Below are 144,179 nucleotides of genomic sequence, written 5' to 3'. Positions count from 1 at the left end.
CATGCTCATTTGATATCTTGATTGCATCAACTTTGAGAACTTATCACACAGTTTTTGATTAGTTGATCCAAAAATGATATCATCCACATAAATTTAACTAAAAGCAGATCTTTACCTTGATTCAGATAAAATAAAGTTTTATCTATTGTACCTATTTTGAATCCACTTTCCAGCATAAACTGAGCAAGAGTCTCATACCATGCTCTAGGTGCTTGCTTTAGTCCATAGAGTGATTTGTCAAGTATATAAACATACTCAGGATGTTTAGGATCAACAAAACCTTGTGGCTGTTCAACATAGACTTCCTCTTCAAGTTCTCCATTGAGAAATGCACTCTTGACATCCATCTGAAAGACTTTAAATTTCTTGTGTGCAACATATGCCAAGAAAATTCTGATAGCTTCCAGCCTAGCAACAGGAGAAAATGTTTCATCATAATCAATTCCTTCCTATTGAGAATATCCTTTAGCCACCAATCTTGCCTTGTTTCTGATAATTGTTCCATCAGAATCAGTCTTATTTCTGAAGACCCACTTTATGCCTATAATTGACCTATTTTTAGGTCTAGGCACCAGCTTCCACACTTCATTTCTATCAAACTCATTCAACTCTTCTTGCATAGCCATGACCCAATCTGCATCCTTGAGTGCATCTTTTACTTTCTTTGGCTCTTCTTTTGAAAGTAGATTATAATATAAACATTCATTTTGAGTTGCACTCCTTGTCTTTATACCTTCATCAGGATTTCCAATGATCTAATTAGGAGTATGATCTTTAGTCCATTTTCTGGCACAGGGAAGTGTCCTTCTGGAGCTAGTTGCTCCCCCGAATTGTATGCCTCATCAAATGCATTTGAGGCTCCCCCTGAATCTGTGTTGTTATCTCCTGATGAAGTTTTGGGACTTGAATCATGTCCATCTGATATTGAATCAGAATTTGATTCTGAATGACCAGATTGAGAAGAACCTTGAGTTGCTTCTTTAGTGTTGGTACCATCAGCTGAACCTTGTTGTTGCTCCCCCCAACATGTGCAGGTTCATTAGTACAATGATTATCTTCAGAATCTGAAGGAGTATAAGGATTTGGATCATCAGGATTTGACAGTTCATTAGAGTTTGATGCAGATTCCAACAATGCATTTTCATTTGCAAAGATTAGACTTTCATGAGTGTCTTCTTCAAAACCAGGAATCTTCTTATCATCAAAAGATACATTTATCGAGATAAATACAATATTTGTTCTCATATTGAAAACTCTGTATGCTCTTGATGGTGTGTATCCAACAAAGATTCCTTCACCAGCTTTTGATTCAAACTTTCCGAGTTGATCAGTATGAGTTCTCAGAACAAAGCACTTACATCCAAATATATGAAGATGTTTGAGGTTGGGCTTCTTTTCTTTCAGCATCTGATAAGGAGTAACACCATGTCTGTTTATTAGCATCTGAGTATAACATGTTGTGTTTATTGCTTCAGCCCAGAAGTAAGTGGGTAGTTTTGCTTCTTCTAGCAGAGTCCTGCCAGCTTCAATCAAGGTTCTGTTCTTCCTCCCAACAACACCATTTTGTTGAGGTGTACCAGTAGCTGAGAATTGTTTTTGTATGCCTTTGTACTTGTAGACTTCCTCCATTTTTGAGTTCTTGAACTCAGTGCCATTATCACTTCTCAGAATTTTACTTTGTGCACGGTGGATCCATTTTCAATTTGCCTTTTTGTGATCCAGAAGAATTTCTGGAGTTTCATCCTTTCTGTGTAGAAAATAAACCCAAGTATATCTAGTGAAATCATCAACAATTACAAGTGTGTACCTTTTCTTGTTGATGGGCATTATGTTCACTGGTCCAAAGAGATCCAAGTGTAACATGTGATATGGCTCAGAAATAGAGAATTATGTTTTACTTTTGAAAGATACTCTTTGTTTGGACTTTTGGCAATCATCATAAAGACCATCAGATGAGTATAGCATATTTGGTAATCCTCTTACAAGCTCCTTCTTGGCAAGTTCATTGATTGAATTGAAGTTGAGATGTGAGAGCTTCTTGTGCCAGTTCCATCTCTCATCTACTGATGCCTTTGAGATAAGGCAAGTAGCTTCTTTCTCAAGACTTTCATGCAACCTTGCTCATATATATTGCCATGTGTGTATCCTATCAAGACAATTTTCTTTGACTTGTTATGAACAATTTCACAGTGTGAGTCATAGAATACCACATGATAATCTTTGTCAGTGATTTGACTGATGCTGAGAAGATTGTGCTTCAGTCCTTCCACTAGAGCTACATTCTCTATTGCTACCTTTCCAATTATCAAGTTGCCATATCCCAGAGTGTGTCCTACATTTTTATCTCCATAAGATACATCTGGGATAACCTTCTTCTCAAATACTGACAGCAGGGATTTATTTCCAGTCATGTGTCCTGAACATCCACTATCCAAGACAAGAGTATTTTTCTTGTTACCCTACAGTTAGAGGAATAATTAATTAGAAGGATTTTTAAGGACCCACACTTGTTGGGCCCTCTTTTTGGACAACTTCAGCCTTCGTGATTCAGGAATACTTCTGACAGTTTTTCTTTTGTCAGGATTTGTCTTGTCAGAAGAAGATTTAGTAGAACTAGAAGAATTGAGCACACAAGCAACTTTATTAAATTTAGGAAAAGGTTCATAATAGTTGTGATACAGCTTATGATAAGAACTACAAGTATAAATCGAATGTCAACTACTACCACAATGAAAACAAGGATTTTATGGTTTAGAAAATACTGATCTACCCCTAACATCAGACTCAGGAATAGCAGTTTTCATTTTCTTACTCCTCCTGCAATCAATAGCGAGATGATTAGTATTACCACAGTTAAAACAAGTTTTTCTAGGAGCATTGGGTACAAACTTATAGTTAGACTCCTTAGAAATACCTTGCTTCCCATTCATGTTCCTTTTAGGACTTTTTACTTGAGGTTTGTCTGTAACCTCAGATAATTTCTTTTTCAATTGTCTTTTAGACAAAAGTCCTATGTTCTTTTCTTTCTTAACAATCTTAATGGTTTCCTTGTTTTCCTTTCTTTGAGATTTATCACTTACTGATTTTTCTTGTGATGCTAATGTTGAACCCTTTTCATAGATGGATTTGGGTTCATCAGCTTCTGAAGAGATAAACTTAATAGGAGTTTTAAGAGTAGTCTTATTCTCAATGTCAACATCCTTAATTCCATCTACATAACCAAGACATTCTTTCCAGTTTTTCTTAGTGATCATCTCATGAACCTTTTTTCCTGAAACAGTCCAAGAATTAAGAGTTTTCGTCTCATTTTCTAATTCATTTTCTAACATACTGTACTTAGCTTCTAGTACCTTTGTTGTATGTTTAGCTTTCCTATATTCTTTCTGAATTTTAATCTGATTTATTAAGTCAGACTCCAACTGATCATTCCTAGACTTTAACATTACATTTTTAGTTAACAGTCTATTGTTCTCTAGAATCTTATTTTCAAAATTTCCATGAAGAGACTTATGAATAGATTTTAGTTCAGATATATCTTCAGTATCAAATGAGAAGAAGGGAGTTGATACCTTAGACTCAGAGGAAGCAGGATCATCAAAGCTAGCTATCAGTGCATAACATGTATCTTCATTTTCAGAATCAGAGGAGTCCATCCAATTCTTACTTGATGTAATCAGGGCTTTGTTCTTCCCTTTGTCATGATTTGTCTTCTTGCACTCTATAGCAAAGTGACCAGGTTCATCACAGTTGTAGCACTTGATTTTTGACTTGTCTACTTATCCAGCTTTAGAGTCCTTTCCATCTCTTCTTCCAATTGACTTCCTTTCCCCTCCAGTGAACTTCTTCTTGAAGCTTCTATTCTTCTAAGACTTCCTGAATTGCATCCTCTTGAAGCCCTTAACCAGCAATGCAACCATTTGCATGACATCAGAATCTGTCATGTTCTCATCAGTTTCAGAATCAGTATCATCATCAGGATTTGATGATGAATCATCAATATCTGATTCTGGAAGATTGTTCTTTTTCCTTGCAACTTCAACAGACCTTTTTCTGAAGCTTTAGCATTCACTTTCAAAGCAACTGATTTTCCTTTGCTTCTTTTCCACTCCTTCCTTTGCTGGACTCCCAAGTCATGAGTTCTCAACATGCCATAGACTTCATCTAGAGTGATTATTTCCAAATCATACTGATGTCGTATGATTGAAGTCCGAGTCTCCCATTCTTCATTCAAGGCTCTCAGAAACTTAGTCTTTGAATCCTCTCGATCATACACCTTTCGCACCAAAGACAGATTGCTGAGCAGGGTGAGAAATCTGTCATAGTTATCAGTGAAACTTTCATCAGGCTTAACCTCAAAGTGTTCATATTCTTGAATCAGAACAGCCCTTCTGTTCTTCTTGATGGCCATGGTTCCTTGACATTGAGTTTCAAGAGCATCCCAGATCTCCTTGGCAGTCTTGTAGGCTATAACCCTGTTTGACATCACATAATCAAGACTGTTATACAAAATGCTTCTTGCCTTTGCATCTTTCAGCACAACTACTTTCTCTTCTGGTGTCCACTTACTTTTCTCCTCAGTTTTGTTGGCATGTAGGGTCCATCATTAATTACGTCAACATAGTCTGGATCTGTAGCCTTCAGGTGCATGAGCATCTTCACCTTCCATGTAGGATATTCAGCCTTTTTCAGAATGGGGATTTTAATACTTTCATACTTATTTATAGACATGTTTAGATCGCTTCTGATTGTAAATTTACCAGTGAGCTCTGATACCAATTGTTGCCCAGTAAAGATACAATTATTTAAGGGGGGTTGAATACAATTGTATAAATGTTTCGAACAAATATAAAAATATAACAGTTCTTTATATTTCTGATAAAAACTGTAACAAACTCTCTCAAGAAATAATGATGTTCTTGACAGTTGCTAGGTCGTACAATGTTCGAGTTAATCACTATGTGATGACCTAAACTGTGTTTATATAATACACAGCTATTACGAATCAGTCTAGGATACGCATTATCAATTACTAACAGAAAATGATACATATCTCTAACTAAATATACAAAGTCCTATCACTTAGAACGAACATATATCCATCCCTCAAAATAAGGAACATACTTAATCTTCACAACAGACTGTCTTCAAATACTAATGTTTCTGTAGATACTGATGGGCATCAAATCCTGATGACATCCAAAACAGGCAGATCCTGAGCTTCTTCTGATCATTGAGAATCAGCACGTAACATGAATTAATCAATTAATTAAATCAATAAATAATTAATTAAAATAAATTATATATAATGATATCAAATTTTTAATTTTTGAAAATAAATAAAAAAATATTTTTCTGTAATTAAAATAATTCAGTTAATTATATAAAAATAATTAACCAAAATAATTTTGAATTAAAAATGAATTTTAGAATTTTAAAAAAGAATTTTGAATTATTTTAAAAAAAAAGAAAATCCCAGAAACTGTTTTGGAAAAGGGGTCATCGTCCCCAGCAGATCAGATGGTGGCAAGCTAAAGAAAATGGCCGTAAAACTAAGAACACGGCCGCCGGAAACTGGAAATTCCATACACTGGTGCCGGATTCCGGTTAGCTCCGGTTAGCCCTTAATCAAGCAAAACAGAACCGTTTGGTACAGTTCTTAACACCAATACACTCCAAATTCTTCCAAGTATACGATTCCACCATTATCAATATTATTTAACCCCTGGGATTTCAATTCCCGGCCAAAATCAAACCAACTCCGATCAAACTTCGGCCGAACTTCATTTTTTTTCATTTCTTAACCAAATCAGACGTTTTATATATCAAATTTAAGCTTAGAATACGTAAAATCTATTCATGTAATCAAACACAATCATAAACTCAAGAACAATCCTAATACTTGATTTAAAATTTCAACAAAATTTAAAACTCATTTTTACTAAAAACAGAACCAAATCCAGCAAGTGGTATATTAAAATGATCCTCAGGACCTCTATAATCATATTCTAACATCAAATCATTCAAATAATTGCTTGAAATCAAAGACCCAATTTAATTGGAAAAATATGAAAATATGAAATTGAAAAATATTTAACCTTATTCGAAGATTTTAGTACGAATATGATCGTCTCGTTGAGAGCTTCGATTTGACTATTCATATGCCTCCATCGGATTCCAATAACGTCTTCAAATTCTCATTTGATTGCGAAGAACACGAAGAACACTGTTCGTTTCTCTGGATAATTATGAAATTCTACTATATAATTATGTTTATCTGTATAAAATAGAGTACGGTGAAGGCTATTTATGTTATTCCCAAACAATCTAAACAAGAATTACAGAAGGAGGGCGGGTGAATGGAATTCTGGCTTCTTCTCGATTTCAAGTAAATTCTTCTCAAAATATATAACTGTGTTTAATTTTACAATAGTGCGGAATGAAAGTAAAATAGAAATCAAATCACAAAGAAATTAAATATAAGTATTTAAAAACTTTTTGGTGGATTGAACTTTTCCACCAGAGATAAATATTAAGTAGAGAACTCTGTGTTTCAAAATAAACACAGCTGCTTACAAGTTGAAGAACAAGAACTGAGAAATTCTTTACGGATTCTACCTTATCTATTTCTCAGGTAATTTCTTACTTTCTTGGATACTATTCAACTTGCCACACTTGGTTTATATATCACCAAGTTACATGATAAAAATGCAAGATAATAAGACAAACTATATCTAGTCTGACTTCATGATTCTACACTTCTCTTTCCAGCATCTTTGAATATCATTTGTTTAGCATGTAAATGGAAACACTTCTTGTTCTCTAAAACCTAAATTAGGGTGCCACATTATATTTGTATACAATCAACGTATGTGACTGTCAAGTCACCATCAACTGCTCTTTTGAATTTGATCATCCGTTGAAACTCAGATTGATCATCCGTTGAAACTTTGTTTGATCATCCGTTGAAACTCAAATTGATCATCCATCAGAACTTTGTTTGATCATCCGTTGAAACTCTGTTTGATCATCCGTCGAGACTTATGTTGATCATCCGTTGAAGCTTTGTAAGTCATCCGTTGGGACTGTCTTCTTGATAGTTAACTCTACTTCATCAAGATTACAAGGCATCTAATATTTACAATTAACCATCCTATCTTGCATATCACTCTAGTAGTTAACATGACCTGAACAATCTACAACATCTAGTTCACCAAGCCATTCAAGTATGCAGAAATGTGCTACTAGTCTTATTGTTATATAAGTTACTCTTTCAACGGATGTTGAAATGATCGTCCGTTGAAAGCTACAAAATCACTTAATAAAAATCTACTTAGTATTTTGTTCAAATTATCATCAAGTACACAACATATTTCTAACAATCTTCCCCAATTTATGTCTATTGGAATTGTAGCCATAAATTAAGAGAAACTTGATGATAACAAAACACATTATGAATACAGAATGGAATAGAGTAGATAAAAATTACAAGTGCAGCAGTTTATTGAAAATTCTTTACAAAGAAAGATTTGTAGGGTGTTTTACAGATCATTTTCAAGGTGCACCTTTATACTGAGCAAATTTAGATCATTTCCTTGATGGCCTTGACTTTTTTCCCATCTTCACATCATTCTCTTCAATCTGATATTGGAGTTATCTGAAAATTTTTGATTCTTAATTATTTGTTAGATCTAGCTTTTCTTGCATTTCCCTAAGTGTCTCATTACTTTCAATCTTTATCTGATCTTCCAGTCTAAAGAATCTTCTAATGTATTTTTCATCCTTGAACTCCATAATCCAGTATGGCCTCAAGTGCACCCTATTTCCAGTAAAAGGGATTGTTAATACTCTTGGAAGTGCATTTTGGTCCTCTCCAACTATTCCTTATCTCTTCAATTTTGTTTAGTACCATTTTCTTGGCAACTATATTAAATCCAAAGTTTTTCTTGATTGTAGAGAATATGGTCACCAAAGTGGAATAACTTTCATTGAGAATTCTGTGAAGTGGCCATGTAATCTCTTTACCACCCTTGTACCTGAAGAGTAGTCTCTCTGGAAGGTGCTTGTAGGTATCAATATATCTAACTTCTTCTAGCTCATCCAGATTGAGGTTTATGTTTGAAAATTCTTTGATGTCATATATGAAGAGTTTATCTCCCTTGTTGACAGAAGGTTTAGGTTTGGCCAAAGATTTAGGTTGAAATTTAACAGGCTTGACTGTTTTGACTGCTCTTTTCTTTGTCTTCCTTCGTTTGGCAAAGATTGGAAGGTTTAAATCAGGAAGAGGCAAACTGTCCCAATCTATAGGCTCATCCTTTGGAATAACAGGATCACTGTTAGGAATATGTTGTGGACTTGATGATCAGTTAAACAAAACACCTTAGTAGATTTTACTTGGTGAATTTGTAGCTCTCAACAGATGTTTTATTATAGTCCTGACGGATGATCTTTATAGTCCCGACCGATGATAACAGAACATCCATCGAGAGCTTATATAACAATAAGTATTGTAGCACTTTTCTGCAAACAACAATGTTTTAGTCTAGTAGATTCTGTAGAATTCTTTAAGTCGTGTTGACTACTAGATTGATATATAGAATAGGTTGGCTAAATTGTAAATATGGGATGTCTTGTAATTCTGTATAAGTGAAATGGATAAAGCTGCTCTGTATTGAAAGAAATCACATGGCCTCTTCATAGGATTCTTCAAGAAAACTGTTCTATATTGATAAAAGTCTTCTCATCGTTCAAGAAAAACTTTGGATTCAATGTAATTGCAAGGAAATTGGTCCTAAAGAAGATAAAAGATCTAAGGAGTAATAAAGCCAAGGATGCACTCCCAAAGACTCTATCAATTCCCTTTACAGGAAATAGAGTGCATTTGAGGCCTTATTTGCTGATGGAATTCATGGATGACAAGGGTGTTAGAAGATTCTTCAGACTGGATGACCCACTGAGTATCTCTAGCAATGAGACTCTATTGGAAATGCAAGAAAAGCTGGATCTATTAGATGCTGAAGAACTTGAATTCCACAGACAACTCCAAAATTAAATAGAAGAAAACAACAGGAATCTTGGGAAGAAATCCAGACAATCAAGGAAATAGGAGTCATCTGCTCAGACTAGAGGAGAACCTTGATAATGATTGTGAGAACTCTTGTTTACTTTACTTGTTCAATTTTCAATAAAATTGTAGCACTTACTAGTTTCATCTACTATCATTTCAATCTGTACATTTAGGGTGTTTTGTTATCAGCAAGTGTCTCTTAATTTATGGCTACAATTCCAGTAGACATAAATTGGGGGAGATTGTTAGGAATATGTTGTGAACTTGATGATAAGTTAAACAAATTACCTTAGTAGATTTAACTTAGTGAATTTGTAGCTCTCGACGGGTGTTTTATTATAGTCCTGACAGATGATCTTTATAGTCCCGACGGATGATAATAGAACATCCATCGAGAGTGTAGCTTATGTAACAATAAGTATTGTAGCACTTTTCTCCAGACAACAATGTTTTAGTCTAGTAGATTTTGTAGGATTCTCTAAGTCATATTGACTACTAGATTGATATACAAAATAGGTTGGCTAAATTGTAAATATGAGATGTCTTGTAATTCTATAAAAGTGAAATGGATAAAGCTGCTCTGTATTGAAAGCAATCACATGGCCTCTTCACAGGATTCTTCAAGAAAGTTGCTCTGTATTGATAAAATTCTTCTCATCCTTCATGAAAAACTTTGGGTTCAATGTAAATGCAAGGAAATTGATCCTAAAGAAGATAAAAGATCTAAGGAGTAATAAAGCCAAGGATGCACACCCAAAGACTCTATCAATTCCCTTTACAGGAAATAGAGTGCATTTGAGGCCTTATTGGATGATGGAATTCATGGATGACAAGGGTGTTAGATGATTCTTCAGACTGGAGGACCCACTGAGTATCTCTAGCAATGAGACTCTATTGGAAATGCAAGAAAAGCTGGATCTATTAGATGCTGAAGAACTTGAATTCCACAGAAAACTCCAAAATGAAATAGAAGAAAACAACAAGAATCTTGGGAAGAAATCTAGACAATCAAGGAAATAGGAGTCATCTGCTCAGACTAGAGGAGAACCTTGATAATGATTGTGAGAACTCTTGTACACTTTACTTTGTTTAATTTTCAATAAAATTGTAGCACTTACTAGTTTCATCTACTATCATTTCAATCTGTACATTCAGGGTGTTTTGTTATCAGCAAGTGTCTCTTAATTTATGGCTATAATTCCAGTAGACATAAATTGGGGGAGATTGTTAGGAATATGTTGTGAACATAAGTTAAACAAAACACCTTAGTAGATTTAACTTAGTGAATTTGTAGACGGTGTTTGCAAAAGGAATGTGGCAGCCGGTTAATCAGGATTTTTAGAACAAAGAAGCATTACCATTTCCATGCAAATATGAAGATAATCAAAGATGCTGGATAGAGTAATGTAGCAGCATGATATTAGACTAGATTCATTTTGTTTTATTGTCTTGTCTTATTACCATGTAACTTGGTGATATATAAACTAAGAGTAGCAAATAGAACAAGTAACTGAGTAAGCTTAGTTTCCAGAGAAATAGATAAGGTTGTATTTTGTTAATAATTTCTCTGTAAGTTTGTTTCTTCAATTGTAAGCAGCCGTGTGCTATTCAAAGCATCACAGAGTTCTCAATCTGATATATATATATATATATATATATATATATATCTGGTGGATACATTCAAATCCACCAGAAAGTTTTAAAGCTTTGTATTTTATTACTTAGTGTTTCGATTTCCATTATTCTTCCATTCCGCATTACTGCAAATCAAACAATGTTATATATTTTAAGTTAGAACATTTTTTTAAATCTCAAAAAGAAGCCAGAATTACATTTAACCCCCCTTTCTGTAATTCTTGTTGTATTGTTTGGGAATAACAATTGGTATCAGAGCAAGCTCTTGAAGTACAAAGAGTGTAAAGATCACAACAATCAACAAGATGAACAAAAAGGATGTTGGAGTTAAAATTCCATTTCTGGACAAAGACAACTATCACCACTGGAAGGTGAAGATGCACCTAAATCTTCTTTCTCAAGATGAAGCTTATGTAGATTGCATTGAAAGAGGTTTTATGTGCCCATGAGAGCTGCTATAGGGAATGAACCATCAGTTCCAAAACCTAGGCATGAATGGTCTGATCCAGACATTGAGCAAGTCAGGAAAGATAAAAAGGCCATGAATATATTGTTTAATGGTGTTGATGGTGATATATTTGACAACATCATTAACTGTAAAATAACCAAAGAGGTTTGGGACACAATAGAAATTATTTGTGATGGTACTGAGCAAGTAAGGGAGAACAAGATGTAACTCTTGATTCAGCAATATGAGCACTTCCACTGTGAAGAAAGTGAGTCACTCACTGATATTTTCAGTAGGTTTCAAAACTGCTGAATGCTCTAAAAGTGCATGGAAGGGTCTATCGAACAAAAGACTCTAATCTCAAGTTCCTTAGATCTCTCCCAAAGGAGTGGTAGCCAATGACATTCTCATTGAGAAATTCACAAGATTACAAGGAGTTCACCTTGGAAAGACTGTATAGCATCCTAAAAACCTATGAGCTTGAAATAGAGCAAGATGAAAAGATGGAGAAGGGAAGTTTGAAGGGAGGATCCATTGCACTAGTTGCTGAGTTAGAGACGGAGAAAGAGATGAAGGTGGAAGTTGTTGAATCTACATCAAAGGTCTATGAAAGCAAGGGTAAAGGGCTGGTAGCTGAAAATGAAGAATAGTTGAGCCAAAATGAAATGAATGATATAGATGAGCATCTAGCATTCTTATCCAGGAGGTTTGCCAAGCTCAAATTCATGAAGAATTTTGGAGCAGCCAAGACAAATAGAAACATGGTTGATAAGTCAAAATTCAAGTGTTTCAAATGTGGCTTAGCAGGGCATTTTGCCAGTGAGTGCAGAAAGCCTGATTCTAGTAAAAAGAAGTCTGAGCCTGTTGACTATAAACATAAATACTTTAAGTTTCTCAAATAATAGGAAAGAGCTTTCATAACTCAGAAGAATGACTGGGCTGCAGATGGATTGGATGAAGATGAAGAAATCAACTATGTCAATCTAGCCCTAATGGCCAAGTCAGATGAAACAGAGACAAGTTCATCAAGAAATCTGGTAATCACAACTAACCTAGCTCATTTGTCTAAAGCTAAGTGTAATGATGCAATAAATAACATGTCTACTGAATTATATCACCTGTGTGTTACACTCAAGTATCTCACTAAAGAAAACAATAAAGTTAAAGAAAATAATGTGTTTTCAAGTGAAAGAAACAATGTGTTAGAGACTCAATTTATTGAGTTTGAAGAATATAAATTAGAATGCAAGGTTGCTAAGGATGAACTTACAGAATCCTTAAAGAAAGAGCAGATTTTAAGAAAGCAACTTGAACAAGAACAAGAAGTGATTAAGGCATGGAAATCATCCAGAGATATCCATGCTCAAATTACTAAAGTTCAAGGTATAGAATCCTTTTGTGATGCAGCCTGGAAAAAGAATAAAGAGAAGCTTGATTCCAACTTAGTTGAAGGACTTTCAACAGATGTGGACTCGACGGATGATGAAAATTATCCGTCGAATAATCAAAAGGATTATCCGTCGAAAGACAATGAGCCACATCCGTCGAATGTTAGTAAGCCAGTTAGCAAAGCTAAGCAAGCTAAGTTGAATAATAAGTATGGATCAGTTTCTAAAAACTTTGTTCTAGGAGAATCAAGTCAAGTGAGAAAAGAAAAGAGAGTTAATGTTGGGCATCTATCTATCAAGCAATTGAATGACAAATTAGAAAAGATTGAGGTTAAAACAGAATCAAAAAGGAAAAAGAAATAGAATTGGGAAAGTAGGGATTAACAAACATAACAACTACACACCTGATAAATATGCTCCAAGAAAAAACTGTGTTAAGTGTGGTAATGTTAATCATTTGTCTATTAATTGCAAACTTGCTATGCCTACTCCCATTTCTGCACCTTCTTCTTTACCCAACATGACTGTCATGCCTGCCATGCCTATGAATGCTATGCCTGCTCAGAATATGAATGCACAATTTGCTAATATGCCATTTGCACCTAATGCTTATTATGCTGCATTTAGTATGCCTCAAATGCCATTTAGCATGCCTTACTGGAATAACATGTTTGCAAATAGCATGCCTTTACATGTAAACCAAAATTTTCATGATAATTTTGTTTCAATGACTGGTTTCAAAGGTCCAACTCAAATGACTATGGATGAATCTGAAATCACCAAGTTAAATGAGGTCAAACCTAAGAAACCAAAGAAAAAGGCTAACAAGGTAGGACCCAAGAAAACTTGGGTACCAAAATCAACTTGATTTGATTTTGATGTGTGTAGGGACACAGAAAGAATCTTTGGTAGTTGGATAGTGGGTACTCAAGGCATATGACTAGAGATTCTACCCTACTCACTGGGTTCAAGGAAAGAGTTGGCCCAAGTATCACTTTTAGAGATGACAGCAAGGGTTATACTGTGGGATATGGCTTGATTTCAAATGATAATGTCATCATTGAAGATGTTGCCCTAGTGGCTGGATTCAAGCATAATTTGTTGAGTATTCGCCAACTTTGTGATAATGGCAACTCAGTCACTTTCAATTCTGAAGCCTGTGTTGTGACCAACAAGAAGAGCAACAAAGTGGTTCTCACTGAAGTGAGAAAAGGAAATGTGTACCTAGATGATTTTAACTCATCAAATGCAGAATCAGTAACTTGTTTTCTCAGTAAAGCAAGTCAAGATGAAAGTTGGCTATGGTACAAGAAGCTGTCCCATCTAAACTTCAAGACCATGAGTGAGTTAGTCAAGAAAGAATTGGTGATGCCTAAGGATGGATTGTGTGATGCCTACCAGAAAGGAAAGCAGATTAGAGCATCATTCAGATAAAAGCTTGATTCAACAATTGAAGAACCTTTGCAATTATTGCACATGGATTTGTTTGGACCATTCAATGTATTGTCTATCTCAAGGAAAAGATTTTGCGTAGTAATTGTACACGATTTCTCAAAGTTCTCTTGGACATATTTTCTGAAATCCAAAGATGAAGCTAGTGAAATCATCATCAATAACATAAGGCAAGTCAACAATCATCCTGACTTCAAAATAAGCAGAATCAGGAGTGACAATGGAACTGAGTTCAAGAATTCTGTGATAAGATCATTTTGTGAAGAGAATGGGATTATGCATGAGTTTTCTGCAGCTAGAACTCCACAACAAAATGGAGTGGTGGAACGAAAAAATAGATCCCTTATTGAAGCTGCAAGAACAATGCTAGAAGAATTAAAGTTACCAACATATTTTTGGGCTAAAGCTCTGAATACTGCATGCTACACTGAGAATATTTCTTTGATCAATCAAGCAAAGTGCATGACTCCCTACCAATTATTCAATAATAGGAAGCCAACATTGAACTTTCTACATGTCTTTGGCTGCAAATGCTATATCTTAAGGAATCAAACTGATCAACATGGAAAGTTTGATGCCAAAGCAGATAAAGGAATTTTTGTTGGATATGTTGTGGGAAAAGCATATAGAGTCTACAATCTAAGAAACAACATTGTTATGGAATCTGTACATGTTCTGTTTGATGATAAAAAGATTGAAGGACTGCAAGATGGAGATTTCCATGAAAGCCTCAAATTCGATAATGTTGAGATGATTAGTGATGATAGTGATGATGAAAGTGATCAAGAAATAGTGGCTAAGGATAATGCAGAAAAATCTACAACTAATGAAGCACATAATTCAACATCCGTCGATTTACATAATGCTTCATCCGTCGGTAGACAATTTACCTCATCCGTCAGTAGATTATTAGCTTCATCCGTCGAGATACAAAGTGCATCATCCATCGGAACAATGAGAGAAGCTGAGAGTCAAAACAGATCACTTACAGAATGAACCCCATCTTTAAGTCAAAGATCCATAAACTCAGGGGGAGCTTCTTATAATCAAAACTCAGTCACACAACAATACAAAAATGAGGCCTCTTCATCTAGAGCTAATCTACCATAACAGAGAAAATGGACTAGAGATCACCCTTTTGAGCTCATTATTGGTGATGCATCTTCTAGAGTTCAAACAAGGAAAGCAACTCAAGAAGAATGTATGTATAACAGCTTTCTTTCTAAGGAAGAACCAACGAAGGTAGAAGAAGCACCGTTGGATCCTGATTGGGTTTTAGCTATGCAGGAAGAGCTACACCAATTTGAAAGGAACAAGGTATGGAAGCTGGTACCCAAGCCTAAAGGAAAGAATTCAATTGACACAAAGTGGGTATTCAGAAACAAGATGGATGCAAATGGCATAGTTGTCAGAAATAAAGCTAGATTGGTTGCTAAGGGTATTGTTAACAAGAAGGAATAAATTTTGATGAAACTTTTGCTCCTGTTGCAAGACTTGAAGCCATTAGAATTATCTTAGCCTATGCAGCCCATGCCAATTTCAAAGTCTATCAAATGGATGTCAAAAGTGCCTTTTTGAATGGAGATTTTGGAGGAGGAAGTCTATGTCAGTCAGCCTCCTGGTTTTGAAGACCCAAATTTTCCAGAATATGTCTACTATCTTTTGAAAGCACTTTATGGATTGAAGCAAACACCTAGAGTCTGGTATGATACCTTGTCAAAGATTTTCTTAGAAAATCACTTCATAAGAGGTACTGTTGACAAAACTTTATTCTTTAGAAATGTTAATGGCTCTAGTATACTTGTTCAAATTTATGTAGATGATATTATATTTGGCTCTACAGATTAAAATTTTTGCAAAAAGTTTGCCAACTTGATGCAAAGTAAGTATGAAATGAGCATGATGGGAGAACTAACTTACTTTCTTGGTTTACAAGTTAAGCAAGTTAGTGATGGAATATTCCTTAGTCAAACCAAATATATTTATGATCTTTTAAAGAACTTTGATCTAATGGATTTCACATCTGCAAAAACTCCCATGGCCACTACAACTAAACTTGAATTAAACACTACTGAAAAGTCTGTGGATATTTCAAGCTATAGAGGCATGGTTGGCTCACTTCTGTACTTAACAGCTAGTAGGCTAGATATAATGTTTGTTACTTGTCTTTGTGCTAGATTTTAGGCTGATCCTAGAGAATCTCACTTAGTAGCTATTAAGAGAATATTCAGATAACTCAAGAGAACACCAAAACTTGGAATTTGGTACCCTAGCGATTCTGGTTTTGATCTAACTGGTTATTCAGATGCAGATTATGTAGGTCATAAAATAGATGGAAAAAGTACAACAGGAACCTGTTAATTGCTAGGAAAGAAGCTTGTATCCTGGTTTTGTAAAAAGCAAAATTCAGTTTCTACTTCTACAGCTGAAGCTGAATATATTGCTGCTGGTAGTTGTTGTGCACATATTTTATGGATTAAAAACCAACTGTTGGACTATTGTCTACAAGTGGACAGAATTCATATTTTCTGTGATAACACAAGTGCAATTGCCATCACTGAAAATCCAGTACAGCACTCAAGAACAAAGCACATAGACATCAAGTACCACTTCATTAGGGAGCATGTGATGAATGGTACTGTGGAACTTCATTTTGTTCCAAGTGAAAAGCAGCTTGCAGATATCTTTACCAAGCAACTTGACGAATCTACCTTTACTAGGTTGGTAAGTGAGTTAGGTATGCTGAATTATTCTTAAATTATTTCTGATAATTTTGCAAGTTGTGATGCATCCAGAAACTTAATTGATTTTTATGTTTTAGATGAACTTTTGGTTAAATCAAAATTTACATCTTGACGGATGCTCATTATCTATCGAATTTGATCATCCATCGAAATAGAATAGCTTGGTAAAAATCAATTACCATTCTGGATTATTTTATACCCCACGGATAATTGCTTTATTCTCATCCATTGAATTGTCTACATCTTAGCCGTTAAAAGTATTGGAAATTATCCATCAGATATACTTACAGTCTGTAAGTATATCACGACTGATAATTGACAGAATTTTGACAGTTTATTTTATTTTTAAAAGGCTATTTTGGGTAATTTTGATTGGGTCTTTAATTTTTAACTTTAATTTTTATTCCTTTTTAATCTTAGAATACATGAAAGCCTAACTTCAAGTTTATTTTAACTTTTATCATTCTCTATTACAACTAACTGCTATCTTTTTGCTTTGAGCAAAATCCTCTTTCTCATTGCAAATTTCCTCACTTTAATAATGGCACCAGTAGTCAAAATCATGTCTCAGTCAGGATTCATCTGTGAGAAGAATAACTTCGCTACTCTTGTGAACAAAGAAATTCCTGCATCTGAAGACTTTCACAAAATGATGGACTCTGTGAAGGGATGCAAACTCAGTTATGCCATACTGGAATCACCCACAATCTACTGTGATGTTGTTGAGGAGATATGGACAACTACTGTATACCAGTCTACTGACAAAACCATAACTATTACTCTTAAAGGTAAGCAATTCTGCATTAACAGTGATATAATTCAAGCATGCTTTAAGATTCCTGAGAACACTACTACTGAACCACACACAGATGTTAAGTGAGATTAGAAGGCTAGGTCTTAGAAAAGAGTGGAGTTATTTGTGTGATGTAGTTACCAAGGTGTTTTCTGGTAAGATAAGTAACTTTGATTCTGTCAACACTGCAATGCTTAACATGCTTTATATGCTAGTTACTGATAAGTTCTATAATTTCAGTGATATGATCATATTTGAGTTAGGTTACAAGTTAGGGGAAATTAAAAAGAGAGCTAAAAATGTCTACTATGTTAGATTTTTTATAATTCTTGCTAACCATTTTATTGAGGATATTGTTATTGAGAACCCAACCAATAAACTGGATTGTTGGGTTCAAGAAATGAGAGTGATTGCAGATCTTAACAGAGCAAGTCATCACAATGAGGTGCCCCTTTTTTATTTTCCAATCATTGAGGGCCCTCAGGTAAGTGAGGTAAGCACCACTGTCTCTACTATTTCTACCTCCCAAATTTCTTTCCCTTTGAGTGTGGCTGTGGCATCTGTGTCAATGACCCAACAGATGTCTACCCAAGCCACCAAAAAAAAAAATTCCAAATCGAAAACAAAGAAAACCCCCTCTGGTTTCTCTCAAAAGAAATCAGTTACAAAATCTACCAAAACCAAAGAAGGGGGTGTGAAGGGTGGTAAGATAGGTGAGGGACAGGGTGAACATCAAAGAAACCCCAAGAATAAGGATGGAGAGATGAGTGTACCCAAGCCTAGCCACACCACAGTTTCCCAATAAACTGTGGTGATTAATAAGGAAATAAACACAACTCTAGTTTCATCCTCCCAAAAGGATGTTACTATTGAAACAAGCTCCCAACCAGGAGCACAGGCCCAAAGGGTAAGGGACACAAGCTCACCCCAAACTTATGCCAGAAAGAAGAAATCTAAAACCATTGGGGATGCACAGGAAACACACACAGTGCAAACTGCAGCTAAAGACCTAGTCACTGCACCATCTCAAATTCAGTTTGATGTGGCTCCAATAAATGTGGAGTCACAGCCAAAATCTTTAGTCATAGAAGCACCACAAATACCATACTCTCCAACAAATTCTATGGATATGGATATGATCAACACATAATCCCTGATTCTCCTTCTTTAACTCTATTGGAAAAGCCAAAATCTAGCGCAAGTGAGCATCATCTTTTAGATGATTTGTTTGCTCACTTGCCAATTCTTTCAGGAACTGTTGAGACATCTGTGCCCAAATTATCATCAATATGCATAGAGTCTACAATAGTTTCCACTCCAAACTCTATCATTTCTTCTATTCCGGTGGATATTATCCATCTGTCGGTTAGTGATTGTATCCCGACGGATGTGCCTAAAAGCAGTTATCCTTCGGCTATCCTAACTACTACCCCGATGAATGTTCCTCATCCGTCGGTACTCACTACATACACTAAAATTTCAACAATTGTTACAAGTGTAGATGAGTTAGTAGTTGTACAATCACTCTTAGGACTGAGGGAAGGGAGTGAATTCAGTGAGAGACTGAGTTGCTCTCAGGCAAAAGGAGAGGAAAAGAGAGAAATCATGCAGGCTGTTTCTTCCAGCATGGCAAAAGAGAGTGAGAGGAGTTCCACCTTAGTAGGTGAAGGTGAGGGTGTGAGGGTGGTGAGCCAAGGGGAGCCATTGATGCAGAACAGAGCGAAAATGAGAGAAAAGTAGGTACAACTGAATGGGAAGAGCCCATTGTAAGTGAGTTAATGGATATTAATGAGGCTGACAAGAGACAGCTAATTCAGCAAGAATATCAAGTTGTTTTAGATTCTGTTTCTTTTGAAGCTGAGGCATTTACTCACCCCGTGTCAGCATACCAAGTTCTAGCTGAACAAGACAATGTGGCTACAGAAAGGATGCTAAACTTGGTGCATACAACTGATTCAATGCAAAGAGCAAAGGATGCCATCACAGCCATGCCATCTACAGCTGGTGATGATGTTGATTATGGAACTGGTTGTTCTGAAGAGTTCTTTGGAGATAAAGATGATGATGAAGAAGAACCAATGGACATAGGGGGAGAAGAAGGCCCTAGCTCCAAATCTAGCATGCCATCTTGGGAATTTTCCAAAGATTGTGATCAACATCATTTCAAGTCCACTCTTTTTCATATAATTCAATAGACACAGACTGCTCTTCAAGCCACCACTAATGCTAGCACCAAGGAGCTTCTACAGGCACACCTCCACTCTCTATAACTACATTAAATAAAATCTCTTCAACACAATCTGGATGTCACTTCAATCAAAACTGAGATTGACCAAGTCAAGAAGGATGTCTCTGAAAGATTGGATGCTAAATTTCCAAATACAACAATGCTTCACATCAACAGAAAATTAAGGAAGAATTCTAATCTTGTAACCAAAGTGGATTCCATGGATACAAGACTGAAAGCAGTAGAAGCCTCTCTCACTACCTTTCATTTACATCAGGCCCAGCAAACTCAGCTGCTTCAAAAGCTGATGGTTGCACAAACCTCAACCTCCACTCAACTTGATGCTAACAAAAAGTGGAGAAAGACTCACTTGTCCCAGTTAGTCAAGGATAGCCAATCAGTGAGTGGGGGGGTTTGCTTCACATTCAAATCAGTCAAGTAATGGTTCTTCCAGAAATTACTTTACCAAAGCCACCAGTATTGGACAACATTGATCTGATCCAAATAGCATCTGCTAAGCTGGATTCAAAGTCAAATATCAAGAAGCTTGATGTTGTAGCTGTTGAGAAGGAATTGGATGATAAGTGGAAGAAAATAGATGAAGAAATTACAAGGAAATTTGGGCAAATTGAGAACTAGATAAGACTTTTTATCATCACTCTCAAGTCAAACAAATCTCTGTGAATGAAATGAGTCTAGGTAGCTTAGAAAAGGGCCAACCTTCATGCATAAAGTCTCCAAAGGCTAATCTGGTTTTGAAGCGTAAGAAGAACTATCCAAAGTCATCAGACAAAAATCATGTGGATCTTATGTTTGAGACTCCAAGGCTAGATGAAAAGAAGCTGTTGGAAAGGTCCATTTCATTCTTCAAAGATCCAACTGATTCATTGCTCAAAAGAAAAATTGCCAAGATCTACAGAAATGGTAAATAAATATGTGTGGTTGCTGGACACCCTCAGTTTGCAGAAGCCAAGAAGGAAGAAAAAAAAGAATCAAGCAAGAAAAGAAGCAGGCTGCTTTAGATGCTAAAAAGCTCAAACAAAAGAGGAAGCAAGCTGCTGTCTTGGCCAAACTTCAAGTCGTGAAAACAACAACTGAGATTTCTGAGAAACCACCTGTGATTACTGAAGCTCAAGATCAGAAAATGCTCAATGAACCTCAACAGACAAAGAAACCAAGATGCAAGCAAAGAATCAAGAGAAAATTGGACTTCAGTGATGAGGAATTGGAAGATTACATTCCCAACCAGTCTACTTCTACAACTAAAACATCCAGACCCTCAGTGGTGCATGAGGAATTCAAGGTGGATCCAACAAAGAACTTTCATGGTGAGCCTATAATTCCCAAGGATGAGCCAACAGACTGGAAAAGTTTGCCAATTCCTGAACTCAATTTACCTATCTTCAACAAGCCAAAGAAAACAAAGTCTAGAGCAATCAAGAAGGTCAAGCCTGTGAGTTTCAGAACCAAAGCCCTAACCAAAGCTCAACCAACTGTCAACAAGGGAGATCTTCTATACATCTGCGATATCAAAGAATTTTCAGAGATTAATCTCTACATGGATGAACTAGAAGAAGTGAGAGCAATTGATGCTCACATAAATCTTCCTGAAAGACTGGTGTTCAAGTACAAGGGAGGGAAAGAAATCACATGGCCTCTTCACAGGATTCTTCAAGAAAGCTGCTCTATATTGATAAAGGTCTTCTCATCCTTCAAAAAACTTTGGATTAAATGTAACTGCAAGGAAATTGGTCCTAAAGAAGATAGAAGATCTAAGAAGTAATAAAGCCAAGGATGCACTCCCAAAGACTCTATCAATTCCCTTCACAAGAAATAGAGTGCATTTGAGGCCTAATTGGCTGATGGAATTCATGGATGACAAGGGTGTTAGAAGATTCTTCCGACTGGATGACCAACTGAGTATCTCTAGCAATGAGACTCTATTAGAAATGCAAGAAATGCCGGATCTATCAGATGCTGAAGAACTTGAATTCCAAAGACAACTCCAAAATCAAATAGAAGAAAACAACAGGAATCTTGGGAAGAAATCCAGACAATCAAGGAAATAGGACTCATCTGCTCAGATTAGAGGAGCACGTTGATAATGATTATGAGAAATCCTGTACACTTTAATTTGTTCAATTTTCAATAAAATTGTAGCACTTACTAGTTTCATCTACTATCATTTCAATCTGTACATTTAGGGTGTTTTGTTATCATCAAGTCTCTCTTAATTTATGGCAACAATTCCAGTAGACATAAATTGGGGGAGATTGTTAGGAATATGTTGTGAACTTGATGATAAGTTAAACAAAACACCTTAGTAGATTTAACTTAGTGAATTTGTAGCTCTCGACAGATGTTTTATTATAGTCCCGATGGATGATCTTTATAGTCCTAACAGATGATAACTGAACATTCATCGAGAGTGTAGCTTATGTAACAATAAGTATTGTAGCACTTTTCTGCAAACAAAAATGTTTTAGTCTAGTAGATTCTGTAGGATTCTCTAAGTCATGTTGTCTACTAGATTGATATACAGAATAGGTTGGTTAAATTGTAAATATGAGATGCCTCGTAATTCTGTATAAGTGAAATGGAGTCAAGTGACAGATAGACTCCCGATGGATGATCTACAAGGCTCCCGACGGATGATCAACAAATTCCCGACGGATGTTCAACATAATCCCGACGGATGACCATATACAAAATAGTTGTTGATAGTGACAACACAGTCACATGCGTTGGGTGTTTGCAAAAGGATTGTGGCAGCCTGTCAAGCAGGATTTTAAGAACAAAGAAGCTTTACCATTTCCATGCAAATGTGAAGATATTCAAAGATGCTGGATAGAGTAATGTAGCAATATGATATTAGACTAGATTTATTTTGTTTTATTGTCTTGTCTTATTATCATGTAACTTGGTGATATATAAACCAAGAGTAGCAAGTAGAACAAGTAACCGAGTAAGCTTATTTTCCAGAGAAATAGATAAGGCTGTATTTTGTTAAGAATTTCTATGTAAGTTTGTTTGTTTACTTGTAAGCAGCTGTGTTCTATTTAAAGCATCACAGAGTCTCAATCTGATATATATATATATATATATATATATATCTGGTGGATACATTCAAATCCACCAGAAAGTTTTAAAGCTTTGTATTTTATTACTTAGTGTTTTGATTTCCATTATTCTTCCATTCCGCATTACTGCAAATCAAACACTGTTATATATATTAAGTTAGAATATTTTTTTTTAAATGTTAAAAATAATCCAGAATTACAACCAACACCCCTTCTGTAATTCTTGTTATATTGTTTGGGAATAACAATCACCATGAAAGGTGATGTTAGGATCAACCTTGAACTCAGCCTCCTTCACAGTAGGTATAATTGATTGGCTTGTGGTTGTAGATTGGGATGGCATGTAATCTTCTTTGCATGGATCTTGTATTTGAACTTTCTCTTTATTTGCTTTGGTTCTTCTTTCTTTCCTTCATCTAGATTTCCAGTTGTCACAATAGGCAATATAACTTCTGTGGTTGCAGGCTTTTTGGCTAGGTTCTTGGCTTCTAAAACAGCTAATTTTTGTTGTTGTTTGAGCCTCACCTTTTCTTCTTTCTTAGCTTCTGCAAATTGTGGATGCCCGACCACTATACAGATTAGTTTACCAGTCCTATAAATCTTATGAATTTTGTTCTTTGACACCGTGTCTCTGAGATCTTTGGATAAGGAAATAGACCTTGAAAGCAGCTTCCTTTCATCTGGCCTAGGGGTTTCATAAGATAGGTCCAGTGGATTTTTGTCTGAATTCTTTGGATAATTTCTTTTTGGTTGAAAAATCACACTGCCTTTGGAGACTTGATTGTTGAGGGTTTACCCCTTTCCATGTTCCCTAGGCTCATTTCATTTGTTGGAATTTGTCTCAATTGAGAAAAGTGAGAAAAGACCTCGTCTTGCTTCTCAATTGGACCAAACTTCTTCTTGATATTTTCATCAAGTATCTTCCATTTTGCATCCAACTCTTTCTCAATTGCTGCAATATCAAGCTTTTTAGATTTTTCATGAATTCTAACTTTGCAGCTGTTATCTTGATCAGATCAATGTTGTCCAAGGCTAGTAGCTTTATGAAAGTAACTGCTGGAATAATCACTTTGCTCACTTGAATATTTAGCACTTGCTCCGCCTCACTTATTGACCCCTGGCTAAATGGAATAATATCTTTCTCCCCCTTTTTGTTAGCATCAAGTTGAGTGGAGGTTGAGGTCTGTGTAACCTCTAGTGTCTGAAGTAGCAGAGTTTGTTGGGCTTGATGAAGATGGATTTCAGTAATTGAAGTTTCCAGGGTTTTGAGCCTTTTGTCTAAGGAATCCACCTTGCTGGCAAGATAAAAAAAATTTCTTAGTTGTCTGTTTATGTCCAACATGATTGTGTTAGGAAACTTAGCATCCAACCTCTCAATGACATCCTTCTTGATTTGATCAATTTAAGTTTTCAGTTTAGTGACATCCTGATTTTGTTTGTGAGATTAAATTTGATGAAGTTGAAGAGAGTACAGATGTGCTTGTAGAGGGCTCTTGGTGTTGGCATTTGTAGTAGTTTGAAGGGTTGTCTGAGTTTACTGAATGATGTGAGAAAGAGTGAATTTAAAATGGTGCTCGTCACATGTTTTGGAAAACACCCAAGATGGCATGCTTGATCTTGAGCTAGGGCCTGCTTTTCCCCTATATCCATGAATTCTTCTTCATCATCATCTTCATCCCCAAAAAAATCCTCAGTACCACCAGTTCCATAATTAACATCATCACCGACTGTGGGTGGCATGGCTGTGATGGCATCTTTAGCTCTTTGCATAGAGGCAGTAGTGTGCACCAAATTGAGTAGCTTCTCAGCCTCCTCATTGCCCTGTCCAGCCAGAATTTGATATGTTGGAACATGATGAGTAAATGTCTCAGCATCCAAAGAGATAGAATCTATCACATCTTGATATTCTTGCTAAAACAATTTCTCTTTTTCTGCATCACTAACATTCATTGACTCACTAGCAATGGTTTCCACCCTTATCTCTCATGTACCTGCTTTTCTCTCATGTTATCTCTTTTCTTGCATCAAGGGCTCCCATTTGCTTCCCACCCTCACACCCTCACCGTCACCTACTAAGGTGGGACTCCACTCACTAACTTTTGTCAAGCTGGAAGAAATAGCTTGCATAGTTTCACTCATTTCCTCTCTTTTTTCCTGAGAGCAAGTCAGCCTCTCACTCTGTTCACTCCCTTCCCTCAATCCTAAGAGTGACTGTACAACCACTAGATCATCTGCACTTATAACATTTGTTGATATTTGAAGTTGTGCAGTGATGTTCAACGGATGAGAAACATCCGTCGAAGTAGTAATTGAAAGTGTCAACGGATGACTGCTGTTAAGCACATCCGTCGAGATACAATCACTAGTCGACGGATGAACAATATCCGTTAAGATAGTAGAAATAATAGAGTTTGGAGTAGAAACTACTGTAGAATCTGTGGTGATTGATTTGAGATTTTGCACAGATTTTTCAGTAGACTCAGAAAGAAATTGCAAGTGAGCCAACAAATCATCTAAAAGATGATGCTCACTTGCTTGGATTTTTGGCTCCTCCATGAGAGTTAAAGATGGAGAATCAGGAATTGATGTATGAATCATATCAACATCCAGAGAATGTGTGGGTGAGTTTGGTGTGTTAGGTGCTTCTATTGTTAAAGATTTTGGCTGTGATTCCACATTTATTGGAGCCACATCAACCTGACTCTGAGAAGGTGCATGTATAGAGTCTTTGACTGTAGTAGACACAGTGTGTGCACCCTGTGTATCCCCAATTATTTTGGATTTGTTCTTTCTGGCATAAGTTTGGGGTGAGCTTGTGTCCATAACCCTTTTGGCATGTGCTCTTGGTTGAGAGCTTTGTTCAATAGTTACATCCTTTTGGGAGGATGCAACTAGCAATGAGCTAAGTTCCTTATTAACTATTGCAGTTTATTGGGAAACTGCAGTGTGGCTTGGTTGGGATTCACTCACCTCTCCATCCTTATTCTTAGGGCTTCTTTGATGTTCACCCTGTCCCTCACCAGTTTCACTTCCCTTCACACTCCCCTCTTGGCTTTTGGTGGATTTTACTTATAACTAGTTTTTGTTGAGAGAAACTAGAGGGGGCTTTCTTTGATTTGGATTTAGAAATTTTTGGTTTTGTGGCTTGGGTAGGCATCTGTTTGGTCACTATCACAGATGCCATTTCCATAGTTGATTGCAAAGAAGTGATAGGTTGAGAAGTGGTAGAGACAGAAATATTTACCTCACTTACCTGAGGTAGCTCCATGATTGGCATGTACACAAGAGTAACATCCTTGTGATGATTTGCCCTGTTCAAGTCAGCAATAATTCTTCTCTCTTGGACCCAACAAGCTAACTTGTTTGTTGGGTTCTCAATTGAGAGATTTTCAGAAACAAATTTAACTAGAATCATGAAAAATCTAGCATAATAGATATTCTTAGACCACTTCTTGATAACTCCTAACTTACTCCATATCTCATAGATAACAGAATTTCTAAAATTGAATTACTTATCACTAAGAAGCATATAGAGCATGTATACAAGTGAGTAAGATATTGCAACAAAATTGCTAATTTTGCCAGAAAATACCTTAATAAATGAATCACACATAAAACTCCATTCTTTTCTAAGATCTAATCTCCTAACATCACCTAATTTAGTGGCATCAAGAGCATAGCCCATAGAAACAAGCATGTTACTCACATCAGTATCAGTGTGTGGAGCAAGTGTGTTATTTTCCGGAAATTTAAAGCATTTTTCAATGGCATCACAGTTAACACAGTGTTCATTACCTTTGAGAGTGAAGGTAATAGTTTTTTCCTTTGAGTTGAACACATCTGTAGTCCAAATTTCCTCGACAACTTCACAGTAGATGGTTGGGGACTCAAGCATAGTATAACTCAATTTGCAGTTCTTTATGAAGTCCATCATCTTGTGATAATCTTCAGGTGCTGGAATTTTCTTGTTCACCAGAGCCACAAAGTTGTTCTTTTCATAGACGAACCCAGTTTAGGACATAATTTTGACTACGGGTGCCATTTTTGTGATTGAGATTAGTTGTAGAAAGAAAGTATTTGCTTTGGAGAAGAAGAAAGTTAGAGAAATTGTTATAAGAATGATAAAAGAAAAGAGTAAAAATGAAATTAACTTTTATACTATCTCAGAAATAAACTGTCAAAAATTAAAAAGTGAAATAAAGTAACCAATCAAATTATCCCAAAATAGCCGTTTTTAAAAATACAAAAAACTGTCAAAATTCTAAGATTATTCATTGAAATATACATACAGGCTATAAGTAAATTTGACGGATAATTCTCAAAATGAACGGCTAAGATTGAGTATAATTCGACGGATAATGGTAAAAGTACCCAGAGTAAGAGTTGACACTTCGACGGATGTTATACTCCAACAGATATTCATTTTCAAAGGATAATGATTATCTGTCAACATATAAATTCTAACTTAGACAAAGTTTTATCTGAGAGGAAATATCAACTTTTACTCTGGTTACATTACAAATTACTTAGACATCAAAATATATTAAGAGTAATTAAGCATCCCTAGCTCACTTACCAACCTAGTGAAGGTGGATTCATCAAGTGGCTTGGTAAAGATGTCTGCAAGTTGTTTTCCACTTGGAACAAAATAAAGTTCCACAATACCATTCATAACATGCTTTCTAATGAAGTGGTAATTGATGTCAATGTGCTTGGTACTTGAATGTTGTATTGGATTCTCAGTGATGGCAATAACACTTGTGTTATCAAAGAAAATAGGAATCTTATTCACTTGTAGACCATAGTCCAACAGTTGATTTTTCATCCATAAAATCTGTGCACAGCAACTACCAGGAGCAATATATTCAGCTTCAGCTATAGAAGTAGAAACTGAATTTTGCTTTTTACTGAACCAGGATACTAGCTTGTTTCCTAGAAATTGACAGGTTCCTGTTGTACTTTTTCTTTCAATTGTACAACCTGTATAATCTGCATCTGAATAACAAGTTAGATCAAAGCGAGAATCTCTAGGGTACCAAATGCCAAGTTTTGGTGTTCCCTTGAGATATCTGAAAATTCTCTTTATACCTATTAAATGATATTCTCTAGGATCAGCCTGAAATCTAGCACAAAGACAAGTAGCAAACATTATATCTGGCCTACTAGCTGTTAAATACAAAAGTGAACCAACCATGCCCCTATAGCTTGAAATATCCACAGACTTTTCAATAGTGTTTAATTCAAGTTTAGTTGAAGTGGTCATGGGAGTTTTTGCAGATGTGCAATCCATTAGATCAAACTTCTTTAAAAGATCATAAATGTATTTGGTTCGACTAATGAATATTCCATTACTAACTTGCTTAACTTGTAAACCAAGAAAGTAAGTTAGTTCTCCCATCATGCTCATTTCATATTTACTTTGCATCAATTTGGCAAACTTTTTGCAAAGTTTTTCATCTGTAAAGCAAAATATAATATCATCTACATAAATTTAAGCAAGTATTCTAGAGCCATTAACATTTCTAAAGAATAAGGTTTTGTGAACAGTACCTCTAGTGTGGTGATTTTCTAAGAGAAACTTTGACAATGTATCATACCAGGCTCTAGGTGCTTGCTTCAATCCATAAAGTGCTTTCAAAAGATAGTAGACATATTCTGGAAAATTTGGGTCTTCAAAACCAGGAGGCTGACTGACATAGACTTCCTCCTCCAAATCTCCATTCAGAAAGGCACTTTTGACATCCATTTGATAGACTTTGAAATTGGCATGGGCTGCATAGGCTAAGAAAATTCTGATGGCTTTAAGTCTTTCAACAGAAGCAAAAGTTTCATCAAAATCTATTCCTTCTTGTTGACAGTAGCCCTTAGCAACCAATCTAGCTTTGTTCCTGACAACTATGTCATTTTCACCCACTTTGTGTCAATAGGATTCTTTCCTTTAGGTTTGGGTACCAGCTTCCATACTTTATTCCTTTCAAATTGGTTTAGCTCCTCTTTCATAGCTAAAACCCAATCAGGATCCAACATAGCTTCTTCTACCTTTTTAGGTTCTTCCTGAGATAAAAAGCTGCTATATAGACATTCCTCTTGAGTTATTTTCCTTGTTTGTACTCTTGAGGACACATCACCAATGATCAGTTCTAATGGGTGATCACTAGTCCATTTTCTCTGTTGAGGTAGATTAGCTCTAGATGAAGAGGCCTCATTGTTGTCTTGATGATTGACAGAGTTTTGATGATCAGAAACTCCCCCTGAGTTTATGGATCTTTGACTTAAAATTTGAGTTCTTTCTGATTGTAATCTAACTTGGCTTTTAATTCTTATTGATGGATCAACGGGTGTTTCTCTTTGCCTGTCGATGGATGATGCAGATTGTCTTTCGACGGATGATGTACTTGGTCTTTCGACGGATGTTAAATTATGTGCTTCATTAGTTGTAGACCTTTCTGCATTGTCCTTGGATATTGGTTCTTTATCACTTTCATCATCACTGTCTTCACAAATCATCTCAACATTTTCAAATTTGAGGCTTTCTTGGAAATTTCCATATTGCAGTCCTTCAATCTTTTTATCATCAAACACAATATGTACAGATTCCATTACAATGTTGGTTCTAAGATTGTAGACTCTATATGCTTTTCCAACAGCATATCCAACAAAAATTCCTTCATCTTCTTTGGCATCAAACTTTCCACGTTGATCAATATGATTCCTTAAGATATAACATTTACAACCAAATACATGAAGAAAATTTAGTGTTGGCTTCCTATTCTTGAACAATTGGTAGGGTGTCATGCATTTAGCTTAATTGACCAAAGAATTGTTTAGAGTGTAGCATGCAGTGTTTACAGCTTCTGCCCAAAAATATATTGGTAACTTTGATTCTTCCAGCAGTGTTTGTAGCTTCAATAAGAGACATGTTTTTTCTTTCCACCACTCCATTATTTTGTGGAGTTATAGCTGCAAAAAACTCATGCATGATCCCATTCTCTTCACAAAATAATCTTATCACAGAACTCAGTTTAATTGTCACTCCTGATTCTTCTTACTTTAAAATCAGGATGATTGTTAACTTGTCTTATGTGATTGATGATGATTTCACTAGCTTCATCTTTGGAGTTTAAAAAATGTGTCCAAGAGAACTTTGAGAAATCATCCATAATTACTAGGCAGTATCTTTTCTTTGATATGGACAACATATTGACTGGTCCAAACAAATCCATGTGCAATAATTGCAAATGTTCTTCAATTGTTGAATCAAACTTCTTTCTGAATGATGCCTTGATTCACTTTCCTTTCTGATAGGCATCACACAATCCATCCTTTGAGAACTCTACTTGAGGAATTCCTCTTACCAAGTCTTTCCTGACCAGCTCATTCATAGTCTTGAAGTTAAGGTGGGACAGCTTCTTGTGCCATAGCCAACTTTCATCTTGACTGGCATTGCTAAATAGACAAGTGACAGATCTATATTTGATGAGTTGAAATCAGCTAAGTACACATTTCCTTTTCTCACTCATGTGAGAACCACTTTGTTGCTTTTCTTGTTTGTCATAACACGGGATTTAGAATTGAAAGTGACTGAGTTGCCCTTATCACAAAGCTAGCTGATATCCTCAATGATGACATTGTCCTTTGAAATCAAGACATATCCCACAGTATAACCCTTGCTGTCATCTCCAAAAGTGATACTTGGGCCAACTCTCTCCTTGAACTTAGTGAGCAGGGTAGAATATCCAGTCATGTGCCTTGAGCACCCACTATCCAAATACCAAAGATTCTTTTTGTTTCCCTACACACAGAAAAATCAAATCAAGTTGATTTTGGTACTCAAGTTTCCTTGGATCCTGTTTTGTTAGCCTTTTTCTTAGGTTTCTTAGTCTTGTCTTCATTTGACTTGAGCATTTGAGATCCATCCTTAGCCAAATGAATAAAACCCTTAAAACTATTCATCATTGCAGAATTATCATGCACAGGCTGATTAACATGGAAAGGCATATTTTGTGCAAATATGTAACTCCAGTAAGGCATGCTAAATGGCATTTGTGGCATACTAAATGCAGCATAGTAAGGATTTTGTGCATATGGCATATTAGCAAACTGTGCATTCAAATTATGTGCAGGCATAACATTCACAAGCATTGTAGGCATCCTGGGAAATGAAGGAGGTGCAGACATGGAAGCATGCATGGTAAGTTTGCAATTAACAGACAAATGATTAACACTACCACACTTAACACAAATTTTTCTTTATTCATATTTATCAGGTGTGTAGTTATTATGTTTGTTAATTCCTACTTTCCTGTTTCTATTGTTTTCCTTTTAGACTCTGCTTTCGCTTCAATTTTCTCCAATCTGTCATTTAATTTCTTAATAGACAGATGCCCTACATTGACTCTCTTGTTCTGTTTCACTTGACTTGTTTCTCCTGGAAAAAATTCTTAGAAACTGTTCCATATTTTTCATTTAATTTAGCTAGCTTAGCTTTGCTAACTGGCTTTTTTTCAGTCAATGGATGTGATTCCTTGTCTTTCGACGGATAGTCCTTTTGGTCTTTCGACGGATAACATTCATCATCAGTTGACTCTACATCTGTTCAAAGTCCTTCCACCAAATTAGAATCTAGTTTCTCCTTGCTCTCTTTCCAGGCTTCATCACAGAAAGATTTTATACCTTGAACTTTAGTAATCTGAGCATGGACATCTCTAGATGATTTCCATGCCTTAATTACTTGTTGTTCTCGTTCAAGCTGCTTTCTTAAAATCTCCTCTTTCTTTAAGGATTCAGTTATTTCATCTTTAGCAGTCCTGCATTCTATCTTTAATTTATCAAACTCAATAAATTGAGTATGTAGCACATTGTTTCTTTCACTTAAAAACAAATTATTCTCTTTAAGTTTGGTGTTTTCTTTAGTAAGAGACTTGAGTGTAACACGCAGATGGTATAATTTAGTAGATATGTCTTTTATAGCATCATTACACTCAACTTTAGATAAATGTGCTAGATTAGTGGTGTAACACCCCCAAATCCGGGGTCGGGGATCCGGGTTGTCACGAGTTCCATTTCCCTTAATAACACCCAATCTTAATAAACAATCAACTACTCCGTACTGTGACCCCACAATAAACACACACACCACAAGTTATAGTCTCAGAGATGAATACCAAAAATAACACAGTCATTTTATTCTACAATTATAAACCATTACACCTTAAAGAGGGTTTCTGAATAATTTACATATTCCTTGCCATTATTACAATTCATAATATACATAAGTCCTGTACATCAAAAGTTGAAAGCCTAACCTATTGGTAGTTCCTACCTCAGCCACAACGGCATCACACCTACAGGAAACTGCGGAACATTTCCTATCCGCTCACGAATTGGGAGCTTGGTCCTATTCATCTTGTCTATTTGTTGTTGTGTGATGAAAGAAGAAAGTAAGGGTGAGCAACAAGCCCACCGAAATAATATGTATAATAATTTACAATATATGAGCATTCTCATAGTACTCATGAAAGTCTTGGTCAAGAAGAATTGAACCAAGTTTGATATCTTAATGCGACAAAGTCACAAAATATTCAGTATATATATACCTATATACTTTTCACAATCCTTGAAATCCTCTGACATGTATAATATACACAGAGTTCCAGTTTATAATTGTATAAAAATATCGTTGCAAGGTGATCTCATATATCTAACCTCTTCTCAACGTTTTTCTGAAAACCTTTGTTATTCGTAAGATAATCATTAACTAGATATAAGTTGAAAAGATGAAGTTACAAGATACTCCAATATACTTATATCTTTTCCGAATACTGCTTGAACTACCACCATTCAAGTTATAATTAGTTTCAAAAGTTCATCACACTAATGAGACTACAAGATAAGACTTGAATAGATTCAATCTTTGAAATATCATTTGAAAGAAATGAAGTTACGAGATACTTCCTTAAGTCCCGATATATATATATATATATATATATATATATATATATATATTTCATACACTCCTTGAAAACCTTTGTTATGAAAATTATAAACAGAGTTGCAATATCCAATGAATTTGGAAAGGAGAAAACCTTGGCATAAACCTGATATCTTGCTGATCAGGCAAAGATACCAATAAGTAACCTTTTCTACTAGTAGATGGACGAATTCCCCACTGATCATCACCCTGGCCATATTAGGACTTATGTTGGACTACCACTCAGCCACTTACGCATTGATGGACTCCCACTGAGCCACTTACACTTTCATGGACGCCCACTGAGCCCATCTTGCTTATGCCGACTCAATAGATGAACTTACTTCCCGAATGATGGGCAAGTAATCAAGATGTTTTCTCAAAACATCAACCTTGTTGCGAATGTAAAATACACCACTGAGCCGGATCCCTCAGATTTTGAGCGAGTATTTAAATCCCCTTCGAAAGGAAGATCTTAAATATAAAAATGAGTTTTGGGATCCGCTCTAACTTTTAAAAATCATTTTGAAGACTTGAAAACATTTTTAAGAATGTTTGGAGTAATGTTGATTTAATGAAATAAATCAGTCCCGATATATTAGAAAATATCTAAATATTATAATTTAAATAATATTCCCATAAAGGATAATCTTTATAAAATAATTGAAGTAGAAGTTCTAAAACTTATACTGGAAATGAATAATAAATAACCAAAGATATACTTATACGAAAGTACGTTCTTTATTTGAATAATCAAAAATAAGTTTGATTATCAAAAGATTATTCTTTAATAAAATAAAGAATATTATTTAATAAAATAAGCGGAGTCATAAGTCCTCGAATGAATATTCAAAATAATATTAATTAAATAAAATAAGCGGAGTCATAAGTCCTCGAATGAATATTCAAAATAATATTCATTAAATAAAATAAGCGGAGTCATAAGTCCTCGAATGAATATTCAAAATAATATTCATTAAGTAAAATAAAGTTATCGAATAAACCTTATTCGATTAATAGTTTTGAAAACTATTTACATATATATATATAAATATATATATATATATATATATATATATATATAATATACTCGGGAACATCATCTCCCGGTTTAGAAAATGTTCACCTTTGGGTCCCCTATACCAAGGGTATACGCAACTACTGCTTATCTCTAGCATAGGTATTATGCAACTTATAAGCATTTGAATCAACAATTAGATATCAAGATTACGAAACAGGCATGCATATAAACCATATCAGCATGCTCCAATATATCGTAAGATTTGCTAATAACCATCATGCATCTATCACAAGATAATGCATATACATATATACATCACAACAACAGTATAACGGGTAGAAAACTTGCCTGAGTGCTCTGGGGTAGACTTAAGCTTAGAGTGGATCCGGTAACCTATGAACAACAACATAAGCCAGAATTAAACCACGGTTGCTTAAGAAACTAGACTTTAACCAATTGAACCCTAACGTTTGCTTATGGTCATTTTTACGCTTAACAAATCTCATAAGTCGTTCGAGTACCCTCGGCTCCACCATTTTTAATAAATTAACCGTTACGAATTTTAAGGCGACGCTTTCGCGAATACCCTACCAACTGCCTAGTCCACTTTACATAATTGTCTCATACTCCAATTAGTCATTTAAGGGCCTTAACCAAGGTTTCAAAGTAAGGCGAGGGGTAATGGTTCGTTCGCGAAACACTGTTACTTAAAATGGTCGTTTCTCCTAAACCGTACATCGGATTCAAGCGAACCACATATCAAAACGAAGCTTACGACATAATCTAACTAAACATGGAAAAGTCACAGATTCAATAGTTAGCTCTCTGTCCCGAACACTAAGAACAAGCAGTTGTATGAAATTGGACATTACGACGGCTATGTTTACGCGATTACCAAGTTTTAAACTACTCCAAACAACCACCATTCAACTCACAACCAACAATACAACCAACCCTCATCCAAACCTTACTACATCAGTCCCCAAACCTCAAGATTTTCCAATTTATACAACTCCACACATAAACTACTAGCTATACTTAAGTTTCATTAACTATAAACAAGATTTCAACATCCAAATCACTACAAATCCAATCCAAACTCTAAACACACAAGCATCATGCTTCTCATTTACTATAACCATCAAAACCATCGTAATACTCAAAGTAAAGTTAGGGTTTGGAGGTGTTATACCTTCCTTGGAGTGATTAGAGTATCTAGGAAGTCTTAGGGAGCCTCCCACAAGCTTGATCTTTCCAAAGAAATCAAGAACACAAAGTTAGGTTTTGAAGTTTCTAAAAGTCAGATTGAAAGAACTGTCAAAACGAGGGTTTTACCTTGCTTATTTGGACGACACTTGTGAACAAGAGTTGTAGACCATCTCAATACCTTTGCAAAGAGCTATAGAACATACTATTTGAGTGAGTATTGAAAGAGATATGGTAGTTTGAAGTTGCTGCTCTTGTTTTGGCCGAGAGCTTCTTGTGGAAAAACAAAGTCAACTTCTCAATTTTTGTGTTATGATTTCTTTTGGCTTGGTTGCTTCTCTTGTTTGCTAATTAAATTTACCATGGTAAAAATTACATGGCTCACAATCAACCAACTAACCTTTATATTTTCATGCTTATGTCACCATGCCTATGTCATCTTTCTTATGTCATCTTCTTACACTTGTTTTCTTCTTATTGGTATGATGACATCATCACCCACTAAACTCTTTGATTAACCCCTAATTACTTGGCTAATGACCGCTTATCTGTTATACGGTTCGCTTAACTTTCGTTCTCGTTTATCGTTTGAGGGATCATACCCGGGATCTCATTACTTAGGTTCTCTTAAACCTTTCTCAATATTTTATATTCTTTTTATGATCCTCTCTTATAATCCTTGAATGAAAATCTTTTTAATCATGTTACCTTATACTCAATTATTTCTGTATCTGGTGGGTTTTCAGGAAAAATCAAAGTGTTCGAATTTGGATTCTGACGATCTTTACATATACTTATATACCATATAGAGTACTAATAAGATCTCAGAATATCAATAAAAGAACCCCTACATAGTGTGGCATGAAAAGTTTTCTTATTCAGCATAATCAGCAAAATCACTATTCATAAGGGTTACAAAAAGTCCAAAATTTTTGGGGTTATTACAAGTGGTGATTACCTGATTACTGGATGAACTGACTTATGTTTTATCTGATTTAGCCATAGTGTTAGATTGACATAGCTTGTATCTTCATCATCTTCTAATCCATCTACAGCCCAGTCATTTTCTTTTGTAATGAAAGCCCTTTCCTTTTGCTTGAGCAACTCAAAGTATTTCTGCTTATAATCAACAGGCTCAAACTTCTTTTTACCAGAATCAGGCTTTCTGCATTCACTAGAAAAATGACCAGCTAAGCCACACTTGAAACACTTAAATTTAGACTTATCAACCATGTTTCTATTTGTCTTAGCTGCCCTAAAATTCTTCTTGAATTTGATCTTGGCAAATCTCTTGGATAGAAAAGCAAGATGCTCATCCATGTCATCCATGTTATCTTGACTAAGATGGTCTTCATGTTTATTTACTAGCCCTTTTCCCTTGCCTCACAAACTCTAGGGTTTGGTGCAGAATCAACAGCTTAAACCTTTATCTCTTTCTCCTTTTCTTTCTCAGCAACTAATGCAATGGATCCTCCCTTCTTTCTTCCTTTCTCGAACTTCTCATCTTGCTCTATTTCAAGCTCATAAGTCTATAGAATCCCATGCAGTCTATCCAAGGTGAATTTCTTGTAATCTTGAGAATTTCTCAATGAGACAGTCATAGGTTTCCATTCCTTTGGCAGAGATCTATGGAATTTGAGGTTTGAGTCTTTTGTTTGATAGACCCTTCCATGCAGTTTTAGAGTCATCAGTAGGTTTTGGAATCTACTGAAAATGTCAGTGAATGACTCACTTTCTTCACTATAGAAATGCTCATATTGCTGAATCAAGAGTTGCATTTTGTTCTCCCTTACCTGCTCAGTTCCATAACATATAACTTGAATTTTGTCCCAGACATCCTTAGCAGTTTTGCAGTTTATGATGTTATCAAACATGTCACCATCAACACCATTAAACAAAATGTTCATGGCCTTTTTATCCTTATGAACTTGTTCAATATTAGGATCAGACCATTATGCTCTAGGCTTTGGGATAGATAGTTCATTTCCTGTAGCAGCTCTCATAGGGACATGTGGACCTTTCTCAATGCAGTCCACATATGCTTCATCTTGAGATAGGAGATGCAGGTGCATCTTGACCTTCCAATGGTGATAGTTGTCTTTGTTCATAAATGGAATCTTTACTCCAACATCTTTTCTGCTCATCTTGTTAGTTGTTGTGATCTTTAAACTCTTAGTTCTTCAAGAGCTTGCTCTAATACCAATTTTTATTTCCAAATAATCTAAACAAGAATTACAGAATGGGGGTTGAATGGAATTCTAGCTTCTTTTCGATTTCAGGTAAATTCTTCTACAAATAAATAGCTGTGTTTGATTTTGCAATAGTGCGGAATGAAAGTAAAATGGAAATCAAATCACAAAACAATTAAATACAAGTATTTAAAAACTTTCTGGTGGATTGAACTTTTCCACTAGCGATATATATGAAGTAGAGAACTCTATGTTTTAAATTGAACACGGCTACTTACAAGTTGAAGAACAAGAACTGAGAAATTCTTTACAGATTTTGCCTTATCTATTTCTCAGGTATTTCTCAGGTAATTGCTTACTTTCTTGGATACTATTCAACTTGCTACACTTGGTTTATATATCACCAAGTTACATGAAAAGACAAGATAATAAGACAAACTATATCTAGTCTGACTTCATGATGTTACACTTCTCTTTCCAGCATCTTTGAATATCATCTATTTAGCATGGAAATGGAAACGCTTCTTTGTTCTCTAAAAACCTGAATTAGGCTGCCACATTTCGATTTGCATACAATCAACGCATGTGACTGTCAAGTCACCATCAAATGCTCTTTTGAATTTGATCATCCGTTGAAACTCCGATTGATGATCCGTTGGAACTTTGTTTGATCATCCGTTGAAACCCTATTTGACCATCCGTCGAGACTTATGTTGATCATCCGTTGAAGCTTTGTAAGTCATCCGTTGGGCATGTCTTCTTGATAGTTAACTCTACTTCGTTTACGCAAGATTACAAGGCATCTAATATTTACAATTAACCATCCTATCTTGCATGTCAATCTAGTATTTAACATGACTTGAACAATCTATAACATCTAGTTCACTAATCCATTCAAGTATGCAGAAATGTGCTACTGGTCTTATTGTTACATAAGCTACTCTTTCAACGGATGTTGAAATGATCATCTGTTGAAAGCTACAAATCACTTAATAAAAATCTACTTAGTGTTTTGTTCAAGTTATCATCAAGTACACAACATATTCCTAATAATTTATATTTACGAGAAATTAGGACCTCGTTGGATCATGTCGGATATTAAACTCCAATACTTAATAGCTAATAAAAATTGATCCAAACGGTCCCCGTTTTAGGATAAAGATCAAAATCGGGCAATTTATTAAAGGTTTGAGGTTCCAAACCCCCAGATGTATGTACTTTAATAAAAACTAATACTTTAATCAAAATATTCTGGATAACGATACTATCCAGATTGCACGTATATCGAGATGATAAAATAATATTTTAATACTCGTAATACCGACCCAGAATCTTTGCAGATAAAACCGTACTCTGGATCAAAAAAGTCCAAACACAAAAAATGCTTGAAATTACTAAATTAGTCTAGATATCATATTGCAGAAATATTTCAATTTGTAGATTTCCTACACTGCTGAAATGCGGGTTTTCGAATAATCATAAATGATTAATAATTAATTAGAAAAATTATCAAATAATTCCCCAAATCATTTATAAAATCATATCTTAATCAATAAATCGCTTGCAAAATACTTAAGAAATATATGACTCATTTCGAGAATATTAATAATCAAAATTCCCAATTCTGGCACTTATAAACTGCAATTATAGAATTTTATTCACATATTACTTGACAGAAAATCCACATATAATATTCATAATTTCTCTTTACTACTCATACGATCACAACCACACATTCCACTTAATCACATAACAATTATACTCATATAACCAATGAATCTGAATTTTAGAGACAATATATGAAATTTAGTTTAGAAAGAAATTTACACATCGACAACACAATAACCCAGAATTTAAATATAAATTTTTGAAAACTATTTAAATTGGAATAAAATATTAAATTTTTAATCATTTCTTTTTAAGAAAATCACTTTTATAATAATAAACAAATTTTGAACAGTCCAAATCATAATACTACTCGGCCTGCTCTAGTTGGATGAGAGGCTCCATGGTGGAGACCTACTTGGCCAAAAATTCCCTTCCTTTTTTTCATTATTGTACAGGAAATGGTGGCTAAGAGACTCCCATGGAGGCCACTGGGTTGGGGGTTGCCAGCGTGCCCCCCAGCTCAACTGGGGAGTGTGGTTGTGGCCTCCTTTGCTGAATTTTATTCCCTCTTTTTCATCACCGTGTAGGCGACCGTGGCCGAGGGACTCCCCTGAAGGCCACTCGGCTGCCTCCACTCGACTGGGGGTTGCCATCGTGCCCCCTAGCTCGGCTAGAGGGTGTGGCCGTGGCCTCCTTGGCTGGAAAAAAAATTTCCTCTTTTTTTTCGTCGCTGTGTAGGCGAAGGTGGCCGAGGGACTCCCCTGGATGCCACTCGGCTGCGTCCACCTGGATGGGGTTTTCACCATGCCCCTAGCTCAGCTGGGGGTGTGGCCATGGCCTCCTTGTCTAAAAATTATTTCTCTTTTTTATATATTTTTTGTTTGGTGGTTGTCCTCTAAAGCCTACTCGGCCAAGGGTACTTGACCCTAGAGCTTGGGCTTGTTTGCGATGCTCTATTAGGCTGAAAAGCCTTCAATTATCCAAGTCCACTCTTTTCAGATTATGTGAGGTGGCTACCACTGCTGAAAATCCTTCAAATGTAATCATACTCTTCCGAGTTCACTATTCTGAGAGTATATGAGGTGACTATCACGGCTAAAAACCTTTCAAATGTAATCCTTTACTTCAGAGTTCACTCTTCTGAGAGTATACGAGGTGACTACCACGGCTGAAAAGCCTTTAAATTTAATCCTATTATTCTAAGTTAAGTTTTCTTAGAGAATACGAGGTAACTACTGTAATAACCCCAATTTTTGGAAATTTTTGAAACCCTTATGAATAGTGATTTTGCAGATTATGCGGAATAAGAAAACTTTTCATGCCACACTATGTAGGGGTTCTGTTATTGATATTCTGAGATTTTATTAGTACTCTATATGGTATATAAGTGTATGTAAAGATCGTCAGAATCCAATTCCGAACACTTTGATTTTTTTCCCGGAAATCCACTAGATACAGAAAGAATTGAGTATAAGGTAACAGGATAAAAAGGATTTAAATTAAAGGATTATAAGAGAGAATCATAAAAGGAATATAATATATTGAGAAAGGTTAAGGAAACCCAAGTAATAAGATCCCGGGTATGATCCCTCAAACGAGAAACGAGAACGAAAGTTAAGTGAACCGTATAACAGATCAGCGGTCATTAGGCAAACAATTAGGAGTTAATCAAGGAGGTTAGGGATGATGAGGTCATCCAACCAATAAGAAGAGGGTAAGTGAGGGAGGATGACATCACAAGGTGACATAAGCATGACAAGTGGGAAGGATTGGTTGGTTGATTGTGAGCCACACATTTTTCACCATGGTAAAAATTTAATTTATTTCCAAGAAAAAAGGAAGCAACCAACCAACAAATATCATAACACAAATACAAATTGAAAGTTGACTTTCCCATTTCAAGAAGAAAGCTCTCGGCTAAAACAAACCCAGCAACTTCAAACTGTCATATCTCCTTCAATACTCACTCAAATATTGTGTTCTATAGCTCGTTGGAAAGGTATTGAGATGGCCTACAACTCTTGTTCATAAGTCTCGTCCAAATAAGCATGGTAAGACCCTCATTTTTACAGTTCTTTCAATCGAACGTTTAGAAACTTTAAAGCCCAACTTTGTGTTCTTGATTTCTTTGGAAAGATCAAGCTTGTAGGAGGCTCCATAAGGCTTCCTAGTAACTTTCCACCCTTCAAGAAAGGTATAAATCTTCACACCCTTTAGTAATAAGTTTGAATGTTGAAGTTTGGAGATAATTTGGATGGATGAGTAGTAATTTGAATGATAAGCATGATTCGAGCTTAATTGTTAAGTAGTTTAGTTGAATTTGGAGATGTTATAATATATGATTGGATTGAGATCCTTGAGCTTATTATGATTGAAATCAGTAGCATTGATGTGTATCTTGAGTTGTTGTTGATTGGTAGTTGGATTGATATGATTTTGAAAGGTAAAAATTTGGGAAATCGCGTAAACATAGCCGTCGTAATGTTCGATATACTTTAGACTCTTTTTGCTCTTAACATCAGGACCCGAGAACTCCCTGTTAGATTTTGACCATTGACATGATTAGATAGTTCATGTTACGAGCTTCGTTTTGATATGTAGTTTGTTTGATTCCGATGTACGGTTTAGGAGAAACGACCATTTTATGTAATGGCGTTTCGCGAACGAACCATCACCCCTCGCCTTACTTTGAAACCTTGGTTAAGGACTTTAAATGACTAATTGGGATATGAAACAATTATGTTAAGTGGATCAGGCAGTTGGTAAGGTACTCGCGAAAGAATCGCCTTAAAACTCTTAATGGTTAATTTATTTAAAAATGGTGGAGCCGAGGGTACTCGAACGACTTAGGTGATTCGTTAAGCGTAGGAGTGACCATAAGCGATCGTTAGGGTTCAATTGGTTAAAGTCTAGTTTCTTAAGCGACCGGGGTTTAATTCCAACTTATGTTGTTGTTAATAGGTTATCGGACCCACTTTAAGCTTAAGTCTATCCGAGAGCACTCAGGCAAGTTTTCTACCCGTTATACTGTTGTTGTGATGTATATGTGTATATGCATTATCTTGTGATAAATGCATGATTGTTATTAGCAAATTCTTGCGATATATTGGAGCATGTGATATGGTATATATGCATGTCTGTTTCGTAATCTTGATATATATCTGTTGGTACAAATGCTTATTAGTTGCATAATACCTATGCTAGAGATAAGCGGTAATTTGCATATACCCTTAGAAAAGGGGACCCCAAGGTGAACATATTTCTAAACCGGGAGTCGATGTTCCCGAGTATATTATATATATATATTTATATATTTATATATATATGGATATAGTTTTCAAAACTATTAATCGAATAAGGTTTATTCGATAACTTTATATTATTTAATGAATATTACTTGAATATTCATTCGAGGACTTATGACCCTGTTTATTCTATTTAATGATTATCAATTGAATATTCATTTGAGGATGTATGACTCCGTTTATTTTATTTAATGAATATTTTTTATAATATTCATTCGAGATATTATGACTCCGCTTATTATTTAATAATATTCTTTATTTTATTAAAGAATAATGTTTCGATAATCAAACTTATTTTCGATTATTCAAATAAAGATTATACTTTCGTATAAGTATATCTTTGGTTATTTAATATCCATTTCAAGTATGAGTTTTAAAACTTCTACTTCAATTATTTTTATAAAGATTATTCTTTATGGGAATATTATTTAAATAATAATCTTCAGATATTTTCTAAATATATTGGGACTGATTTATTTTAATAAATCAGCAGTACTTCAACCATTCTTAAAAATGTTTTTGAGTCTTCAAAATGATTTTTAAAGTTAGAGTGGACCCCAAAACTCATTTTTATCTTTAAGATCTTCCTTTCAAAGGGGATTTAAATACTCGCTCAAAACCAGGGAGATCCAGCTCTGTGGTGTATTTTACATTCACAACGTGGTTGCTGTTTTGAGAAAACAATTTGATTACTTGCCCAACGTTCGGGAAGTAAGTCCATCTAATTGAGTCGGCATAAGCGACAGGCCAGGGTACGGTATATCAAAGTGTAAGTGGCTGGGTGGCAGTCCATCAACGCGTAAGAGGCCGGGTGGCGGTCCAGCACAAGGTCCTTATGTGGCCAGGGTGATGACCGGTGGGGGATTCATCCATGTACTAGTTGAAAAGGTTACTTAATGGGTATCTTTGCCTGATCAGCAAGATATCGGGTTTATGCCAAAAAAAATTCTTTCCAAATTCATTGGATATTACAACTCTGTTCATACTTTACATAACAGAGATTTTAAGGAAATGTATGAGATATATATATATATATATATGGATATATATCAGGACTTAATGAAGTATCTCGTAACTTCATTATTTATAATGATATTTCAAAGATTGAATCTATTCAAGTCTTATCTTGTAGTCTCATCTGGGTGATGAACTTTGAAACTGATTATAACTTGAACGGTGGTAGTTCAAGTAGTATTCAGATATAAGTATATTGGAGTATCTTGTAACTTCATCTTTTAAACTTATATCTAGTAAATGATTATCTTATGCATGACAAAGATTTTCAGAAAAACGTTGAGACAAGGTTAGATATATGAGATCACCTTGCAACGATATTTTTATACAGTTATAAACTGGAACTCTGTGTATATTATGCATGGAAGAGGACTTCCAAGATTTTGAAAAGTATATATACATATATACTGAATATTTTGCGACTTGGTCGCGTTAAGATATCAACTTGGTTCATTTCTTCTTGACCAAGACTTTCATGAGTACTATGAGAATGCTCATATATTGTAAATCACTATACATATTATTTTGGTGGGCTTGTTGCTCACCCTTGCTTTCTTCTTTCATCACACAACATCAGATAGACAAGATGAACAGGACCAAGCTCCCAATTCGCGAGCGGATAGGAAACGTTCCGCAGTTTCCTATAGGCGTTGATGTTGCTGTAGCTGAGGTAGGAACTACCAATAGGCTAGGCTTTCAACTTTTGATGTACCAGATTATGTATATTTATGAATTGTAATAATGGCAAAGAAATGTAAATTTTTTCAGAAACCTTTTTAACGTGTATTGGCATATAATTGTGGAATAAAACGACTTATGATTATTTTTGGATATTCATCTCTGAGACTATAACTTGTGGTGTGTGTGTTTATTGTGGGGTCACAGTACAGAGTAGTTGATTGTTTATTAAGATTGGGTGTTATTAAGGGAAATGGAACTCGTGACAACCCAGATCCCCGACCCCGGATTTGGGGGTGTTACAGAAGTGGTATCAGAGCTAAGCGTTATAAACCTCAGAGATGATGCGACGTTAAGATAATAAGTTCACTAAGATAATAAGAACTCTTGCCAAGTTCATAGTCGGGTTACCTAACGTAGTACTGATAGTTAAAACCCTTATGGGAACCCTTATAAATACCGTGATAGAAGCGTAGTTCGTTATCATATATGGTAGCGGGACTCCGAACCCTGAGGTTGAGGAGCAACATTGCGATGATGTTTTATTACTTATTGGAGATCAGATTATGGATACGATAGAGCGTCCTAACGCGGGATCGGATGATGTTGATATTGAGGATGTAGTGGTTGAGGATGTTGTCCTAGATGGGATTGTTGCTGAGGAGGATCCCGTGGAAGATCCTGACAAGAATGAATAAAAGACCACTGTGGAATTGATAACCATGGTTAGGGAAACTACCAGAGGTAGGATTGGTCGGTCACTACCGGTGGTTCGTTCAAGTTCGTAAAGATAGTAGCCCCTTTAACGCGGCTTACTCATAAGACTCAGATGTTCGAATGGACAGAGAAATGCGAGAACGGCTTTCAAGAACTGAAGCAGAGGTTGGTGACGGCCCCTATGATGGCGTTGCCGGATGGAAAAGGGGATTTTGTGAGGTGTAGTAACGTTTCGCATAAGGAATTAGGGTGCTTCTTATACAACACAACAAGGTAATCGCGTACGCGTCAAGACAATTAAGGGAATATAAAATTTGATATCCCCACCCATGAGCTTGGGCTCGTGGCAATAGTTTTGCCCTAAATATTGGAGGCACTACTTGTATGGAGAGAAGTGCGAGATTTACACAAGCCATAAGTGCTCTAGTGCATTTTCACGTAGAAAGAGCGCAACATACGCCAGAGGAGGCGGTTAGAGCTAATCAAGGATTACGATTATGAGATTCTTTATCATTCGGGGAAAGCCAATGTGGTGGCTGATGCCCTTAGTAAAAAGGAGAGACTCAAGATGATAATGTCTTTGAGAGAGTTTATAAGAGGTTTTGAGAAAATGGAAATAGAAGTGAAGGTAACCGGAGCCGGTACCGAAAAGCTGTTTGAGATTGCAATACAGCCCGAATTATTGGAAAAGAACAGATTGTGCCAGAAAAAGTGATGAATGAAGGCAGAGAGCCAACAAATAGATAAGAGATTAATACCGAGAAAGATGATAAGGGAATAATGAGGTATTCCTACAGAATTTGGGTTCCAAATGTTCAAGAGCTTAAAGATGAGATCTTAGATGAAAGCTAGTTTGAGGAATAAGATTTAGAGCAAACCCTGAACGTGATAGTCAGGGAGGTCGCCATCAAGATAGAAGGAACCCATAACATGATGAAGTGGAAAATGAGGGTTTAAAATATGTAGGATGACCCCGATTATGGGGAGGAGGAGGGAATGTTCAGACTAAGGAAACAGAAGTCGAGTAAGGAAAGGAGACCCGAGACGGTACTCCTATACGAAAATTTATGGACCTTTCTAGACAGAACTTAGACTATTATCCCCAACCACCAACTTGAGGAAACAATGCGGTAGGAAATTCTTTCATGACCTTTAAGTCGCTAAGCTCTCAGAGTTCCAAGTAACAGGTCCCAGTCGAGGCAAGAGCCTGGCTAAAGGAAATATAGGAATCATTTGAGATTCTAAATGATTGACGAATCACAAAAGACTGTTTTTGTCACTTACCCTCCTAAGAGAGAGGCCACCCGCTAGTGAAAGGCCAAAGACGGTACGGAGCAAGAGATTATAATAAACTGATTTAAGTTCAGTCAATTATTTTCAGGAAAGTACTTCCCAAGGTTATGGAGATAGTGTAAAAGCTTTAGAGCCAGAACAAAGGCACACGAGTATGATGAATTATGAATCTAAGTTGTAAAAGTTGTCAAGATTCTTTCTGAGGACACGAATCCAGAATGACGGGATGTTTGAAATCAATGCTTATGTTGTGTTGGTTCATGAAATAATGATAAGAGAAAGGAAAATAAAAAGAAACTGAAGTGGAAATGAATATAAAGGCAATAGAGTTTGAGGAATGATAAGGGAGTTGGGTATGAGGAAACCCTAAAGACTCGTACCAATAGAAATAGAAAAGTATGTAATCGTCTGGATGAGGGTGATTCACCATGAGTTAAAATTGATGGTTGAAGGCATAAGAGATGCATATATTTTATCCCCTATAAGTTGGGAGGATTCGAGGAAACCCTGAGATAGTTCGAAGGATAAATAATGAGACGCAGATAGACTGACGAGACAAGGAAGTAAGAAATTAGGAAAATGGGATGAAGGAAGTGACCTTCAAGAATGTGAAGTATATGTAAGACCGGTGACATGATACCCAGGAAGGGAGACACCAGGAATGAGAGATATCCCAACATTGAGATGACTGTTGAATTAAACAACAAAAGTAAATAAGGAATTATTAAGAAGAGGTTCACGTTGAACACGACCAATATCTTCCAGAACATCCTTGTTATCATTACCAAATTAGGCAAGAAAAGCAGATAACCGTTGTTATCTTTTGGAGGCCATATTGATTGACCTCATTTTGAATACAAATGTTATTGTGAAATTAGGCATATACTATCGAGGTGGGAATGATTGAATAAGACACCCTTATCAGGGATATATGACTTGATTTATCCATGGAAGGATGCATGTACCTTTTTAAAGGTGGAATTAAGGATAGAACATCGGTAACTTAAAACGAATCCTATGGGAATGCATAAAGGTTGGCATTTCACCCTTAATAGGGATAGTATGAGTTTTGACAGTATGAATTGGAAAGGATTAAGGTAATAACAACCTTTAAGAATCAGTGGAGAAATTTTTTTCAGAAGTATATAGACAATGATTCTGGTATTAATAAATGGTATCTTGATATGCCCTGTATCTAGGGAATACATGAGGAACGATTCAAGAATAACCTTAGAGGTTTTACAAGGAGAAAGGTAATATTCAAAATTCTCAAGAATAAAAATGTGGATAAAGGAAATATGACGTAATTATAATGATGCCAAGTGGGGCACGTGTTAAACCACGAGAAAGTATGGATCGAATCAGTAAAGGTCGAAATTGTTCAGGGCAATTAGGACTTAAGATAAAACATGTTCTAAGTATGATTGAGAGTCAGTCGTGACAGTGATTAACCTCTAAAGACTGAGGCAATAACTTATGGAAAAATGGTGATATTTTTTTTTACTCATCAGATTTTAAGGAAAACATCTTCACATAAGCTGTGATTGAAATGAGGTAGAAAATTTATTTGGAGGTGGTTAAAATGACATTGACTGTAAGGAAATTTTACTATCAGGAAAGGCCAAAGAGGTGGCCGACACTTTAAAGGTAAGAGGATAATTATAGGCGCTTGTGCCAAAGGAATACAGTGATGATGGTTAAAGCTATGAAGGTTGTATTATGGTTTGGAAGATTGACATTCCTTCTGATGACTGTGCAATACCCAACCGTAATAGTAGTTGGTAAAGGTTTAATTCGTGTAATCGCCATGAGCGGGCTATCTATCTCAGAAGATACTATCTTGAGATAAGCCAGGACCATGTTTCAAAAAGGACTAGACGAACCCTTGAGTTAAGTCTTCTATTTAAGGCATACAATTAAGAATGGTATTAACCTACTATCGTTGCTTTGACTGAAACCCTTCTACAATTTTATCTACTTCATGTCATGAAAGTACGTCAGAGTTTAGAGTGTTCTTCATGAATTATGATTGGTGGTTATGTTAACTCCTTAGAAGTATTCTATATGACATGTATGGACTCCGTATGATTAGATATTAAGATTTCATGGGAAGTGAATGACGAGAGTAGGTCAGTGGTGGACCATAGTAATGCAGCAATGATTCTGCGAGTAATGAGCTGATTACAACCGTGAGAGTTGTATTGGAATGGATGTTGAGATTGAGTACCACTAATCGGGTCGTGGTAGTGTATAAGTTATCATTGATAGACTAATTAAGTAGAGTATCTACCTATTGAATATTTATTCCCTCTTATGAAAAGAGAGTCGTATTACTATATGAGGAAGGTTGCGGTGCAAGCATAGAATTCTAGTAACGATGATGTCTAGAATGAGATCCCAGATTCGATTTTCGATATCGAGGGAGTTTCAAAGGTGATTGTGTATAAGCTCGAGGAAGAGCAAGGGTCCATAGAATGATGGACAGAATAGCAAAAATATTTAGGCATGTGAAATACGATGCTATAATACTTGATGTTGATATAAATACATATATGTTTTGTTCTCCTATGGCAAACCTCTATAGTTCAGAGGTAGGTTCCAAGCCAGATATTTGGTGGCAGTATATTTTTTTTTTATATATACAATTCTCTTCAATTCATTTTTTCTCTCATTTTCATTTCATGTAAGTTGATAAGAACAACCTTTCCAAAAGGGGAGGTATTGCTGAATGACTATCTATCTGTGTGATAGAAGCCTAGTAGGAGACCATATGTTGTTTAATTGATTGTCAAGTACTAAAGGCTGGCCACCTTCGGTACTAACTATGCGATATAACAAGTGTTCATGATCATAGTGATCTCTCAATAAATTCTTTTACTTCTATATGAAGGACTAAGCTTTCGAAGATAGAAGTAGCTGAAAAAGGTATAGTAAACTTGTGGTGGTATTCGGAATGGAAACACATTCGTGATACTAAGGTTGACGAGGTTATTAAAAGGTTATAGAACGCTAACGAGCAAAAGTGTAACCAGCATAGTATTATGTACGGAAGATAGTAACGCTTACGAATTAGAAAAGAATGAGTATTGAGAAGCAAAAGCTATAACGCTAGAAGCAATAATGAGAGTCTGTGCAATAGACTTGAAAGAAATTGGAATGATCACTTAACACAGATTGAGTTTTCTTACGACAATAGATCATATGTCAGTATTGAGATATCGCCTTATGAGATCCTTGAGGGAAGACAATGTCGATCTCCCTTATGTTAGGATGAAGTTGTAGAGCGCAAGATGCTCGGACCCGCAGTAGTCCAAAGGACCAAGGATATAATAGATCTAATCAGAGGACGGCTGGTAGTAGCCCAAGATGGACATAAGAAGTATGTTGATTTGACACGAAATAACAAAGAATAGGAAGTAGGGAACCTAGTGTGTTTAAAGGTATCCCCTTGGAAACCCTTGGAAAGGATTGATGGGGTTCGGAAAGAAAGGAAAGCTAAGTCCACAATTTGTCGGACCCTTGGATATACTAAAATATATTGGGAAGTTAGCATACGAGCTAGCCCTACCCCCGAACCTGTAGAAAGTTCATAACGTGTTCCACGTATCAATATTAAGGAAGTGTAATTCGGATGCCAGATAAATAGGGGCATATGAGCGTATAGACATGCAACCCGACGTAACCAATATGGAGCAACCAGGAAGGGTTATAGAGTGAAAAGGAACAAATGCTTAGGAGAAGAGTTATCAAACTAGTCAGAGTTTGATGGTAGAACCACAATGTGGGAAAATTGCGTAAGAGTTAGAAAGTGCAATGCTAAGAGAGTATCCCTATTCATTTTCTATCTGATTCCGGGACGGAATCCTTTTAAGGAGAGGAGACTGTAATAACCCCAATTTTTGGAAATTTTTGAAACCCTTATGAATAGTGATTTTGCAGATTATGCTGAATAAGAAAACTTTTCATGTCACACTATGTAGGAGTTCTGTTATTGATATTCTGAGATTTTATTAGTACTCTATATGGTATATAAGTGTATGTAAAGATCGTCAGAATCCAATTCCGAACACTTTGATTTTTTTCCCGGAAATCCACTAGATACAGAAAGAATTGAGTATAAGGTAACAGGATAAAAAAGATTTAAATTAAAGGATTATAAGAGAGGATCATAAAAGAAATATAATGTATTGAGAAAGGTTAAGGAAACCCAAGTAATAAGATCCCGGGTATGATCCCTCAAACGAGAAACGAGAACGAAAGTTAAGCGAACCGTATAACAGATCAGCGGTCATTAGGCAAACAATTAGGAGTTAATCAAGGAGGTTAGGGATGATGAGGTCATCCAACCAATAAGAAGAGGGCAAGTGAGGGAGGATGACATCACAAGGTGACATAAGCATGACAAGTGGGAAGGATTGGTTGGTTGATTGTGAGCCACACATTTTTCACCATGGTAAAAATTTAATTTATTTCCAAGAAAAAAGGAAGCAACCAACCAACAAATATCATAACACAAATACAAATTGAAAGTTGACTTTCCCATTTCAAGAAGAAAGCTCTCGGCTAAAACAAACCCAGCAACTTCAAACTATCATATCTCCTTCAATACTCACTCAAATGTTGTGTTCTATAGCTCGTTGGAAAGGTATTGAGATGGCCTACAACTCTTGTTCATAAGTCTCGTCCAAATAAGCATGGTAAAACCCTCATTTTTACATTTCTTGCAATCGAACTTTTAGAAACTTTAAAGCCTAACTTTGTGTTCTTGATTTCTTTGGAAAGATCAAGCTTGTAGGAGGCTCCATAAGGCTTCCTAGTAACTTTCCACCCTCCAATAAAGGTATAAATCTTCACACCCTTTAGTAATAAGTTTGAATGTTGAAGTTTGGAGATGATTTGGATGGATGAGTAGTAATTTGAATGATAAGCATGATTCGAGCTTAATTTTTAAGTAGTTTAGTTGAATTTGGGGATGTTTTAATATATGATTGGATTGAGATCCTTGAGCTTATTATGACTGAAATCAGTAGCATTGATTTGTATCTTGAGTTGTTGTTGATTGGTAGTTGGATTGATATGATTTTGAAAGGTAAAAATTTGGGAAATCGCGTAAACATAGCCGTCGTAATGTCCGATATACTTTAGTCTGTTTTTGCTCTTAACATCAGGACCGGAGAACTCCCTTTTAGGTTTTGACCATTGCCATGATTAGATAGTTCATGTTACGAGCTTCGTTTTGATATGTAGTTCGTTTGATTCCGATGTACGGTTTAGGAGAAACGACCGTTTTAAGTAATGGCGTTTTGCGAACAAACCATCACCCCTCGCCTTACTTTGAAACCTTGGTTAAGGACTTTAAATGACTAATTGGGATATGAAACAATTATGTTAAGTGGATCAGGCAGTTGGTAAGGTACGCGCGAAAGAATCGCCTTAAAACTCTTAATGGTTAATTTACTTAAAAATGGTGGAGCCGAGGGTACTCGAACGACTTAGGTGATTCGTTAAGCGTAGGAGTGACCATAAGCGAACGTTAGGGTTCAATTGATTAAAGTCTAGTTTCTTAAGCGACCGGGGTTTAATTCCAACTTATGTTGTTGTTAATAGGTTATCGGACCCACTTTAAGCTTAAGTCTATCCGGGAGCACTCAGGCAAGTTTTCTACCCGTTATACTGTTGTTGTGATGTATATGTGTATATGCATTATCTTGTGATAAATGCATGATTGTTATTAGCAAATTCTTGCGATATATTGGAGCATGTGATATGGTATATATGCATGTCTGTTTCGTAATCTTGATATATATCTGTTGGTTCAAATGCTTATTAGTTGCATAATACCTATGCTAGAGATAAGCGGTAATTTGCATATACCCTTAGAAAAGGGGACCCCAAGGTGAACATATTTCTAAACCGGGAGTCGATGTTCCCGAGTATATTATATATATATATATATATATATTTATATATATATGGATATAGTTTTCAAAACTATTAATCGAATAAGGTTTATTCGATAACTTTATATTATTTAATGAATATTACTTTAATATTCATTCGAGGACTTATGACCCTGTTTATTCTATTTAATGATTATCAATTGAATATTCATTTGAGGATGTGTGACTCCGTTTATTTTATTTAATGAATATTATTTATAATATTCATTCGAGGTATTATGACTCCGCTTTTTATTTAATAATATTCTTTATTTTATTAAAGAATAATGTCTCGATAATCAAACTTATTTTCGATTATTCAAATAAAGATTATACTTTCGTATAAGTATATCTTTGGTTATTTAATATCCATTTCAAGTATGAGTTTTAAAACTTCTACTTCAATTATTTTTATAAAGATTATTCTTTATGGGAATATTATTTAAATAATAATATTCAGATATTTTCTAAATATATTGGGACTGATTTATTTTAATAAATCAGCAGTACTCCAACCATTCTTAAAAATGTTTTTGAGTCTTCAAAATGATTTTTAAAGTTAGAGTGGACTCCAAAACTCATTTTTATCTTTAAGATCTTCCTTTCAAAGGGATTTAAATACTCGCTCAAAACCTGGGGGATCCAGCTCTGTGGTGTATTTTACATTCGCAACGTGGTTGCTGTTTTGAGAAAACAATTTGATTACTTGCCCAACGTTCGGGAAGTAAGTCCATCTAATTGAGTCGGCATAAGCGACAGGCCGGGGTACGGTCTATCAAAGTGTAAGTGGTTGGGTGGCAGTCCATCAATGCGTAAGAGGCCGGGTGGCGGTCCAGCACAAGGTCCTTATGTGGCCAGGGTGATGACCGGTGGGGGATTCATCCATCTACTAGTAGAAAAGGTTACTTAATGGGTATCTTTGCCTGATCAGCAAGATATCGGGTTTATGCCAACAAAAATTTCTTTCCAAATTCATTGGATATTACAACTCTGTTCATACTTTACATAACAGAGATTTTCAGGAAATGTATGAGATATATATATATGGATATATATATCAGGACTTAATGAAGTATCTCGTAACTTCATTATTTATAATGATATTTCAAAGATTGAATCTATTCAAGTCTTATCTTGTAGTCTCATCTGGGTGATGAACTTTGAAACTGATTATAACTTGAACGGTGGTAGTTCAAGTAGTATTCAGATATAAGTATATTGGAGTATCTTGTAACTTCATCTTTTAAACTTATATCTAGTAAATGATTATCTTATGCATGACAAAGATTTTCAGAAAAATGTTGAGACAAGGTTAGATATATGAGATCACCTTGCAACGATATTTTTATACATTTATAAACTGGAACTCTGTGTATATTATGCATGGAAGAGGACTTCCAAGATTTTGAAAAGTATATATACATATATACTGAATATTTTGCGACTTGGTCGCGTTAAGATATCAACTTGGTTCATTTCTTCTTGACCAAGAATTTCATGAGTACTATGAGAATGCTCATATATTGTAAATCACTATACATATTATTTTGGTGGGCTTGTTGCTCACCCTTGCTTTCTTCTTTCATCACACAACATCAGATAGACAAGATGAACAGGACCAAGCTCCCAATTCGCGAGCGGATAGGAAATGTTCCGCAGTTTCCTATAGGCGTTGATCTCGCTGTAGCTGAGGTAGGAACTACCAATAGGCTAGGCTTTCAACTTTTGATGTACCAGATTATGTATATTTATGAATTGTAATAATGGCAAAGAAATGTAAATTTATTCAGAAACCTTTTTAAGGTGTATTGGCATATAATTGTGGAATAAAACGACTTGTGATTATTTTTGGATATTCATCTCTGAGACTATAACTTGTGGTGTGTGTGTTTATTGTGGGGTCACAGTACAGAGTAGTTGATTGTTTATTAAGATTGGGTGTTATTAAGGGAAATGGAACTCGTGACAACCCAGATCCCCGACCCCGGATTTGGGGGTGTTACAACTACCACGGCTGAAAAGCCTTCAAATATAATCCCACTCTTCCGAGTTCACTCTTCTAAGAGTATTTGAGGTGACTACCATGGCTACAAAGCCTTTAAATTTAATCAATCTCTTTCGAGTTCACTATTCTAAGAGTATACGAGGTGACTACCATTTCTGAAAAGCCTTCAAATGTAATCTTACTCTTCCGAGTTCACTAATCTGAGAGTATACGAGGTGACTAGCATGGCTGAAAAGCCCTGAAATATACTCCTACTCTTTCGAGTTCACTCTTTTGAGAGTATATGAGGTGACTACAATGGCTGAAAAGCCTTCAACTATAATGATACTCTTCCGAGTTCACCCTTCTGAGAGTATTTCATGTGACTACTACGGCTGAAAATCTTTCAAATATAATCCTACTCTTCCGAGTTCACTCTTCTGAGAGTATACGAGCTGACTACCATGAATTAAAAGCCTATAAATATAATTATATTCTTCCGAGAGTAAGTGGAGTAGGTGTCCTAGTCAACTAAAAAGCCTTCCAATGAGCCTACTCGGCTGAGTCTACTCTTCCGGAAGTAAGCAGAGTAGGCGTCCTAGTCCGCTGAGGAGCCTTCCAATGAGTGTACTTCGCTGAACCCTCTCTTCGGGGAGTTTTTGGTCATGGTCCCAATGACCCACTTTGATTATGGAGGTGTTCATGGACACTTAGTTGTGATCGTAAACATCCTAGCAGGTCAAGAACTTTCAACCGTGATTGTGGATACTTGGTCGCCTGAAGGCCTACCCGGGCAGCTACTCAACCTCTTCTTCAATGACCTTTGGTTGTGACCGAGGAGGTTCCTGTTGGATTTTAATCGCAGCGGAGGCATGGTAAAATACTTTGACACATATAAAATCCAAATAAAAGCATATAAATCGTGGTAAAAACATAGGGATCGATCACTAACCTTTAATATGCGATCCAAAAGCAACGTTCAGAGATCCTTAGCAGCTGCTCCTCAAACGTGAAGCACTCCACCGGTATCCACCAAGAAAACGACGTTAAGGAGGAGGAGGTGGAGAGAATTTGGTTTTCTAAAACTTTTGGGTTTTTGGGGTTCGAATGAAAATAGGGTTTATAATAGTATATTTATAGGCAAAATTTTCAGCTAAAATTTTCCCATAAATATTATTATTATTATCCCATTTATTATTCTCATTAATAATTAAAACACCTTTTAATTATTAATCCTTTTTCTAAACACTTTAGAAATAATTCTCTCTCTTGATTTAATTTCCAAAAATTAAATCCTTTAATTAATAATATTAAGAACTTTTCTTAATTAATTTATAATCAATTAAATCTCATTTAATTAATTATTAAATTTGCCAATTAATTATTTACTTCATAAATAAATAATTATCAGCCATTATTAATTAATTCCTCCACCATTAAATCATTCTCTTTTTATGGTGTGACCCTGTAGGTTCAATATTAAGCCGATAATAGAAATAAATAATAATAAAACTATTTTATCATTATTTATATAAATTCTCTAATTTATTAAATATGATTAATTAATTAATCATATTTATTCTACATCGTGAGGGATACTTCTCAGCATATCGCGACTATCCAGATAATATGAATTCACTGCTTAGAATACCAAGAACTTATTCAGTGAATAGTTACCGTACAATAAACTCCTTCTACCCTACAATGTCCCGATTAAATACAAGGCATGGATCTCGTGTGAAGCCTATCTAATTTAATCACTTGATTACCATTTACTATGCTTAGTTCTATGCAAATTAGAAACTCCTTTCTAATTTCATTCACTCTGGCCAGAGATTCCTGAACTAGCATAAGTGGATCAGCCTTGAACATTCGCTTCCTTCACTGGAAGGGGTAGATCCTTTATTGATTATACACTATCTTCATGTACAAATTCCTATACCCAGTAGAGCCCTAATAATTGTCCCTGGAGACTAAGAACTAAACCAAAGCATAGTTCAGTGTACACAAGATGACTATGATGACCTCAAGTCTAAGGATACTTGTACAACTATCACTATGTGAACAACTGCTGACACGTGAGTGAACTCCATCAGTTGTTCAGCTGTGCGAGTCATGTTCAGTGAACTTATTCTATAATAAGCACCTACATACTAGCTATAGTGTCACCACACAAATGTCTATGAGAACAGACATCCTTCATAATGAAGCAAACATAGTATGTACCGATCTTTACGGATTATTAATTACCAGTTAGTAATCCTATGATCAGGAACTATTTAAGTTTAGAGTTATCATCTTTTAGGTCTCACTATTATGATCTCATCATAATCCATAAAAAGCTTTACTCTAAACTATGGTATATCTTATTTAAACACTTAAATAGATAGAGCCCGTAATAAAAACAAAACAAGTCTTTTTTGAAATCAAAACAGATTACATAAAAAGTTATTCCTAAATCCTAATACCTGATTGGACTTAGGACATATTCCTTTCAATCTCCACATGTACTAAAGCCAATCACTCTAGTATCTAATACCCATCTAGTCTTTATGACGATCAAAGTGACTTTTATAAAGTAGCTTTGTGAGTGGGTCTGCTATGTTGTTATGTGTGTCAACTCTAATTCAATACAACACAAGAAATGTTATCACGCTCCCACTAACCCTTTTGTAGACACATGGTTCATCTACGTTTTTCATAAAACCAAACTCTTTGATTGTCTCATCAAAACGGATGTTCCATCTACGAGAAGCCTGCTTTAAACCACATATGGTTCGCGGTAGCTTACACACTAGGTTTTCATTTCCCTTGGAAAGAAAACCATCTGGCCATTTTCCAGATCTCATAGTAGTAGTAATCTGCAATCGCAAGCAAAATCCGAACTGATTTTAACAGGGCTACAGGTAAAAGGTTTCATCAAAGTCAATTCATTGCCTTTTTCTGAATCCTTTTTCCACAAGCCTGGCCTTATAGGTCTCCACCTGGCCATCTGCTCTAATCATTCTTTCGTATACCGTATACATAGATTCCATTCTGGATTTCATGGCACTATGCCATTTCTGTGAGTCAACACTACTCATAGCCTCATTATAGGTCATAGGGTCGTTATCATCAATGATCGACAACTCATTGTCATTCTCAATGACAAGACCATATTACCTCTCAGGTTGGCGAGACACTCTCCCTGATCTATGAATGGGCTGTTCCACAAAAGGTTGTTCAGTCAGAACAGGTGTTTCCACTTGATCCGTAGTAGTTTGTGCTTCTTGAACTTCATCAAGTTCAATTTTGCTCCCACTGTTTCCTTCAAGGATAAACTCCTTTTCCAAGAAGGTAGCATGTCTGGAGACAAACACCCGATGATTGGTGTAAAAGTAATACCCTAAAGTCTCTTTAGGATATCCCACAAAACTACATTTTACGGATCGATATTCCAGCTTATCTGGGTCAACTTACTTGACATAAGCTGGACATCCCCAAATCTTAACGTGTTTAAGACTCAGTTTCCTTTCTTTCCATATCTCATACGGAGTTTGAGGAACAGATTTGGAAGGCACCTTATTCAGTAAATATGCTGAGGTTTCCAATGCATAACCCATAGGAATACTGGAAGATTCTCATAGCTCATCATGGACCGAACTATGTCTAACAAAGTTCGATTTCTCCTTTCAGATACCAATCTGGAGGAGTCCACTGGGAGACTATACCATTTACTTTGAGATAATCTAGAAACACTCCATTAAAGTATTCACCACCTCGATCTAATCGAAGAATTATAATACTATGTTTGGTTTGTTTCTCCACTTCATACTTATACTCTTTGAACTTTTCAAAGGCTTCAGAGTTGTGTTTCATCAAACACATATCCGAATCTAGATCTATCATCTATGAAAGTAATGAAGTATGAAAATCCACCCATGGCTTGCTTAGATATTGGTCCACATACATCTGTGTGTACCATTCCTAGCAAATTTGCAGCCCTCTCTCCATGTCTACTAAATGGAGACTGCAGTGCCACAATGAAGTGAGATTTTCATCATCCCTTTTCTTTTATTAGTTTGTTCAATCTGAAGTAAATTATGTCACATTTATACAGACCATTATTTAAAGTACCACGTCCATAAAGAATATTATCTCTAAGAATAGAACATTCATTATTCTCAATAATAAATGAAAATCCAGCCAAGTCTAACATGGGAATAATATTCCTCACAATCGAGGGAACAAAATAACAATTATTTAAAACAATAGTCTTGCCCGTAGGCATATGTAAATGAAATGATTCTACATCTTCAGCAGCAACTCTTGCTCCATTTCCCATCAGTAGAATCACCTCCTCTTCCTCAAGAGTCCTACTTCTCCTTGGTCCCTGCAACAAATTGCAGATTTGAGAACCACAGGCGGTATCTAATACTCAAGTAGAAATTTGATTTAATGACATATTCACTTCTATCATGAACATACCTGAATCAGAAGCGGTAGTCTCACTACCCTTCTTCTTCTTCAATTCTGCAAGGTAAACCTTGCAGTTCCTCTTCCAGTGCCCCACCTTGTTACAATGAAAGCAAACAACTTTGCTCTTGGGGTCTTTAGCTTTTGGTGGAACCGGCGTTTTCTCACCTACTTTCTTCTTCTTGGAAGGGTTCCTCTTCCTTTTCTTAGGATTGGAACCTTCACCAATTAGAAGAACATAACTCTTCTTAGGGGAAAATTCGATTCCGCAGTCTTCAACATGTTGTGGAGTTCAGGCAGGCTGACATCCAATTTATTCATATGAAAGTTCACAACAAACTGCGAGAGCGAACTCGGAAGCGATTGCAAGACCAAGTCTTGGCTCAGCTCCCCATCCATGGCAAAACCAAGTTGTCCAAGATGTTCAATCAAATTGATCATCTTAAGTACATGGTCATTCACAGATGATCCCTCAGACATCCTACAACCGAACAACTCCTTCGATATCTCATATCGAGCTGTCCTCCCCGCCACATCATGCAACTCTTGTAGATGCATGAGGATAGTATGAGCATCCATATGCTCATGTTGCTTCTATAGCTCAATGTTCATGAAAGCTAGCATGATGCATTGAGCAACATTTGCATCATCTATCCACTTACGATACACAACATGTTCATCATTATGTGCAACACTAGCAGGTTCAGTAGGCTTAGGTGAGTCAATCATGTATTCCAGCTTCTCAATCCTGAGAACAATTCTCAAGTTTCGAAGCCAGTCAGCATAATTAGGACCAGTCAATTTATGAGCATCTAGTATGCTCCTGAGTGATAGTGCAGAAGACATAACGTACAAAGTAAATCTGTAAATGATAAACACATAACAATACTTAGCAAATATTCGATTTCATTTCAAAACACTATATGAATCGGGTCTTTATTCATAAGTGGCTCCCACTAGTTTATCTAATTTATTCAACCCCCTACGTGAAAAATTAAGCATTCATAATGCTAGTGGGAATAGGGATCCTACATTCCATTACACAACCCCGGCTGTGGCACGAAACGCCATGTAATGTTCAATAGGTAGACAACTCTTGTCAATTACATCTAATGTTATTCCCTAATCAAACTTTAGCCTCTTGAATAATTGAGTCACGGCTGTGGTAGGACAAACTCAATATTCTAAGTCAAGTCTAACCCAACATTCCGTACAATTGAATCAGTCCCCAAAGGCCCACGGCTGTGGCACGTAACGACCTTTAGATTCTTATGCAATGTACATATCTCTATGTAATAGACAAGTATTTCTTATTTCGAAATCAAAGCCCTCGGCTGTGGCACGAAATGACAATGATTCAAAAATAAGACCTACTTTTCTATCATGTAGGAAGGCTATGACCGACACAAGCCCGTTGTGTCATTGGCCAATTACTACTTGATATTATTTAATTTTAGAGGGATTATATTACGTTATAATCATAATCATATTATAAAGAGATTCTTCCTTTTAAATTAAATATTTCAAATCAATAATCAATAATCAGATGATTCCCAGATCGGGTGGAGCATTGTCAAGATGCGTCACTTAATAACCCTTTCTTACAGATAGAAATCTGTTGTTGACAGAATCATCCTTTCTCTCATATCGAAAATTCATATTCAATTACGTGTTTCATAAACACAAGAATCTCATGATTGTATTCATAATATTATTATTAAGGTTATGAAACAATTTCACTATACTAGGTTGTCTAACAAATGCCTTATGTTCATTTAAGTTCACCTAAATCTATCATCGCATGATAAACTAAGCATATATCACATATATAAACATGAATAAACATCAAGGTAGGCATGCTATATCATCTAGCACATTAGTCTAAGCATTATACATCTCTATGTATCACATGAAGTATTTAAAAGCAGTTAAAATAGTTAAAAACAGCTTTAAAACACTTCCGGAAATATAAACAGTTTAAAACTTTTATATAAACTAAAATTGATCAATCCATTAGATCCGTCTCGGAAAAACGAATCCAACGGTATATAGCACGCCCAAAACGAGTTACGAAACTCCCAGAAAATCAAATTTAATGTGGACAGTCGGGCTGTAACGAATTACAGGAACGCGTTACAAGCCCTGTAACGCATTCCGGTGATGCGTTACAACCCTTTTAAGCCATTAAAAGGTGTAACGCATTCCGTGAATGCGCCACAGGGTGTAACGCATTCCCGGAATGCGCGACACCCCTTTTTTTTCTTTCCTGCAGCAGCCGCCGTCTTTTTCCTCGCACGGATTTCCGTGCCGCCGTACCTACTCTGTTTCTTTGTCTGTGCTACCATCACACCACAGCAGTAACAGCAGATACAGATATATACATACATACAATTCATATATATATATAATTATTTAATTATAAATTTAATTGCAAGATCTTCAAAAATTCATAATAAAAAATCTATACATCATAAAATTATCAAAAAAATACCCAGACGATCTACAACACTTGTAGAACCCAGATCAACATTCAAAATTATTCTGAGAAACGATTTCTCATCAGACAAAATTAATCCATAATATAACTTGTAAAAATCGTAATTAATTCAGACAAGCACATAAAATTCTGAAATTTTTACCACAGATCTATATGCATACAACATATGCTCTGATACCAATGTTGGATTTTAATCGCAGCGGAGGCATGGTAAAACACTTTTACACATATAAAATCCAAATAAAAGCATATAAATCATGGTAAAAACATAGGGATCGATTACTAACCTTTAATATGCGATCCAAAAGCAACGTTCGGAGATCCTTAGCAGCTGCTCCTCAAACGTGAAGCACTCCACCAGTATCCACCAAGAAAACGACGTTAAGGAGGAGAAGGAGGTGGAGAGAATTTGGTTTTCTAAACCTTTTGGGTTTTTGGGGTTCGAATGAAAATAGGGTTTATAATAGTATATTTATAGGCAAAATTTTCAGCTGAAATTTTCCCATAAATATTATTATTACTATCCCATTTATTATTCTCATTAATAATTAAAACACCTTTTAATTATTAATCCTTTTTCTAAACACTTTAGAAATAATTCTCTCTCTTGATTTAATTTCCAAAAATTAAATCCTTTAATTAATAATATTAAGAACTTTTCTTAATTAATTTATAATCAATTAAATCTCATTTAATTAATTATTAAATTTGCCAATTAATTATTTATTTCATAAATAAATAATTATCAGCCATTATTAATTAATTCCTCCACCATTAAATCATTCTCTTTTTATGGTGTGACCCTGTAGGTTCAATATTAAGCCGGTAGTAGAAATAAATAATAATAAAACTATTTTATCATTATTTATATAAATTCTCTAATTTATTAAATATGATTAATTAATTAATCATATTTATTCTACATCGTGAGGGATACTTCTCAGCATATCGCGACTATCCGGATAATATGAATTCACTGCTTAGAATACCAAGAACCTATTCAGTGAATAGTTACCGTACAATAAACTCCTTCTACCCTACAATGTCCCGATTAAATACAAGGCATGGATCTCGTGTCAAGCCTATCTAATTTAATCACTTGCTTACCATTTACTATACTTAGTTCTATGCAAATTAGAAACTCCTTTCTAATTTCATTCACTCTGTCCAGAGATTCCTGAACTAGCATAAGTGGATCAGCCTTGAACATTCGCTTCTTTCACTGGAAGGGGTAGATCCTTTATTGATCATACACTATCTTCGTGTACAAATTCCTATACCCAGTAGAGCCCTAATAATTATCCCTGGAGACTAAGAACTAAACCAAAGCATAGTTCAGTGTACACAAGATGACTATGATGACCTCAAGTCTAAGGATACTTATATAACTATCACTATGTGAACAACTGCTGACACGTGAGTGAACTCCATCAGTTGTTCAGCTGTGCGAGTCATGTTCAGTGAACTTATTCTATAAGAAGCACCTACATACTAGCTATAGTGTCACCACACAAATGTCTATGAGAACAGACATCCTTCATAATGAAGCAAACATAGTATGTACCGATCTTTGCGGATTATTAATTACCAGTTAGTAATCCTATGATCAGGAACTATTTAAGTTTAGAGTTATCATCTTTTAGGTCTCACTATTATGATCTCATCATAATCCATAAAAAACTTTACTCTAAACTATGGTATATCTTATTTAAACACTTAAATAGATAGAGCCCGTAATAAAAACAAAACAAGTCTTTTATGAAATCAAAACAGATTACATAAAAAGTTATTCCTAAATCCTAATACCTGATTGGACTTAGGACATATTCCTTTCAGTTCCGACATGGCTACGGTTGGACAATAACTCAAATATTAAGTTTTAAACTTTATTATTTTACAAATCTTGATGATTAGCACAGTTAATCTTTGATCAAATTTAAACTTTGTGTTTTTGGACAACATGCTCGGTCACATTCGTGATGGGCCTTGTTCATGAATTACCACGTTCGTGTTCATGATGGGCGTTGAACCTTATATAGAATTCCTTAATATCAAACTCTCTAAAAATTTTCAATCCAGAAGCCATTTTTGTTTCTAGTTTGCTAAGATGTCTGAAAAATTTCAATCACATCTGGCCTTCGTGGCTGAGATGATGGCCAAACGAGGAAATGATAGGTCAACTAAAGGTAGAGTTCATGTCTCACCTTTGTTTCATAATCCTTTCATTGATATTCTGAAGAATTCATTGAATGAGGGGGCGGATGCCTTCCCGAACAACACCAATCCCGCATCCTTCTATCATTTATGTAAAATTAGTGAGTCAGATGTGAGGGAACTCAAGGATACGTATAGCTTTCAAAGTTGAAATTAAAGTTTGTGAGCCAAACTACATCGACAGAACTTGTAACTGGGATCGAGTGATGCTGTGTGTTTTTAAGGAGCCTTCGAGGCTAGGTTGAGGTTTTCGGTCCATCCTTTTTGTGACGGCCTCAACCCTGGAGTCAAGAGTTGACGTCATCAACAACAACAACAATACAAACAATTCAATGCTAGAATATAACTATGACCCCTTTTACCAAGATCTTTGCCAGGTTTAAGTATGATTTAGGTTACAACTAATACAAACCAACTTACAACATGCCATACTGACGCAACTAACTTAATACAGCAACTCAATAGACCATCTTTGGTCCAGCACAACTACCTCAAAGGAGCCTGACACCGAAGGAACTGGAACTCCGCCCTGACTACCACGGAAGAATTTCCTAGGCATCTGCAATACATATATATATAAAACATTCTGCAAGGGTGAGCAATCAATTTTTCAGTAGTACCACTATATGAATAACAAGCAAAGTAATTTGTAATAAAACAATGATAGGAACATAGATTATAACTCGCTTGCAAAACATGGTAAACATTCATAAACTGGATATTCAAACCTAGCATGCTCCGTAAAACAATAACATCAGTCGGGTGCTGTGTGTAAATACCGAAGTTAAATCTTAGCATGCTATTTCATTTTGAAATCATCTGTCTCAACGAGTTGATTTGTTAAACAATTTTAAAACTGAATTAATAAAATCTATTGGACGTTTAACGGGTGAAGATAGTTGATCAGTCTATCCTCACCGGACAGCGACTAATGGCCATCCAGAATAAAGAATGTGTTCCGGAACTTGGGAAAAGACTAGATAGGTCTTTCCCCCAACGCTGGACTAATCGGTTAAACAGAGCGCTCAACCGAACTAGCCACTTACGCCTACTCAATTCCAATAGATCAACTGAATTCCCTTTTTGCCTCCTTCCAAAGTTCCCCGACAAAGGTGGATCAAAACATTCTTTTTATCTATTTTTCAAAGTCACTATCTCTTATCTCTTTTTAAAACCATTCTGTCCAAGCACACTATTCAAAACTTCTTTCCATTTAAATCACGTTTAGAGAAAGGTGCTTTCAGAGTTACTTTTCCCCAAAATATATTTTTAAACAACGTTTACAAATACAGGGGATATGTAACTTAAAACGTTTCTGTTCCATTACGAGAATAAAACAACAGCTATTCACATATACTGAACCATAAAAGAATGGTCAAGGGTACTTACCTTACAGAGCTTTACAACTAATATCGATTGGCCTTGGACTGACTTGGATGTTCGGCCTTAACGCCTTACTAGAAGACTATCTTGAATCCAATTCCAACTCTCAGGTCTTTTGCTTGGAACCTTGCTGAGTTCGTCGACTGATCACTAGATTACTTTTAGTTCGATTTCAATCCTTGAGTCCTTCGACTAGAACCTACAGGGTCGAAATACCCTACGTTAGACATCTAGGTATGCTTGACATATCCTCGCTAATAGCCTACCCATACGATAACATATCCCGACTCGCAATTATTCATATTATAATAACACACACACAACAATTAGGGTTCACATTCCCGGAAATCGGTTCGGTGTTCATTTCCCGAAAATACAAATACTCGTAATTTTACAAAATCAGGGTGATTGATTTTGGCAAAAATATTCCATCACATCGTACAATCAAGTTGCGTATAAAACACATATGCAGTTATATAGTCACTCGACGTCCCGATAAACATCGGATATGCTCATGTATTTATGTAGTTCAATTTTTTGAAAATCAGGCAACGTCTTCTTTGTTTATTGGACTACCCGTCGAAGCAATTCGACGCCAAATCAACAACAACCCAATACTTCATTTAACCAATACCCCAACTGAAATCCACTTCACAAATCCTAATCACCGATTCAAACTAATTAATTATTATTAGCGGTTTCTATATTTATTTAATTTAAAATATTAGGACTCAGATAAATATTATCATCGCCCACCGTCCGCTCGTCGAAATTCATCACGGACGGCGGCAAAATTTCCCGGGTACCCGATAAATTCCCGGGTTTCCAACGCGAAACTTCGCCGATTACTCGAAACATTTTCCGCACAAAATTTATATATTTTATTTCACGAAATCCAATCAAGCAATTTCCTGCAGAGAATAATTAAGTTAATTAATAAAAAGAAAACAACAGCACAAGCACCTCACTACACGCACAACACAGAAAAAAACTGAAACAACAACCGGCAACAGAACAGGCCAAGGACCACCACAACAGCCACACGCCGCCATCCTCGCCGGAAAAAAGGTGAGGGGTGTCGGCAGCAAAGAATTGAAGTAAAAACTATACCCAAACCCGCACATACATGTATATATATATATACACGCATAACAATTCAGGAAGAGGAATAATCGAGTACAATCGGCCGAAAAACCGGCAGTAAACTCTCCGGAAAAGCGAAAAACAACGGCGACCGGAATAGCCAAGGAAAAAGAAAGAACGAAGAAGAAGAGAAACGATTTTTAGAGATTAAATCGAGAGAGAAGAGAGATAGAAAGATGCTTCCGTCCCCAAATGAGAGAAAAGGGGATAACAATAAGAAACACTATACTCCTGCCACGTATCACTCAATTAATAGGAAATAAATACCTGTCTACTTATGTTTATCCTGACAAACTGCTTTTGTCCTGAATTTATAGTTTAATGCAACAAGGTGCGGTTAAAAACATATTGAAATAAATCCCAATTAATTTTAAAATATCAGAAATATTCCAGAGTACATAAACATAATTTTCATAATTTTAAAACAATTACTGAAATACTGATTATACCCGCTTTTCACAATTAAACAAAACAACGCGCGAGTGAAATTAATCCTGAAAATTTTTAAAGTAATTTTAAAATAACTAGAATATTATAAACTTAATAAAATATGAATTTCATGATTTTTAAAGGTTTTTGGAATTAAATACGGATTTTACAGATAAATGCGATCAGGAAATCATTTAGAGTAATATTGATCTCTAAATTTTATAAAATCCCAAAAATAATTATTGAAATTATAAAATCATAAAACTAATTTTAGAGACAAGCCCAAATAATTATGGATTTAAAACTGTAATAAAATCACCTTTAAAAATGAAACATAACAATATAACTAAATATTTAACTGCATATTCCAATCCTTTACACCAATAGGTCACAGACAATAGTATATGTCAACACACTGCTTCCAGAGCCAAGACACATATTTTATTTAATTATTTATTCAATTATTTCATTTTAAATTAATAAAAAATATATGAGTCGTTATATCATTCCCCCCTTAAAAAGATTCTGCCCCCAGAATCTGATTTAATTAATCAAGTGAGGATATTTGTCAAGCATATCTGACTCTAACTCTTAAGTAGATCCTTCTGCTCGGGAATTCTTCCAAAACATACTCACTATAGGAATAAACTTAGTCCTGATGTCTTTCTTTATATGATCTAGTATCTAGATTGGGTCATACACCTTGTTTTTATTAAATAAAGAATACCTTACCTTGACACAAAGACCCAAAACATACTAGGAGTGTGCTTTCGCTATGGCAACAACGCTAGCTCATAGACAACTTATTTACTTTTCTTAATATTTCACACGATCCTGAATTTCTAGGGATTAGCTTACTTTTATGCTCAAATCTTACTATTCCTTTTCATGGAAAAACTTCCAGCGATATCAATGTTCCAACTTTTATCTCTATATCCTTCGGACACGAATCCACATTCACCCTTGGTATACTATGAGTTACTTTTAACTTTCCCAATCAATATTCCGTATTCATAATCTAGTGAACTGGTTCAGAATCCAACAATTCTTGTAACTTTTCAATCAATTTAAAATGAGGATGAACTTCATACATAGGCTTTTTTTCACCTTCGTTTGTTCAAACTTCAACCCTTACTCTTTCCGATTCTTTTGTTAACTCCCCAGGGATCTTAATCACATATACTGGTCTTGCTTGAGTGATCGTTAATAGGAGACCATAATTCATACTTGAAATCTTAACATATAGCTGCTCATTTTCCAATCTTCGTAGGGAAATCCTTGGGCATTCTATATGGATTTTTTAGATTTTAAATGGCTTAGGATGTTATCAGTAAATACAATTACACTTATGCAAGTGCTCCTTATACATTTTGTTCAATAAATCTTCAAATACGACTAATGCATTTGTTAATCCAAATATTACCATCAGAATTTGTAATGTCTATAACGTGCTCTAAACACAGTCTCTAGTATGACCTCAAGCTTACCTTTAGCTGACGGTAGCCTGATCTTAGGTCAACCTTCACAAGCCAACACGTCCTTTTAATTGAATCAATCTTATGCAGGGATCACTTATTTCTTTTCATCAACTTCTCTAACTTCTGATAATCAGCACGTAACATCACACATTCATTTTTTTTATAAACCTCATCAGTTCACAACACGGATTACATCTTATCTCATTAGTCTTTTATCTCACAATTCTGAAGTTTCCCTTAATCAATTACTTGATTCCTATTGGGTCATCCGATACGGGATTTTGACACCAGCCCGACTCTGTTCAGTAACTAATGAGAGATTATATCTTATACTCCAAGGTTATTCTGGTAAGTTATTCGATAAAACCTTTGGGATCTCACTTACTATCTGGATTCTTTTCAACTTAGGCGCTTCCTTCTTATTATCCCTTACATGCGCTAGGCATGCCTTATATACTTGCTTATGCCCTTGGATACTCCTCCTATTGTTAGCTTCCGTAGATATTACTATTCGCTTCATCTGGTAATCAATCATTGCCCTAGTTCTTTATGAGGGTCTTGAGCAGCTGATCTTTTGCTCATATTATAAGTCTTAGCCTTGGCTGTACTGGACGTCAAACCTTTTGATGCACTACCTCCCATGCTATCTTGGGAAGAACTTCTACAGTTCTTGGCAACATGCCCCACCTTGCCACAGTTGTAACAGGTGACTCCTGGATTTTCCACCTTACATTCTGACGCGTAGTGTCCTTTCTGTCCACACCTGAAACATTCAGTATTTTCCTTACACCTTCCACCATGCCTCTTACCACATTGCTTAAACTCCGATATAGGCGACTTAACCGACTTGGCTTGATTAGAGCTGGCTGAGGTGTTACTAATCCTGTTTAAAGAAATACTTTTCACTCTAAATTCTTTATTCTTACTCCTTCCAACCTTTTTCTGAGACTTCTGGTTGGATCCTTCCTGGCCTGATGCTCCTTCCATATCATCTATCTTTCGCTTCTTATCTTCTTTTTCTCTAGCGGCTAACTTCTGATCAAATTCAATTACTAAGGTGGCCTGAACTACAAAAGGATACGTCTTGAGTTGTGATTCCACCACTCCACTACAAATTTCAGGCTTCAATCCTTGTTAAAACCTCATTGTCTTCTGAGCTTCAGAGCATACATAATCTGGTACAAACCTAGCCAACTCTGTGAACTTAGCTTCATACTCAGCTACACTTCTATCGCCTTGTTTCAATTCTAGAAACTCAATCTCCATTTGACTCCGCACACAATCTGGGAAATACTTTTCCAAAAACAACTCAGAAAACCTAGCCCATGAAACAGGGCCTTCTCCTTCTAACGCTCTGGTTGACTCCCACCAGTAATTCGTTTCATTCTTTAAGAAGTAGCTTACATAATCAGTCTTAAGATTATCACTTACTTGGAAAAGATTGAAAGCTTTCTCCATCTCTTTTAACCATGCTCCAGCAGCTATCGGATTAGGTTCACCTTTAAACTCAGGAGGTTTAACACTCTGGAAAGATTTGAAACTAGCACTTTGGTTCACTCCTTGATGTTGCTGCTGCAACAGTAGTTGCTGCTGCTGAATCTGTTGGATTAACTGCAACTGTTATTGCTTCTGCTGGTGCAACAAGTCTAAAATTTTATTTATAGTTGGACCCTCCGCAAAACTACTACTATTTTCTTTAGACTGGGTAGCTTTCTTAGGTGGTATCTTCCTGAAATATATAAATGAGTTTATTCAAAATATAACTAAAATTATTTGACAAAAGATATCACCGTTTAAATGGTTCACCTGTATCAGGAAGATGCTGCCCTAATCATAGTACCCATGTCTTTAATATCAGGGTCCATTTACAAAAGACAACTAGATTAGCGGCACTAGCAACAATAGCAGCAATGAAAGTAGCAGAATCAATAATAGTACAACAAAACTGAAATATAAAGAAACTAATCACCGTGGCATGGCTACTCAATATAACAGCAACTGACTAACTTCCCGTCACTGCTCTATTACCACATTAACATTAATTTGATATACTACGAAACTTGGCTGGCTATATCAACCACCAATTAAATAGATCAAACTGGTAAATCAGGTCGGTTTAAGGAACGCGGGACTCTTTAAGGCACCATAGTCCAAATTTCAACCAACCATTTCTCTAGAGATGATTTCTTTTCACCCACAAGCGACTCATTAACCACTGAATTACTTTTCTTGAGGCTATAACTCCATCATTAGATCCTGAACTCTCACGGTTACCATTATTCTTAAATAATATCCTGATAAGGACTCTCGTTCTTCCCGATAGTTAGTCTTACTTGCTTTCAATAAAGAGGACCTTCTAATCACAGAAATTCATTATCATAGAATATCGAATGAAATTTCAAACTCAAAGGAATCGAATAAGAAGAAACAGTGAAGGAGATGTAGGTATGATTGAGAGCAACCATACACGTACATAAGATGGCCAGTCTTAGTACCGCACAGTTCACAACACATAACTCGGCGGCGTCCCACCAGACCCTTTTGTCACACAGACAAATGGTCAATTCATATGCATTGTTTGCACCAATCAACCAAAAAAAATCACCGAGGAAAGAAATAATGTTTAGGTAGGAAATTCACCAATAGAAAGGAAAGAATCTGAGTTGTAATGAGGTCAACAAGACCCTAAGTTGCTTACTTCGCACTCCTAACTTGCTCACAAGATGAATAAGCACTTATGGGATTGTAAACAATTATTCAGGAAACAAAATTACGCCTCAGGAACGAAGTATAGGGTTCAGGATATAAACCGCAGTACTAGTCTCCATTTACTACGAGACTTGGCTGTCATCGCAGCCACTGACTATTATCATTCCATCTGAATTCACCGAGGTCGCACACTTGGTCCATCAATATTCCTTAACGTCAAAAATGCTATATTTAGGGATAATATATAGCTGACACACCAAGGATCGACACACAGGCTGAATTCTCACGATTAGCCTCATTTTTCTCGGAGGGAAAACTGGAAATCTCTATCGGACATTCCCAACCATATATATACGAATGGGACGTACTATAAGCTAGGGCAGTTCCAGCCAATCCTTAATAAACGTTAGGGTTACGCCTTCGAACCCTTGACTAAACTCATAGACTCGCTCCTCTAATTGAGTTGCCGACTCACATCTATCTATGAACCTTCCTGCACTCCTTTGACTCTCTTCTTAACCTAAATCAGGGACTTAAACCTGTATCTCTGATACCAACTGTGACGACCTCAATCCCGAGGTCAGGAGTTGACGTCATCAACAACAACAACAATACAAATAATTCAATGCTAGAATATAACTACGACCCCTTTTACCAAGATCTTTGCCAGGTTTAAGTATGATTTAGGTTACAACTAATACAAACCAACTTACAACATGCCATACTAACACAACTACCTTAATACAGGAACTCAATAGACCATCTTTGGTTCAGCACAACTACCTCAGAGGAGCCTGACACAGAAAGAAATAGAACTCTGCCCTGACTACCATGGAAGAATTTCCTAGGCATCTGCAATACATATATACAAAATATTCTGCAAGGGTGAGCAATCAATTGCTCAGCAGTACCACTATATGAATAACAAGCAAAGTAATTTGTAATAAAACAATGAGAGGAACATAGTTTATAACTCGCTTGCAAAACATGGTAAACATTCATAAACTGGATATTCAAAACTAGCATGCTCCGTAAAACAATAACAGCAGTCGTGTGCTATGTGTAAATACCGAAGTTAAATCTTAGCATGCTATTTCATTTTCAAATCATATGTCTCAACGAGTTAATTTATTAAACATTTTTAAAACTGAATCAATCAAATCTATTGGACGTTTAACGGGTGAAGATTGCTGATCAGTCTATCCTCACCGGACAGCGACTAACGGCCATCCAGAATAAAGAATGTGTTCCGGAACTTGGGAAAAGACTTGCTAGGTCTTTCCCCAATGCTGGACTAATCGGTTAAACAGAGCGCCCAACCGAACTAGCCACTTACGCCTACTCAATTCCAATAGATCAACTAAATTCCCTTTTTGCCTCCTTCCAAAGTTCCACGACATAGGTGGATCAAAACATTCGCTTTATCCAGTTTTCAAAATCACTATCACCAATCTCTTTCTAAAACCATTTTATCACAACACACTATTCAAAACTTCTTTCCATTTAAATCACGTTTAGAGATAGGTGCTTTCAGAAGTTACTTTTCCCCAAAACATATTTTTAAAAACAATTACAAATATAGGGGATACGTAACTTAAAATGTTTATGTTCCATTACGAGAATAAAAGAACATCTATTCACATATGTTGAACCATAAAAGAATGGTCAGGGGTACTTACCTTACAGAGCTTTACAACTAATATCGATTGACCTTGGACTGACTTGGATGTTCGGCCTTAACGCCTTACTAGAAGACTATCTTGAATCCGATTCCAACTCTCAGGTCTTTTTCTTGGAACCTTGCTGAGTTCGTTGACTGATCAATAGGTTACTTTTAGTTCAATTTCAATCCTTGAGTCCTTCGACTAGAACCTACAGAGTCGAAATACCCTTCGTTAGACATCTAGGTATGCTTGACATATCCTCGCTAACAGCCTACCCATACGATAACATATCCCGACTCGCAAGTATTCATAATGTAATAACACACACAACAATTAGGGTTCACATTCCTAGAAATCGGTTTGGTGTTCATTTCCCGAAAATACGAATACTCATAATTTTATGAAATCAGGGTTATTGATTTTGGCAAAAATATTCCATCACATCGTACAATCGAGTTTCGTATAAAACACATATGTAGTTATATAGTCACTCGACATCTCGATAATTATCGGATATGCTCCTGTATTTCCGTAGTTCAATTTTCCGGAAATCGTCCAGCGTCTCCTTTGTTTATCGGACTACCCGTCGAAGCAATTCGACGCCAAATCAATAACTCAATACTTCATTTAACCAATACCCCAACCGAAATCCACTTCACAAATCCTAACCATCGATTCAAACTAATTAATTATTATTAACGGTTTTTATATTTATTTATTTTAAAATATTAGGACTCAGATAAACATCATCATCACCCACCGTCCGCTCGTCGAAATTCATCGCAGACGACGACAAAATTTCGCGGGTACCCGAAATATTCCAACGCGAAATTTTGCCGATTACTCGAAATATTTTCCGCACAAAATTTATATATTTTATTTCACGAAATCCATTCAAGCAATTTCCTGCAGAGAATAATTAAGTTAATTAATAAAAAGAAAACAACAGCACACACGCCTCACTACACGCTCAACACAGACAAAAACCGAAACAACCGGCAACAGAACAAGCCAAGGACCACCGCAACAGCCACATGCCGCCATCCTTGCTAGAAAAAGGTGAGGGGCAGCGACAGCAAAGAATTGAAGTAAAAACTATAATTAAACCCGCACATACATGTATATATATACATATACATGCATAACAATTCAGGAATAGGAATAATCGAGCACAATCAGCCGGAAAACCAGCGGCAAACTCACCAGAAAAGCAAAAAACAACGGCGACCGGAATTGCCAAGGAAAAAAAAGGATGAAGAAGAAGAGAATATATTTTTAGAGATTAATTCGAGAGAGAAGAGAGACAGAAAGATGCTGTCATCCCCAAATGAGAGAAAAGGGGATAAAAATAAGAAACACTATACTCCTGCCACGTATCACTCAATTAACAAGAAATAAACACGTGTCTGCTTATGCTTATCCTGACAAACTGCTTTTGTCTCAAATTTATATTTTAATGCAACAAGGTGCGGTTAAAAACATATTAAAATAAATCCTAATTAATTTTAAAATATCAGAAATATCCTGGAGTACATAAAACATAATTTTTATAATTTTAAAACAATTTTTGAAATACTAATTATACCCGCTTTTCATAATTAAACGAAAAAAATGCGCGGTTGAAATTAATCCAGAAAATTTCCAAAGTAATTTTAAAATTACTAGAATATTATAAACTTAATAAAATATGAATTTCATGATTTTTGAAGATCTTTGAAATTAAATACGGATTTTACAAATAAATGCGATCAGAAAATCATTCAGGGCTAAATAATTGATGAAATATTGATCTCTAAATTTTATAAAATTCCAAAAATAATTATTGAAATTATAAAATCATAAAACTAATTTTAGAGACAATCCTAAATATTTATGGATTTAAAACTGTAATAAAATCACCTTTAAAAATGAAACATAACAATATAACTCAATATTTAACTGCATATTCCAATCCTTTACACCAATAAGTCACAGACAATAGTATATATCAACACACTGCTGCCAGAGCCAAGACACATATTTTATTTAATTATTTATTCAATTATTGAGTTTTAAATTAATAGAAAATATACGAGTCGTTATACTTTTATTTGATAGATGAGCTCAAGGTTCGCCCTTGTCAACTGTATACAAATGCTTGGAGGATGATCACCAGTTTTATGTTGGATTGTCATCAGTTTGGACATCCTCTTGGGCTCTTCTAAGTTTAGGAGTATCTTCATCATCAAGAATTCTCCTTTGTCAAGATCTGAATGTTTAGATGACTAGGATCGATTGTTCAGGGCGAGCTTTAACTGTGTACAAGATAGTTCGCACTTTATCCATGTCCTTGATACTTAAGAGTGATGGAGCAATTTAACTATCAAGTCTTCATGACTTAAATAAATCTTGTTGAAGACATGCCTTTTTTTCTTTAGTGTGAGTTTGATACTTCAAATTTGTTGTTCAAGAGGAGCCTAATCAGATTAAGGCCTCTCGTAGAGGTTGGTCAGCCTTCTTAGGTCAGCTAGAGTCTCTTCCGAAGAATATCTGGTCGGCCCAAGGCCATCATTGGAGATTCATCATCCTTCTTTGGTCGGTTGGAGTCTGTTACATAGACTTTAGTCAACCGAATATCGTCTTGTGATGCTAGATATAATAAACCTTCTTGTTTGAAGCGTGCCAAGTTTGTGGCATATCGTCACCGCTTAAGGTTTCTAGCTTGTAGTATCCTCGTCCTGGTATCTTCTTGACCTTGTAAGATCCTTTCTAATTTGGGGACAACTTCCCTTTCTCTAATAACCTGAATTTTTGGGACCTTGTAATACCATTACTGAATAGTAATCCTGATGATCGGAGAAAATGTTTTACCCAACACTATATTATGAATGGTAAATTAAGTTTCCGTGTCAATATTATGATTATACGTACCAAATGAGTGTATATAAAAGATGTTAGTTTTCGAAGAAAATCGGTTTTGTAAAACGACCTTATTTTAGGAACTATCAAGGAATACAAGAATCACATTACGATCAAGAATTTAAAATCCTAGGAATAAAACCCATGTACAAGAATACAAAATAAAAGGATTTATAAGAAATGATTACCCTGTGAATCGCTTACGATGATTTATCACAATTACGAGAAAATGACCAAGTAAATATGTAAGCGAATAAATAAATGTACCAAACGCATGCGCAACTTCCTATGTAAGCCATGCAAATCAATTAGTATAAGATGCAATTAGGGAATGATAAGAAAATAGTAAGATGATGTGATGAATAGTGAGAAGCGTGCTGCTAGTACTTCCTAGCTTGTAGGTTTAGAAAATGTGGCCATACTTCTTGATTATTACAAGTTATACATATCTAATATTCACAAAATCAACCAACACACTTCACCAAGAAAGCAAGAAATAAGAAGTATTCTCTCCCCTTCCCAAAACCTCACAATTCGGCTTTTCTTGAAAAGCAAAGAAACTAAAACTCAAACTTTAACTTCAAGCCATGGATAAATGATTAAATTAATTCCCAAGCTTCTTCATCATCAAACTAAGGTAATATAATTCTTTTCATAGCACTTTATTGAGGTTTACATAGGTAAATAAAAAGTGATCATGAATAGTAGCAAATAGTAACTTCAAATATTTTCTTGATTTTATTGGACAGATCTAGGCTCTTTAAGCATACCAAGCATCATCCATCAAGAGGAGAAACTCCCAAGAAACCAAGAAAGGTATAAACCCTCTTTCAAACTTTGGTTAAGTTTTAACATTCAATAATGTAATGGATCTTGGATAAAAGTATAGTTTCAGTGGTTGATTTGATGATTTAATGATTATTAGTATATTGGATGATAAGGATAATGTTGTGACCTAAATAACTTGATGTTTTTAAGTTAGTTAAGTAGTTAAGATGATAGATTGTTATTTTGGATTATTAATTAGTAATTTAGTGTTAAAACGAACCACACATCGTTAACGTAACGCCAATATAACGCTCGAATCGCGGTGATAAGTTTCCTGGAAAGTTACAGATTATCTAAACTGTTTTTATTGAAAAATAAGGCTTAATACCGGTAGAGCTTGTTGTAAGGATCATTTAGACGCTTGAATCGATAGATTTTCATTTACGGTTCAAAATTTAGGTCCGTTTTAGAGAAAACGACTTACGCGACAAAAACTGCTACGAATTACAAAATTTGGGAGTATAAACGATCGACTTAAAAATTATTCTAAAATCATGAAAATTTTACAAAGAGTAAGAAATGGAGTATAAAAACTTCCATAAAAGTTTCAATTGAAAATATTTATTTTTAAATTTATAAAAATGTCGGAGCCAAGGTCGCATGAGTAGAATTCTTTGAGAATCGCTAAAGGAGCCGAGTTGTAAAAATGAATGAGAATAATGGACAAAAAGGATTGTAGATTTAAATCGAGATTAATGACTACTCATATTTTAATAAAACGATTAGAGTAGAACGAGTCGTGTTATTCTAGAATAAATGTTACGTATTTAATGAGCGATATTAAATACGAATAAAAACTAATCGAACGATAATGTTCTTGATTATAGATTATCGGACAAACTCGAGAGCACCCTTCACCTCAAAACACCCAGGAAAGTTTACAAACCCTATTCCTTATACTGTTGTGTTGTGAAATTGATTTACTGCATTTATGTATAAATGTCATGTTTGCCATAATTGCAAATTACGAGTTTTACATATCGATATTGATTGAAAATACAATACAATATATATATATATTGTATTACATATTAACGCTAGTGAGTAGCGTGATGTATAATTTATAGACCGAGAGTCGTTCTGCTTGTATTAATTAAAAACCCGGAAATATTCTGGAGATGTCTTGGACAATTAAAGTCTGTAATTGTTTAATTCCAAAGGACTCAATGTTCTCTTGCGAAGTATTTAATACCTAGAATTTATTTAAAAATATTTTCAAAGATTGTATTCACTCAACTATATTTAATTATTCGAACCATGTATATTAATTCAGATATTCATTTAAAAAGGGGAAGTATTCTTCAATGGCTACTTTATTAATAATTTTAATTATTTAATATTTAATTAAAGATTAATTTAATTACTTAATGATAAATCAGTTGAGTAATATTATTTCAAATATTCGTTTAAAATAGAATTATTCAATGTTTAATTATTTATTAATTAATAATTAATTATTAAATACCTATTAAATGATTTAATATGATTTAAAATTCATAAATCTTATTTTTTAAATATTTTCTGAATATCAGAAAATTATTCTAGTACATTCAAATGGTCAAAAAATATTATATTGACTTATTTTAATTATTTTGACTATAGTGTCAAAAGAAACTCCCCCTTATTTATTTATCTATTGACAACAGTCAACTCACATTATCGTAGTACTTCCTCCGAAAATTCTCGAAAGTACATATATACATATATGAGATGAGTGGTGCCTATCAACAAGCAAAATGCTTGGATAACTTCAATATAGTCCGAGTTCCAGATATACGATAGGACTCTTAAAAAAGGACAAGGAGAGGTAGACTCTAGTATATTGTGTACTGAAGTGACTACTGGTGTGCCACATGTAAACATGTAAAGTATATGGAAAGCCTGGATGTATGGGCCACATATAATATGCCCGAATGCGACAAGGGTGACAACTAGATGTAAGGGAGTCATCTTTCTACTAGTAGAGAACAATAATAATATTATGATGTACGACTGATCATTATATAGTAGTGGCTCTAGTGAATGTCATATTCTTCCAAATGAAATTGGGATGTAATACCGTATCCCAAGCCTAGGTGTTGGGTTTATAATTAAGGTATATTTGGACTAATAGGCCAATCAAAAGCATTATTTTTAAAAGAGGTGTGTATCACCAAGAAAACTACTTTGATTAGTTCCATATACAGATTTATTTATGAGTTTTGTACAGTCTTTTCACACTGTCAATTATTATGATGGGCAATATAGCTCACACTTGTTTTCTTAAATGTCACAACACCATAGTGAACCAAGATGCTGATCAGAAAGCTAACAACCCATAAGCGAGTAGGAAATGGCCAGCTTTTTCGAACATTATTTAGAGCGGTGCCACAAGTAGACCGTATGAGTTGGATAAGTTTACAATTGTTTTTAGTCCGGATCATATATAAATATGACTTATGTAAGGTAGTTATGAAATAAAGTTTATTTGGCTGCCGCTCTAACCTTAAGTAAAGGTTACACTTGTGGTAAGACATAACTAATCTTGGTATGTAGTGACTATCACCTTGTGGATTTAATAATTCTAGTAATGTGTTTGTTTTATTTCCAAAACAATAAACTCTGTATATGTGTATCAGTAAATGTGGGGTTGTAGATGAGTGAGTATCTATATTATTATACAAGATAAACATTTGAACATGATTCAAGATGGTGTGGCCTCCTAAATCCCAGACCCCGGATTTGGGGGCGTCACACTTTCTCACTAACTCTAGATGACTCAATATTCCTCAAGACCAAGTATGCTTGCTGGAAGAACCTTTCTTTAACCATCCTATTATAATAAAGGGAGGCTCTACGCTGATGCTTTGCATTATGAGCATTGGCTTCATCTCGATCCTCGTCAATAAGGTCAAGGGTGAGCCTCATGCCTTTTTCATTAGTTTCTGGTTCATATACTAACCATCGGTGACCCGTGGGAGATCTCAATGGGAACTACTACCTCGGCTCCGTAAGCCAACCTAAATGGGGTAGCTTCAGTTATAACTTGGCAAGTAGTATGATACGCCAAAAGTATAGCAACTCATCCAACCAAGTGTTTCTTGAGCATTCAACCCTCTTATTGACTCCATCAAGGATGATTTGATTAGCAACTTCTACTTTCCCATTTTCTTGAGGAAGGGAAACTGAGGTGAATCAGATTTATATGATGTTCACATTATAATATACCTTGAACTCTTCATTGTCAAACTGTCATCCATTATCCGTAACAAGGATGCGTGGGATTACAAATCGACATATCCTATTCTCCCAAAAGAATTGAGAAATCTCCTTGGTGGTTATCTTCTCCAATTCCTTGGCCTCAATCCACTTAGTGAAGTAGTTAGTGGGGACCACGATGAACTTCCTTTATCCCGATACTACAGGAAAGGGACCTAATATGTCCATTCCCCATATCGCGAAGGGGATAAGAGAGCTAATAAGCGTGAGCCTCTCTGGGGGATGTCAAACTACAGGAGCATGCCTATGGCATCTATCATACTTCTTCATATAAGCCTTTGTATCGACTAATATTATTGGCCAGTCAAAACCCAACAGAGTTATTTTGTGAGCGAGGTCCCTGCCTCCCAAGTGCTGCCCACAAATTCCTTCATGTGTTTCCTTAAGTACCTCCTCTACCTCGTGAGGTCTTAAGCATTTTATATATGCGATCATGAAAGACCATTTGTATAGAAGGCCTTCAATCAAAGTGTACCCCAATGCCCTTATTGAATACCTGTGTGCCCCTTGGGCATCTTCAGGGAGCCAACCTGTCTCAAGGTGGTTCTTGATGGGATCAATCCAGCAGCTAGTTAAACCAATTGGCGTTATCAAGTTTATGACATGGATTGTCGGGGTCCTCATGATTTGGAAGTAGATACGTCTTGAATAATTCTCGATTTCAGATTAGGAAAACTTGGATAGGGCATCGCCATAATGTTCTCCTTTCTTGGAACATGTTATGCGTACTATTTATGAAATTAAGTTAGTCTTCCTTTCACGACCCTTAGGTACTTGGCCATAGCGTCATATTTAGCTTCAAACTCCCCATTTATTTGAGCAACAACAAGTCTTGAGTCTCCATAAATTTTAAAATTCTTGGCCCTCACGACTCTAGTCAAGCCTAAGACGGTTATCAAAGCTTCATTTCTGCTTTGTTAATTGTAGTTGGGAAGTCGAACTTCAAAGCATACTCGATCATAAACCCTTCAGGGATTTCCAAGTCTAGGCCTGCACCACTAGATTTTATTTTGGACGCCCAATCAAAATGGAGAACCTAATACTCCTTTAGTTCAAGTCTTCATCTTTATCCTTCTCTTCTTCTTCCGGGGTTACTATCTCTTGCCCCTCGACTTCTTGGTCGTTAATGGTGCATTCGACCACGAAGTTTGCTAATGCCTGAGCCTTGATGATTTTTCGAGGTTTGTACTTGATATCAAATTCACCCAACTCAATTTCCCATTTTATCATCCTCCCACTTGTCTTTAGGCGGTGAAGGATGCTTCTCAGGGGTTGGTCTATTAGGACTTCTATCTTGTGTGCTATGATATCCGGAATATAACTTGTAATTATTTTTTTGTCAATAAATAAATATTATGTGATTATTATATGATTTTTTGGTGAATTATCTGTTAATTGGTGTCTGTGTTTGGGTGTTAATATGTGGTAAAATTTGAGAATTTTAATTTTTATATGTATAAAATAAATTATAGATTATGTTGATATTTTTCTATTAATTTATATGTTGTTATGTGATTTTATAAAGAATTTCTAGATTTAATAAATTATTTTTCAGATTAATTATAAATTATTTTAAATAATTAGGAATCGTCCAACTTCAACGGTTTTTACGTTTTTACTACCCGGAAGTCTCGGGAAAACACCTTTCCAACCTAACTTGATTATTCCGAGCATTTTTTGTGTTTTGACTTTTTCGATCTGGAGTACGGTTTTACCTGTACGGTTCCCAGTAGAATATTATGATACAATTTTCATTTCGGTAAATCGATAAAACCCGTATTTTCGAGAAACGAGATACTTTGATTAAACTAATATATTATCTTCTCGTAAATCATGCAACCAAAGCGCTGAGACCCAGATCAGTTTTATTAATACTTAGCGATTAAGTATTCTGTTTTTATATCCAATATGATCCAACGGGATACCAATATTCCGTAAATATAAATAGCCCTTACCGTATTTTATTTTGTACATATAAACACAATTAAACAGTAAAATTATATAATTTCCAGAGAAAAACCCTAAAATTCATCGTGTTCTTCATAATTAAGCGGAGATTTGAAGGCGTTATCAAAGTCGGATTTTTATGTGTAAGTAACCAAAATGAAGCTTATAAAGTGTAGAATCAAGATCTGTAATTCGTACTATTACAGAATGTTAGATATATTTGAGATGTCATGTCTTATATGATTTGTGTTTAGTTTTCAGAACTTAACAACAGGACATATCAGGACTTACTGAAATCAGAACTTACTGAAGTCAGAACTTAATATCAGAACTTAAGGTGTCAGAAGATACATATCATTACTTAAGTGCGGGAAGACTTTCAGATAAGGAATGCGGCTAATTTATAGGAGAGAAGATCTGGACTATAACAATAGAAGATATGCATGGAAAGAGTTAGAAGACTAGAAAACTTGTAGAAGATATCTGATTGATATATTTTAGGAGACAGAATTATATTCCATATCAATTAGAATATATCTTGTAACTATGTACTATATAAACAGAGCTTAGGGTTAACACTATATGTATTATCATTATCGAGAAACATTATTCATTGTAACCTAGCAGCTCTTAGTGATATTTGTTCATCACTGAGAGAGAACAACAGTTCATATTGTAACAGAGTTTATTTGAATATACTTGATCTTTGTTACATACTTGTGTTGAAATCGATTTGATTGTATAAACACTGTATTCAACCCCCTTCTACAGTGTTGTGTGACCTAACAAGTGGTATCGGAGCCTTTCTGTTAATACACATACAGTAAAGATCCAAACAATCATGTCTGAAGAAACACAAACCCCAACTAAGCCTACTAAAACTCAAGAAACTCAAAACACTCAAATCCACAGTCGATATGAGACTATTAGAGTTCCCATACTGAGACCTTCTGAGTATCCCATATGGAAAGTGAATATGGCTATGTTTCTGGAAGCTACATATCCAGAATACCTTGATAGAATTAATAAAGGACCATATAAGCCTTCCAAGCTCTCTGTTGCATTTGCTGATCAACCAGCAAAGTCCATACCAAAGGAGAAAGGTGATTACACAGCTGAAGACATCTCATCTATTGCCAAGGATGCAAGGGTAAGGCATTTTCTGCATAGTGCCATTGATAATGTCATGTCAAACAGGGTAATTGGATGCAAGACTACAAAGGAGATATGGGATGCTTTGGAGACAAGATGCTCGGGAACTGATACAATCAAGAAGAACATGAGGACTATACTCACTCAAGAGTATGAGCACTTTGACTTAAAAGCTGATGAGTCTTTAACTGACTTATATGACATGTTTGTCAAACTCTTGAATGATCTGTCACTGGTGGACAAGGAATATGATCTTGAAGATTCAAATCTAAAATTCCTTTTACCTCTTCTTGAAAATTGGAATTTTAAGTCTACTACCATAAGAGACAACTATGACCTTACTGAAACTACTCTTGATGAAATTTATGGTATGCTCAAGACTTATGAACTTGAGATGGATCAAAGGAGCAAGAGACATGGAAGAAAGTCAAGGACAATTGCTCTTAAGGCTGAGGAGGAATCTCCTAAAATGGCTGCCTCAAAGAGGGGCAAAGGAAAGGCTCTCATCATAAAGTCTGATTCAGAGTCATCATATTCCGATGATGATGATTCAGAAACCGAAAGTTTACCTGAAATAGATGCTGATGAAGAGATGATGAAATTGTGTGCTCTTATGGTAAAGGGTATCACAAAAATAGCCTACAGGAAATTTAGGAAAGACAAGAAGTTTTCCAGGAAAAGTGGAAGTTCTGATAAGAAAGGTTTCAGAATGTCTGAAGGCAAAGGAGAAAAGTCTGACAGAGGAGACAATTCAAATGTCAAATGCTACAACTGTGGTGAAAGAGGCCACATATCTCCTGACTGCAAGAAAGGAAAAAGTGACAAAGGCAAGGCACTTGTCATAAAGAAGAAAAGCTGGACAGACACTTCAGATTCTGAACATGAGGTGAACTATGTCTTGATGGCAAATGCTGATAGCAGTACTGAAACTGCTAAATTAAAGGTACCTCAAACAACTTATGCTTTTCATACTGATGATATTACTGAGTTGAGATTATATCTTAAAACCATGTTCATTAGTTATAGAGATCAGACTTTAACATGTGAAAGATTAATATATGAAAATCTTGCTTTTAAAAACAGAAATGACTATTTAGAAAATGAGTTAGTTTTTCTTCATCAAACAAAGAAAGAAAGAGATGATGCTTTGTATGTTAGAGATGAAGTGTTAAAATTAAATGAATCTCTAAAAGCTGACTTAGAAAAGGATAGAGAGATTATTAGAACTTGGACTAACTCTGGCAGAACAACTCAGAATTTACTAAGTAGTGGAAACTGGAAAGAGGGCTTAGGTTATGGAGATGATAAAAGTGAGAAAGGAACTGTGCAAATTGAGCCAATTGTTGTTAAACAGACTGCTAAGCCAAAGGTAAATCCTGTTAAGTTTGTAGCAAAAACTGTAAAATCTGATTCTGAAAAGATGAAAGAATCTAGGACATAAGTCAAAGAAAAGTCAACTTCTGAAAAATTAAAATAAGATAAACCAGCTGAAGTAAACATAGGCTTAATGACAAAGAATCAGCTTAAGCATAAGCTGAAAGAGATTAGAATTATGAACAATTTAAAGGAAGCTAGGAAAATTAGGAATGGAAAAGAAGGTGTGAATAAAAGCAATAATTATATGTCTGTTCCTAATGCTCCTAGAAAGAAATGCCATAACTGTGGAAACTCTAACCATCTTGCTTCTTTTTGCAGGAAGAATAAATATATAAACTCTTTACCTCCTAGATCAGGAGTTAAGAGTCAGTCTGTTAGGTTTAAGCCACAAAATCCTTGTTTTCATTGTGGTAGTTTATGGCATTCCATTTATACTTGTAAGGAATATCATAGTTTGTACTATGATTATTATTAAAAACCTTCTTTGAAGAAAGTTAGTTTAATTCCTTCTAGTGTAAAGTCTGATATAAATTCTGATAAACAGCATGTTAGCATAAACTCTGAAATTAAATCCGCTACAAATGCTAACAAACTTAAAAAGGCGAAAGAATCCAAGCAAGTCTGGGTCCTTAAAACTAACCAATGGTGGTCTTTGTGATTGCAGGGCAACAGGAAAAACATCCTAGTTCTGGATAGTGGATGCTTAGGATATATGACTAGAAATAAAGCCCTGCTATCAGACTTTGTGGAGAAAGCTGGCCCAGGAGTTTCTTATGGAGATGGCAACATGAGAAAAACTCTGGGATATGGCAATATCAATCTTGGGAATGTCATCATTGAAACAGTAGCTCTTGTTTCATGACTTAAACACAATCTGCTAAGTGTGAGTCAAATATGTGACAGAGGTTATCATGTAGATTTCTTTGAAGAACACTGTGAAGTTGTAAGTAATTCAACAGGAAAAGTGGTTCTCAAAGGTTATATGCATGGTAACATATATGAAGCCAGACTTTCAACAAATTCTGATGGTTCTGCAATTTGTCTGTTAAGTAGAGCATCAATTGAAGAAAGCTGAATTGGCACAAGAGACTCTCTCATTTAAATTTCAACAACATAAATGAGCTTGTAAAGAAAGATCTTGTGAGAGGACTACCAAAATCAGTATTTGCTCTTGATGGCCTTTGTGATTCATGTCAAAAGGAAAAACAAAGAAAATCTTCATTCAAAAGCAAAACTGAATCCTCAATTCTTGAGCCATATCACTTACTGCATGTTGATCTATTTGGTCCAGTAAATGTCATGTCAATTGCAAAGAAGAAATATGCTATGGTTATAGTGGATGAGTTCACAAGATACACCTGGGTGTATTTCTTGTACAAGAAGAATGAAACTGCATCTACTCTAACTGATCATGTCAGACAAATGGATAAGTTGGTCAAAGATTCTATTAAAATAATAAGTGATAATGGCACTGAGTTCAAGAATTCAATCATGGAAGAGTTCTGCAAAGAGCATGGAATTAAGCAGGAATTTTCTGCACCTGGAACTCCAGAACAAAATGGAGTTCTAAAAAGAAAGAACAGGACTCTCATTGAAGCTGCACGAACTATGCTTGATGAAGCAAAGCTGCCAACTTACTTTTGGGCTGAAGCTGTGCAGTCTGCTTGTTTTCCAAAGAATGCTACACTCATAAACAAGCATGGAAAAATACCATATGAGATGGTGAAGAAAAAGAAGCCAAATCTGAAATACTTTCATGTATTTGGATGTAAGTGTTTTGTTCTTAAGACTTATCCTGAACAGCTGTCAAAATTTGATCTTAAAGCTGATGAAGGAATTTTTGTTGGATATCCACTTTCCACAAAAGCCTTCAGAGTCTACAATTTAAGAACAAAGGTTGTCATGAAATCTATCAATGTATCTTTTGATGATAAAAAGATTACTGGAATTGAAGATTTCAATGATCATGATCTGCTGAGATTTGAAAATGAAGATTCAAGTTCTGATTCATCAAATTCTGATGGTCTAAATCCTGATCCTGTAAGTTCTGACGGGTTAAATTCTGATGTCATTGAAACTGTGGTAATTACTCCAAGGGAAAATACACATGTTCAGGGGGAGCAAGCTAAAGATCCTACCACAACTCAAGACTCTCAAGAAGCATCAGAACCTGTCACTGGCTCTTCAAGTTCTGATGAGCCAAATTCTGATAATTCTGGAAACTCTGATTCTTCAAATCCTGAAGGATCCAACTCAAATTCTGAAGTCTCAGAGAGCATAACTACATGGGGAGCATCAAAAAATGCTGATGGAGACAGCATGGATCATGGGGGAGGATCCAGTTCTAGAAATCAACTTCCATCTGCAAGGAAGTGGACCAAATCAGATACACCTGACTTAATAATTGGAGATCCTGAAGCAGGTGTCAGAAATAAAACTGCAACATCAAATGAATGTTTCTATCATTCCTTTCTGTCTCAGACTGAACCAAAGAAAGTGCAAGAAGCTCTTCAAGATGCTGATTGGGTACAAGCAATGCAGGAAGAGTTAAATGAATTTGAAAGAAATAAAGTCTGGACCCTAGTGCCAAGACCAAATAACAGATCAATTATTGGCACAAAATGGGTGTTTAGAAACTAAACTGACAGTGATGGCATAATTACAAGAAACAAAGCAAGGCTAGTTGCTAAAGGCTACTCTCAACATGAGGGTATTGATTATGATGAAACATTTGTACCAGTTGCTAGATTAGAAGCCATAAAAATCTTTTTGGCTTATGCTGCTCACAAGAAGTTTAAAGTCTTTCAAATGGATGTAAAAAGTGCTTTTCTCAATGGAGAATTGGAAGAAGAGGTATATGTTGAATAACCTCCAGGATTTGTCGATCCAAAATTTCTAAATCATGTCTACAGACTTGACAAAGCACTTTATGGCCTTAAGCAAGCTCCAAGATCATGGTATGAGACTTTAACTCAATTCCTTCTGGAAAGTGGATTTCACAGAGGTACAATTGATAAAATATTGTTCTACCTCAACCTTGGAAAGGACTTACTTTTGGTACAGATATATGTTGATGATATCATATTTGGTTCTACAAATGCCAAACTCTGTGAAAGGTTTGCAAAGCTAATGCAGTCAAGATATCAAATGAGTATGATGGGAGAACTTAGCTATTTTCTAGGACTTCAAGTCAAGCAAAATGAAGAAGGTACTTTTATCTGTCAATCTAAGTACACCAGAAATTTACTCAAGAAATTTGAAATGCAATATTGTTCAACTGCATCCACTCCCATGGCCACTGTAACCAAGTTAGATGAAGATACTGGAGCATCAGTAGATATTACTAACTAGAGAGGTATGATTGCCTCTTTACTCTATTTAACTGCAAGTAGACCTGATATCATGTATGTTACCTGTCTTTGTGCAAGAGTTCAAGCTGATCTAAGAGAACCTCATTTAACAGCTGTGAAAAGAATTTTCAAGTACCTCAAGGGTACAACTAATCTAGGATTGTGGTATCCTAGAGAATCAGATTTTAAGCTAATAGGTTACTCAAATGCAGATTTTGCAGGATGCAAAATAGACAAGAAAAGCACTACTGGAAGCTGCCAATTTCTTGGAGGCAGATTGGTTTCTTGGTTTAACAAGAAATAGAAATCAATTTCCACATCAACTGCAGAAGCAGAATATATTGCCGCAAGAAGCTGTTGTGCACAGATTCTTTGGATGAATAATCAGTTACTGGACTATGGGTTAGAATTTTCTAAAATACCTATTTACTGTGATAATCAAAGTGATATTGTTATGACAGGTAATCCAGTTCAACACTCAATAACAAAGCACATCAGCATTAGGTACCATTTCATAAGGGGACATGTGATGGAAGGTACAGTGGAATTGCATTTTGTTCCAACAGATCAACAACTAGCAGATATCTTCACAAAACCACTATGTTAAGCTACTATTACAAGACTGGTAAATGAACTTGGAATGGTTTCAGGTTCTTTCTTAAAATCTGCTTAGTTTTTGTTCTCATGCATCAGTTTTTATGATTAGTGTTTACAGATTATCTTATCTCTATGTAATCTGTGCTTAAATTGTAATATATTAAATACTGATTGTTATCCGATGTGATTCTATATACTCTGATAGTGTTTTGAATATTCTGTGACTATTCAATCCAATGAGGATTACTGTGCTAGATGCTAACCTAGTAGTCTCTAACATACTAGAAATCCCATGTTTGAATTAGTTGTTTATGTAGAAATTCATTAACACAAGCAAATTCTGATTTTGAGCTTAGTCAAATTCACTTTGTGTATCTTATTACTAAGTCACAAACTAGATTCTTGCTTCTTATCTGTCAAATTCTGATGTTAGTAAATCTTAAGGATGAACCACATGCTTGATAAGCCTCACTTATTTGAAGGAAAGAAAAGAAAAGAAAAGAAAATTGAAGTCAGGTACTCCTTTGAGATCCAGAGTAAATATGTGGAAGGGAAAACCCAAGTGCATTGTTGGTATTAAGTTATATGCATTAGAAAAGCAAATAATTTTTACTTGGTGACTTTTCACATTCTCTGATTACTGGAGAAATACTCTGATAATAGCATAAATTCTGATAGCAGTTGTGACTCACTTACACTGAGAAGCCACTGTAAAAGGAATGTTAAAAGATGCATAAAATGAGCACAAACAATTGAGGTGGATTCTTGCATATATTTATCCTATAGTAGACTTCATTATTAATGACAGATTTTAAGCACTTTTCTTAGTTATGCCTTATTTCTAAGATATACTGAAGTTTATCAGACTTTAATCTTTATTTGATATTTTTTCTAATGCATACACTCTCACTCAATATGAATGATGAAAATAACTGTGGTGATTATGTTATTTCAGACAAACAGTTAAGTGTCATTTGCATAAATTCTAAGGACAAGTTCTGATGGAAGTTCTGATGCTTAAACTCTAAAGAAACAAGTCAGTATTTGAATGAAGAATCACATAAATAGACATTCACTTTTTGAGTACAGAAGCCATCTTCTGATGACCATTAAATTCTGATAATAGTCAAGTTCTGATGCAAATCCTAATGGAAACTCTGATGCTTACGTGGCATTATTTATTTACTTAACTTATTTTTGGTAAATACTGTAACGGTCATATTTTATCAGAATATATTTAAGTGAGATAAAAACAGTCATTGTGGCGCCCTCCAAACCTGGGTCAGAAGTTTGGGGTCGACAACACATACACAATATATAAACCTGTATAAGAGATAATATTTATAATGACCCTGCTTCACAAAACCACGGATCGCAACAGGTTAAAGTATGAAAACAAGCCACAACCATAACTTTTATTACAACGTACCAAATTCCCCTTTAATTTAACTTACAATTGATAATAAAAGTATTCTTACAATTTGACTATCTCTCTACCGCATGAAGCTTCTGCTAGCTCGATCCAACTCAACTGGAACCTTAGCCCACACTTTGGACCGAGGAACTTCACTATCATCTATATCCTTTTCAACTGTAACATATATAAAAAGATTCGCAAAAGTGAGCTAACTAGCTCAGCAAGTCATGATAACGATAACTGAGGTTAAACAATGATCAAATGAGATGATTCAAAGGAATCAAGTTTCTTTTTAACTAATCATTAGAATTGGATATTCATTTTAAGTTTTAAAAACCAAGGTTAGGCTGCTGATCAGTCACGCACTAACCCCGAGCAAGCATACAGCACTGCTCTAATTACTGGATCCAAGGCAAACATTGGCCTAACTTGACCATTGGTATGGTCTGACCACGAATCTGGTCCACATATATAAAAACTATCCAATCCTAAACCAGTTCAATATGATAAACAATATAATTCGATAAAACAAGATCATAATCAATGATGGTTAAACACTTGAATAAAAACGTAAGGAAACTCATGGATATCTCAAGGGTATATCAGGGTATGTATAAGAAACAGTTTTCAGTTTATACAAGTGTCAGGTATTAGACCAATAATGATTTTTCAGGATATGGTTCTTTGATGTTATAAAGGGTGATTGGAGTATAAAAGTTTCTGTGTTTTCAAACCATTCTCTTCCAGTGTTTTATGTTTGGTAGTTATGCCTTTGGGGAGTAGTATTATATTTGTATGGTTTGGTGTCTGAGGATCAACAAATGACGGTTTACAAAGAATAAGGCTTATGGCTCAAGATCAAGAAAATTAGGGTTCAAGGTTAAATAGTTTAAAGCTCTTACAATATAAAACATGAGTTATTTTGAATAATAGCGACATGTTATAAAATAGTTCAAAAACATTGGTAATATATATCTTGAAGAAAAGTTCAGAAATACTTGCCTTACATGGCTTTACAACTATTACTGATCAATTCTGAGCCGACTCTGTCGCTCAGGCTTTAACGTCCAACCACAAGATCCCATTCGGTTCGACTTCGACACTCAGGTTTTCCTGTTGAACCTCTACTGAGCTCGTCGACTGACCACTAGGTTATCTCTAGTCCATTGTCCACTTTCGGTTTTCCGACTAGAACCTACAGGGTCGAAATACTCTATGTTAGATACCCAATTATGCTTGACATATCCTCGCTAACCACCTACCCATATGATAGCATATTCCGACTCGTAATCATTCATATCATAATAACACAAACAACAATTAGGGTTCACGTTCTCGAAATCGGTTCAGTGTTCGTTTTCAGAAAATACGTACACTCGTCATTTTACGAAATTAGGGTTACTAAGTTTTGGACAGAACATTCACCACAACATACAATCAAATTCGTATAAAGTATAAGTATATATATTCCCTCGACGTCCCAATAATTATCGAATACGCTCCTGCATTTCCATAGTTGATTTTCCGGAAATCGGGCAGCGTCTCCTTTGTTTATCGGACTACCCGTCGAAACATCAATCGACGTCAATAACAACAAATCACAATCCAATTTTTCACAGTTCCACAACTATTCACATACGAAACTAATTACATGACTCATTTTATTTATTTTATAAAATTAAGACTCAGAATAAATTCATCACCGTCCACCGTCGGCTCGCTGAGGCTCATCGCCGACGGCGGTAAAATTCGTCGGTACCTGACAAAATTCATATTTCCTAACGAGCTCCACTGATAACTAACTGATAACTTTTCCAAAAATAAAATCCGAATAATCATAAGGGTTCATTCGACATATCTACCAAAATAATCCGAATAAATATATTAAATATTCATTTCAGAATTTCAAATGTTTATCGAATAAGTAATCATCAATAATCTGAAATAAACACTGTATATCGGAACTATAGAGTATATAATTTATATTCACGAACATCGAACAACAGCCACAGGACAGCGGCGAATAATCGCCGGAAATTAGAAACACCAGGAAGAAACAAAACGCAGCCAGTACACATGCAACATAGAACCGTAATCACACAGCAAGCACGCACAAGCAACCACACAAAACAGGCGCACACTGCGCCACCGTACCTCCTCACCGGAAGTTAAAGGAAGGGCGGTGGCGAAGACACCAGAAACAGGCGGCACGGCCTATGGGAACACAAGGCACAAGAAGGAAAGGAACGATGGGGAGAAGACAAAGGAGTAATCAGAGAAATCATGAGAGAAATCGGGAGAAAGAGAGGTCGATGAGAGAGAACCGAGAGGGAAGTGAGGGAGGAAAGAACACAGGGTCGGTGTTGTGTTTCTTTCTTTCCGTCTTTTTAATTGGGAGGCTGCCACGTATCTGCTGCTTAAAAAAAATAAGACGCATGTCCTGTCCTTCCCGGAAGTCCGATTTTTAATTCGAAATTTACAATATAACGAATTAAATTGCCCTTGAAAAGAATTCAGAATTTTACGAGAATAGTCTTAAAATTTTCTAAAAATCCCGAAACTAATAAAATAAAACTTTCATAATTTTTAAAATATTTTTGAAATGTAACTCGTATCCGCATTTCACAATTAACGAACCGAGCTGCACTTAAGATAAATTCAGAAAATCACGAAATTAGTCTTAAAATGTTATAAATATCCCGAGGTTTATAAAAACTTAAATTTTGTGATTTTAAAATAATTTCTGAAACGCAATTTATATCCGCTTTTAACGAATAAGCGAAACAACGCACAGGTGAAATTAATCCCAAAAGTTTCCAAAATCATTTTAAAATTCTCGGAATATTCCAAACTTTAGGAAATATGAGTTTCATAATTTTTTGAAGAATTCTGGAATTAAATACAGATCTTACAACTAAATGTAATCAGAAAATCATACAGGGTTAAATAATTGATAAAATATTGATTTATAAATTTTGTAAAATCCCAAAAATAATTATTGAAATTATAAAATCATAAAATTAATTTTAGAGACAATCCAAATATTTACGGTTTTAAAACTGTAATAAAATCACCTTTAAAAGTAAAACTGAACAATATAACTCAATCTTTATCTACACATTCCAATCCTTTATACCCATAAATCACGGACAAATAGTATATATCAACATACTGCTGCCAAAACCAAGACACATATTTTATTCAATTAATATTCCACAGTTACATATTTAAATATTTCGAAAATACACGAGTCGTTATATCCTTCCCCCCATAAAAAGATTATGTCCTCAGAATCTGGTTTAACTAGATAAGTGAGGATATTTTCCAAGCATATCTGACTCTAGTTTCCAGGTAGACTCTTCTACTCGAGGATTTCAAACGTACTTACTATACATATACACTCATTTTCAATGACTTGCCTTTAACGATCAAGAATTTAGATCGATCACTATATACAAAACAAACTTGGACCAGAGCCCATTGGCTCCTGATCAATCACTTGATTCGAATCAGATACTTATCGTCTTAACCTTAACAGGCAAAACGTATTATATGTACATACTGTTGCGATGGTGATATCAACTCATGCACAACTTTATCTATATTTATCAATACCTCGAATGGTTCACTAATTTTTAGGACTTAACTTGTCCCTTCTACTCAAACTTATCCAATCTCTTTCAAGACGACACTTTTACTAACACTACTGGTCCTATTTCTATATGCATACTCTCCCTCGATACAATTTCGCTTCTTTCTTTGTCTACTCCGAGCTACTTCAATCAATATTGTTACGCCCTTGGTGTGCTGGATTAACTTTAAATTTGACAACTTTCTTTCTCCCACTTTATCTCAATAAAAATGGGGAACTACACTTGTGTTCACATGAAGCCTGATAAAATGGCATTCCAAAGCTGACATCGATGATAAATGTTCATTCCAGTGTTTCCTTAAAACTCAACCTCTCAACATATCTTACATTTCCTGAATCACTTCCGTACTTTGACTCTTCGTTTAAGGATGATAGGCAGTGCTCATTTTCAACTTGGTTTCCAAACATTTAAACATCTCTTACTATTTTCATCAGTTAGGGTTAAAAAGTAATCTCATATATTCACGTATTATTACCTTTTAGTATTTGAACTTCAGATTCTAATCTTTCCAATTTGTTTATTAATTCCTCGGTGGTCTTAATTACATCCAATCCTTTATGTCGGCATAAGGCATCTGTTATCATACGGCTTTGCTTAGGTAGTTGTTAATGGATTAATTCCGAATCTTTTATTAACCTTAGTCAAAATTTCATTCTTGAAGACTCAACGTATAGTTTCCCTGAATAGCTGAAGATGTTCTCAATAAATACAATTCATTTATCTGAGTACTCCTTATACAACATGTTCCTTAATTCCTTATAGACAACTGATACACTTGTTATTTCACATAATATCACCGGAGCTTGTAATGCTCATAACTCACTTTAATCGTAATCTCTGATATGTTCTTAGGTCAGATCTTAAGTTAATCCCCGAAACGTAACATACTTCTTGAATTAGGTCTTGTAAGTAATTAATTCTTTATAGGGGTCACTTATTCTTATTTGTTGTTTTGTCCAACTCCCGATAGTCAGTACATAATCTCATTATTTCATTCCTTTTCTCCATCAATATTATTGGTACACTTTACAATTCGCTTCTTGTAAAACCATTCTTTGGTCTGCCTTATCCACCAGTCCTTCGATACTTCGCCTAAATTCTTGACATGTCCGATACTTCCTAATCCATTTTGAGATTTCCTTCTTATACTTGGTTATCACTATATATATATATATATATATTTTAAATTTCCATATATCTTGGCATTTCTTCTTTATCTCGTGAATTCCTGGTAGAATCTCATTTCTTAATTCTTTTACCTGTAGCATCTAAGTGCTGGAAGAAAACCTGGGGATATTGTGCTCATTCTCCTAGGCGCATAAATTTCCTTTTATTAACTGCTAACATCATAATCCATTATCTTCTCTTGACATGTCCTTATCTTTTCTTAACAATTCTGACTGAAAGGTCATGCTACCCATCTTTGCTTCCTTTAGATTATATATTTGACTTCCAACTCCAACATCTAAAATTCCATAGATAATTCTTTCGGTACAATTTCTATGTTTGTTTTTTCCTTTTTTTTTCTTATCGCCTGCCTCTATATTTGCCTTTCCTCGTGAGTACATACTTCAAACTTTTATGGTCCGTATAGATCTTACACTTTTCTCCATACATATCATGTTTCCCAATCTTTCGAAACAAATATTACTACTGTTAGTCCCAATTATGAGTAGGATACTTCTGCTCATAGGGTTTCGGTTGTCTGGGTGCATATATAATAACTTTATTGTGCTGCATCAACATACATCCTATTCTTTTATGAGAAGTACCACTATAAATTACCAAATATCCTTAATACCTTCAAAGTGATAAAGCAGGTGATGTAACCATTCTTTTATTTAACTCCGTAAAACTTTCTTCACCCTTCTCCATTTCATATAAACTTCTTGCTTTTCCTGGTTAGCTTCGTCAAAGGTATTGCAAATTTTAAGAAATCTTGCACAAATTTTCGATAATAACCAACCCATGGTGAAACTTCTTACTTTTGTTGGTATTTTTAGTTTCTCTTCATTTATAGTAACTTTAATCCCTGTTAGATTCCCTTTTGCCTTTTCGTCACTGACTATTTATGCTTCCTACCATCAAAACTTTCACCTTGTAAACCCTTCATACAACATCTTTCTTCTTCGACTTCCCGACTATGATTAAATGCCTTGCATTGGTCCTCCGTTGACTTTAAGTAACACAACTATAGCTTATCCAGATATTCCTTAAATATTCTATCCATCAAGTTTAAATATTACTGGTATATTGGTTAATCCAAATGGCAATACAAGAACAATACTTAGTTCTGAAAATTATCTTTGATATATCCATAGGTTTAATCTTCAATTGGTGAAATACCAAGTCTTAAATCAATCTTATAAAAGTACTTTGCTTCTTTCGTTTGATCAAACAAATCATTAGGTTGAGGTAACAGATATTTGCTCTTAATAGTAGACTTGTTGAGCTTCCGCTAGTTGACGCATAATCTCTTACTTCCATCTTTCTTATTAATAATTAATATCGGTGCACCTTATGGGGTACACTAGGTCTAATCGCTCCTTCTTCTAACATCTCTTGCATCTGCTTTTCTAATTTCCTCATTTTAACTGGTGCCATTTTGTGGAAGGCCTTGGTCACTGGCTTCGTTTCAAGGGTTAAGTCAATCGCGAGTTTCATTTCCCTATCTGGAGAAAATTTTGGTAATTCGTCTGGAAATATATCTTGAAACTATAAAATCTTTAAATTCTGTTTACTCCTGACTTCTATCCATAATCACCATAGTGCTTACCTCTTGGTCATCGTAACCTCTTAGCTTAAGTCATCGTTAACAAATTCTTTACCTTCTTTCATCTTCTGAACCTCACCACCTTTTCATTTGGCGTCCTCCGAACTATCTTTTCATCACGACGATCTATCTGGACATCATGCTTAAATAGTTAATTCATTCCTTAGAATATTATCAAATCCTCACAAACTTATTGTCAGAATTCTCACTTTCACCATTGATACTTATTTACTTAACAAATAAACGTTCTTGAATTTTCTAGTCTTTTAATCAAAATCTTACCAATTCAACGAGGTAAATCATTTCATCAACAATACCTTAGCAAATAAACAATCAAGTTGCTTGCACCTCTTCCAATACTTTAACGCATAAGGTATTCACCATAATTATCCATATCATCACATCCGTATTCTGAATAACATATTTCGCAGGAAAATCGCATATTCTCGTTCTCGAAAACGTATTCATTATTGGGGTAGATTCCCTTAATTCTTAGTGCATCCCTGACTGGGTTAGTGATTTGCAATTTCCGTCATATGCCCTTGTTTGCTTCCCATGCTTGAGAGATAGATGGAACTTTGCCCGCTTGGTCCATAATACGTTGATTTCTGTTTGAAAAACTCTTGCAAAGAACGACAGTACAACGAAGCAACCAGAAGGATTAACAATTTAACAAAAATTAGAGTTCAAAAGAAAGAAGAAGTAAGGATTTGAATATGAATGAGACAACCACATTGGTACTTAAGATGGCCAGTCTTTCATACCATGTAGCATACAGCACATGATTAGGTGGCGTCCCACCCGACCCTTCGTCATTCTGACAAAGTGTCTCATCATAACACTGTTTGTCCCAATCAGAAAGCAAAAGTTACGGGGAACAATTAAATTTGAAAGGAATGCAATATCCTCCTTTTGATATCATCATAAAGAGTTTATTTAATAAAAGAAGTTCATACTTATTTAGGAATCAAAAAGGAATTTACGATGTAATATTGAAGACAAGAACGATACCATTGGTCACCATTCACATTTCATCTGTATTCATTTTCGAGCTTGATCGATCATATCCCAATTGCGTCATATAACAACTTTAGAAGGTACACTGAAATGCCTTCGCAAATTAAGCATTATGGTAGATTCCTACTTGTCACGTCTTGCGTCTTTAACATCGCACCTACACGTATAATACTTTAACAATTTGATCATAATGACGTTCTTACCAGATAACCTCGAGTGTCCTCCTCTTTAAATTGGGAATAACCATGAATTATTCAACATAGCGATCCTTTTGTTAATAATCTTTTTCTTATGGAAAGGTCTGGAAATCTTCCCAATCTCCTTCGATCATGCCCAGCTTCTTTTTAAATCAATGAATTCTTTAACTCTAATGGTCTCTGCAACTGGATAAATAATTACTCCATACGCGGATTCTGTTATTATCCTTGTCAAACAATATTTACACCTTATTGTTAGGAATAATCAACTTCTTCATAATCGCGGATCACTTTATTCTCTGAATTAACAATACTGGGTCTAAAATAAGTATCCTTCCAGGTAATCCGGGTCTTTTAACAAACAGGAAACTCAAGTAGTAACTTGACAACCAATGTTTAAAACTTATTTTATTTGAAAAGGCTTTTGAAAATTTTGTAAGGGAAAATCTTTTTCAAAAACTTGTTGAAAATTTTGAAAATCACAATTCTGGTTGTCCTTACTATATGAGTTAGTTGTTGTCCTTCCTATAACCAGATACCAAGTTAAAGAAATGATCACACAAAGGTCCATTCACTTCCATTTATCTCATCTCCTTCATTGGGTCTATTACCTTCCTTAATCGATGAAAAATTCAACTGTCGTTGCATATTATCTTATTCGTAGCTTCATTTCAAAGCTTCCATACTGGTAATACTCCCGACATTATCGTTGCAGTAGTTAAGTAGAACAGGTTATTCAATAGTCAACAAGTCGGCTGATGTCACATCACCTTGTTACTATAAATATATCACATGGTCATAACACCATTAATTATCTTCAAGAAAGCTCCAGAACCATAATCTCCTCTAACTCTCTTTTCAATACTTATCTAATTCATTCCACAAGCTAGTCATGGGTGGCCTAATCTCTAATGGCTTCTTTTAATCTGGTAACAACTATCCTTCGGAATACCTGAATCTTCTTTCTAGACTTCTTCTCACCTTTATTTATATCTCAAGTACTCATCATTCACTGTAACTTCCGAATTCATCCTCGTAGGTACTGTTGCTTTATAGGACAAGTTTTAAACCGAGGGTATAGAACAAGATGTAGGGTAAACTAAAAAGATACACTCACACCCGAATGTCCAGTAAAACAAAATTAAACAGATGGAGGTTCTTGAATAGGTAGTCTCGTATCAAAAGGTAGTAGGATAGCGTAGAATATCTTGAAGAGGTGCGACTGTTGTAATAGAAGGTAATACCATTAATACTGATGGAAGAACAAGGTGTAAATCAAATCTGATAGAAGATGACGATCCTCGAACGGAAAACTCCAAACGATCTGATGATATAGAGAAATCAGGATCTGCCACTGACGTTGTCTGGAAATCACGTTACAAGCTAAGAATCCCGAATCGCAACGCGAACCGTGCCGGAGACCTACTATACAATCGCACTCAACCTTACAACATCTTATCTTTCTATTTCATATTGCTAATCCTAACCCTCTACCCAATCCCGACAATCTAGGCTTGTTTCAGTGACTTATAACCTGTAGCTCTGATACCAACCTGTGGCGCCCTCTAAACCCGGGTCAGAAGTTTGGGGTCCACAACACATACACAATATATAAACCTGTATAAGAGATATTATTTATAATGACCCTGCTTCACAAAACCACGGATCGCAACAGGTTAAAGTATGAAAACAAGCCACAACCTTAACTTTTATTACAACGTACCAAATTCCCCTTTAATTTAACTTACAATTGATAATAAAAGTATTCTTATAATTTGACTATCTCTCTACCGCATGAAGCTTCCGCTAGCTCGATCCAACTCAACTGGAACATTAGCCCACACTTTGGACTGAGGAACTTCACTATCATCCATATCCTTTTCAACTGTAACATATATAAAAAGATTCGCAAAAGTGAGCTAACTAGCTCAGCAAGTCATGATAACGATAACTGAGATTAAACAATGATCAAATGAGATTATTCAAAGGAATCAAGTTTCTTTTTAACTAATCATTAGAATTGGATATTCATTTTAAGTTTTAAAAACCAATGTTAGGCTGCTGATCAGTCACGCACTAACCCCGAGCAAGCACACAACACTGCTCTAATTACCGGATCCAAGGAACACATTGGCCTAACTTGACCATTGGTATGGTCTGACCACGAATCTGGTCCACATATATAAAAACTATCCAATCCTAAAGTAGTTCAATATGATAAACAATATAATTTGATAAAACAAGATCATAATCAATGATGGTTAAACACTTGAATAAAAATGTAAGGAAACTCATGGATATCTCAAGGGTATATCAGGGTATGTATAAGAAACAGTTTTCAGTTTGTACAAGTGTCGGGTATTAGACCAGTAATGATTTTTCAGGATATGGTTCTTTGATGTTATAAAGAGTGATTGGAGTATAAAAGTTTCTGTGTTTACAAACCATTCTCTTCTAGTGTTTGGTGTTTGGTAGTTATACCTTTGGGGAGTAGTATTATATTTGTATGGTTTGGTGTCTGAGGATCAATGAAGGACGGTTAACAAAGAATAAGGCTTATGGCTCAAGATCAAGAAAATTAGGGTTCAAGGTTAAATAGTTTAAAGCTCTTGCAATATAAAACATGAGTTATTTTGAATAATAGCGACATGTTATAAAACAGTTCAAAAACATTGGTAATATATATCTTGAAGAAAAGTTCAGAAATACTTTCCTTACAGGGCTTTACAACTATTACTGATCAATTCTGAGCCGACTCTGTCGCTCAGGCTTTAACGTTCAACCACAAGATCCCATTCGGTTCGACTTCGACACTCAGGTTTTCCTGTTGAAACTCTACTGAGCTCGTCGACTGACCACTAGGTTATCTCTAGTCCATTGTCCACTTTCGGTTTTCCGATTAGAACCTACAGGGTCGAAATACTCTATGTTAGATACCCAGTTATGCTTGACATATCTTCGCTAACCACCTACCCATACGATAGCATATTCCGACTCGTAATCATTCATATCATAATAACACAAACAACAATTAGGGTTCACATTCTCGAAATCGGTTCAGTGTTCGTTTTCAGAAAATACGTACACTCATCATTTTACGAAATTAGGGTTACTAAATTTTGGACAGAACATTCACCACAACATAAATTCAAATTCGTATAAAGTATAAGTATATATATTCCCTCGACGTCCCGATAATTATCTGATACGCCCCTGCATTTCCATAGTTGATTTTTCGGAAATCAGGCAGCGTCTCCTTTGTTTATCGGACTACCCGTCGAAACATCAATCGACGTAAATAACAACAAATCACAATCCAATTTTTCACAGTTCCATAACTATTCACATACGAAACTAATTACATGACCCATTTTATTTATTTTATAAAATTAGGACTCAGAATAAATTCATCACCGTCCACCGTCGGCTCGCTGAGGCTCATCGCCGATGGCGGTAAAATTCGTCGGTACCAGACAAAATTCAGATTTCCTAACGAGCTCCACCGATAACTAACTGATAACTTTTCCAAAAATAAAATCCGAATAATCATAAGGGTTCATTCGACATATCTACCAAAATAATCCGAATAAATATATTAAATATTCATTTCGGAATTTCAGAAAATTATCGAATAAGTAATCATCAATAATCTGAAAAAAACACTGTATATCGGAACTACAGAGTATACAATTTATATTCACGAACATCGAACAACAGCCACAGGACAACGGCGAATAATCGCCGAAAATTAGAAACACCAGGAAGAAACAAAACGCAGTCAGTACACATGTAACATAGAACCGTAATCACACAGCAAGCACGCACAAGCAACCTCACAAAACAGGCGCACACCGCGCCACCGTACCTCCTCACCGGAAGTTAAAGGAAGGGCGGTGGCGGAGACACCAGAAACGGGCGGCACGGCCTCTGGGAACACAAGGCACAAGAAGTAAAGGAACGATGGGGAGAAGACAAAGGAGTAATCAGAGAAATCATGAGAGAAATCGGGAGAAAGAGAGGTCGATGAGAGAGAACCGAGAGGGAAGTGAGGGAGGAAAGAACACAGGGTCGGTGTTGTGTTTCTTTCTTTCCGTCTTTTTAATTGGGAGGCTGCCACGTATCTGCTGCTTAACAAAAATAAGACGTGTGTCTTGTCCTTCCCAAAAGTCAGATTTTTAATTTGAAATTTACAATATCAAGAATTAAATTGCCCTTGAAACGAATTCATAATTTTACGAGAATAGTCTTAAAATTTTCTACAAATCCCGAAACTAATAAAATAAAACTTTCATAATTTTTAAAATATTTTTGAAATGCAACTCGTATCCGCATTTCACAATTAACGAACCGAGCTGCACTTAAGATAAATTCAGAAAATCACGAAATTAGTCTTAAAATGTTATAAATATCCCGAGGTTTATTAAAACATAAATTTTGTGATTTTAAAATAATTTCTGAAACGCAATTTATATCCACTTTTAACGAATAAGCGAAACAATGCACGGGTGAAATTAATCCCAAAAATTTCCAAAATCATTTTAAAATTCTCGGAATATTCCAAACTTTAGGAAATATGAGTTTCATAATTTTTTTGAAGAATTCTGCAATTAAATACAGATCTTACAACTAAATGTAATCAGGAAATCATACAGGGTTAAATAATTGATAAAATATTGATTTCTAAATTTTGTAAAATCCCAAAAATAATTATTGAAATTATAAAATCATAAAACTAATTTTAGAGATAATCCAAATATTTACGGTTTTAAAACTGTAATAAAATCACCTTTAAAAGTAAAACAGAACAATATAACTCAATCTTTATCTACACATTCCAATCCTTTATACCCATAAACCACGGACAAATAGTACATATCAACATACTGCTGCCAAAATCAAGACACATATTTTATTTAATTAATATTCCACAATTACATATTTAAATATTTTGAAAATACACGAGTCGTTATAGTCATAATCATTTGGTTAGTGGAAAACGTGTTTGCCTTGAAAACTGCACAATAATTACTGCTTATTTCTCGTGCCCACTAACTCCTGCTTTAACCATTTACTGGCTGACAAGTGTAAAGTGTCTGTTTTACTTCCAAAAAGAGCTATTGAGTAGAGAGAGTATAAATATGGGAGTTAAAAGATTTTACAATCTTTTACCTACTTTCTAATTCTTTTCTTATCTCTATTATTCTCTCTCTCTATCTAATATTCTCTGAAGCTCTATTTTCTACACAGGCATTTTATCAAACACTTTGTGTACACACTATTCTCACTTGATTTTTCACAGAAATGGCACCAAAGGACATTATTTTCAATGGAGCCAAGTTTGTTCCTAACAACTACATGGCTATTCTGAGCAAGGATGAAGCTCCATCAAATCTTCATTTCATTCAGGACTTTCTTGTTACAGCGAGATTGGGTATGCATTGACTCAACCTCAATCACTTTCAAGAAGCACAGGTTCATGCATCAGAACCTATGACACAAGAAGCTGAAGGGTCAATCCATCAGAAAAAGACTGAAGCTGAGGGTTCTGGTAATATGAAGAGGAAAAGAACTGTAAGTTCTGATTCTGCTGAAGCAACTCCTTCACTATCAAGGAGATTAAAGAAAATGAGGGTAGGAAGGCACATGGCTAGGCCTCCATATGAGGATACTGAAGAAGCTGAGGAAGGGGATCTGGAATCTCTGATCTCAAAGCCAATCATAACTGAAGCTTTGCCATCCCCAACTCAAGCTCAAGACACTATTCCAGATACAGTGCTCACACCTCCTGTCTCTCCAATCAAAGCTATAGATAATGTTAAAAAACAAGACACAAGTTCTGAAATAGATATTCACAATCTGAATATTCCTACTGTTCTTTATCTGGAAGCTCCAACAGCAGCTCAGCTATCTATAAAATCTCCTATTTTACAGGCTGAGATACCAACAACTCCAATTCTGGAGATAAATTCTGATGATCAGAATTTAGATGAAGTTGTTCCAGAATCTCCTATATCCTCACACACTCTTGTGTTATCAGAGGATAATGAGTCTTCTTCAAGTTCTGGAGACAGTGTTTCAGTAATACTCCAGCTCCTACTCTTGGTAAAGAGGCACTTATTGAAAAGTTTGTTGAACAAGCTGCTCTCATTCCTTGGGAAGAAACTCACAGAGGTGTTGAGTGGACCAAGAAGTGGAATGAATCCGATTTCATTCCAAGCTCTAAAGTTCTGACAGAGCACATTGCCAAAGCTGATGCGCTGATGACAAATTCTGATTTCAAGACTCAACTCAAAGTCACAGCTCTAAGTATCAAGTCTCTTCAAGGTCAACACTCTACAACTCATGAAAAGGTTGATAAACTTCTGGAAAAAGATGAAAAGCTGGATATGGAGACCAAGCTTGATAAAAAGAGGTTTATCAGACCTATTTCTGAAAAAGTTGAAGCAATTGAGAAGGTTCAGGAGAAGCAACAGGCCCAAATTACTGAGGTCCTGCAGAATCAAGCTTCTCAAAAAGCTCAACTGAATGAAATTCAATCTTCAGTAGAACTTCTTCTCTCTCTCTCCTACTACCTGATGATGCCAAAAAGGGGGAGAAGGTAGTTAAGTCCAAATGCTCAACCAGTCAGATGCTGAAGAAAATGGATAATAATGAAGATGACCAGGGAAACCCTAGCAAGGGTCAAGGTCAAGGGCAAATCAGCAAGGTTTCTTCTAGGAAACTAATCTCTGATACAAGCAAATCTTCTACTCAAAAGAAGACAAGTTCCGAAGCTGCTCAAACCCAAAATCTGATAGCAAATGCTGATAATCAAAATCTGATATCAAGTTCTGATGTTCTGATTCAAGGATGAAGTAAAGACTCTCAGAAGTTTTTGCAAACTCTGAAGCTCAAGGGAAAGGAGACTACTGTCTACTACAAGGATCCCAAGATTCAGACACTTGATGAAGAGATTGCTAGAAGATTATTTTTGAAACATAATCCTGGAATGGATTTGGAAACTCTCAAGGAGGAAGAAGCTAGATATAAAGCTGAGAAGACAAATCTAAAGTCAAAAGCTTCTGTTGCAAACAAACCTCCAAGTCCTAAGGAAAAAGGCATTGTGATCAAGGAGAAATCAAATACTGAGGCATCAAAGCCCAAGACTAGATTACAAAATGAGATTGATCCCAAAGATAAAGTGAAAGGAAAAGTTGATGAACCAATAAAGCCATAGGAGATGAAAATTCCTCAAATCCTGATGAAACCAGTGTGTAAAATGGTTCAAGTTCATGATGATACTCTTGTTGAAGATGAATCTGTTCAAACTATGAAAATAAGAAAGATTACTAAAGAATCTAAGATAACCTCTGAAAAAGCTCAAGTTGTTCAGAGTGAAGAACAGCAAGCTACAGAAGAAACAGCAAGTTCTGATAAAGTCATCAAGACATCAACCTCTGACAGTGCTCAAGTTGATTTAGACAAGATGAAAGTGGCTGATAAAAAGAAACTTCTATGGAAAAATGTCAAACCATCAGATCCAAAGAAAAGCCAATTACTGTCTGATTTCATGACTATTGGGTTAAATGCTAGAGAACCAAGAGACAGAGCAGGGCTAGGTTCTGATAAAGCTAAGATCAAAACAGGAGTTGAAGTTACTACAAGAGATCCGTTTTTGTTAACTAACAAACCCCTTGAAGATGTTACACAGAAACACCTTGATAAGGTTACCTATGTTCAAGTGGTACTGGATGCTCATGACAAGCATAATGTCAAAGAAAATCTGATTCTATTCCTTGAAGATGGAAGGACATATCAAATGTCAGAATCAGATGTGCTGAACAAATCTCTGAAAAAACTTCAATTCTTTCATTATATTTTAGAGATAAAGTCTGATATTACCAGGAGATGGTCAAATTTCATTATGAAGACCATAAGAGATAAAGCAAGAATTTCTGGTTCAAGGTTTACAGAATTCATTCCAAACATAGTTGAAGATGATGGAAGTGAAATTCCAATGAAGAAGGATTCTGCTAAACTTGAAGTCATTTTGAAAGAGCAATGTCTGTGCTACTATGAAGATTCTTCTCATCCAAGGGTAATAAGACTGGGTGATGGTTTAGAAAGAAACCATATCTCTGCTCTAAGGACTGCAATCTACCAGCTTGGAAGTCAGGGTGAAGAATTGAAGCAAGTCAAAGCTACACTATCTCAAGTCTCGAGGAATAAAGAAGAAAAGCAGATATCAAACTTTGTCAAGAATCACTTTGGATTCAGATTGACTCAGTGATATTGGTAAAAGCTACAAGGACTGTAAGTTGTAGTTAATTGTCTTATTAAACTCTTATTGCATTTGTACTTAAAATGTTTTTGACATCATCAAATCTATTAACTTATATATTTTGCATAATTTACAAGTTGGGGGAGATTATTAGATATATTTGAGATGTCATGTCTAATATGATTTGTGTTTAGTTTTCAGAACTTAACAACAGGACATATCAGGACTTACTAAAATCAGAACTTACTGAAGTCAGAACTTAATATCAGAACCTAAGGTGTCAGAAGATACATATCAGTATTTAAGTGCGGGAAGACTTTCAGATAAGAAATGCGGCTGATTTACAGGAGAGAAGATCTGGACTAAAATAATAGAAGGTATGCATGGAAAGAGTTAGAAGACTAGAAGACTTGTAGAAGATATCTGATTGATATATTTTAGGAGACATAAATATATTCCATATCAAATAGAATATATCTTATAACTGTGTACTATATAAACACGACTTAGGGTTTACACTATATGTGTTATCATTATCGAGAAACATTATTCATTGTAACATAGCAGCTCTTAGTGATATTTGTTCATCACTGAGAGAGAACAACAGTTCATATTGTAACAGAGTTTATTTAAATATACTTGATCTTTGTTACATACTTGTGTTGAAATCAATTTGATTGTATAAACACTGTATTCAACCCCCTTCTACAGTGTTGTGTGACCTAACACAGAATAAACAGGTTAATCTCTATATTTTTATTTATTTTCGAAATAATTATGATTAAATTATGAATTTTTGATTTTGATGTTGTTTGCATGATTTGAGGCTTGCATGTTGTAGAGAATTGAATCCTAATCATTTTGGTATATCATATGCTTGATTTGGAGTTCAATAACATGTTCAAATTTGTGTTTGATTCTCGAATTTAAGAATTAGGGTTTATAGAACTTTGAATGTACTTGATTGAGATTTAGGCGTTTTTGATATAGGGGTTATTGGTTTAATTGATTTATACCAGAAAATAGATCGTTTACAGAGGAATCGATTAAGGGTAGTTTGAAGAATAGAGGATAACCGGAAAGGGCTCGCCAGAAAAACGAGCACGGCGGCGGCGGGAAGTCCCGGTTTAATTTCTGGGTTGTTCATTGAATGTTTGAACGATTTGTTAGTATGGTTGTATTTCTGGAATAAAATAGAACAAATCTTGTTAATATGATGTCCTTCTGGATCGATTTCGGGCCACCAGAAAAGCTCCATGGCGGCGGCCATGGAGTTCTGGCTGGCGACGGGGGAAAGAGACAAGGGGAGGGGAAAATTACAGTTTCCACCCTTGTAGTTTCCAAACTTTCCAAATTCTATATTTCTGTTTTAAAAACTTTTAAAAATTTTATTTTATATTTATTTTAATTCCAGAATTTGTTTTTAATATTTAAAAATTCCAAAAATCATTATTTTAATTCCAAAAATTATTTTTAATTTAAAAATAAATCTGAATTATTTAGTTAATTTATTTTAGTTAATAATTAATTATTTAAATATTAAATAAATTTAAATAGTAAATAAATTAATTGATTTAATTAGTTATTAATTAATTTTAATTGATTATTTCATTAGATTTAATTATTATTTTTGATTTAAAAATTCCAAAAAATAGTTTCGAGCTCTAAAATATTTTTCTAAATTATGTTCAAGGCTCGATAATTATTATTTAATGATTTTAAAGTCGGATTCGGGTTTTCTAACCTTGTTATTTATTTATAAAATGATTCTGCTACCCGTTTTGATTCTGAAAAATGTTCAAAAATTCGTATTAAATACTAGAAAAATCATTTTAACCCCGAATCTTCTTTGTAATATCATTCTTATTGAATACCTTACGTGTTATGTGCTATGTGCTATCTGATTGATATGTAATGTAATATGCCTATGTGTTCATTGTTTGATGGTTTACGACATAACTCTCAATTCGTACGTCAAATTTGGTTGAAACGAAGGGTAGATAGAGGCCTGTAACGTCTACATGACGATTAGTATAAGTTGAGAATGAGTGTTGATAGATATTTATAATGTCTATCATAGGAAGCAAGGCATAGAAAGGGAAAGCAAGTGGTCAGTGAATAAGAATCGATAGACATGTGCAAGTAAAGTGGAAGTCAATCGAGAGAAGGCAAGTATCTCTGAACTTTCTTGTGATATGTATTCAGAATGGTTCTGTTTTACATTGCAAGTGCTTTGAATTACTTAAACTTAAACCCTGATCATCTCAATTTATCTTTGAGCCGTAAGCCTTATTCTTTATAAACCATTGATTGTTGGATTCCTAGATATAAACCACATACATACGATACTACTCCATATATACATATATACCATACACCGATTACCAAAATGGATTAACTTAACATACAAACATTCATATCTTCTACAATACCTTGTAACATCAGAGAACTAATCCTTGTGTAACCATTAAACCATTGTTCTTCTATTATCTGATTCTCTTACAGGCTGGAAGCCAATCTTCATATATACCTTGTTATACCATTATGGTGCCCATGAATTACCCTATGCTTTGAGATGAATGTCTTATCAATATTTTTTATGATTCTATTTATTGAATTATATTGCTTATTACATTGTTAATAGAGAATTGGATGGTCAAACCAGATTCGTGGTCGTATTAGGCTAATGTGTGCCTTCGATCTAGTTTATAGAGCAAAGTTATGTGCCTTGCTCGGAGTTACTGCATGATTGATCAGTAGCCTAGCCTTGGTTTTTAAAAATAAAAGTGAATATCCAATTCTAATCATTGCTTAACAAGAAACATGATTCTTAAATCTTTTCATTTGATCATTGTTTAATCTCAGTATTATCACTGTGACTTACTGAGCTAGTTAGCTCACTCTTGCGAATCTGTTTATGTTCTTTTCCAGTTAAGAAGGAAGTTATTGGTAGCGAGGATCCCCAGACCAGTGTGTGAGATAGGATTTCAGGTTGAGACGGAATACGCTAGCAAGAGCTTTTTGCTTTAGTTTTGAGTTTTTGAAAGTTTGTAATAATGTTTTATTATACAGATGAGTTAAACTAGTTGGGATTTTGTACGTTGTAATATAATTAAGGTTATAGCTTGTGTTCATACTTTAACCTGTTACGATATGTGGTTGTGTAAGTTAAGGTCTTTGCATATATTATTTCATAAATAGGTTTATATATTACGTGCATGTATTGTGAACCCCAAACTTCTTACCCGGGTTTGGAGGGCGTCACAGGTTTGGTATCAAAGCTACATGTTAGAAGTCACTGACACAAGCCTAGATTATTGAGAATGGGTGGAGGGTTAGGATTAGGAGTAACAAATAGGAAGATAGGATGTCGAGAGGTTGAGTGAGACTGTATAGTAGGTTTTGGTATGGTTCGTGTTGTGATTCGAGATTCTTATCTTGCGGTGTTGATTTTCAGATAGCAGCGATGGCAAATCCTATTATTCCTGTACCATCTAATCATTCAGAGCCTTTAGTTCGATGACCATCATCTCCACCCAGATCGGATCCATACCCTATTCTTCCACCAGTGTTATCTATACTACCTCCTGTTGTAACGGTTGCACCTCTTCGAGCTATTTTGCCACCCCTTGATGTGAGACCGCCTATTCGAGGACCCCCACCTGCTGTTCTGACTTTACCGGACATTCAGTTACGGGTGCATCTTTCCAGTTTACTCCATGCCTTGTTCCATATCATCAGTTTGAGGATTTTCTTATGGAGTGAGAGACCATATTGGCACAGATTCAGGAGTTATAGCATATTGTGAGGACCACATATGTGGACATGAGTGCGAGGGAGCTTGATAGTGAGATTCATGTGGTGCGAAGGGTAGCTGAGGCTAGACTACATGGAGCTACTAGTGAGTATGCGGCCCTAAATGCTCTTTTGGAGTGGGTCAGAGAGATGTTAAAGGAGCTTGCGAAGCTTGGAGGTCTATAGTTTTCATGGAGCTAGATGGAAGAGTTATTGTGACAGCTGTTATATGTATATTAGTGGTGTAGTGTGTATCAGCATACTTTTGTTTTGTATATATAGACTAGACTTGCTGACTAGTGGGTAGGCCTGTTGCACATTTTGTTTTTGCTGAAGCGTTTCATGCTTGTACTACCAAACTTTGACATATATATATATATATCAGTACCTTTCCTTTTCCAGCATTGTCATTTATATTACTGCACCTATTTTATCTTACTTTATTTACTGTACCAGTTATAAACTCTTGTGATAACATATACCCTTTCCCTTGATTGTTTACATTTGGTAAAGAAGCATACAATTTACTTAGTTCAACAATTGAAAATGTTTTCAAAAAGAAATACTTCTGTTTTATAAAAAACTTTTTTATAAAAAGGATTTGATTTAAAGGCTAAATAAGTTATTTGATTCTTTACAGAAGATGCCTCCTAGAAGAAATACCCGTTCTACCACCCAGATGCAAGAAACCAACAACAGAAACCAAGACAACAAGAACCAGAATGCAAATCCAGGTCCCATAGAACCAACTGTAGCCCAGATTCTTCATATCTTGGCTCAACAAACAATTAACCTGATTCAACAACAACAGAGCCAGACCAATCCCCATGTAACATTTAAGACTTTTCAGGCGGTAAATCCACTGGAATTCAAATGTTCTTTAAATTTAATTGAAGCAAGAGTTTGGTTAAAGGAGATTGAGAAGTCATTTGCTTTAGTCAAGGTAAGAGAAACAAAAGACAGATCTTACAAGTTACTATATGAAGAATGAGGCCAGCTATTGGTGGGAAACTATCAATACATTGGAAGGTACGGATGTTATTGCTTGGGATAGATTCAAGGAATTGTTTTTCGAGAAGTATTTTCCTCAGTTTGTTTAGGATCAAATGGAATTCAAGTTTCTGGAGTTAAAGCAGGGATGTATGTTAGTAGCAGATTATGAAAGTAAGTTTGAAGAATTGTCTAGGTTTGTACCATCATATGCAGACACTGACAGTAAGAAAGCCAAAAGATTTCAACAAGGTCTTAAGCCATGGATCAGAGGGAAAGTAGCCAAATTTGGGTTGGACTCGTATGCAGTAATAGTACAGAAAGTTATGATTGCAGAAGCAGAGAGTGAAATGTCACAGAAGGAGAAGGAGAGTAAGAAAAGGAAGTTTGAGGGAAGTGAATGATAGTCACAAGCAGGGAAGTTTCCAAATGTTAGTAATCAGAAGAAAGGAAAGTTTCAACCATGAAGGAATTTTAATTTCAGGAAGCAAAATATAGGTGACGGAGGACAAGGAAACCGCCCAACCATTGAAAATCAGCCAAACCAGCAAAGGCTAGCTTGACCAGAATGTCAGGTATGCTGAAAGAAATATGAAAGAGTTTGTAGTAAGTTGAATGTGGTCTGTTATAGATGTAACAAGAAGGGGCACCATTCAAGGGTGTGCCAGCACCAACCAAGCAGAGATCCAGCAAATAAGAATCAACCTACCAGGAATTAAGCAAGCAAAGTTCCATCAATTTGGTTTACATGTTTCAAATATTGGAAGCAAGGATATATAGCAAAGAATTGTAAAACACCAGCCCAAGTCAGTAATGCGTTAAGAATCATGGGATCTACTCCAGTAGTGAATGAGCCTCCTAGAGCTAGAGTTCATGATATGTCTATGAAGGATGCTATTCAGGACACGGATGTTGTAGCAGGTACGCTTATTGTGAATTCGTTATGTGCTAAAGTGTTAGTAGATTCGGGAGCAACTCGATCATTTATTTCTCAAGATTTTATTGATAAGTTGAATTGCCCAGTTGAATTGTTAAATGAGATTATGAATGTAAAATTAGAAAATCAAGAACGTGTATCCGTTAACCAAGTGTGTACAGCCTGTGAGATTGAGATTTCTAGCAATAAGTTTTGTGCTGATTTGATACTATTTAAGTTAGGAGAATTTGACGTTTTTCTAGGAATGGACTGCCTATCTAAGCATGATGCTCAGATAGACTGCTGTAATAAGAAGGTAATTCTGAAGATGCCAGATAAAAAAGTGGTGACGTTTAAAGGTCAAAGGCAAGTAAAGAAGTTCTTAACGATGATTCAAGCTAAAAAGTTACTACGATAAGGGTGCGAGCATCATATAGAATATGTAATCGATAGAAGTCAGGAGCCAGCAAAACTTGAAGATATTGCAGTGGTCAATAAATTTCCAGACGTGTTCCCAGACGAGTTACCAGGACTTCCTCCAGATAAAGAAATTGAATTTGTGATCGACTTGGCACCTGGAACGGAACCTGTATCTAAAGCCCCGTACAGAATGACACCAATTGAAATGAAGGAGTTAGAAAAGCAATTGCAAGAGTTGTTAGAAAAAGGAATGATTAGTGTGTCCCCATGGGGTTCACCTGTGTTATTCGTTAAGAAGAAGGATGGAAGCATGATATTTTGTATCGACTGTCGGGAGCTCAACAAGCTTACTATCAAGAATAAGTATCCGTTACCTCAAATCGATGATTTGTTTGATGAGTTGAAATGAACAAAGTACTTTTCTAAGATTGATTTGAGATCCGGGTATCACCAATTGAAGATTATACCCGAGGACGTATCGAAGACAACTTTCAGAAGTAGGTACTTGTTAGGCACAAAGCATGCGCTAATAATTCACGCAAGTATACGTGTTCGCAAGTAATATAGAATAATTTCTAGTTCGTTCCTACAAATACTCTGATTAATTATATTTAATTAACATTTACTCACCAATGTATGATTACTCTTCAATGTCAAGACAATAACACTTAAGGTTAATTAACTAATTATTAACTATGAGAATTAAAAACTTAAATTAACACTTGAATTAAAAATATTAAACACACATGAGATCATAACTTCATTACAACTTCATTCAATAGTCATTGTGATTACCCTTAGCATGTAACGGTGATGATATTAATCGAACAACATGAAACTGATAAAAGCCAACTTTCGTTGCACAAGTACCATTCTATCAAGCATCCATAATGAAGATAGAAGTTGAATAGGCATCAATTATGTTGAGACCCTATATGTCTACATAATTTGTCAACATAACGATTTAAGCGCAAGTTATTCATTATGATTACACAGGGCAAGTAAAACGGTTAGAGTTACCCACTAATCATGCATACAATACATGAACTTATGCTAGCATGGCAAGTTCTAAATCTCCAGATTCACTGTCGCTTCACAAGAGATTAACAAGCTATCTTATATGTTCGCGACGCACATAAGACAAATAAGCACAACCTATGCTAGATATCATACAATCATCACATACCAAGGTATTAAACAATTAACTAAATAAATCCATAGTAAATCTGCTACGATCCCATGATCACAATTAGCCTATAATAGAACTCATTGTCACCATGTGTTCATATGAAAACATGATAATAACACAATGATATAAACTAATAAAAATACTTAATAAAAATAGAGTACGTCACAAGAGTATTAAGGTTCAAAGTAAAGAAAACTAGAATCCACTGTTACAACGAATTAAAAGAATCACAAGATAAACGTATGCTTCCACTTCTTCGTTGGTGTGTGATAAAACGGTCTTCTTAATCTTCTCTCCTTGTTACTTGCTCCTTGCTTGTTACTTGTTGTTGTGAAAACGTCTCCTAAGATTACTTATATAAGAGTCCACAAGAAACAGCAGTTGCAGAAGCCCAATAAAACTCAAATTAGAAAATCCAGAATCTGAAAATCCGACCCCAGGTGGCCGCCTGCAATCCCACGTGGGCGCCTGCTCTCCAGGCGGTCGCCTGCACACCTTCTGGAAAATTCCACTTCTTGCTTCTGATTTTTCTGATTTCTTCGCACAACTCCCCGCAACTGGTTCCAAGTACTTCCCTAGGCTTATTATGATGAAATCCCCCTAATTACGCAAGTTATACCCTGAAATGCAAAAACACTAGAAAAACACATCAAATACACAAAATACTTTATTTCAAGACACCAATTCAAGCCATTACAAGTCATTCTAAGTGGTATAAAATGCCACTTATCACACCCCGAAACTTAAATCGATGCTTGTCTTCAAGCGTCACAGAATCAAAAATAAAATAAAAACATGCATGTATGCAAACTACATGAATGCAGCGATCCCCATCGCGATGACTAAACCAACCAACACATGACATCTCAACAAATGCAATTGGGTGACTAAAGATCAATCAAATCACGCAAGCTAACATATAACTAGAAACGTGGTGTGTGCGAATGCTTAACAGATATTCTTCGAAACTAGATCAATTATCATAACTCAATTATCCTCAAGGCAATCACAAGATTATACGAAGAATATATTCTAGACACAAGATGACTTATAACACTTCAAGATCACTGGAGTTTATTACGGAATCATGCTTTATTCAACACAATAAACAAACGCTTATTTGATCGTGCAATGAGTGAGGTCCATAAAAGACTTATGCAATGGTATCCATTTAGCGAGCGTTAGGTTAGCGGATCCCAGACTATAAAAGCCTTAGGTCACTAGGCACAAAGTCCCCTAAGAACTTAATAACTCGAATACCAAAGAGCTCACTTGTGATCAATTATGCATTAAACAATATTCTTTCTTTTCTTTTTTTTTTCACTTTTTTTCTTTTTTTTTCAATTTCTGAGCAGGTGCGTTTCGCTCCATCTTGCTCAACCCTAGACTACTCGCATACAATACGAGCCGACTACTAGATATTTGACGCCTAACCACAACTAGCAATGAATTTCAATTTTTACTCCAATTTTATCTCTTCATGCCTTTTATCATTAAGAGCCTATCATACATTCTAAGCATAAGCAATAGATTAACCTCAAAAACCATCAAACCATGACAACAATCTAGTCCTTAAGCATACTTTAAGACTTAGTGAAATTACAAGTGTTTCTAGCATGCATGCCAACCTAACAAGATTCAACATCACTCTAACACTATCACTACACTCGCATCAATATCACATATCAATCGGTAAAGCAACACAAAGGGATCATGGTATATACATGAGCTAAATGACATGATAAAACTATAAAATAAATTAAAAAACTATATGGAAAAAATATGCAACTATATGAACTAACTATCATGAATATGCAACTACATGACATACACACAAATATGTTCCTTAACTACCACCCCCAAACTTAAAATCTTCACTGTCCCCAGTGAAGGTAATAGAAAGGAACACAGGGTATACCTACTCAGAGAAATCATCATCATCATCACCCTCAGAGGATGGAGTGTCAGGAGGTGGATAAGCAAAGTCCTCACCAAAAACGGGCCACTGGATGTTAGCTCCAAGGCCTCTGAAAGCAGTCCCAAGCGCTAGGGTGAGCTCTTGCGCAAACCTACTCTGCGACTCATACATCGCATCCATCCACCTGGAAAGCCTCCTGTACTGGACATCAGCCATACCCGAACTATCTCCTCCCTGGCCTCTGGAAGAACCTGCCTCCCCCTGAGCCTGATTGGGCCTAGCCATCGTAGCACCAGCTGTTGAACGTCCTCCTGGGAGATGATATCCCAAACCATGCTCCTCAGGCTCTCCACCCATCCACTCCTGTATCGCATTCAGCGTCGATGAATCAATAGGAGCGGTCGCTATCTGCAGCGGCTCATAAGAAGGCCAGTGGACTCCAACTGCCTTGCACAGTTTCGTGACAATAGAGGCACACGGGATGTTGTAATGCGACTTCCCCCTCAAAAACTTCAAAATCCCTTGGTAGATGAACTCACCAAGGTCCACATAATACTCCTCATTAAAAATCCCCCATAATAACCTGGCTCTCTCAACTATAACCTCATGTGCATGCGAAGAAGGCAAAATATTAGCACAAATAAAGGCATTCCATGCACGGGCATACTTGTTCATCGCAACAGCCGGGAAAGAACGATACTCGTTGGATCCCGTCTTAAACCTCCACACCGTGCCCGGCTGACAAAGAGTAACAATAATCAAATCTGAGTCAAAATCCTCAGGGGCCTTTTCATTCCAATTCTCCTCCTAGGGCTTCCTTTGTCGCTCCCCAATAACACGGCGAATCACCACAGGTTGATAATCAACAGTAAGCCCATGAACAACAGAATACCCATTCTTGTCGGCCTTGGCATTCACATAGAACTCGCGAACAACACTCATCGGGACCGCCTCAGGTGACTCGCAAAAAGTCATCCAACCCTTCTCTGCAATCATCGGCAATAACTTACCATCCCTCCCCGATGGAAAAAACCCCCTCTCCTTCAAAATCGACTTAGTCAGAAGCCTAGCATACTCCTCCTCAGCAGCCCTATCCACCAATCGGGGCCTCGCAGCAGTTTCCTTTGAAGAATCAGTAGTCGGAATGGTGCTGCTGCTATCTACAGTTCAAGATCTCTTTGGGGCCATTGAAACTGAGAATACGAGTTGTAGAGTTGTGTTTTGTGTGTAAGAGAGAGTTCATAAGTTGAAAGTATAATGGATGGGTATGGAGAGGTTGTGTGTATATATAGGGTAGGATTAAGGTTAGAATTAGATTCGGAGTGGGGTTGTGGCTAATTTGTCGGAAGAAAATTGTGGGTAATGGGGTTTGTAGTGCTGTGTTTGTGTTTTTGTGTTTTTTCTGTTTTTTTATAAGCTGAAAAACCGAATTTTCAAAACTTAGGTCCGCAGGCGGTCGCCTGGAACCAGCAGGTGGGCGCCTTCCAACAAGCGGCCGCCTAGAACCTGCAGGCGGGCGCCTGCAAGGTCCCTGGAAAAATATTTTTTCAGCCAGCTTTTTCTGATTTTTTTGGGTTTTTGGATAGAGTACTAAATTCTAAGGGTTCCTATGGTCTCATATATTGGGTTGCCTCCAAAGAAGCACTTCTTTTACGTCATAGCTTGACGTAGAGTAGTTTGATCAAGTTGACAATAAAACGGCATTAACCACTTCTCGGTTTGCCATATCCCCATAATTATGCTTCAATATTTGACCATTTACTTCGAGTGCTTGGACCGGATCATTCTAAAAAATCTCCACCGCTCCATGTGAAAACACATTTTTGACGATAAATGGTTTAGACCACCTTGATTTCAACTTTCCAGGAAAAAGTCGGAGACGAGAGTTGAATAGAAGAACTTGTTGCCCCGACACGAATGACTTAGGAGATAGCTTCCTATCGTGCCACCTTTTTACTTTTTCCTTATACATTTTGTTATTCTCGTACGCTTGAAGTCGAAATTCATCAAGTTCATTTAACTGAAGCATTCGCTTCTTCCCGGCTGCATCTAGATCAAGGTTTAACTTCTTCAATGCCCAATATGCCTTATGCTCAAGCTCCGCAGGTAAATGACATCCCTTACCATAGACAAGTTGAAATGGGGACATCCCAAGTGGAGTCTTGTATGCTGTTCTATAAGCCCAAACAACTTCAAAGACCAATCTTTCCTTGACGGACAAACAACTTTCTCTAGAATGTGCTTGATCTCTCTATTGGACACTTCATCTTGACCATTAGTTTGCGGATGATAGGCAGTAGCGATGCGATGATTCACATTATAGCGTTGCATCATAGAAGTGAACTTATGATTGCAAAAATATGACCCTTCATCACTTATGATAACTCGTGAAGTTCCAAATCTTGTGAATATCTGCTTATGAAGAAAACTCAACACTACCTTTGCATTATTAGTCGGTAGAGCCTTGACTTCTACCCATTTTGAGACATAATCGACTGCCAACAAGATGTACTGATTATTACAAGAAGAGATAAATGGTCCCATGAAATCGAATCCCCAAACATCGAAGACCTCAACTTCAAGCATCACATTTAAAGGCATCTCATCCTTTCTAGTAAGATTCCCAACTCTTTGGCAACGATCACACCTTAAAACGAATTGATGTGCATCCTTAAACAATATAGGCCAGAAAAACCCTGCTTGAAGAATACGAGCTGCTGTCTTTTCACCACCATAATGTCCACCATAAACTGTGGAATGACAGTCTCGTAATATCCCCTCCGTCTCACATAATGGGTCTCCTGATGATCCGGTCAGCTCCTTGTCTAAACAAATATGGTTCATCCCACATGTACCACTTCACCTCATGCAGAAACTTCTTCTTTTGAGCCGCATTCATATTAGGAGGCATTATACTGCTGACAAGATAGTTCACAATATCTGCGAACCATGGCTCTTCCTCTTGAACTGCGAATAACTGCTCATCTGGAAAAGACTCGTTGATCAATGTCTTATCATATGAAGTAGAATCGGGATTCTCCAATCTAGAGAGATGGTCAGCTACTTGTTTTTCAGTACCTTTTCGATCCTTGATCTCCAACTCAAATTCCTATAGCAAGAGCACCCAATGAATAAGTCTAGGCTTCGAATCCTTCTTTGAGACCAGATAGCGAATGGCAGCGTGATCAGTGAACACTGTCACCTTTGTCCCGAGTAGATAAGATCGAAATTTTTTGAAACCAAAAACTATAGCCAAGAGCTCCTTTTCAGTAGTGGTGTAGTTCATTTGAGCCCCATTTAGTTTCTTACTAGCATAGTAGACCACATGAAAGATATTATTCTTACGCTGCCCAAGAACTGCTCCCACTGCATAATCACTTGCATCACACATCATCTCAAAAGGTTCTCTCCAATCAGGTGCCGTAATAACTGGTGCAGTTATTAAGCTCTTCTTGAGAGTCTCGAATGCTTCCAAGCATTCATCATCAAATTTGAAAGGCACATCTTTCTCGAGAAAGTTGCACAACAGCTTAGATATCTTAGAGAAGTCCTTGATGAAACGCCGATAAAAACCCGCATGACCAAGAAAACTACGAATTCCTTTCACAGAAACAGGTGGCGGAAGATTTTAAATGACTCCCACCTTGGCTTTATCCACCTCAAGGCCCTTGCTAGAGACCTTATGCCCAAGAATGATGCCTTGTTGCACCATGAACTGACATTTTTCCCAATTGAGCACTAGATTGGTTTCCACACACCTTTTGAGCACCAAACGGAGATTATTCAAACATTGATCAAACGAATGTCCAAAGACGGAGAAGTCATCCATGACCACTTCGACATTATTTCCAATCATATTAGAGAATATGGCCATCATGCATCTCTGAAAAGTGGCAGGTGCACCATATAAGCCAAAAGAAACTCTGTAAAAAGCAAAAAGTGCCAAATGGACTAGTGAAAGTAGTCTTTTCTTTGATCTTCCGGTGCAATGCAAATCTGATTGTAGCCCGAATAGCCATCCAGAAGATAATAATACTCATGACCAGCCAACCTGTCAAGCATCTGATCAATAAATGGAAGAGGGAAGTGATCCTTCCTCATGGCTTTATTCAACTTCCTGTAGTCTATGCATACCCTCAATCATGTGACTGTTTGAGTGGGGATGAGCTCGTTCTTCTCATTTGCTACCACAGTAATACCTCATTTCTTAGGTACACATTGCACGGGGCTCACCCAAGAACTGTCAGAAATATGATATATGATTCCTGCATCCAGCCACTTTAGAATTTCTTTCTTCACCACTTCTTTCATGATAGGATTAATTTTTCGATGTTGCTAAACAGTCGGCTTGCTACCTTCCTCTAGCAGAATTTTATGCATGCAGTACGAAGGGTTGATCCCTTTTATATCTACTATAGTCCATCTGATGGCCAATTTGAATTCTCTCAAGATCCTCAAAAGCTTGTCCTCATCACTACCTGAAAGGTCAGATGCAATAATAACAGGCAAAGTAGATGCATCACCTAAAAAAGCATATGTCAAGTATTCAGGCAATGGTTTAAGCTCCAAAGTAGGTGCTTCCTCAATAGATGGTTTGAGCTTTCCCTCAGCATTCTTGAGATCAGTATTACCAAGAGATTCAAATGGCATGTCTAGCTTTTGCTTCCAAGGAGAAGCATTAAGATATTGTAACTGCTCATTGCCTTCCTCATCATCACTGTCAAATTCCCCCAATAAGGCTTTTTCTAAGGCATCAGACCTTAGCAGATGATCAAGTTCCGAAGTAATTGCAGAATCAATCAAATCCACCTTGAAGCACTCCTCATCTTCTGTAGGGAATTTCATCGCATTGAATACATTGAATGTTACATCCTGATCTTGCACCCTCATAGTAAGTTCACCTTTTTGCACATATATCAAGGTACGGCCTTAGCCAAGACAGGGCCTTCCCAAGATTATGGGGATCTTTTTTTCTTCCTCGAAATCCAGAATGACAAAGTCTGCAGAAAAGAAGAGCTTGTCCACCTTTACTAATACATCCTCCACGATGCCTCGTGGGTATGAAATAGAACGATCATCCAATTGTAGAGACATGTAAGTGGGCTTCGGATCAGGAAAATTCAGATTTTTGAAGATAGACAACGGCATTAGATTGATGTTTGCTCCCAAATCGCAAAGGCACTTGTCGAATGACAACTTGCCAATGGTGCAAGGAATGGTGAAGCTACCTGGATCCTTAAGCTTTGGAGGTAACTTTTGTTCCAGCACAGCACTACACTCTTTCGTTAGAGCAACGGTATCAAGATCATCCAGTTTCACCTTCCTTAAAAGAATACCTTTCATAAATTTTGCATAACTAGGCATTTGCTCCAGAGCCTCAGCGAAAGGTATGTTGATGTGAAGTTTCTTGAACACCTCCAAAAACTTAACAAATTACTTATTCAGCTTTTGTTTTTGCAATCGCTTAGGAAAAGGTGGTGGATGATAGAGTTGTTTCTCCACTGTATTACGCTCAGGCAGAGTGTGTTCAATAGTAGTATTCCTTAGTTCCCCATCTTTCTCCTTTTGCTTTTCTTCTTCATCTACAATTTCAACTTCTATATCTTTTGCTTTTTCAGCTTCAAAAACTTTTCCAGACCTTAAAGTGACAGCTTTGACATGCTCTTTAGCTTCCTTCCTTCCTGGAACTTCAGTATCGTTGGGAAGTGTGCCAGGTTGACGATTGAGCAAGGCATTGGATATTTGACCGATTTGATTCTCCAAGGTCTTGATAGAAATAGCCTGACTTTTGTACAACAGCTTTAACTCCTAGAAATCAGCACTAGAAGGTGGAGCAACACATACTTGTTGAGGATATGATTGCCTTTGAGCATATTGTTGAGGTTACTGGAATCCAGGTGGATTAAACTGTTTACTTACAGCTTGCTGATATGGTTGCTGAACAACATTCTGATTGTTGCTCCAGCTGAAATTGGGATGATATCTGTTATTAGGATGAAAAGTAGTTGGCACAGGCTGCTGCGGTCACAGATAATTATTCACATACTGAACAGATTCATTAACAAGGGAACACTGATCCGTAGCATGAGAGCCTGCATAAAGCTCACAGACAATAGCTATTTGATTGATTCCATAGTTGGCTAAAGAATCGACCTTCATAGACAGCGCTTGGAGCTGCGCTGCAATAGCTGTAGCTGCATCAACTTCTAGAATACCTGCTACCTTCCCAGGCATCATCCTTTGAGTTGGGTTTTGAAACTCGTTTGCAGCCATAGTTTAAATGAGATTATAGGCCTCAGTATAGCTTTTGGCCCACAAGGCGCCTCCATAAGCTACATCGAGCATGGGCCGAGATTGGCCCCCCAAACCATTGTAGAACCTAGTGATCACCATCCAGTCAGGCATACCATGATGTGGACACTTTGTCAACATCTCCTTATAGCACTCCCAAGATTCGCACATAGATTCTGTTGGTTGCCGCGCAAACTGAGTAAGAGCACTCCTTATAGCTGCAGTCTTGGCCATTGGATAGAACTTCACCAGAAACATTGGCTCAAGATCTTCCCAAGTAGTGATGGACCCAGCTGGTAAAGAATGTAACAAGTCCTTAGCTTTATCCCTTAGAGAGAATGGGAAAAGCCTCAGCTTGATAGCCTCATCAGTAACACCATTATATTTGAAAGTATTGCAGATCTCGAAAAAATTCCTAATGTGCATGTTGGGATCTTCAATCGCAGCACCTCCGAAAGAAACAGAATTCTGCACCATCTGAATAGTGCCCAGCTTGATTTTGAAAGTATTGGCCTGAATAGCCGGATGAATGATGCTTAACTGAATGTCATCAATTTTAGGCCAAGAAAAGTCCATAAGAGCTGGATCTGCTGGAACTATACGATCACCCATTGTTACAGGTTCTTTCGTTTTACTCTCTTTATCCGAATCTTCAAAATCTAACTTCTCCGGAATGTCAAGAGTTGAATCTGTCTCATCAGCCATATCTAGAGTCCTCTTGCGAGTGCGAGAACGTATTTGCATAAAAGCTCGCTAGAGTACCTGAAACACAACCGGAAACAGTAAGTAACAAGTTTTAATCAATGAGTCCTAATGACCACTGATGGCAAGTTCATAAACTAAACAAATTAACACCGAGCCCCCGACAGCGGTGCCAAAAACTTGTTAGGCACAAAGCATGTGCTAATAATTCACGCAAGTATACGCGTTCACAAGTACTATAGAATGATTTCTAATTCGTTCCCACAGAGACTCTGATTAATTATATTTAATTAACACTTACTCACCAATGTATGATTACACTTCAATGTCAAGACAATAACACTTAAGGTTGATTAACTAATTATTAACTATGAGAATTAAAAACTTAAATTAAACACTTGAATTAACAATATTCAATACACATGAGATCATAACTTCATTACCACTTCATTCAATAGTCATTGTTATTACCCTTAACATGTAATTGTGATGATATTAATCGAACAACACGAAACTGATAAAAGCCAACTTTCATTGCACAAGTACCATTCTATCAAGCATCCACAATTAAGATAGAAGTTGAATAGGCATCAATTATGTTGAGACCCTATATATCTACAGAATTTGATAACATAACGATTTAAGCGCAAGTTATTCATTATGATTACACAGGGCAAGTAAAACGGTTAGAGTTACCCACTAATCATGCATACAATACATGAACCTATGCTAGCATGGCAAGTTCTAAATCTCAAGATTCACGGTCGCTTCACAAGAGATTAACAAGATATCTTATATGTTCGCGATGCACATAAGACGAATAAGCACAACCTATGCTAGATATCATACAATCATCTAATAACAAGGTATTAAACAATTAACTAAATAAATCCATAGTAAATTCGCTACGATCCCATGATCACAATTACCCCATAATAGAACTCATTGTCACCATGGGTTCATATGAAAACATGATAATAACACAACGATATAAACTAATAATAATACTTAATAAAAACAGAGTACGTCACAAGAGTATTAAGGTTCAAAGTAAAGAAAACTAGCATCCACTGTTACAACGAATTAAAAGAATCACAAGATAAATGTATGCTTCTTCTTCATTGTTGCGTGCTAAAACGGTCTTCTTAATCTTCTCTCCTTGTTAGTTGCTCCTTGCTCGTTACTTGTTGTTGTGAAAACGTCTCCCAAGATTACTTATATAAGAGTCCACAAGAAATAGCAGTTGCAGAAGCCCAATAGAAATCAAATTAGAAAATCCAGAATCTGAAAATCCGACCCCAGGCGGCCGCCTCCAATCCCACGCGGGCGCCTGCTCTCCAGGCGGTCACCTGCAGTCTCCAGGCGGTCGCCTGCACACCTTCTGGAAAATTCCACTTCTTGCTTCTGATTTTGATGATTTCTTCGCACAACTCCCCGCAACTGGTTCCAAGTACTTCCCTAGGCTTATTATGATAAATTCCCCCTAATTACGCAAGTTATACCCCGAAATGCAAAAACACTAGAAAAACGCATCAAATACACAAAATACTTGATTTCAAGACACCAATTCAAGCCATTACAAGACGCTCTAAGTGGTATAAAATGCCACTTATCAGTACTGTCATTATGAATTCTTAGTGATGTCTTTTGGATTGACCAATGCCCCCGCAACATTTATGGATTTGATGAACAAAATTTTTAAGGAATATTTGAATATGTTTGTCATTGTGTTTATAAATGCTATTTTAATTTACTCGAAGTCAATAGAAGACCATGTGGAGCACTTACGGATAGCTTTAAGAATTTTGAGAAGGGAAAAGTTGTATGCTAAGTTTTCAAAATGTGAGTTTTGTTACAGGATGTGCAATTCTTAGGACACATAGTCAGTAATGAAGGGATCAAAGTGGACCCAGAAAAAATTGAAGCTATTATGAATAGGGAAAGGCCAAAAACACCAACAGAAGTGAGAAGTTTCTTAGGATTGGCAGGATATTATCGAAGATTTGTTCAAGATTTCTCGAAGATTATGACACCTCTGACGAAGCTTACCAGGAAAAATGAGAAATTTATATGAAACGAGAAGTGTGAAGAAAGTTTTCAGGGATTGAAGAAGAGATTGATCACGAAACCTTTTTTATCACTTCCAGATGATCAAAGAGAGTTTGTAATCTATAGTGATTCTTCTCATAAGGGATTAGGTTGTGTTTTGATGCAGCATGATAAAGTTATTGCATATGCATCTAGACAACTGAAACCTCATGAGCAGAAGTATCCTACTCATGACTTGAAATTAGCAGCAATAGTATTCGCCTTGAAGATTTAGAGACATTCTATATACGGAGAAGATGTGGGATTTATACGGACCGTAAGAGTTTAAAGTATATATTCACGCAAAAGGAACTTAACTTGAGACATCGAAAATGGTTGGACTTGATCAAGGACTATGACTGCATGATTAAATATCACCCAGGAAAAGCAAATATAGCCGCAGGCGCGCTAAGCAGAAAAGAGAGACTGAATGTGTTGATAGTACTAGAAGAGTTATATAAGGAATTTCATAAGTTGGAATTGGAACTCAGGATTTGTAAGCCCATAGAGGCAAGGATGTATAGTATGATCTTTCAGTCAGAGTTGTTAGAGAAGATAACGAAATGTCAAGAGGAAATAATGGATCAGGATATCAATCGTTTGGTAGGAGAAGAGTTATGCACTCAGAAGGATGATCAAGGTATTCTTAGATTTTCCTCCATAATTTGGATTCCGCCAGTGATAGAGTTGAAGAATGAAATTCTACAGGAAGCTCACAATTCTAAATATTCAATCCATCCAGGGAATACCAAGATGTATAGAGATTTAAAAGAGAAATATTAGTGGCCATATATGGAAAGGGAGATTGTGGAATGGGTTAGCAAATGTTATATGTGTCAAAGAGTTAAGGCAGAGCATTAGAGACCAAGTGGATTATTGCAACCATTAGAGATTCTCGAGTGGAAGTGGGAGCATATTGCTATGAATTTTATAGTTGGCTTATCAAGGACGAAAACGAACCATGACACCATTTGGGTTATAGTGGAAAGACTAACCAAGTCAACTCATTTTCTGCCTATTAATGAAAGATTTTCATTGGACAAGCTGGTTCACATGTACTTGAAAGAGATAGTAGTTCGTCATGGAGTCTCTGTGTCTATTATATCTGACCGAGATCCACTATTCAACTCAAGATTTTGGAGAAGTTTTCAAGAATTTTTGGGAACCAAATTGAATATGAGTACAGCTTATCATCCAAAGCTGAATGACCAAAGCGAAAGAATAATCCAGACAATTGAAGACATGTAACGTGTTTGTGCTATTGATTTTAAAGGAAATTGGGATGAGCATTTGCCCTTAGTAGAATTTGCTTACAACAACAGTTATCACGCCAGTATCGGATTGCCTCCCTACGAAGCTCTTTATGGACGCAAATGTCGATCACTAGTATATTGGGATGAAGTTGGAGAACGTAGGATACTTGGACCAGAGTTGGTGCCGTAGACAAAAGAAGTTGTCGAGGTTATTCAGAAAAGGCTAATTACAGCGCATGATCGTCAAAGGAAATATGCAGATCAAGCTAGAAAGGAGATATAATTTGAAGAAGGAGACTTTGTACTGTTAAAAGTTTCACCATGGAAAGGATTCTCTATACTTGGAAAGAAGGGAAAGCTGAGTCCTATATACGTTGGACCTTTTGAAATTTTGAAGCGTGTCGGCAAAGTAGCATACAAATTGGCGTTACCCCGCATATGGAGCATATTCATAATATCTTTCACGTGTCAATGCTTAAGAAGTATAATCCAAATTCTAGGCATGTGATAGAGTATGAGCCGATATAACTTCAGACAGATTTGTCCTATATTGAGAATCCAATAGAGATTCTAGAAAGAAGAGATAAAGTGTTAAGGAATAAAGTTGTAAATTTAGTAAGAGTATTGTGGAGAAACCCAAGGGTTGAAGAGTCAACCTGGGAATTAGAAAGTGATATATGTGAAAAATTCCCTTATTTGTTTACCTAGGAGATTTTGAAGACAAAATCCTTTTAAGGGGGGAAAGATGTGATATCCGGGATATAACGTGTAATTATTATTTTTGTCCATAAATAAATATATGTGATTATTATATGAATTTTTGGTGAATTATCTGTCAATTGGTGTCTGTGTTTGGGTGTTTATATGTGGTAAAATTTAAGAATTTTAATTTTTATATGTCTAAAATAAAGTAAAGATTATTTTCATATTTTTTTATTAATTTAGATGTTGTTATATGATTTTATAAAGAATTTATAGATTTAATAAAATATTTTTCAAGTTAATTATAAATTATTTTGAATAATCGGGAATCGTCCAACTTCAACGGTTTTTACGTTGTTACTACCCGGAAGTCTCGGGAAAACTCCTTTCTAAACTAATTTGATTATTCCGAGCATTTTCTGTGTTTTGACCTTTTCAATCCGGAGTACGGTTACTTATACGGTTCCCGATACAAATTTTACGATACAATTTTCGTTTCAGTAAATTGATAAAACCCATATTTTCGAGAAACGGGATACATTGATTAAACTATTATAGTATCTTCTTGTAATTCGTGTAACCAAAGCGCTGAGACAAAGACTATATTTACAAAAAGCCTGGTTTTGATAATTATCCTAAAACTGGTACCGAATTGGATCAGTTTTATTAATACTTAGCCATTAAGTATTCTATTTTTATATCCGATATGATCTAACGAGATACCAATATTTCATAAATATAAATAGCCCTTACCGTATTTTATTTTGTACAGATAAACACAATTAAACAGTGAAATTATATAATTTCCAGATAAAAACCCTAAAATTCATCGTGCTCTTCATAATTAAACGGAGATTTGAAGGCATTATCAAATTCATATTTTTATGTGTGAGTAACCAAAACAATGCTTGTGAAGTGTAGAATCAAGATCTGTAATTCGTACTATTGAGAATTAACAGGTTATTTTCTATATATTTATTTTTTTTCGAATTAATTATGATTAAATTATGAATTTTTTATTTTGATATTGTTTATATGATTTGAGGTTTGCATATTGTAGAGAATTGAATCCTGATCATTTTAGTATATCATATGCTTGATTTGGAGTTCAATAACATGTTCAAATTTGTGTTTGATTCTCGAATTTAAGAATTAGGGTTTATAGAACTTTGAATGTTCTTGATTGAGATTTAGGCGTTTTTGATCCAGGGGTTATTGGTTTAACTAATTTATACCATTAAATAGATCATTTACAGATGAATCGATTAAGGGTAGTTTGAAGAACAGAGGATAACTGGAAGGGGTTCGCCGAAAAAATAAGCACGACGACGGCGGGAAGTTCCGGGCTATTCGTCGAATCTTTGAACCATTTGTTAGCATAGTTGTGTTTCTGGAATAAAATAGATTAAATCCTGTTAATTTGATGTCTTTCTGGGTCGATTTCGGGCCACCGGAAAAGCTCCATGGCGGTGGCCATGGAGTTCCGGCCGGCGACGGGGGAAGGAGACATGGAGGAGGGGAAAATTACAATTTCCAACCCTGTAGTTTGCTAACTTTACAAATTATATATTTCTGATTTAAAAACTTTTAAAAATTGTATTTTCTTTTTTTTTTTAATTCCGGAAATTCATTTTTAATATTTAAAAATTTCAAAAATCACTATTTTAATTTCAAAAATTATTTTGAATTCAAAAATAAATCTGAATTATTTATTTAATTAATTTTAGTTAATAATTAATTATTTAATTGGTCAATTAATTTAAATATTAATTGATTAATTTATTTAATTAGTAATTAATTATTTTAATTGATTATTTAATTAGATTTAATTATTTCTTTTGATTTAAAAATTCTAAAAAATAGTTTCGAGCTCTAAAATATTTTTTTAAATTATGTTCAAGGCTCGATAATTATTATTTAGTGATTTTAAAGTCAGATTCGGTTATTCGAACCTTGTTATTTATTTATAAAATGATTCGGTTATCCGTTTTAATTCCGAAAAATATTTAAAAATTCGTATTAAATACCAGAAAAATTATTTTATCCTCGAATCTTCTTAGAAAAATAATTCTTATCGAATACCTTACGTGTTATGTTCTGTCTGATTATGTGTAATATGCCTATGTGTTCATTGTTTGACGATTTTTGACATAACTTTCAATCCGTACGTCGGATTTGCGTGAGACGAAGGGTAGATAGAAGCGTGTAACGTCTACGTGACGATTAGAATAAGTTAAAAAAGAGTGTTGATAGATATTTGTAATTTCTAGCAGAGGAAGCGAGGTGTAGAAAGGTAAAGCAAGTGGTCAGTGAATAAGAATTGATAGACATGTGCATGTAAAGTGGAAGTCAATCGAGATAAGGCAAGTATCTCTGAACTTTCTTATGATATATATTCATAATGGTTCTGTTTTATATTGCAAGTGCTTTGAATTACTTAAACTTGAACCCTCATCACCTCAATTGATCTTTGAGCCGTAAGCCTTATTCTTTGTAAACCATTGATTGTTGGATTCCCAGATATGAACCACATTCATTTGATACTACTCCACAAATACATATATATCATACACCAATTACCAAAATGGACCTACTTAATGTACAAACATTCATACCTTCCACAATACCTTGTAACATCAGAGAACTAATCCTTGTGTAACCATTAAACCATTGTTCTTCTATTATCTGATTCTTTTACAGGTTGGAAGCCAATCTTCATACATACCTTGTTACACCTTTATGGTGCCCATGAATTACCCTATGCTTTGAGACAAATGCCTTATCAATATTTTTTATGATTCTGTTTATTAAATTATATTTCTTATTAAATTATTAATAGAGATTTAGATGGTTCTCTAAAATGTGGACCAGATTCATGGTCAGACCAGATTCGTGGTCGTATTAGGCCAATGTGTGCCTTGGATCCAGTTTATAGAGCAGAGTTGTGTGCCTTGCTCGGGGTTAGTGCGTGACTGATCAGTAGCCTAACCTTGATTTTTAAAATTAAAATTGAATATCCAATTCTAATCATTGCTTAACAAGAAACTTGATTCCTTAAATCTTTTCATTTGAACTATAACACCCCCAAATCCGGGGTCGGGGATCCGAGTTATCACGAGTTCCATAATAACACTCAATCTTAATAAAAACCCAACTACTACGTACTGTGACCCCACAATATACATACACACTACAAGTTATAGTCTCAGAGATGAATACCAAAAATAACACAAATCATTTTATTCCACAATTATAAGTCATTACACCTCAAAAATGGTTTCTGAATAAATTTACATATTCTTTGCCATTATTAAAATTCATAAATATACATAAGTATGGTACATCAACAATTGAAAACCTAACCTATTGGTAGTTCCTACCTCAACTACAGCGGCATCAACGCCTACAGGAAACTGCGGAACATTTCCTATCCGCTCGCGAATTGGGAGCTTGGTCCTGTTCATCTTGTCTAGCTGTTATTGTGTGATGAAATAAATAAAGGAAGGGTGAGCAACAAGCCCACCAAAATAACATGTATTGTAATTAACAATATATGAGCCTTCTCATAGTACTCATGAAAGTCTTGGTCAAGAAGAAATGAACCAAGTTGATATCTTAACGTGACCAAGTCATAAAATATTAAGTATAAATGTATATATACTTTTCAAAATATTTGAAATCCTCTGACATGAATAATATACACAGAGTTCCAGTATATAACTGTATAAAAATATCATTGTAAGGTGATCTCATATATCTAACCTTGTCTCAACATTTTTCTGAAAATCTTTGTCATACATAAGATAATCATTAACTAGATAAACGTTGAAAAGATGAAGTTACAAGATACTCCAATATACATATATCTTTTCCTAATACTACTTGAACTACCACCGTTCAAGGTATAATCAATTTCAAAAGTTCATCACATAGATGAGACTACAAGATAAGACTTGAATAAATTTAATCTTTGAAATATTATTTAAAAGAAATGAAATTACGAGATACTTCATTAAGTCCTGATATATATATACACCTATATATCTCTCTCTCTCATACATTTCTTGAAAACCGCTGTTATGAAAATTATAAACAGAGTTGCAATATCCAATGAATTTGGAAAGAATAAACCGTTGGCATAAACCTAATATCTTGTTGATCAGGCAAAGATACCAATTAAGTCACCTTTTCTACTAGTAGATGGATGAATTCCCCACTGGTCATCACCCTGGCCGTATTAAGACCTTATGTTGGACTGCCACTCATCCACTTACGCTTTGATGGACTCCCACTGAGCCACTTACACTTTAATGGACTCCCACTGAGCCCATGGCGCCTATGCCGACACATTTTGATTGGGCTTACTCCCTGAACATTGGGCAAGTAATTAAATTAGCAACTTCATTGCGCCAAAAATATACCACCGAGCCGGATCCCTTAGGTTTTGAGCGAGTATTTAAATCCCCTTCAAAAGGAATATCTTAAATTTGAAAATGAGTTTTGGGATCCGCTCTAACTTTAAAATCATTTTGAAGACTCAAATATTTTTTTGAAAATGTTTGAAGTAAGGATGATTTAATAGAATAAATCAGTTACAAAATAATCGAAGAATATCTGAATATTATTCTTTAAATAATATTCCAATAAAGAATAGCTTTTATCAAAATAAATCCAGTAAAAGTTTTTAGAAATAATACTTGAAACGAATAATAATTATCGAAAGATATACTTATATGAAAGTAAAATCTTAATGTAAATAATCAAAATTAATGGTTGATTATTGTTCAAAACTATCGAATATACCTTATTCGATTAATAGTCATAGAAAACTATATATATATATATAATACTCAGGAACATCGAATTTAGAAAAAATGTTCACCTTTGGGTCCCCTATACTAAGGGTATACGCAACTACTGCTTATCTCTAGCATAGGTATTATGCAGTTTATAAGCATTTGAATTGATAATAAAATATCAAGATTTCACAATATGCATATATATACCATATCAACATGCTCCAATATATCGCAGGATTTTCTAATAACAACCATGCTCTTATCTCAAGATAATGCATCAATATATTTACATCACAACAACAATATAACGGGTAGAAAACTTGCCTGAGTGTTCCGGGGTAGACTTAAGCTTAGAGTGGGTCCGGTAACCTATGAACAACAACATAAGCCCGAATTAAACCACGGGCGCTTAAGAAACTAGACTTTATCCACTTAGACCCTAACGTTCGCTTTTTCGCTTAACGATTTACATAAGTCACCCGAGTACCCTCAGATCCACCATTGTGTAAAAATGACTGTCTTACCTTGCCTATTTGGACGAGACTTATGAACCAGAGTTGTAGGCCATCTCAATACCTTTCCAAAGAGCTATAGTACATAATATTTGAGTGAGTATTGAAGGAGATATGTAAGTTTGAAGTTGATGCTCTGGTTTTGGCCGAGAGCTAGGGAGGAAATGAAGAAATGAAGAAATGAAAATGCTTCTTGTTTGTCTTGGAAAATGAAATGAATTGCTTGGTTGAAAATTAACATAGGTAATTTAGGTGTTAAAAACATGTGGATGGCAATCAATCTTGAACAAATATTTTCCTCCTTTGCATACATCATCTTGCTCACATCACTAGCTAGCCATTTTTCATTATCTTGTGATCTGATGATGTTATAGTCCCTTAACTTCTTGAACAAGCTTGTCTCTTGGTTGCTTATTTGTTTTACGGTTCGCTTAACTCTCATTCTCGTTAATCTTTTGGGGGATCATATCTGGGATCTTGTTACCTGGGCTTCCATAAACCTTTCTTAATATTTTATACTCCTTTAATGATCCTCTCTTATAATCCTCGAATTTAAATCTATTTAATCATGCTACCTTATACTTAATTCTTTCGGTATTTGGTGGATTTTCGGGGAAAGTCAAAGTGTTCGAATCCGAATTCTGACGACTGTTACATACACTCATTTACTTTATGGAATACTACTATGATCTCAGAATTTCCATAACAGTACTCCTATATAATGTGGTTTGATAATTTTCCTTATTCAGCATCATCAACAAAGGTTAATATTCATCAGGGTTTCAAATATTTCCAAAGATTGGGGTTATTACAGTCTCCCCTCCTTAAAAGGATTCTGTCCCGGAATTATATAGAAAATGAATGGGGATACTTTCTTTAAATTGCACTTTCCAACTCTCAAGTCAATTTTCCCATATTGTGGTTCTACCACCAAACTCTGACTAGTTTGATAACCATGTTCCTAAGCACTTGTTCCTTTTTGATTCATAACCATCACTGGTTGCTCCACATAGGTTAAGTCTGGTCGGAGGTTTATGTCTTCATATTCCCCTATGTGTCTCGCCTCTGGATCATACTTCCTTAACATTGATACTTGGAACTCATTGTGAACTTGTTGCAGGTTCGGGGGTAGGGCAAGTTCATTTGATAACTTCCCAATACATCTTAATATATCCCAGGGTCGAACAAATCGTGGACTTAACTTTCCTTTATTTTCGAACCTCATCAATCCTTTCCAAGGGAATACCTGTAACAATACTAGGTTCTCTACTTCATACTTTTTTTCCTTTTGGGCCAAACCGACATACTTCTATAGTCGATCTTGGGCTACTACCAGCCATCCTCTGACTAGATCTACTATGTCATTGGCTATTTGGACCACTTTGGACCTGAGCATCTTGCGCTCTCCAACTTCATTCCAATATAAGGGAGATCGGCATCTTCTTTTTTTTTTGTACAGGGCCTCGTAAGGCGACATTCCGACACTGTCATATCATCTATCATTGTAAGAAAACTTTATCCGTGCTAAGTGATCATTCCAAATTTTTTTCAAGTCTTTCACACAGACTCTCATTATATCATCTACCTCTACAGCTTTTGTTTCTCAATACCTACTCTTTTCTGATATGTAATTGTTACTATCTCCCGTACATAATACCATTTTGGATATACTTTTACTTGCTAGCGTTCGATAAACTTTTAACAATTGTGTCAACCTTAGTATCACGAACGTGTTTCTACTCCGAATACCATCGCACTGACACTACTTCCTTTCTAGTTGCTTTTATCTTTAAAGTTTGATCCATTGTATAAAAGTAAAAGAATTTATTGAGAGATCACCATGATCAAGAACACTTGTTACATCGCATAGTTAGTACATAAGGTGGCCGGCCTTTAGTACTTGACAAGCAATTAAACAATAGTTGGTATCCTACTAGGCTTTTATCACACAGATAGATAGTCATTCAGAAATACCTCCCCTTCTGGAAGGGTTGTTCTTCTCGGCTTACACGAAATGAAAAGGAGAGAAAAGAACGAATTTAAAAGCATTATAAAAAAATACTGCCACAAAATATCTGGCTTGGAATCTACCTCTGAACTATAGAGGTTTATCGAAGGAGAATGAAACATATGTATATATGCCAACATCAAGTATTATCGCGTCGTATTTCACATGCCTAAATATTTTTGCTTTCCGTCCATTATTCGATGGACCCATGCTCTTGATCGAGCTTATAAACACTCACCTTTGAAACTCCCTCGACATAGAAAATCGAATATGGGATTTCATTCTAGACATCGTCGTTACTAGAATTCTATACTTACACCACAACCTTCCACGTATAGTAATACGACTCTCTGTCGATAAGAAGGAATAAATATTTAATAGGTAGATAATCGACCTAGTTTTTTCTATCAAAGATAAGTTATACGTCAACATGACCCGATTAGTGGTACTCAATCTCAATATCCATTACAATATAATACTCACGATTATTATCATCTTATTATTCAAGGAATCGTTGATGTATTACTATAGTCCACCGCTAACCTATTGTAGTCATTCGTTTTCCTTGGAATCTTAATAGCTAATCATACGGAGTCCATACCTGCCGTATTAAAATCTTCTAAGGAGGTAAAATAATCACCATTTGTGATCCATAAAGGACATCTCTTGACTTGATGTCTGTAAGACTCAAAGAAGATAAAATTGCAGAAGAGATTCAATCCAAGCAACGATAGCAGGTTAATACCATCATTAATCATATGTCTTTATTAGGAGACATGAAGCTCAATGGTTTATTTAGTCCTCTTATAACAAGGTCCTCGCTTATCTCAAGATAGGACCTTCTAACATAGGTAGCCTGCTCACAGCAATTAACTTGAATTAAACCCTTATCAAACTACTATTACGGTTGAGTATCGCACAATCATTAGAAGTAATGTCAATCTTTCATACCATAATAGAACCTTCACGGCTTTAACCATCATTACTGTATTCCTCTGGCATAAGCGCCTATAATCGCTCTCTTACTCTTAGAGTGTCGGCCACCTCATTGGCCTTCTAGATAGTAATAGTTCCTTCCAATCAATGTCTTTTGAACGATCTTCAACTAAATTTTCTACCTCATTTCCAATCATTGCTTGTGTGAAAATGCACTTCATTAAGCTTTGGTGAGGAGAGAAAAAAAAATATCACCATTTTTCCATAAGTTATTGCCTCGGTCTTTATATGTGAACATTGTCACGACCGACTCTCGATCATACTTAGGACGTCTCTTATCTTGGGTCCTTCTTGTTTTCACCAATCTTGACCTTCATTGGGTCGATCTATACTTTCTTATTGTTCAACACGTTCCCACCTGGCATTATTATAATTACGTCATATTTCCTTTATCAAAATGTCTATTCTTCAGAACTTTGAATATTACCTTTCTCCTTGTAAAACCTCTAAGGTTATCCTTGAATCGTTCCTCCTGTATTCCCTAGATACAGGGCATATCAAAATACCATTTACTAATACTAAAACCATTGTCTATATACTTTTGAAAAATATCTCCACTGATCCTTAAAGGTTGTTGTTACCTTAATCCTTTCCAATTCATATTGTCAAAACTCATACTGTCCTTATTAAGGGTGAAATGCCAACCTTTATGCATTCCCCTAGGGTTCATCTCAAGTTATCGAGGTTCTATCCTTAATTCCACCTTTAAAATGGTACTTGCATCCTTCCATGGATAAATCAAGTCATATATCCTTGATAGATTATCTTATTCAATCATTCCCGCCTCGATAGTTTATACCAAATTTCACAATAGCATCCTTATTCAAGTTTAGGTCAATCCATATGGCCTCCAAAAGAAAATAATGGTTATCCATTTTTCTTTCCTGATTTGGTAATGATAACAGGGATGTTCTGGAAGATATTGGTCGTGTTCAATGTGAACTTTTTAGTTCTAACTATTCATTTATCTCCATTATTTATCTCAACCGTCATCTTAATGTTGGGATATCTTTTTATACCTGGCGTCTCCCTTTCTGGGTATCAAGCTACCGATCTTACATACACTTCACATTCTTGAAGGTCACTTCCTTCATCCCATTTTCCTAATAACTTGTTATCCTGTCTCCTCAGTCCATCCGTGTTTCCTTATTAATCCATCGGTCTATCTCAAAGTTTCATCGAATACTCTCAACTTAAAGGGGTTTAATTATATGTATCGCTTACGCCTTCAAACCTTGACTTTATCTCATGATCAGTCACCATCGCGATGATGATGACACACTTCTCTATATTTATTACTAGGGTTTCTTAGGGTGTCGCATACCTAACTCCCTTATCGCTTCTCACCTCTATTTCCTTTATATCCCTTTATACTCTTTCCCCTTTCAGTCTTTTATTTTCGTTTCTATTATAACCATTTCATGAACCAACATAACATAAGCATTGATTTCAAACATCCCGTCATTCTGGATTCGTGTCCTTTAGACAAACCTTGACGACTTCACAACCTAGATACATGATTCATCATACTTGTCTGCCTCTGGCCTGGTTTTAAAACTTCTACACTATCTCTCTATCTTCCTTAGCCTTCCACCAGCTGGTGGCCTCTCTCTTAGGAAGGTAAGTGGAAAAACAGTCTTTTGCGCTTTGTCAATCATTTAGAATCTCAAATGATTCCTCTATTTTCTTTATCCAGGCTCCTACCTCGACTGGGTCAACTTGTTCCTTGGAACTCTGCGAGCTTAGCGAATTAAAGGTCCTGAAAGAATTTCCCACCGCATTTTTTCCTCAGGGTGGTGGTTGGGGGTAAAAGTATAAGTTTTGTTTAGGCAGGTCCATGAATTTTCCCATAGGAGTATCGTCCTGGTTCTCCCTATCTTGCTCGACTTCTATTTTCTCAGTATGAAATGTTTAATCCTTCTCCCATAATTGGGGTTATCTTATACGTTAAAATCCTTGTTTTCCACTTCATTATGTTATGGGTTCCTTCTTTCCTGATGGCGACCTCCCTGACTATCATATTCATGGTTTGTAACGACTGGGAATTTTCACGAATTAATTATGCGAGTAAAGTGTAATTATGTGAATTATGTGTTATTATGTGAGAATGGAAATATTAAATAAATATTATATTCCAGTTTGACGTGTCAACTGGTATAAAGAGAATGATTGTGAAGCTTATTTGAAAATGATCAGCGTCGGGAAGTCAGTCAGGACGCGACCCGTTACGCGAAAAATGAATATTAGTAAAAAGGAAAATGTTAAGATTAAGTATATTTTATTACGATACGTGATATGTGAATCTATGTTATTAACTATTAAGGTGCATGATTATGTGATTATATGCTTGTATGATATTATTTGGAATTTTAGAAAATCAGAAGTGCATTAATTACTATTTATATAGGTTATAAATGCATTTTTTATTCTTTAAGAAAAATAGTTTATAAAATTATTTTTATTTATAAATTTTGAATTTAATTTTATTAAATTCCTAAAATTCTAAGCTATTTTATGATGTCACTCTTGTAATTTATAGATTTATGGTTTTATTTATAAAATGTATTATTTGTAATTAATTAGATTAATAATTATTAGATTACCTAATTGCCCTTGCATGCATTTCCACTCACAATATAAGAGAAGGGTAGTTGTGTCATTAAGCACCCCACTATCTAATTTCAACTTAGCCAAATGACCATATCATCCTTGCATGCATATTTGTGCTAGTAGTGAGAGAAGGGTAGATTGGTACTTTCAAAACTCCACTAACTTGTGCACATGGGAGAATCAAATAAAAATCTTTTCATTCCACTCACCACTTCACTCATCTCATTTTTTTCCACTCTCTCCCCTCTCTTCTCTCTTTTCTCTCTCGGCTCTCTCCCTCTCTTCTTGTCTCTCTCTCACCCGAACTCTCTCTCTCTCTCTCTATCCTACATGCAACATCAAATCCTACTTAGAATTCAAAGATCTTGCCATTTATCTTCATCCTTTTCAATTCTCTATCCATATACTCTTTGCATGTAAGCATTTAAGGAATTTTTTGCATCAACATCTCTTGGTTATTTCTAAGAAAATACAATTTCTTAGTGTATGACCTTTAGAGAGAGTATAGTACATAAGTTATGTGATTTTCTTGGTTTGTTTTGAAGATAGGTTCGACTTTTGCTATTAAAAAGGTGGGTTTTGATTTTTATTCAAAGTCTACAAAGGGTTTTGGTTCAAAGATTTGGTTTTTGGTTCAAATGAATGAGTTTTGCAAAAGGGTTTTAATGTTCGATTGGTTTTGATGAAATATATATATATATATGTAAACCTTTGTTTTTGAGTTGATTTTTTTGTATGCATGTAAAATCTTAAGTATAATCAAGTTATATTTTGTTTGGTTTGGAAAGAAAATGGGTTAAATGATTAGATCATTGGTTTAATTAAGTTGGATTTGTGATTTAGTGTATTGCATGTTGAGTTGATTGATTGCATGTCCATTCTACAAGTTATTTTGTTGTTAATTTGGTTATTGTTTAATTTGGAAATAGAATTTGGTTTATATTGGATATGTGAGTAGATAAGTATGAATAAGTTAATTTTTGATTATTAAAAGCATGGATTTCATTCGGTTTTCAAAGGAATAAATGACTTGATTTATGTATGTTAAGATTTTGTTCAAAAATTATGTTTTGGTTCGGTTTTTGATTTAAAAGAAATGATTTCAAGAAGTGTTCTTGTTTGGAATGGATTAAAATAGGTTTAAATTGTAAATGGAACATTGCCTGTCGATATTTGATAAATTGTTTGTGTTTTATTGAAAAAGCCGAATGGTATATGATATTAAAAGGGGTTGATTAAAGTTGTTTGGTCAATTTGATTCTAGAGTCTAATTATATGGTTTCTGTAAGATTGATTTGGTGTTTAAAAGATGTTTGGTTAGTTGCATGTCAAGTTAAGTGGTTGCATGTTGATTTCTTTGCTTGGTACCATTTGTTTTGGTTCGAATTTTATAGTTAAAAATGAAGGAATAATTGTTTAGTTATCGAGTTATTTAGATCATGATTGTTTTGTTAAGATATAGATTTAAGTATACAAGTATATACTTGCTATGTGTTATATGAGTACTCTATGATTATGCTTGAATATACGAGTTAAGTATATAAGTATATACTACTAAGTGTTATGTGAATATTCTGTGATTATACTCGTGTATATAAGTTAAGATTCAATGCGAGTTGGGATAATCATTCGACGTTCAGGGAATGTCGAGTGCGAATAAGTATCTAATTAGGGATTATGTTTTGGATTGTAGATTCAGATAGCGGAGGCATTCAGGATTGTAGATTCAAATAGTGGAGGCATTCAGGCTAGAAAAGGGAAAGGAAACTTAGGTGGCAGTAGTTCAGCTTCAGTAGTTCGGTTTCAATTTCAGTAAAGCAAGAAAGCGATTTAAGGCTAGTAACTCTGCCTGGTCTTATGAATTGATATTGCCAATGCCATGATAAAGTAGTGATTCTTTTTTTTACTTGTGATATACCTGTTATTGATTTTTGAGAAATCCTAATATTGATTCTTGTGATAAATTGTTCTTGAATCCTGTTCGACCGTTTACAACCACTTGATTGATTCATACCCGATTATATTGCATAATTCCTTTCTCACCCTATGATCTCGTAAACCCTAAGAGAACCTTTATGAATTCCCTTGCGAAATGTCTTGAGTAACCTGAATTCTTCATTAACCTGAATACCCTACAATAGTCCCTTAATATATCATGTGAACCCTAAACCCCTCATAAATTTCAATTAGTTCTTTTGGAAACCTTGATCTTAATAACATTCCCTCATTTTAGACAACCTGTCACTTGAACCTTGACAATACATACACTTGTTATCTTGTCACTGATGAAGAACCCTTTGAATTGAAATAAATTGATTAAACAGGAATTGGATGGTATTTTCTAATAAGACTGAGGCACCAGTCACTGTGATAATTTATAAACCTCAATAGCGGGGAACCTGATGGTTTTATATGGCCAATGTGTGCCGAGGATCCTCAATAGTTGTGAATCACTTGTTATATGGTTCAGAGCTTTGATGCGGGCTGATCACCCCTCATTGCTCATATCGCCGTGAAGATTTCCAATTCCATTCACTTATTAAAGACTTGAGATTTTATTTGAGATTTCATATTATTGATTTACCTTCTGATATTGCTATCAATCATATAATTGATTCCCAACATTGAATAGATTCTTGTTTTCCATTTGAAAGATCCTTTGAGATCCAGTTAATGATTTGTGATGATTGTCGGCTTTCACCCTGTCTTGAGCCTTGATTCCTGAAAGCCCAAACCTTTCTTCATAACCCTTTCATAGCCCAAAGACAGAAATCTGCCACCTACAGATTTAAAGTAGAATGCCTTAAAAGAGATTTTGGATAATTGTTATTATTGCAGCATAGAACTGTAATATAGTTACTTGCTGAGCTTCTTATGCTCATATATTTTGCTTTGTTCTAAGCATGGAAGTTAAGCGAAAAGATGGCAAAACTTAGGCACACTGCTCGTAAGAGCGTACCTGGTGGCCCCTACCGTGTCGTAGGCTTCTAGATGCCAGAGCAGGTAGTACAGGATGTGTGAGCAAGCGCTTTAGTTGGAAAGTTATAAGGATACAATGGGTTATCTGTCGGTTCCAAGTCGAAATCGATTGTGTATATTAAATATTATTTTGGGTTGTAATATATATATTATCTGGTTTGGCAGTTGTAATCTTGTCTCAAACTTAATTTTGTTAAGATCCCGTTATTAGTTAATCGGGGTTTATGCTTATTTATTGTTAGTTTAATGGTGTGTGGGTCCTCATTTCCTAACCCCGATATTGAGGGCGCCACAAGTTGGTATCAGAGCTACATGATCTAGACCCTGAGATAAGTTAGGATAAAAAGGGTATTTTGGGTATATAATTATATCACGAGAGTGTTCGACTCATATAGAGTTGAGTTAGACTATTAGGTATAGTCTAAGAAAAGTGAATAGGTTAAAATAGCAACTAGAGTTAGGGTGTGAGTGAAAGGAATATGTCCTAAGTCCAATCATGTATTAGGATTTAGGAATAACTTTTTATGTAATCTGTTTTGATTTTATTGATATTAATAAAAGACTTGTTTTGTTTTTATTACGGGCTCTATCTATTTAAGTGTTTAAATAAGATATACCATAGTTTAGAGTAAAGCTTTTATGGATTATGATGAGATCATAATAGTGAGACCTAAAAGATGATAACTCTAAATTTAAATAGTTCCTGGTCATAGGATTACTAACTGGTAATTAATAATCCGTAAAGATCGGTACATGACTCGCCTAGCTGAACAACTGATGGAGTTCACTCACGTGTCAGCAGTTGTTCGCTTAGTGATAGTTGTACAAGTATCCTTAGACTTGAGGTCATCATAGTCATCTTGTGTACACTGAACTATGCTTTGGTTTAGTTCTTAGTCTCTAGGGACAATTATTAGGGCTCTACTGGGTATAGGAATTTGTACATGAAGATAGTGTATGATCAATAAAGGATCTACCCCTTCCAGTGAAGGAAGAGAATGTTCAAGGCTGATCCACTTATGCTAGTTCAGGAATCTCTGGCCAGAATGAATGAAATTAGAAAGGAGTTTCTAATTTGCATAGAACTAAGCATAGTAAATGGTAAGCAAGTGATTAAATTAGATAGGCTTGACACGAGATCCATGCCTTGTATTTAATTAGGACATTGTAGGGTAGAAGGAGTTTATTGTACGGTAACTATTCACTGAATAGGTTCATGGTATTCTAAGCAGTGAATTCGTATTATCCGGATAGTCGCGATATGTTGAGAAGTATCCCTCACGATGTAGAATAAATATGATTAATTAATTAATCATATTTAATAAATTAGAGAATTTATATAAATAATGATATAATAGTTTTATTATTATTTATTTCTAATACCGGCTTAATATTGAACCTACAGGGTCACACCATAAAAAGAGAATGATTTAATGGTGGAGGAATTAATTAATAATGGCTGATAATTATTTATTTATGAAATAAATAATTAATTGGAAAATTTAATAATTGATTAAATGAGATTTAATTGATTATAAATTAATTAAGAAAAGTTCTTAATATTATTAATTAAGAATTTAATTTTTGGAAATTAAATCAAGAGAGAGAATTATTTCTAAAGTGTTTAGAAAAAGGATTAATAATTAAAAGGTGTTTTAATTATTAATGAGAATAATAAATGGGTTAATAATAATAATATTTTATGGGAAAATTTCAGCTGAAAATTTTGCCTATAAATATACTATTATAAACCCTATTTTTATTCCAACCCAAACCCAAAAGTTTTTAGAAAAACCTAATTCTCTCCACCTCCTCCTCCTCCTTAACGTCGTTTTCTTGGTGGATACCGGTGGAGTGCTTCACGTTTGAGGAGCAGCTGCTAAGGATCTCTGATCGTTGCTTTTGGATCGCTATTAAAGGTTAGTAATCGATTCATATGTTTTAATCACGATTTATATGCTATTATTTGGATTTTGTATGTGTAAAAGTGTTTTACCATGCCTCCGCTGTGATTAAAATCCAACATTGGTATCAGAGCATAGGTTGTATGCATATAGATCTGTGGTAAAAATTTCAGAATTTTATGTGCTTGTATGAATTAGTTATGATTTACATAAGTTATATTATGGATTAATTTTGACTGATGAGAAATCGTTTCTCAGAATAATTTTGAATGTTGATCTGGGTTCTACAAGTGTTGTAGATCGTCCGGGTATTTTTTTCATAATTTTATGATGTATAGATTATTTATTATGAATTTTTGAAGTTGTTGTAATTAAATTCGTAATTAAATAATTATATATATAAATTGTAAGTATGTATATATATATATATTTGTTTGATGCTGGAAATCATAAGTTCTGCTGACTGATGGATTGGCACGGCGTTCGGAGCATGTCAGGCGGCTGTGTAACAATGAAAAAAAACAAAAGAAACTGACAGGCGCAGTTTTCGGCTGCTGCAAGAGAAGGGAAAGGGGTATCGCGAATTCCGGGAATGCGTTACACCCTGTGGCGCATTCACGGAATGCGTTACACCTTTTAATGGCTTAAAAGGGTTGTAACGCATCACCGGAATGCATTACAGGGCTTGTAACGCGTTCCTGTAATGCGTTACAGCCCGTCTGTTATCATTAAATTTGATTTTTTGGGAGTTTCGTAACTCCATTTTGGGCGTGCATTATATCGTTGGATTCGTTTTTCTGAGACGGATCTAATGGAGTTATCAAATTTTAGTTTATATAAAAGTTTTGAACTGTTTATATTTCTGAAAGTGTTTTAAAGCTGTTTTTAACTGTTTTAACTGCTTTTAAATGCTTCATGTGATACATAGAGATGTATAATGCTTAGACCAATATGCTAGATGATGTAACATGCCTACCTTGATGTTTATTCATGTTGATATATGTGATATATGCTTAGTTCATCATGCGATGATAGATTTAGGTGAACTTAAATGAACATAAGGCGTTTGTTAGACAACCTAGTATAGTGAAATTGTTTCATGACCTTAATAATAATATTATGAATACAATCATGAGATTCTTGTGTTTATGAAACATGTAATTGAATATGAATTTTCGAAATGAGAGAAAGGATGATTCTATCAACAACAGATTTCTATCTGTAAGAAAGGGTTAATAAGTGACGCCTCTTGACAATGCTCCACCCGATCTGGGAATCATCTGATTATTTATTATTGATTTGAAATATTTAATTTAAAAGGAAGAATCTCTTTATAATATGATTATGATTGTAACGTAATATAATCCCTCTAAAATTAAATAATATCAAGTAGTAATTGGCCAATGACACAACGGGCTTGTGTCGGTCATAGCCTTCCAACATGATAGAAAAGTAGTTCTTATTTTTGAATCATTGTCGGTTCGTGCTACAGCCGAGGGCTTTGATTTCGAAATAAGAAATACTTGTCTATTACATAGAGATGTGTACAATGAATTAGAATCTAAAGGTCGGTACGTGCCACAGCCGTGGGCCGTTGGGGACTGATTCAATTGTACGGAATGTTGGGTTAGACTTGACTTAGAATATTAAGTTTGTCGTGCCACAGCCATGACTCAATTATTCAAGAGGCTAAAGTTTGATTAGGGAATAACATAAGATGTAATTGACAAGAGTTGTCTGCCTATTGAATATTACATGGCGGTCCGTGCTACAGCCGGGGTTGTGTAATGGAATGTAGGATCCCTATTCCCACTAGCATTATGAATGCTTAATTTTTCATGTAGGGGGTTGAATAAATTAGGTAAACTAGTGGGAGCCACTTATGAATAAAGACCCGATTCATATAGTATTTTAAAATGAAATCGAATATTTGCTAAGTGTTGTTATGTGTTTATCATTTACAGATTTACAATATACATTATGTCTTCTGTACTATCGCTCAGGAGCATACTGGATGCTCACAAGTTGACTGGTCCTCATTATGTTGACTGGCTTCGAAACTTGAGAATTGTTCTCAGGATTGAGAAGCTGGAATACGTGATTGACTCACCTAAGCCTACTGAACCTGCTAGTGATGCACACAATGATGAACATGTTGTGTATCGTAACTGGGTAGATGATGCAAATGTTGCTCAATGCATCATGCTAGCTTTCATGAACATTGAGCTACAGAAGCAACATGAGCATATGGATGCTCACACTATCCTCATGCATCTACAAGAGTTGTATGATGTGGCAGGGAGGACAGTTCGATATGAGATATCGAAGGAGCTGTTCGGTTGTAGGATGTCTGAGGGATCATCTGTGAATGACCATGTACTTAAGATGATCAATTTGATTGAACGTCTTGGACAACTTGGTTTTTCCATGGATGGGGAGCTGAGCCAAGATCTGGTCTTGCAATTACTTCCGAGTTCGTTCTCGCAGTTTGTTGTGAACTTTCACATGAATAAGTTGGATGTCAGCCTACCTGAACTCCACAACATGTTGAAGACTGCGGAATCGAATTTTCCCCCTAAGAAGAGTTCTGTTCTTCTAATTGGTGAAGGTTCCAATCCTAAGAAAAGGAAGAGGAACCCTTCCAAGAAGAAGAAAGTAGGTGAGAAAATGCCAGTTCCACAAAAAGCTGAAGACCCCAAGAGCAAAGTTGTTTGCTTTCACTGTAACAAGGTGGGGCACTGGAAGAGGAACTGCAAGGTTTACCTTGCAAAATTGAAAAAGATGAAGGGTAGTGAGACTACCGCTTCTGATTCAGGTATGTTCATGATAGAAGTGAATATGTCATTAAATCAAATTTCTACTTGGGTATTAAATACCGCCTGTGGTTCTCATATCTGCAATTTGTTGCAGGGACTAAGGAGAAGTAGGACTCTTGAGGAAGAGGAGGTGATTCTACTGATGGGAAATGGAGCAAGAGTTGCTGCTAAAGATGTATAATCATTTCATTTACATATGCCTACGGGCAAGACTATTGTTTTAAATAATTGTTATTTTGTTCCCTCGATTGTGAGGAATATTATTTCTATTCCCATGTTAGACTTGGCTGGATTTTCATTTATTATTGAGAATAATGAATGTTCTATTCTTAGAGATAATATTCTTTATGGACGTGGTACTTTAAATAATGGTTTGTATGAATGTGACATAATTTACTTCAGATTGAACAAACTAATAAAAGAAAAGGGATGATGAAAATCTCACTTCATTGTGGCACTGCAGTCTCCATTTAGTAGACATGGAGAAAGGGCTGCAAATTTGCTAGGAATGGTACACACAAATGTATGTGGACCAATGTCTACGCAAGCCATGGGTGGATTTTCATACTTCATTACTTTCGTGGATAATAGATCTAGATTCGGATATGTGTTTGATGAAACACAAGTCTGAAGCCTTTGAAAAGTTCAAAGAGTATAAGTATGAAGTGGAGAAACAAACCAAACATAGTATTATAATTCTTTGATTAGATCGAGGTGGTGAATACTTGAATGGAGAGTTTCTGGATTATCTCAAAGTAAATGGTATAGTCTCCCAGTGGACGCCTCCAGATTGGTATCTGAAAGGAGAAATCGAACTTTGTTAGACATAGTTCGGTCCAT

The sequence above is a fragment of the Apium graveolens genome, chromosome 1 (genome assembly GCF_009905375.1).
Source record: "Apium graveolens cultivar Ventura chromosome 1, ASM990537v1, whole genome shotgun sequence".
Classification (NCBI taxonomy): Eukaryota; Viridiplantae; Streptophyta; class Magnoliopsida; order Apiales; family Apiaceae; genus Apium; species Apium graveolens.
Note: the sequence above shows the minus strand (reverse complement) of the source record.